This window comes from Suncus etruscus, chromosome 14 (assembly GCF_024139225.1).
Source record: "Suncus etruscus isolate mSunEtr1 chromosome 14, mSunEtr1.pri.cur, whole genome shotgun sequence".
NCBI classification, from domain to species: Eukaryota; Metazoa; Chordata; class Mammalia; order Eulipotyphla; family Soricidae; genus Suncus; species Suncus etruscus.
Window position 1 is genome coordinate 51,259,285 of NC_064861.1, and position 121,896 is coordinate 51,381,180.

Below are 121,896 nucleotides of genomic sequence, written 5' to 3' on the forward strand. Positions count from 1 at the left end.
GATGGAGCTGCCTCCTTCTCCTTTTTGGGTCCAGCCCAAGAGCCTTAGTTCCCAGTGAGGACCCTCCTGAGCCTATATATTCAAGAGGACAACAACCAGCCAGGAAGAACTCACACTGTGGGGACATGCATTAATCCCCGGCGCTAATTCCAGCTTCTGACCAGGGTTGATGAAGCCATTAGCATCCTCAAGGCCACCCTTCTGGTGAGGCCACTGCCCACAAATCTGCTCAGCTAAGGGGCAACCCACCAGGATTGTGAAACAGCTCTATGTCTGGTCTCAGAGGAAGCAGCTGACATACTGGGCCTCAGGAATCCTGAGGCTCCACCCTGCTTTGAGAAAAGTTGCTGCTGGAATAGGGCTGGAAAAGCCCTAGCCAGGGGCTGGCAGGCCTCCCCGAGGGGTCAGCATCCCTGGCCCACAGTCCTGACCTCTGCTCAGTCTCTGAGAAGAAGGAACTGGCTGTTGTTTTCAGTTGTGAAGGGGAAGTCTCGGCCCCTGTTGGTCATTGGGGGAAATAACACTATCACAGGACTCTGAAACCACTCTGAAATCCCCGGCTGTTCCCTCTGATCTCCCAGTTCCTCCCAGCCTGTGTTTTGAGGTCATGCATCCCGTCTGGAACTCCTGGGGCACAGCAAGCCATGTCCCCCTAAGTCATATCTGCAGTATTTGTCCTTTGGATGAGGCAGCAGGTCCCATTCTCACAGTTCCTTTTCCCTCCTCTCCATCTCCCAGATGAGGGGTTTGAAGCTCAGGAAGGGTGGCATTCCTGATGACTCCAACATCGGTCTACTGCCATCAAGGAGGGAGCAGAGGTGGGGTGGTGGTGGGTAGCAGCCCTGTCCTACAGAGGGGAGACAAGCTGTTCCCACACTGGGGTCAACACTGAACCTGAGCCTCAATGGTCAACTGGCCTGAGCGACCATATGCAGGCAGTCTGCCTGAACACCTCTCACATTCTGAGCCCCACCACCCTGCCTAGCCCATAAACTGGGATAGTATGTGGGTGGGATGAGAGAGAGGATAGCATTGCCTAGAAGATACACTGATGGCACAGCTGAACTCTTTTTTACTATCTGTTTTGTTTATTCAGGTAATTTTGTGATTGACTAACATTTCTCTGATTAGTTCCAAAGCTGTGTGATATCAAAAACTGAACCCATTATTTATTATTTGGGAGGATGCTCAGAAAGCCAGAGGGGACCCCACCAGTGATTCTCAGCCAATAGTAACAGAAATTCAATACTCGAGGATGTGATGCTGCTCAGGCCCTACTGTGTGGGGACCACCAGGGCCACCAGACAGTGCTGGACCACACCTGGTGGTGGCTGGGGTAGTTTGGTGTTGATAATCAAACCAGGTCAGGTTCAAACAAGGCAAGTGCCCTAAGGTTCTGCTGTACTATCTCCTAGCCCCAGGTTTTTGTTTGTTTGTTTAAAGTAACTGCACATCAATTATAACTGCATAGATAAAATCCTGGTGTAACTGATTTACTGATGTAAATAAGAATTACCAAGGGAGGGGCCAGAGATATAGCATGGAAGTAAGGCATTTGCCTTGCAGGCAGAAGGTCGGTGGTTTGAATTCCGGCATCCCATATGGTCCCCTGAGCCTGCCAGGAGTGATTTCTGAGCATAGAGCCAGGAGTAATCCCTGAGCATTCTGGGTGTGACTCAAAAAACCAAAAAAAAAAAAAAAAAAAAAAAAAGAATTACCAAGGGAAAGAGAAAGTAGGAGTAGGGTGAGACTGTGTAAGAGACTGAACTCACTATACTTGAGATGCTTGAAAAAAATTCCAACAATCACACTTTAAATGACCCAGATTTCCAAGGAATTAGGCACTTGACTTGCACACACCTGGACTGAGTTGGATTTCTGATATCTCATAAGGTCCCTTGAATCCCACTAGGAGTAACCCCTGAGCACTCCTGGGTGTGGTCCAACCCCTGGCCCAAATAAAAATACCTAAAATCACCTAAATTTCAACCTAGGAATGAAAACAAATTGCCAATAAGTTTTGTTTTGTTTTTGTAGCCACAGCTGGCAATAATCAGGGGTTACTTGTGGTTCTACACTCAGGAACTACTCCTGATGGTGTTCAGATGACCATATAGGGTGTTGGGGATTGAACCCAGGTCAACCACATGTAAGGTAAGCACCTTACCATTGTACTACTATCTGACTAGTATATATCTCAGACTTTGTTTCTGTTGAGAGAATGTCTAGTTCTTACTTTATTTTTGCTCTGCATATGAGTGAAATCTTCAACGTTTTTTGTTTGATTGATTTTTTTTGTTGTTGTTTTGGGGCCACACCTGGTGATGCCCAGGGGTTACTTCTGGCTCTGCTCTTCTCAAATCACTCCATATGGGATGCCAAGTATTGAACCTGGACTGGCTGCCTCACAGGCGACTACCTTACCCACTGTACTATCTCTTGTGCCCAAAATACAAATATTATTTTCCCCAGAAACTGGACGCCAAGTTGGCTGTATTTCTAAGAGAGATTCTACTTGCTTCAACTAGTCTCTTCCCTCCCATGTCCTCAACATGGCATTCCTTTATTTTGGGTAGGGGGGCACACCCAGCGTTAATCATGGTTACTCCTAGTTCTGCACTCAGAAGTCACTCCTGGCAGGGCATATGGGATGCCAGGATCAAATCTGGGTCCGTCTCAGATTGGTTGTATGCAGGGCAAACACCTTACTGCTGTCCTATTACTCCAGCCCCATCAACATGGCATTTCTCTCTTGGTCCTCTCCCTTCCATTAAGGACACCAGATCCAGAGGATTAGGGCTCTATCCTTCTTATTTCACTTAACGTTAATGACCTACATACAGTATCCCATCTCCAAATACACATGGATTTTAGGGCTTTAGCATAGGTGGTGGTGGAGGAAGAGGAAGAGGATTAGGAGAGATACAATTCAGTCTAACCGGGGACTTTAAAACTTTCCAGATGTCTGGGGATGTGATTCAGTGGGAGGGCAGAGGCAGGTGTGAGGCTGGTGATTATCTGTGAATCTCAGCACCACAACAAAGTGTGTGGTCTCCAGCATGATGTAACCATATATGTGACCCCCACTTATCATGCTAACAAAGAGAAGGGACCCTTCTAAAGAGCATTAGAAAAAAATTAAGGGTCAGAGAGACAGTACAGCAGTTAGGGCATTTGCTTTGCATGCAGTCAACTAGGGTTCAATCACTGGCAGCTCATATGGTCCCCTGAACCCCTGTCAGGAATGATCTCTGAGTACAAAATCAGAAGTAAGCTCTGAACATCATCGGGTGTGGCCCAACTCTTCCCCACAAAATAAAATCATTTGCAAAAGAAATTTGCAATTTTTCAGTAAGAAGGACCATATATTATACTGCTAGTCCCGCTTTTCATACAGAAGGAAAATGACTGATTTTGACTTGGCAAGTTTTGTAACTTGCTACTCCTCACCAAAAAAAAAATAATTATGGGCCAGAAAGACAGCTCAGTAGTTTGAGTGAAGGTTTCGCATGCCAGATACCAGTTTTCCATCCCTAGCCCCTAAATTATCAGTGGCCTATGTTCCAACCACCTCCCGAATAATGGGGTTCCCTAATCTGCTTCCCATCTCCTGTGATGGGGAGGACCACCCTTCCCCCACCCCCACCCCCACTTCTGGAATTCTTTTTTTTTTTTTTTTGGTTTTTGGGCCATACCCAGCATTGCTCAGGGGTTACTCCTGGCTGTCTGCTCAGAAATAGCTCCTGGCAGGCACAGGGGACCATATGGGACACCGGGATTTGAACCAACCACCTTTGGTCCTGGATCAGCTGCTTGCAAGGCAAACACCGCTGTACTATCTCTCCGGGCCCCACTTCTGGAATTCTTAATTTAACTTGTGAGTGAGACTTCTTCCTTCTTGGGAACATATTGAAACTGTAATCAAAGTGACCTGTGGGTTTCATTTCCCCAAAACTGGAACCCTGAGGCTCAGGGGAAAGTCTCCAGTCACCCCCGACATCCTCCACTCACACAGCTCTACTGGTCCACACAGAGTGAAAGGAGACAGGTCTGCTCCACAAGGCATGGTGAGTCAGGCCCGAAGAGTGAAATAGCCAGGCTGGTGGGTGTAGGTAGAAGTGTCTGAAATTTGTCCCCAACACCAAGGAAAGGCAGGAACAGAACTCAGGCCTGTCACACTTTCAATACTACCCGAACCATCCACACACACTTCAACCCACTGCCTCCCGGTGCTCTGGGGATTTACTGATTCAAGTGTATTGACTCAGGGAAATGGACATGCTGGAGGAAGACAAGGTGCTGAAATGAGAGATAAAAGACATGAGTAATGCCTTGTCAGTAACTATCATAAACCAAAATGTCCAGAAGAAAAAAAAAAAGTGCCTACCACAGTGGCTGGGAGCTGAGGACATTGATGGAGGGAAGTGGGCACTGGTGAAGGAATTGGTATTTGAACATTGTACATTTGTAATTCAATCATGGATAACTTTGTAATTTACCATCATTAGATAAACATTTTGTTTTGTTTGTTTTGGGGCCACACCAGTAATGCTAAATAGTTACTCCTGGCTCAGCCCATGGGAAATACTCCTGGCAGTGCTCAGGGGACCATATGGGATACCGGGGATCAAACCTGGGTCGGTCACTTGCAAAGCAAACCATCCTACCTGCTGCACTATTGCTCTGGCCCCTAAACAATATTTTTAAATAAAGTGTATTGACATCTCCAATGTCCCAGTAAGTGCCTGGAAGGACCCTTTCCTCCATTCTTGGCAAGTGGAACTCTAATGGGGCTGGAAATGGGGTATATGGGAAGGCAGGATACAGGGTTCATTCAGTGAAACAACCCTTCTGCTTTTTCTCAGACTGAGAGGGACATCGCCCCCTGGAATCTGCTCATTAAACAAGGGGACAGGAGCTCAGATAGGTCTGCCTGTCATCTCCCAGGGGCCAGTCACACCCAAGTCACAGCACAAAGCTTGGCCAGGGGAACACCTCCACTTCTGAGCTTCTCAGACTGCCCAGGTTCCTGGCCCCAGGTGGTCTGCCTGTCTGAAATCCCAGGAGTAGAGAAATTTGTCTTAAAATCGGCCTCTTCTTTCCCCACAATCCAGGTGGCCCTGGGTAGGAGCCATGGTAATGAGTGTGGCCACGAGGGGGCGCTGGCGACTCTGAAATGCCCCGTCCCATCACAGACATGCTCTGTTCCCCTTAGTAAGGACAAGGAAAGTTGCCTAGATTCAACCTGCTACAGTTGGGCTGTTCTTGCATTTTCTGTATTTGAAACTTGGGCTGTACTACACAAACACAAGGGTATAAATTTAGCTGCTAGTTTACAGTTCAGATGATTATTTTATTTGGTACAACTAAGTTTCACTAGTTCATTTCCAGAGGAGATGGTATACCGCAGACACATATCAACAAATGTGGGAATCAAGAAATAAAAACAAAGCCAAAAATGTGGAGAGGTCCACCTAGTTCTCTCCCAAGGAGTCAGAGTGGATAAAGGTGCCCGGAGGAATGTAAAGGGGCATGAACCTTAATAGATCCTCAGTAGTTCCAAAGTTACCAGAGTGCTATGATTGATTGACTTAAAATGAGCTCTCACCAGGCCAGAGATAGTGCAGCTGGTAGGACATTTGCTTTGCAGACAACTGACATGGATTCAGTTTCTGATATTCCATATGATCTCCCAAGTCCTCCAGGAATGATTCCTGAGTGCAGAGCAAGAGTAACCTCTGAGCACTGCTGGATATACCCCCACCAAAATAGATAAGTACAATGAGCTGTCTCCCAAAGCAGGCATGGGTACAGTGGGGTACAGGGGTAAAGGGGGGTGAAATATAAGCAGCAGTGACTTCCAGGGAAGCTGGTGACAAACTATAGAATCCCTTTCCCTCCTCTCCTTCGTCTCTTTCCTCTCACCCACTCCTCCTTCTAGTTCTCTTCCCCTCTCCTGCCTCTCCCTTTTCTCTTCACTTCTGGTTGCTGTTGCCCTACCTGTTGCACAGGCTCACATAACTGGTTGTATTGTGTTGCTTGGCACTTGTCAAAGGTTCGCTGGGCTTGTACATGAAACTGTGGAGCTGGTACATGCTTGGCCAGGCTCATATGCTCTATTGTGTGGTCCAGTGAAGGGGGAAAAAGAGAGAAAGAAAGAAAGAAAGAGAAAGAAAGAAAGAAAGAAAGAAGAAAGAAAGAAAGAAAAGAAAGAAGAAAGAAAGAAAGAAAGAAAGAAAGAAAGAGAAAGAAAAGAAAGAAAGAAAAAGAAGAAAGAAAGAGAAAGAAAGAAAGAAGAAAGAAAGAAGAAAGAGGAAAGAAAGAGGAAGGAAGGAAGAGAGAGAAAGAAAGAAGAGAAAGAAAGAGGGAGGGAGGAAGGGAGTGAGAGAGGAAGGGAGGGAGTGAGGGAGGAAGGGAGGGAGGAATGAAGGAAGGAAGGAAAAGAGAAAGCTGGAGAGAAAGAAGAAAAAGAAAAAGAAAGGGAAAGGATGAGAAAGAAGAATAAGAAGAGACAGAAAAAGAAAAGAAAGAATGAGAGAAAGGAAGAGAAAAAGAATAAGAAAGAGGGCCCGGAGAGATAGCACAGCGGCGTTTGCCTTGCAAGCAGCCGATCCAGGACCAAAGGTGATTGGTTCGAATCCCCATGTCCCATATGGTCCCCCGTGCCTGCCAGGAGCTATTTCTGAGCAGACAGCCAGGAGTAACTCCTGAGCAATGCTGGGTGTGGCCCAAAAACCAAAAAAAAGAAAGGAAGGAAGGAAGGAAGGAAGGAAGGAAGGAAGGAAGGAAGGAAGGAAGGAAGAAAGAAAGAAGAAAGAAAGAAGAAAGAAAGAAGAAAGAAAGAAAGAAGAAAGAAAGAAGAAGAAAGAAAGAAAGAAAGAAAGAAAGAAAGAAAGAAAGAAAGAAAGAAAGAAAGAAAGAAAGAAATGGAGAAAAAAGAAAGGAGAAAAGAAAGAGGGGAAGGAAGAGAGAAAGTAGAAAGAGAAAAAGAGAAAGGCAGGTGTGTGGAGCCACCGAGCCATGGTTGTTGTCACAATGAAAGTTCCTTCTATTCTCTAGAGTGAAAAGAGAAATGAACCAGGACAGAGGTGGCCTGGATTCTTGCACTGGCCACAGGTTGCAGAAACACCTGCAATTTAGGATTTGACTCGGGGCAGATCCAGAGCCAGTCTGAGAGGCTTCAACTAGAGACACTCTGGAGCCACCCCCAGCTCTGTCCAGTGGGTGCAACAGGAATGGTCACCTATAGGGTAGGGGCGCTGGATTAGGAAAGGCATGTGAGCCTCCACATGGTGGCTGGTGCATTGGGGAGTACAGGGGGCACAGATACAGGTGCCACTTTCCTGGGTAGTAACTATGTGCTGCTACTTGAATATGCAAGTTTAGGTGATTTTAGGCCATACCTGAAGGTGTTCAGGGCTGACTCCTGGCTCTGTTTTCAGGGATCATTCCTGATGGGGCTCAAGGCACCAAATGGGGTACTAGGGCTCAAATCCAGGTAGTCTGCATTCAAAGCAAACACCCTCCCTTCTGTACTGTTTCTCGATGGGCCCGCCCTGGTCTACTTTATATCTGATCTCTATCTTGGTTCCTGGCCATGCTCCTGTGCCACTGACCCTCCTTCTACTCCCACTCCTGAGACACAAGGTCTGATTCTTCCTCTGTGTTTGAGGCCTCCTAGAGCAAAGCCCCATTCTATCCTCTAAATGCGCATCTGACTGGCTCAGCTCCTTCATGTCCTCCACCATGGGCCTCCTCTAGGACCCTCTAAATCTGCATCATGTTGCCTTTGAATTAGTTTGAATGTGTATCTTAACTGGTTTCCATTGGTCTTATTTCCCCCATTGCCTTTTCATCTGTCTTTTTCCCCTCCCCTGGGGGAGTGGGGCTTGGTTTTTGATCTCAATAAAAGCTAGTTAGGAGGTCTCCACTGAGAGCTGCCGTCTAGGCTTGTGGTTCCATGTGGTGGAGCAACTGGCTTGCTGGTGAACAGCTTGCAGTGTGAGTTTCTTGCCTGCTAAAACCTCCCTATATGTGTGGGTTATTTATTGTGGAGAATTACTATTAGACTATTACTATTAGAGAATTATTATTAAAATTACTATTAGACTACTGGTCTAATAGTATAGGTATAGGATTCCTCTTCCCCCCACTGGGGACTGTGGAATATGCGACACAACATCCAATACTGGGGTATCTGACAGGCCTACATCCCTGTTTATATCCTTGAGCTATAAACAGCTTCCCAAAGGTAGGATTATGTGGGTTTTAGGAAGAACATCCCAGGTGTGATTATACACTGGCTCTATTGCAAGACACCTATCTGATGGCACCCCACACTCAAGAACATAGATAGATATTTATTTGCATATTGATGGCCACACAAAACTGGAGAACACTATAAATTACTCCATATCCAGTTGCTTCTGGTTAGGTCCTGAGGATATTGTTCAAGGGGTACAACTCATATCCTGTGTTTCCATGGTCTCCTGTCTGATCCCTGGCATTGCAGGATCCCCCACAACTAATAACAAGACAGAAAAGGGGGGAAAATAAACCCAAATAGTCCTGGGGAAGAAAACTGCAATTTTCAGAGTTTGCTTTTTACAGATCTGAAACTGAGGTCAGTATTATCCCCAATGCTTTCTTGCATATTGTCAGAACTGAGCTGCTGAAGATGGAACAGTTGAAGAAGCAATCGGATTAAACTATTTCTACCCCTGGCTATGGCTTTTCTCCCTGATTTGGACAGATCTTTGGCTACTTTCGACTCTATCCTTTTCCATCATATACCTGTTCCTTTTACCTGACCCTCAATCTGACCTTACCTTGTTCTCAAACCCATCTCTCCCTCACTCTTTCTCTCCTGGCCTAGGGGTTTGTCATAAGCCCCTGGGCTTCTCTAATGCATAAGACTGTGATATTTGTCAGATATTTGTCAGCAAGGCCCCGTGGACACGAGCAGCATGGGCCCATCTCCAACAGCTCGGCCCTGACAGGGTATCTTCAACAATTCTTAATATGTAAATGCAAAAGACATCTGTGAAGAAAAAGTCTAGAAAATCAATAAAAGTTTAAAGGAGGGACCAGAGAGATAGCATGGAGGTAAGGCATTTGCCTTCCATGCAGAAGGTTGGTGGTTCGAATCCCAGCATCCCATATGGTCTCCCGTGCCTGCTAGGGGCGATTTCTGAGCATAGAGCCAGGAGTAGCCCCTGAGCGCTGCCGGCTGTGACCCAAAAACAAAACAAAACAAAAGTTTAAAGGAAAACCTATATTTACTCATAACCTCAGTACATAGGTCTTAACAGAAAACTGACCTTGATTTGTGCTTTGGATCAAGCTCCAGACTTCATTCAAACTTCACCAGCTTTTTCACTATTAGGTTCTTTCTGTCCAGAATCCACTCCAAGATGACATATTGTATTTAGATTTTCAAGAAAGCCTCAACATTTTGCAATTTTCAGTTTATGGGTTTCTTGCAATTTAAAAATCTTCAAAGCTGGGGCCGGAGAGATAGCATGGGGGTAAGGCATTTACCTTGCATGCAGAAGGACAGTGGTTTGAATCCCGGCATCCCATATGATCCCCCGAGCCTGCCAGGAGTGATTTCTGAACATAGAGCCAGAAGTAATTCCTGAGCACTGCTGGGTGTGACCCAAAACCAAAACAAAAAATCCTCAAAGTTAAGTGTCCCGACATCTGCTTGGAACTCAGGCATAAAGTACTAGCTTAATTCTTCTTGTCACTTTCCCAAGAGGATCCTCTTATCTCTGACTTCTGGGAACTTCCCTTCTTGATGCTTCTGAACCTGACTGCACAAAGATGCTTTCTAGGACCCTGTTAACCAACATAGATTCTGCTGAACCCTGTATCCACCTCTGTGCTCCCCAGATTGCAAGAATCTAGGAGACAGACATGATGAGGGATCTGCCAGGACCTTAGTGGGGAATTCAATGTACCAAGAAGGAGATCTGAAGGCATTATAGAAAATAGGCTGAGGTCATGCCATTGAGTCTTAAAAGCCAGGAGGAAGTAGGACAGCCAGAAAGGCATGGGGTGAGGGGTGGAGGAAAAGCCATGATAGTTGCTGCTTGCAAAAGAGCTAGATGGAGTTACATCAAGCCGAGCTCTTCCTCTAAGCCTCTAAGGCTGACCCTTCCAGGGTCAGCTGTGTCTAACCCTTCCAGCAAGTCCTACATTATACTGCTACCAGAATAAGGAGTTTCCACACCCTTGACATTTGCACACATGCACAAATATAGGTGTGAATGTGTGTATGCGAATATGTATATGTGAGTGCATGCTCAAATGCATTATGTATGTACATATTTTCAGTGCAGTTTCTTTAAGCACTTCACTGGGCTAGGTCTATATGTTTCCAGACCTCCTAAAGCTTCGAATATCTTGGACAGAGAAGAATAGTCCCCTGAATGTCCCCAGATGCAGTTTCTTAGCAGCCTCTCATGCTCTCTCTGTGGTTAAACTCCCTCTCACTTCTCTTGTGTCCATGTTTCTTACCAGACCTCTAAACATTAAAGATTTGCTCTGATCTCCCACCAATAATGTCTCCTGATTTACTCAGACTCAGTGTGGGGGACTGATGGCCACTTCCTTGATACCAGTAGAGCTTAAACCAAAGACCTGGTGAGCTGATGCTGCTCTCTCAGGCCATTGGCCAGGCTGGGATAGGGATTGGGGGGCTGGAAAAGCTGCAACCCCGAGGGCTTTCTTGGCAATTCATTTGGCAAGCCTGGCACCTCCAGAGAAGGATCCCTGGGTTCAGACCCAGCTCTGATCCTCATTGTTGTGTGGAGCTTTCATTGTTGTGATTGAGCTTTCAGAAGCTCCCTCGACTTATATGGAGCTTAGTCTTTTTATCTGTCTAGCGGTAGAGTGACCTTTGCTTGCCTCCTCGAGTAGATCTCCTCACCAATGGAGAGCAAATGCTCTGTGGGTAGGAGCTCTGGGTTCTAGCCCCAGAATCATGTAGACACTAGAGACACCTCCAGAAGCAACCCCTACACAGCAGCCCCAAATTAAAAATCAAGAAATTAATTAAAAAGATCAAATGCAGGGGCTGGACCAAATAGCACAGCAGGTAGGACATTTGCCTTGCACACAGCTAACCAACGCTCAATCCCCAGCATCCCATTTGGTCTCTCAAGCATTGCCAGGAGTAATTCTTGAATGCAGATCCAGGAGTAACCCCTGAGCACTCCAAGAGTGGCCCCCAAACAACCACCACCACCAAAGATCAAATGCAGCTGCAAATGGTATTGCAGAACTGCTATTTGCTTCCTGAATTTCAGTTAATGTTCATATCTGCCTTCCCTAGAGATTTTTATTGTATCTAGTATCACTTATTGTTCACATAAAGGGAGCATGGGGGTGGGGGACTCCAAATGGCCCTCGAGGATGGAAAGGATGGGGACTGGAAGGAAGGGTGTATCCAAGTCTCAGGACATCCAAGCCTTTTCTCATATGGGGGGAGGCAGTCCAAGGCTGGATCCTCCTTGTTCCTGGAATTCACTCCTGCAGTGACTTATTGGGCCTGGTAACAGGGGGATCCTTGGGTCTGGGGTGTCTGAGGTCACACAGACAGGAACAGCAGGCTGGGACTCACACCAGGCTAGAATCCTGCCCAGGAATTTCACTTCTGACTCAGTCCTGAGAGCGATGTGCTGGGGAGTTACAGAGCTGCTGGCAAGAGAGCAAGAACTCAGAACCGGTGGGCTTTGGCAGGGTTGTCAACTCCACCCCATCTTCAGCTTCTCCTCCTGCTCCCATCAGCTCTCACAGAGCAAAGTTGGAGCTCAGGGGTGAGGCAGGTAGCCAACAGACCTCAAACCTTGAGTCTTCGAGAAAGAGAGCTATGTGTAGCGGCAGCAACCCCCCAAGCCAGGAGTTTTAACATAACTTCAAAAGAACCATTGTACTAGTAGCTCCCAGTTCCCCCATGAGCAAACTTGAGGATCAGAAGAGATAGATCAAGGGGCCAGAGAGAAAGTGCAGTGGTAGGGCGCTGGCTTTGCTCTCTGCTGAGTTTGATCCGTGGCACCCCATATGGTTCCTCCAAGCACTACCAGGAGTGATTCCTGAATACTGAGGCAGGAGTAAGCCCTGCACACCACTGGGTCTAGCCAAAAATAAATAAATAAATAAATAAATAAATAAATAAATAAAATATTTTAAGGGGACCGGAGAGATAGCATGGAGTTAAGGCGTTTGCTTTTCATGCAGAAGGTCATTGGTTCGAATCCCGGCATCCCATATGGTCCCCCGAGACTGCTAGGAGCGATTTCTGAGCGTAGAGCCAGGAGTAACCCCTGAGTGCTGCCAGGTGTGACCCAAAAACAAAAACAAAAACAAAATTAAAAGGGGGAGAGAAATGAATAGGGGCAGGATAAAACTCAGATAAATGATTCCTTTCCCCCCATTTAGCTCCTGAATCACCCTGGTCCAGGAGAGGACCCCAGTTTCCATCTTTTCTGCCCAACGGACCCCTTTTCCTTTCCACCCTGTCTGGTCCCCCATACCCCAACCTGGACTCAGCCAAGGAGCGCTCTGGGCACCTCCTGACCGCCCACCCACACGTGCGCCCCAGGTCAGCCAACAAGGCCCCCATGGAACCTCACCTTCTCTTTCCAGAAAGAGGCAGGGCGCACCCCCACCACTCACCCAACATCCCCAGGCGCTGTTGCTGGGGGAGTCGCCCAAGATCGCAAGGCTGCGGGCGTGGGCACCGGTCCCCGCCCACCGCATGCCACCCTGCTCGAGCTTCTTGAATCCACGTGATTTCCCGGCAGCGGCCGGTCTGCAGCGCCCAGCGCGCGTTCCGAGCCGGCTTTCAGTTTCATGCGCAGCGCGGAGCGCGGCGGGGCGGGATCGCAGAGCGCGCGCGGTGAGTGCCTGGCGAGCGCGCGAAGGGCTCGGGGTGCGGGCTGCGCCTGCCGGGGTGGTCCCACGTAGGGGCGAGGGCGCTGGACCCACGGAGGAGGGTGGGCTGATGAGACCCCTGGGGGTCGGGTCGTGGGGATCTTGGAGACTGCTGGTGGCGGGTGATGCGGATGCAGCGCTCCCAGCCCACCTCTTGGGGTGACTCTTGACCTGACCCGCTGCTCCTCTCTCCACCCGCTTCACTCACTGGGCGAGCGTCGTCCTGCCCAGCTCGAGGAACAGTTCAGCAGCGATGCGCCCATGAGCCAAGCCAGTTGACTGTCCAGCTGTCCGTCTGTCTGTCTGTCCGTCCGTCCAGGTGGCCCGTTTTATTCATGCATTGTCCCGACTGTCCTTTCCCGCCTCCGGTGTAGGCTCTAGAGTTTTAGGGTGTGGTTTTTGTTTAATCTACTTTTGCAACTTTTACTTGCTTGGAAAAAGAAAAGAAAGGAAAAGAAAAGAAAGTGGGGCCAAAGTGATAGGACAGAAGGGAGGGTGCATGCTTTGCACGGTCCAAACAGGGTTCGATTCTCAGCATCCCATATGGTCCTCCGAGCCTGCCGGGAGTAATTCTTAACTGCAGAGCCAGGAGTAATCCCTGAGTGCTTGCTGGGTGTGGCCCCAAAATCGGAAAAAAAAAAAAAAAAAAAAGGCAAATAAGCACAACCTGACTTTGGCCAGAAAAGACTTTCTTTAAAATTATTGATTATTCCAAATATTTTCTCAAAACCAGGAATAGAATTGATTTCTGTGAACTTGCTGGTGTTGAAATGAAAATGGTTGGTCCTGTAACCCAGGACAAGCCCAGTCTGGTTCTCTTCGCCTCTGCTAGAGCCTGGCAGCAAACAGATTTCAGAAGGAACTGGAGTCGCATCTCCTGGCAAACTACACCCTTAGCTTCTCCTGAAACTCTAGTTCCTAAATCCTGAGCGCCATAGATGTTTCCAGTGAATGTTTGAACCTCACAGGTTACACACAACCTAAATCCTGAGCGCCATAGATGTTTCCAGTGAATGTTTGAACCTCACAGGTTACATACAACCTGGCGTTTGGTCACCTGCCTTTTGTACCGTCTACTTCATATGCAGCTTCTTTTCTCACTTCAGGACACCGGAATTTGCTGGGGTGAAGATTTGCAGAGAGTTGGGTCACCCATACTCCCTCAGCACTGTTTGGGAGCATTCTATCAATTGTTGTGATTTTCTTCTTCAAAGGTGGGGAGGGTTAGACTTGAAAAGCAGTTTGAGGGGCTGAAGAAAATTCAAGTTCCGGGATCATTAACTCCGAGCTTTCAGGCAAGAGGCCCTGGCTTCTGTCCCCAGCTCCCTGTGGCCTGAGAGCACCGTCAGGAGTAGCCCTGGTTTCCCTAGAGCTCATGGACCCAACACTGTCCCAACTGGCAGGACAAATGGCCCCCAGCTTCCCTGAACACTGCTTTTGAGGCTAAAACAAAAGTAGTTTGATAACTGGAACTTGCCAATCAGAGCTGGTGGCAGAAGGTGAGGTCACACCCTGAGTCCCTGAAAAGGACTTTTCTTACTGAGGAGGAGCCAAGAAAAGCATGAGGTTTGGTATCTCCCTGAAAACTGAGCAGGGACAGTGCTGATGGTTTCGGGGTATATTCTGAATTACTCAACCCATGGGCTCTCTTCCTGATCGTTCCTGATCGTTCAGTGCCTCAAGCGGGCAGCTGCTGTGTATTCAGACACAGGTGAACTGTTTGACACAAGGCCTGGAAGACCAGGGCTTACAGCCCCTTATTACTGGGTGATCAGGAAATAAGTGTTCCATTGCTTGGAGCTCCAATTTATAGCCTGTAAAATGGGCTGGTAGTGTATCCTCTTGGGCATGTTTCTTGGGTTGCATGGAGCAGGGATGCCAGGGGTTTGAATCATCATGGAGTGATAAAGGTGGGGACACCGAAGAGGAAAGTTTTGGTCAAGGTTGGCCTTCTTCCAGGACTTATATGGACGCATCAGGCGTCCCACTCCCCAACACGTTTCCCTGTCCCTTCCCTATCCTCCCTTCCTAGAAAAGGCCTTAGTATATCTTTTGCTATCTATTATGGGTTGAACTGTGTCCCTGAAAAAGATACAACAAGTTCCAGGGACCCAGTACTTCCGATTATGACCTTATTTGACAATGAAATTGTAGCCAATGCAACGAGCTAAAATGAGGTCATACAGGATTGGGCCTTAATTCAATGACACTAGTGTCCTGAGGTCACACTGGAGTAGATAACAGTGTCTACTCCAACTTACATCAACAACAGTGTCCTGATCCCAGAGATGGAGAGATCCGGCCATGAATCAGACATAGAGGAAGGGGCAGTCATGTGACCGCCCAGGCAGAGATGGTGGGACATGTGGAGGATCTAGAAGTGCCCAAAGTAGCCTGGTAGCCAGCAACAGACCTACAGAATCAGGGAAAAAGCAGTTAGGAAGACTGTTTTTCTTCATGCCCACACCTTGATTTCAGTTTCTGGCCTCCGCAGAGGAGGCTGGGTTATTTTTTGTTTGGTTGGTTGGTTATTGTTTTGTTTTGTTTTCATTCTGCCATTTGTTGCTACTTTATTACAATTTTCCCCAGTTCCAAATCTTCCCTGCCTACTACAGAACTGGACTAAGGATGAGTCTATTCATGCCGGGGCACTGTATAAGGGGTTCTGAGAATGGAAATAGCTGGTTTTCTTTAGCAGAGCTATTTGTTGTGTGTTGGCAAGGATCCATGGTCCAATGTGGCTGAAACTTAGTGGAAAGGAAAATAATTCCATTGACTTCAAAAGCGAAACAAGGGAAAATTGATAAGCAGTGATGCCTGTAAGCTCTTACTTTCGTGAAGCTTGTCACCCATAAAATAGCATGGTTGTGCACCCCACCTGGGGTCTGGGAGTAATCTGGGACCATATGGAAGACAGGGATCAAACCCAGATTGGCCACATGCAAGGCAAACTTCTTACCCAATGTATTGTCTCTCCCACGGGTCTCTCGAGCACTGTTTGGAAGGCTTCCACCCAAAAATGATCTCAAGATAAAATTTAAAATGAAAGCACCAGGAGAAAGCCAGAGAGATAACACAGCCATAAGACATTTGCCTTACATGTGGCCAACCCAGGAGGGACCAGGTTAGATTCCTGGCACCCATATGGACAACCCCCCCAGCCTGCCAGAGGTGATTTTTGAGTTCTAGCCAGGAGTAACTCCTGAGAACCACTGGGTATGGGCCCAACAATCAATCAACCAATTAATCAAAAAATAAATAGGGGTCGGAAACACAACATGGAGGTAAGGTGTTTGTCTTGCATGCAGAAGGACGGTGGTTTTCATCCCAGCATCCCATATGGTCCCCTGAGCCTGCCAGGAGCAATTTCTGAGCGTAGAGCCAGGAGTAGTAACTCCTGAGCGTTGCCAGGTGTGACCCAAAAACCAAAAATAAATAAACTAAATGAATAACTAAATAAATAAAGTTTAAAAAAATAAAAAAATAAAATGAGGGCCGGCACTAGAGATAAGGTGTCTGACTTGCCAGCGCTAGCCTAGGAACGGACCACAGTTTGATTCCCCCGGCATCTCATATGGTCCCCCAAGCCAGGAGTGACTTCTGAGCGCATAATCAGGAGTAACCCCTGAGCGTTACTGGGTGTGGCCCAAAAACCAAAAAAAAAAATTTTTTTTTTGAAAAAGGGAGGGACGGAGGGAGGGAGGGGAAAATAAAAAAAAATGAAGGCACCATTTTTTAGTTAATTTTTTGCTTTGTTTTGGGGCCACACCTGGCAGTGCTCAATGGTTACTCTTGACTCTGCACTCCTGGGAGACTGGATCAGATGCCAGAGCTTAAACCTAGGTAATCCACATGCCAGGCAAATACCCTACCTACTGTACTGTCTGGTCCCATAGTTAAATTTTACTTTATTGTCATTCTCCTTCCCATTTTTTTTTTTTTGTTGTTGTTAATGTCATGAGTAGGGGTTGTACACCATTGTGGTGTTAGCCAGGAATCTCACATTTTAGTTGTGGAGCGTGCACACCGGTCACCATGGGCTGACAATCACACGCTTTATTACTGTGCAAGGGAATCCCAGTCAATAGTGTACCTGTCATGAAAGATGATGCCAGGATTGAACTTGAGGTCTCACGCTTGTAAGGCAGAATCTTTGCCACTTGTTATCCTCGGGTCTGGAACCAGAGTTTATTTTTATTAATCTCATTTTCGGGTCACACTTAGAGGTGCTCAGCATTTACTCCTGGTCTCTGCATGCAAGGCAAGTGCTGTTCTATCTTTCCAGTCTTGTTTCTTCTTTCTTTCTCTTCCAGCCAGTACAGTCGTGAATATCTTATTCAAGTGTCATTACTCAACTATGGAAGTAAGTTTTTCTAGAAAACATGAATGAAATTTGCAAGATCCAGGAAAATGTGTAACTTGATAAATATGACCAATGCCCTTCCTGGCAATTGTTCTAATTTTCACATCCTGTAAGGAGGGTGTGGAAATCCCCACTTGCTCTCCCAGGTATACCTGCCGCTCCCATATAGGCTAGGTTAAGAGTTAATAGTGTGCAGGTTTTCCATTTCTCTTATTACAAATGGCTGGCCACATCATTTCAGGTATTTAGGGCTCCTTGGAACATCCCGTCTCTATCTTCTCATCTCCTTTGCCCACCTGTCATGAGTGCCGTTTGTTTCCCAGGGAACCCTCAGTGGCTCTGGTGAGGAAAGTTCTGTCACAGGTGTGCGCTGTCACATGAGAAGGCTGATATCTTGCACAGCCGCATCTGTTTGGGAGGCCATGACAGAGACTGGGACAGGCATCTTGGAGCCTTAGAACCTCCCAGAGTGTTCCGGCCATGTGCATCAGGGACTGAATTTGGGACTCCATGGTGCAGGGCAAGTCTCCCACCCTTGGAGCCCTTGGAGCTGTGTCCCAGCCCCTGGACCAATCTTTGTGAGACTTTTAGATGGGCCTCACTTTCTTCTTTCTCGAGAACTATTTCCCAAAAATTGGTTTTGTTTCGGTTTGGGGGCCACACCTGGTAGTGAACAGAGTTTATTCCTGGCTCTGTGGTCAAGGGTTATTTCTGGTGGGGGTTGGGAGATCCTCTGAGGTGCTCAGTACTGAACTCAGATTAGCCATGTGCACGGCAAGTGTCCTACTTTCTCTCTGACCCCCACTATCTCCCAGTTTTATCTCAAAAAATAAGACCAGGGGCCGGAGTGATAGCACAATGGTAGGACATCTGTCTTGCATACTGCTGACCAGGATGGACCTGGGTTCTATCCCAAGCATTTTATATGGTCCCCAAAGCCTTTTAGGAGTGATTTCTGAGCGTAGAGCCAGGAGTAACCCTTGAGTGCCACCGGCCCAAAAACTAAAAAAAAAAAAAGACCAGAACATTTCAATTCTTGTTTTTTTTTTTTTTTTTTTTTTTTTGTCTTTGGGCCACACCCGGCTATGCTCAGGGGTTACTCCTGGCTATCTGCTCAGAAATAGCTCCTGGCAAGCACTGGGGACCATATGGGGCACCGGGATTCGAACCAACCACCTTAGGTCCTGGATCAGCCGCTTGCAAGGCAAACACCTCTGTGCTATCTCTCCGGCACATTTCAATTCTTACCATATTTCTTTGTGTTTTGTTTGTTTAGTTTTGTTTTGGGACCACACCTGGTGATGCTCAGGGGTTACCCCTGGCTCTATGCTCAGAAATTGCTCCTGGCTCAGGGGACCATATAGGATTCTGAGGATCAAACCCAGGTCTGTCTTGGGTCAGGACACATGCAAAGCAAATGCCTTACCATTATACTACCACTCCAGCCCAATTCTTACCATATTTCTTACCAGAATTCCCTCCAGGGAAAAAAGTAGTTGTGCAGAAAATATTTGGATGAGATTTGAGGTAGGGAGGGAGCACAGAGCACTGCATAGGCAAGGGTGCCCTATTGACCACTAGTGGGAAAGAGTCTGACTTTCCAGGAGAGGGAAAAAGAACAGAGGTGGAGGGAGACAACACTGGTGCTGGAAATAACCCTGATTCATTGTCACTATGTACCTTAAATATTAATGTGAAAGATTCGTAATTCACTTTGGTCACAATAAAAATTATTATTAAAAAAAAAGAAAACAAAAGAAGGTGGGTTGGGTGAGACTCCTTGTTTTACTGTACATGTCTCTCAAAATCTGTAGAAAACAAAAGCCACAATTACAAGCCAGATGTTTCTATTTTGTTTGTATCACACCAGCTTTTCTATTTCCCATTAGAAACCTTTACTGGGTTCTCTAGTTCTCCATGTAAGCCTTGGGTTTCTGTCTAATGCTCTTTCATTTCACCCTTTAGGATTCCTTATTTTATTGTTTTGGCTGCTTGCAAGGCAAACGCTGCTATGCTATTTCTCCGACCTCAACATATTTTTTTTTACTTCAGGAATCACTTGTATTGCCCATTGTACTATCACTTTGGCCCCTATACAGCAGACTTCTAAACAATGTATCAAAAATAACAGAAATTAGAAAGTACATAGATATTAATGAAAACATAAAAAAGTACCAGGATTTAAGGAGCACAGAGAGAACAGTATCAAAAGGAGGAGTTTATAAAAGTGAAAGCTTTGATTAAACAATAAGGAAGATATCAAATCAATAGCCCATCATTACCGTTAAGAACTAGGAATAGAAAACAAGTTAAGCGGGCCCGGAGAGATAGCACAGCGGTGTTTGCCTTGCAAGTAGCCGATCCAGGTGTCCAACGACCAAAGGTGGTTGGTTCAAATCCCAGTGTTCCATATGGTCCCCCGTGCTGCCAGGAGCTATTTCTGAGCAGACAGCCAGGAGTAACCCCTGAGCACTGCCTGGTGTGGCCCCCCCCAAAAAAAAAAAACAAGCAAACAAAAAAAAAAAGAAATAAGTTAAGCTTGAAACTAGGAAGAAAATGGGAAATAATAAAAATTAGAAGAAACAGATAAAAAAGGAGATTAGGATAAACAATAGAAAAATCAAGGAAACCAATTGCTGGCTCATTGGAAACATCAACAAAGAGGCCAGGAAGATAGTACAGTAGTCAGGACACAAGACTTACATGCTCATGGATCCAAGTTTAACCCCCAATGTACACCCTTCATCGTACCAGTAGTGATGGCCTTGATGGCCCCCAAGCATTTTCAAGATTGCTCTAATTGCCTGTTGCCCCCAGTACCACGAGACAAAGGGTCACTTAGGTCTGAACATTGACACAATTGGCCAACCATCACCAGGATTGGCCCCAAGCCTTCTGAGCACTGCTTGAGAGACATAAAATTAAATTAACAAGTATAATAAATATTTAATTATGTAGACTAAGATAAAGAGAGAAGGTTGAAATTGCTAAAATCAGAAATAAAGTATTGGATATAGTTCAGTGGTATGTACATGCTTTGTACATATGAGTCTGGCATACACGTAAACAAATAAAATTTTAAACTAGGGACATTATTACCAAGTCTATAAAATTAAAAGGGAATATAACAGATTGCTGGGAACACTTGTATGCCAGTAAATCAGATAATCTAGAAAAAATGGTCAAATTCTTAAAAATACAAAACCAACAAAAACCAAATAAAGAAGAAACAGGAAATCAGAATAGGCCTAAAACTAGTAAGGAGATTAAGTTAGTAATAAAAAAAAATCTTGCCCCCCAAAACCCTGCAACTGATAGTTTCACTGGGAAATATATATATATATATATATATATATATATATATATATATATATATATATTTTGTTTTGTTTTGGGTAGCACACCTGATAGTGCTCAAGGCTCACTCCTGACAGGTTCAGGGCATCATATGGTATCCCATGGATCACACCTGGGTCAGCCATGTGCATGCAAGGCAAGTGCCCTCCCTGCTGCATTATTGTTGGCCCCTGTTTGTTTTGGCATGTAAAAATTTATGTATGGGGCCGGAGAGATAGCACAGAGGTATGGCATTTGCCTTGCATGTGGCCAATCCGCGTGAGGGATCCAGTTCGATTCCCAGTCTCCCATATAGTTCCCCATCTGTCAGGTGCAATTTCTGAGTGCAGAAGCCAAGAGTGACCCCTGGCTATCACTGGGTGTGGCCCATAAATCAATCAATGAATCAATAAATAAAGTTTAAAATTTTTTTTAAATCTATAAGTGTCTCAGTGTAGGTCTCTTTGAGCTCACATTATTGAGCTTCTTAGATGTTTGTATTCGTGTCATTCATCAGAGTTAGGTTTATCAGTCTTTGTTTCTTCAAATATTTTGTTTGCCCTTTTCTCTGTTTTCCCCTTCATGGCTCCCAAGATGCGCATCCACTTAGTGCTGTCCTTAGGCTGGTTTTTCTTTTTCTTTTCTTTCTTTTTTCTATATTCTTTCTTTCTTTCTTTCTTTCTTTCTTTCTTTCTTTCTTTCTTTCTTTCTTTCTTTCTTTCTTTCTTTCTGTCTGTCTTTCTTTTTTCTTTCTTTCTTTCTTTCTTTCTTTCTTTCTTTCTTTCTTCTTTCTTTCTTTCTTTCTTTCTTTCTTTCTTCTTTCTTTCTTTCTTTCTTTCTTTCTTTCTCTTTCTTTCTTTCTTTTCTTTCTTTCTTTCTCTTTCTTTCTTTCTATTCTTTCTTTCTTTCTCTCTTTTTCTTTCTTTCTTTCTTTCTTTCTTTCTCTCTCTCTCTTTCTTGTTCTTTCTTCTCTATTTCTTTTTCTTTCTTTCTTTCTTTCTTTCTTTCTTTCTTGTTCTTTCTCTCTTTTTTTTCTTTCTTTTTCTTTTTCTTTCTTCTTTCTTTCTTTCTTTCTTTTTCTTCCTTCCTTCCTTCCTTTCTTTCTTCTTTCTTTCTTTCTTTCTTTCTTTTCTTTCTTTTCTTTTCTTCTCTTTATTCTTTCTTTCTTTCTTTCTTTCTTTCTTTCTTTTCTTTTTTCTTCTTTCTTTCTTTCTTCGTTCTTTCGTTCTTTCTCCCTTCCTTCCTTCCCTCCTTCCTTCCTCCCTCCCTCCCTCCCTCCCTCCCTCCCTCCCTTCCTTCCTTCCTTCCTCCCTCCCTCCCCCCTCCCTCCCCCTCCCTCCCTCCCTTCCTTCCTTCCTTCCTTTCTTTTTTCTTTTTCTTTCTTTTTTCTTTTTTTTTTTCTATTTTTTTTTTTTTTTTTTTTTTCTTTCTTTCTTTTTCTTTCTTCTTCTTTCTTTCTTTATTTCTTTCTTTCTTTCTTTCTTTTTCTTTCTTTCTTTCTTTTCTTTTTCTTTCTTTCTTTTTCTTTCTTCTTTTTCTTTCTTCTCTCTCTCTTTTTCTTTCTTTCTTTCTTCTTTCTTTCTTTCTTTCTTTTTCTTCCTTCCTTCCTTCCTTCCTTCCTTCCTTCCTTCCTTCCTTCCTTCCTTCCTTCCTTCCTTCTTCTTTCTTCTTTCTTTCTTTCTTTCTTTCTTTCTTTCTTTCTTTTCTTTCTTTCTTTTCTTTCTTTCTTTCTTTCTTTCTTCTTTCTTTCGTTCTTTCTCCCTTCCTTCCTTCCTTCCTTCCTTCCTCCCTCCTCCTTCCTTCCTTCCTTCCTTTTTCTTCCTTTCTTCCTTCCATCCTTTCTTGCTTTCTTCTTCCTTCCTTCCTTTCATCCGTTCTTTCTTTCTTTCTTTCTTTTTTCTTTTCTTCTTTCTTCCTTTCTTTTCTTCTTTCTCTTTCATTCTTTCCTTCTTTTCTTTTTTTCTTTTTTTACAGTTGCTTTATTAGATATGAGTATGCATAAGTATATCACATATTTTTTTGTGAGAATAACAGAGCATGGACATGAGATCATTTGGGATCAAATCTAGTCTTTGAGATATACAGGTCATCTACTCTACAAATTGAACCACATCCTTAGCCTCCTCCTCTTGTCTTCTTTTATCTTCTCTTCTTTTTCTTCTTCCTTCTCTTCTTCCTCCTCTTCTTTCTCTTCTTCCCTTCTTACTATTCTTTGTCCTTTTTTGTTTGTTTGTTTTTGTTTTTGGGCCACACCCGGCGTTGCTCAGGGGTTACTCCTGGTTGTCTGATCAGAAATAGCTCCTGGCAGGCACGGGGGACCATATGGGACACCAGAATTCGAACCAACCACCTTTGGACCTGGATCGGCTGCTTGCAAGGCAAACACCGCTGTGCTATCTCTCCAGGTCCTCTTTTTCCTCTTCTTAACTCTCCTTCCTACTCTTCTTTTTCTTCTTTCTTTTTATCTTTCTCCTCTTCTTACTATTCTTCACAATATTTTTCTTACTCTTCTTCACCTTATTCTTACTCTTCTTTGCCTTATTTTTCTTACTCTTCTTCGCCTTATTCTTCTTAAAATTTTTCTTTCTTCTCTTCCTGTTCTCACTCTTCCTCCAACTCCTCTTATTATTCTTACTCTGAGTTTCTGGGACTTCTTTGATTCCCATGTTGTTTCTGCTGAGTTTATCAAAGACTTCTATTTTCATCTCAGTTCACATTCTTTGAGTAGTTTAGACATTGTCTGATCATTTGCTTTAAGGTTCTCTTCCAATCTCTTCTGCTGTGTGGAGTTGTTCTGCATCTCACCCTCTGGCTCACAGACCCCATTTGCAGAAGCTGTTACTCCAGTGGAGAGGCTTTCCATTCAGGTTTTCAATTCATAAGCCGAGTGTTTCAGACCTGTTTTTTTCTGTGAAATGTTCTAATTTCAATCGTCAAATCCTCTTGCTTCTTATTTGTGATCCATTCAAGTCTATCAATGCTTTTTTTTTTTTTAGCTCTATAAACATCTGCCATAATTCTTCTCTAAACAATCTTACTTGAGAGGATACCTAACTATTTGGTACTTTTCGGATTATCAGAGCAGCCATCTTGATTCCCTATACATGGGGTTTTACTGCAAAATTTCCCCATTGTGAAGATTGTAGTGTGCTTTTTACTATGTGCAGAAGAGGGGTTTAGGGGTTAAAATATGAGCAGGGGGGGGGGTCGGAGAGATAGTACAGCGGTGTTTGCCTTGCAAGCAGCAGATCCAGGACTTAAGGTGGTTGGTTGGAATCTCTGCGTCCCATATGGTCCTCCGTGCCTGCTAGGAGCTATTTCTGAGCAGATAGTGAGGAGTAACCCCTGAGAGCCACCAGGTATGCCCCCCCCCAAAAAAAAAAAAAAAACGATGAACACGGTTGTGGAGCGAAGCGAAGGGGCCTCACTCCTCGGGTGTGGGTCCTGAAGAGAGAGATTATGTTCCTTGGTGTTTTCTGGGCTGCCTCCTGAAGAAAGAAGGCAGGGAGCAGGGCAACAGTCCTTTATTATGGCTCTGGGTGCTCAATCACATGGTAGGAATCAGCTCCATATTGGTTGGGTGGGGATTTCTAACCAGGTGTGGGTCCCGGAGAGATTATGTTCCTTGGTGTCTTCTGGGCTGCCTCCCGCAGAAAGAACTTTTCTTTTTTTTTCTTTGTTTTTGGGTCACACAGGCAGTGCCAGGACTTACTCCTGGCTCTTTACTTAGGGATCATTACTGGTGGATTTGGGGACCATATGGAATGCCAAGGATCAAACTCAGGTGAGTTGCATGCAAAGCAAACACATTACCATGGTATTATTGCTCTGGCTCCTGGTTTCTTTATTTCTGATTCCTTTTCTTTTTGAATCTTGAGTTTCAGCAATTTCCATGGCTTTGTCTTAAAGTTTACTGGTTCTTTCTTTTGTTAGCCAGCTAAAATTTGCCTCTGAATCCCATCACTAAATTTAAAATATTTACTTTAATTTTCAGTTTCAAATTTTACTTTTCTTTTTTTTTCTTTTTTCTTTTTTTTCTTTTTTTTTTTTTGGTTTTTGGGCCACACCCAGCAGTGCTCAGGGGTTACTCCTGGCTGTCTGCTCAGAAATAGCTCCTGGCAGGCACGGGGGACCATATGGGACACCGGGATTCAAACCAACCACCTTTGGTCCTGGATCGGCTGCTTGCAAGGCAAACGCCGCTGTGCTATCTCTCCGGGCCCAAATTTTACTTTTCTTTTTATGTTGTTGTTTGGTTTGTTTTGGGGCCACACCCGGTGATGCTCAGTGGTTATTCCTGGCTATGCACTCAGAAATTGCTCCTGGCTAAGGGGACCATATGGGATGCTGGAGATCAAACTAGGTCAGTCCTGGATCTGCCACTTGCAAGGCAAATGCCCTACCACTGTGTATCACTCCAGCCCCCAAATTTTACTTTCTTTTTAGAAACTATTTGTTAATATTTCTATCTGCTCATGTCTTCTTACCTTTTTTCACATCTTCCTTCAGTTCTTTGTTTTCTTTATAGTTAGTTTTGTTTGTTTGTTTGTTTCTATTTTTGTTTTGGGACCTCACCTGACAGTGTTCAGGGCTTACTCCTGGTTTCGGGCTCAGGAATTTGGTGGACTTAGGGGATTTTATAGGGTATCAGAGATCAAACCCAGTTCAGCTGCTTACAAGGCAAGTGCCCTTCCCACTGTATGCCAGCCCCCTCTTTACAGTTGTTTTAAAGTCTTTATCTAAAGACAACCATTACGTGTTTTTTTTTTTGTGTTTATTTTATTTTATTTTACTTAGTTTTTGGGTCACATCCGGTAGCACTCAGGGGTTACTCCTGGCTTTATGCTTAGAAATCACTCCTGGCAGGCTCAGGGACCATATGGGATACTGGGATTCGAACCACCGTCCTTCTGCATGCAAGGCAAACGCTCTACATCCATGCTATCTCTCCAGCCCCACCATTACGGGTTTTTAAGGGGATAGACTGTTGAATTTTTCCCTTTGAAGGAGCCATGCTTCCTTGTTTTTTGAATGTCTGTGATACATTTTTTTTTTTGGGCCACACCCGGTAATGCTCAGGGGTTACTCCTGGCTATGTGCTCAGAAGTTGCTCCTGGCTTGGGGGACCATATGGGACACCGGGGGATCGAACTGCGGTTCATCCAAGGCTAGCGCAGGCAAGGCAGGCACCTTACCTTTAGCGCCACCGCCCGGCCCCTTATACATTTTTGTTAAATCTAGGATATTTGAATTTGATAATATGTTAACTCTGGAAATTAGATTCTTTGTCTTACCCAGGGTTTTCAGTTTTCTGTTAAAATATTGTGGTTTTTGGTGCTAGACAAAGAGCTCACTGGGTGGAGCACATGCTTTGTATTTCAATCTTTAGTGTGGCACTTTCCCAAAATTACCACCAGAAGCAACCCTGGAGACCAGAGCAGATCCTTGAGCACCACCAAGTCATGTCCCCAAACCCAGATAATGACAATAATAACACAACAATAAACTCTTGTCACATACTGGCATTTCCATAAATGGCAGCTTACACATACTACAGTGGTCCTATGGGTCAGGCCACACAGCTTTGATGTGTGGTAGAGGCTTTACTGTCCAGGTTTGTGTGATCGACTCTTTAGTGTTGGCACAAAGAGGAAGTTGCCTCACGATGGATTTCTCAGAATGTGTCCCTGTCTTTAAGTGATTTATGAGTGAATTGTTTTCCTTTTTTATTTTTGTGTCATAAGCTCCCTTGATGCTAAGGATCAGCCTGAGTTGTAAACTCAATTTCCTGTGGTGCTTTTCTGAGTCATTCTTTAAGCATGTGTGCATTTAGTTGCAGTTGGCTTTACAATTGTGAATCCAACTCTAGAAAGGAAAAAGGAAAAAATAAACAAAGCTGGAGAGATAGTACAGGGAGTAAGGCACTTGTCTCATATGATGTGGAGCAGAGTTTGATCCCTGGCTTTATATAGGATTTCCTTTGCACTACTAGGAGTAACTACTGAGCATGGAGATATTAGTGTGTGTGTGTGTGTGTGTGTGTGTGTGTGTGTGTGTGTGTGTGTGTGTGTGTGTGTGTGTGTGTGTGTAGAAATGGCCCTTCACCTCTCCTGGAAGTTACTTTAGAGATCCAGGAAAATATTCAGAATATTGATGGAGGTGGATAGTATACCATGACTCCTCATCTCTGAAATCATAGTTATTAAGCTCAAACAATCCATGTTTGAAGGACAGGAAGCTTTTCAGATGCTTTCAGCTATAGAAGCTGCCTATCTTTGTCTGCTACTGTGCTCAGAGCTGAAAGTTGCCACAATTAACCTAATCCAGGGGTCTCAAACTCGTGGCCCACAGGCCGTTTGCAGCACCCCATAAAACATCTTGTGGCCCTCGGCCGGTCTTTAAATATCGCAGTATTCGAGATTATTCGCTTACTGGATAATCGCAATAAAAATCTCATTAGTAAGAAAAAAATCGCATTAAACATTCGTATACCCCGAGCAGTTCCATTTGGGGTATACAAATGTTTAATGCGATTTTTTGCGATTTTCTTTCTAACTAATGCGATTTTTTATTGTGAATATTCAGTAAGCGAAATCCCTTATGCAGCCCTGCCTCACCCCGACTTTGCCTCCTGTGGCCCCCAGGTAAATTGAGTTTGAGACCCCTGACCTAATCCCTGGCTGGTGCCAGCCTCGAGGAATTTAGAGTTCCCAAACAGACTGCTTCTTCCAGAGTCATTGCTGTGTCTCAGAACACTCATGCTCCTACCCTGCCCTCCTTCCAGACTCTCAATTCTTATTTTCAAAGTCTTTGAGACCAGGTTGCTGAATTTCTCTCTTAGAAGACTGTGTTGATCAGGACTGTAGGCAGTCAAGAAATCTCCCCAACACACATCTCCTGCTGCTGGTGGTGGGGTAATGAAGTCCACTCTCCCAAAACTCCAAATTTTTATTTCCCCCTTGCCTTGGCTAGGTGCTCTGATACTCTCTCCATGATCATGGAGATCATGATCATGTTGAGGTCCTGTTCAAAAAGAAATTCACTGGCCTCTCTATGTGTGTCATGAAAGTCTCTTCTTGGCATGCTTAAAGATATTGCTGTGCATTGGGTGTGTGTGGGACTCAAATTCTTGTTTTTGAAGTGGACAGGTAGGTGTTTCTCCAAATTGAGAGGAATCCTGGGGGCTATCAATAAGATGCATTCTAGAGGCTGTGAAACCAAACTGTTATGTCAGTTGATACAAAGTGGAGGCCCTTTCTCTTTTCACTTCTCTCTAATCTTTCCTGATGAGTCAAAAAGAAAGTTTGTATAAACTTCCCAGGCTCCCAGCCACTGTGGTAGAGAACACACCAGGATCATCATCATCCCTTGTAGCCTTGTAGTGTATAGTTCTAGTTCGGGAGCATCCTGTGAAGATGTTTTCTTGGGTTTCTTTTGGGCAACTTTCCTGCCAGCATGACAAGCAATACTTTAAAAAAATAAAGGGCCCGGAGAGATAGCACAGCGGCGTTTGCCTTGCAAGCAGCTGATCCAGGACCAAAGGTGGTTGGTTCGAATCCCGGTGTCCCATATGGTCCCCCGTGCCTGCCAGGAGCTATTTCTGAGCAGACAGCCAGGAGTAACCCCTGAGCAGCGCCGGGTGTGGCCCAAAAACCAAATAATAATAATAATAATAATAATAATAATAATAATAATAAATTAAAAAAATAAAGGCATGGGGCCAGAGAGATAGCATGGAGGGTAAGGCGTTTGCCTTTCATGCAGAAGGACGGTGGTTCGAATCCCGGTGTCCCATATGGTTCCCCGAGCCTGCCAGGAGTGATTTCTGAGCATAGAGCCAGGAGTAACCCCTGAGCGATGCCGGGTGTGACCCAAAAAAACAAAAGCAAAAACAAACAAACAAAAAAAGGAGAATTGTGATTTCTAGGAAAATTAAGGAAACCATTGTCTAATTCAAAGGTAAAACTTTTTGTTGTTGTTGTTTGTTTATTTGTTTGTTTTGGGGTCACACCTGGTGATTCTCAGGGGTTACTCCTGGATCTTCACTGAGAAATCACTCGTGGCAGGCTCAGGGGACCATATGAGATGCTGAGAATCAAAAGGGGTCCATGCTGCATGCAAGGCAAATGCTGTATTGCTGTGCTATTGCTCAGGCCCCAAAAGCAAAACTTTAACATGAGTTATAAGTCTTGGAAATTGGGGCCGGAGAGATAGCATGGAGGTAGGGCATTTGCCTTGCAAACAGAAGGACGGTGGTTTGAATCCCGGCATCCCATATGGTTGCCTGGGCCTGCCAGGAGCTATTTCTGAGCATAGAGCCAGGAGTAACCACTGAGCATTGCTGGGTGTGACCCAAAAACCAAAAACCAAAAAGAAAAAAAGTCTTGGAAATTATAGACTTACTGTAAAAAGGAGGAGATGTAGAGATAGGGGAAACTTTGATTCTGGAATGTTTAGAACTTTTCTTTTTTTTTTTTTTTTTTGGTTTTTGGGCCACACCCGGTGACGCTCAGGGGTTACTTCTGGCTATGTGCTCAGAAGTCGCTCCTGGCTTGGGGGACCATATGGGACACCGGGGGATCGAACTGTGGTCCATCCTAGGCTAGCACAGGCAAGGCAGGCACCTTACCTCTAGCGCCACCGCCCGGCCCCTGTTTAGAACTTTTCAAATGAGTGCAGATTCTAGTTCTGAGTGAAAGAAGCATAAAGGCCTATGGAAAAGGATTGTTTCATCCATGAAGAATGCTCTTTATTGAGAGTAGTATGATTCTATTAGTAAAGAGTCTTTAAATTCAGCATGGGACTCTAGGTCCTGTTTGGGGGCTGGAAAGATAGTACAATGGGTAGAGCACTTGCCTTGCATGCAGTCGACCAGGTTTGATCCTCAAGTAATAAGTTTAAGTCCTAAGCATAGAGCCAGGAGTAAGTCCTGAGCATAGCTGGTATGGCACAAATGAGGACACATGGATCCAATGAAGACACCCGGGCAAAAGGACACACAGCCTGAGGCCTGAGCTACTTGAAAAACTCAAAAGAATCAACAATGGTATACCACAAAGGTCCAGTTCTACTGCTGCTCAGGGGCCAGTCTACTGAACAACATGGTAATGGATCAAGAAAGAACCTTTTGGGGCCGGGCGGTGGCGCTAGAGGTAAGGTGCCTGCCTTGCCTGCGCTAGCCTAGGACGGACCGCGGTTCGATCCCCTGGCGTCCCATATGGTCCCCCAAGCCAGGAGCGACTTCTGAGCGCATAGCCAGGAGTAACCCCTGAGCGTCACCGGGTGTGGCCCAAAAACCAAAAAAAAAAAAAAAAAAAAAGAAAGAACCTTTTTAGCAATAAACTGGAAGACTGGGAGATGGTAGACTTGGATTAGAAAGTTACTTTGCCTGCACAGTTGCAGGAAGCTGTCATAGGGTTGGAGAAATAGGATTGTGGTTACAACACTTACTTTGCATGTAGTTAACTTAGGCTCAGTCCCTGGCACCCCACTCTCAAATACTTCCAGGAGTGATCCCTAAATGCAGAACCAGGAGCATAAACTGGTGCAACCCAAAAACCAAAAGAAAAACTGTTGTTTAAATATAAAATACATAGTCCTAGTGTAGTGGGATGTTGCTTTCCTTGGCTAGGCTTTGTACCTGCAGCCCATATAGCCAGCAGGTCTGTAGGTGCAGGGTAATGGTGGAGAAATGATCCACAGGCAATCAGTTGAAGTTTCAGGAGAAATCCAGCTTTATTTCATGGCCCTAGCCACCATGTACATATTCCTCACATGGCCTCTATGCTAAATCTTTTCCTAGCAACTTTTTCTCTGCTCCCTCCATGCTAGCTGTGTCTGCTCTCTCTCTCTCTCTCTCTCTCTCTCTCTCTCTCTCTCTCTCTCTCTCTCTCTCTCTCTCTCTCTCTCCTCTTTTCCCCTCCAACTGTGTTTCTGAAAACTGTGTTTCTGCAGAAAAGTTCTATTTCTGCTAAGAGAAGTCTAGGCAAAAATGTGATATGTATAAGATATGGAAAAGGCTGATATTTTAAAAGAACTTGCGTATACTTTAAACTTGTTGCTTTGGGTTACATTAGAGTTTCCACTTTTGGCGGGGAACAGGAAAATAAATTGTAACCTTTCTCTTTTTTTTAAAGACAAAAAAGTCGGAAATGTTACCCCTCCCCCAATGCTATATGCCACTGCACAGTGAGGGGATCAACCTCATCTGGGAGGGGTCTGAGGTTAGTAATTCAAGGGTTATGGGAAGTGGAAAGAGAGCAGACACAGCTAGCATGAAGAGAGCAGAGAAAAAGCTGCTGGGAAAAGGTTTAGCATAGAGACCATGTGAGGAATCTGCACATGGCAACTAGGACTGTGAAATAAAGCTAGATTTCTCCTGAAACTTCAACTGAGTGCTTATGGATCATTTGTCCACCATTACCTTGCAAACTACAGACCCACAGGCTGTAGGGGCTGCAGGCACAGAGCTGAGCCAGAAAAGGCACCACTCCACCATACTAGGACTTCATATTTTATATTCAAACAACAAAATACAAAACAGATTATACAGGAAAAGACAGAGAAGCCTATTTTTAGAAAGGGACGTTGCAGGACAAGTGTGGTCAGTAAAGTCTCTTGGGGCTAGTCCCCTGAGACAACTTCATCTCATTTTTTAACTGAAAGATTTCTGATTCAGAGCTATCTTTTGGGTAATAGGTTGGGGGGGGGTTTGTGGAGAAGGACATATTGTGTGCAGTTTCAGCTGCCCTGCTCTAAAAGATTTGTTTTTATTGATGTGGGGGGAGTATGGTTTTTGAGCCACACCCAGTGAAGACCCAGGTTTATTCCTAGTTCTGTGCTCAGCGATCACTCTTGGTAGCGCTCAGGGAACCATGTGTTGCCAGGGATCAGTCATATGCAAAACACCCTGTACTATCTCTCTGGAGATTCATTTCGAATTCAGCTCTTAATTTCATTTGTCCTGATTTCAACATTAGCTGTAGACCAGGCTGATCCTCCCATTGTGCAGTGGCATTTATTTCCAGTCATAATGTTCTGTGAGATAGATGCAAATGATCACCCCTGTTTATAGGGGCAGAAATGTTGTTATTGACAGAGATTAAGCATGGAGGTAAGGCGTTTGCCTTGCATGCAGAAGGTCAGTGGTTCGAATCCGGCATCCCATATGGTTCCCCGAGCCTGCCAGGACTGATTTCTGAGTGAAGAGCCAGGAGTAACCCCTGAGCACTGCCTCGTGTGACCCAAACAAAAACAACACAAAACAAAAAACAAAACAAAACAAAAAAAGAAACAGATCTTGGAGTCAGAGAGGTAGCACAGCGGTAGGGCATTTGCCTTGCATGCAGCCGATTCAGGATGGATGGTGGTTTGAAAATCACAATCCCATATGGTCCCTTGTGCCTGCCAGGAGTGATTTCTGAGCACAGAGCCAGAAGTAACCCCTGAGAGATGCCAAGTATGACCCAAAAAACAAACAAACAAAAGAAACAGGTCTAGAATATACTGAAGTTAGGACTTGAGTTCAGGAAGCCTGACCTCAAAGGGTCTTTGACCAACTTCACAGATCCTTGAGGGATGGGCTGTCAACCTGCCTGATGTACACATAAGCCAGGGCTTATCGAGGGCAGGCTTTTGCCAGAGTCACTCAGTAAATCCATTTGGGGTGTGGGATTTAAATCCAAACTCCCTTGCCCCTCCTGTCTCCTAACTTTCAAAGTCTTCCTCTTCTCTTGTCTGCTGTGTCTGCCAGCTGCCATGAAAGAGTGATTTCAGATATCCCTCTGAAAGCAAAATTACTTCTATAACATGCCTTTTGGTCTTTGAAAGTCTGTCTTTTACTTACTTTAAAAACGAGTTCACACAGGAAGTGAATGTTACAACAGAGGTGAAGAGAACGGACACTCAGGAGGAGGGGCCTGCAAGATGATTAAGTGTTATGTATGAAATCCCACCATTAACAGGAACGTAGACCACAGGGCCAAAATTTTATCAAATAAGTGCCTGTCATAAGAGAGAAAAAATGTCTGCCATAGAGGCTGGTGGGAGGTGGCAGGAGGACGAGAGGGGAAACTGGAGACATTGGTGGCAGAAAATGTGCACTGGTGAAGGGAAGGGTATGACTGAAACTCAATCATGAACAATTTTTTAACTGTATCTCATGGCAGTTCAATTACAAATTTATTAAAATATGGGGCCGGAGCAGTGGTGCAAGTGGTAGGGCGTTTGCCTTGCACATGCTAACCTAGGATGGATCTTGGTTCGATCCCCCGGTGTCCCATATGGTCCCCCAAGCCAGGAGTGATTTCTGAGCACATAGCCAGGAGTAACCCCTGAGAATCACTGGGTGTGGCCCAAAAACAAACAAACAAACAAAACCATAAAAAAATAAAGTGCCAGAGAGATAGCACAGCAGTAAGGCATCTGCCTTGTACGCAGCTGATTTAGGATGAATGGTGGTTCAAATCTCACATTTCATATGATCCCCTGAGCCTGCCAGGAGCAATTTCTAGCACAGAGCCAGAAGTAACCCCTGAGCACCACAGGATGTGACCCAAAAACCAATATATATATATATATACATATATATACACATATATGTAATATATATGTATATGTAATGTATACAGTTAGAAACTAACACAGGAAAGTATATGAATTCACTTGATAAATTCTTTCCTCTTCCTGGCAGTATGGAGAATTGAACCCAAGACCTCATACATGAGAGGCATCTGTTCTTTTTTTTTTTTTTTTTTTTTGGGCCACACCTGGCGGTGCTCAGGTGTTATCTGCTTAGAAATAGCTCTTGGCAGGCATGGAGGGCCATGAGAGGCATCTGTTCTTATCACTGAGCTACATCCCATGTCTTTTTTTTAAATGCAGGTACTTTTTTTGTTTTTCGGGCCACACCTGTTTGATGCCCAGGGGTTACTCCTGGCTAAGTGCTCAGAAATTGCCCCTGGCTTGGGGGGACCATATGGGACACCGGGGGATGGAACCTCGGTCCTTCCTTGGCTAGCGCTTGCAAGGCAGACATCTTACCTCTAGCGCCACCTTACCGGCCCCACCACCTGGCCAGCCCCGCCACCTCGCCGGCCCCTTAAATGCAGGTACTTTTTAAAAAAATATTTTGTTATAATTTTCTGGATAAACAAGAGACTATAAAAATCATATAATCATAGCAATAGATGCAGAGAAAGCATTTGACAAGGTCCAGCATCCATTCATAATAAAAATTCTCAACAAGATGAGAATTAAAGGAACTTTGCACAATGTAGTCAAAGCCATTAATCACAAGCTCATGGCAAGCATTATACTCCAGGTAAAACAACTACCCCCCCCCTTATTTTTGGTTTTTCGGCCACACCCGGTGATGTTCAGGGGTTACTCCTGGATATCTGCTCAGAAATAGCTCCTGGCAGGCACAGAGGACCACATGGGACACCAGGATTGGAACCAACCACCTTTGGTCCTGGATCTGCTGCTTGCAAGGCAAACACCGCTGTGCTATCTGCCCGGCCCCACTAAACCCCTTTTCTTTCTGATCTGGCACAAGACAAAGTTGCCCACTCTAGCCACTTCTACTCAATATAGTACTGGAAGTACTTACCATAACAATTAGAGTAGAAAATTATATCAAGGGCATCCACATAGGAAAAGAAGAAGTCAAGCTTTCAGTGTTTGCAGATGACATGATACTATATTTAGAAAATCCTAAAGACTACAAAAAGCTACAAAAAAACAATAGATTTGGGGCTGGAGAGAGAGCATGGAGGTAAGGTGTTTGCCTTGCTTGCAGAAGGTCAGTGGTTTGAATCCCGGCATCCCATATGGTCCCCCGAGCCTGCCAGGAGCGATTTCTGAGCGCGGAGCCAGGAGTGACCCCTGAGTGCTGCTGGGTGTGACCCAAAAACCAAAAAGAACAAAACAAAATAAAAACAATAGATTTGTATACTCAAGTGTCAAGCTATACAATTAATATGCAACAATCCATGGCTTTTTATATACAAATAATGATATAGAAGAAAGATATATTAAACAACAATCCCATTCACAATCGTGCCTCAGTAAATCAAGTACCTTAAAGTTAATTAAGACTTTAGGGGCCTGAGAGATAGTATGGAGGTAGGGTGTTTGCCTTGCATGCAGAAGGACTGTGGTTCGAATCCTGGCATCCCATATGGTGCCCCGGGCCTGCCAGGAGCAATTTCTGAGCACAGAGCTAGGAGTGATCCCTGAGCACTGCTGGGTGTGACCCAAAAACAAAAACAAACAAAAAATAAGACTTTAATTGACTAAAGAGGTAAAAGATTTATGACATAAGGAAATGGAAGCACTGTTCATATGTTGGGAGGATTAATATTATTAAAATGACAAAACTTTTCAAAATACTGTACAGATTTAATGCAATTCCTATAAGGATACCCATGACATTTTTCAAAGAAATAGATAAAACACTCCTGAAATTCACACTGAATAATAAACCTCCATGAATAGCTAAAGCAATCCTTGGGGGATAGAAGATGGGAGACATCACTTTCCCAAACTTCAAACTGTTCTATTAAGCAGAAATCATTAAAACAGCATAGTACTAGAATAAAGAAAGACCCTCAGATCAATTGAATAGACTTGAATATTCTAAGACTGATTCTCGGGTATATGATCAATTCATCTTTGATAAGAGGCAAGAAATACAGAGTGGAGCAGGGAAAGCTTCTTCAACAAGTGGTGTTGGGAAAACTGATCAACTACATTCAAAAAATTTAACCCTCTTTATTATTATTATTATTTGTTGTTGTTGTTTTTGGGTCACACCTGTCTTCGCTCAGGGGTTACTCCTGGCTCTGCACTCAGAAATCGTTCCTGGCAGGCTCAGGGGATGCCAGGATTCGAACTACCGTCCTTCTGTATGCAAGGCAAATGCCTTACCTCCATGTATTCTCTCTGGTCCCAAATTAAGCATCTTTAAAGTTAACTTTCTAAGAAAAAACCTCTCTTTAATGCCATGCAAAAAAAGTCAAAGAAAGATGGTTTGAAGACCTTAATATCAGACCTGAAACTATAAGATACATAGAGGAAGATTGGAGCAATGGCACAGCTGTAGGGCATGTCCCTTGCACAAGGCTGACCTGGGATAGACCTGAGTTTAATCCCCGATGTCCCATATGGTCCCCTAAGCCTTTTTAGGAGTGATTTCTGAGTGCAGAGCCAGGAGTAACCCCTGAATACTGCCGGGTGTGCCTCCCCCCACAAAAAAAAGGATACATAGAGGAAAATGTAGGCAAAATACTCCATGACATGGAAGCTAAAGGCATCTTCAAGGTTGAAACACCACTGGCCAAACAAATGAAAGAAAAGATAAACAAATGGACCACATTAAAATAAGAAGCTACTGCATCTCAAAGGAAACACAAAGACTACCCATAGAATGGGAGAAACCCAATATCCATCTGATAACATCCAAGATATACATCCAAGATATACAAGGCACTGGTGGAGCCTACCAAGAAAAAAAATATCTAACTTCATCCTAAAATAAAGAGAAGAAATGAATAGACATTTTCTCAAAGAACTAATTCAGATGGCCAAAAGACACATGAAAAATTCTCCACATTATTAATCATCAGGAGGATACAAATCAAAACAACAATGGCACACATCACAAAGAACAAGAATAATCAGTGGGTTCAGGAACAAAGGAACTCTCATTCACTGCTGGTGGGAATGCTGACTGGTCCAGCCTTTCCAAAAACAATAGGGGTATTTCTCAAAAAACTAGAAATTGAATTTTCATATGACCCAGGAATTCCACTCCTAGGAATATATACACTAGGAGCCCCAAAACACAATGTAGAAAAGACCTCTGCCTTCCTGTGTTCATGGCAGCACTTTTCACAATAGCCAAAATATGGAAACAACCCAAGTGCCCGAGAACAGATGAGTGGCTAAAGAAATTATAGAACATTTGTGGAAATGGAGAGTAATATGTTGAGCAAATTAGTTAGAGTGAGAAGGTTAGACATAGAATGATCTCATTTATTTGTAGGATATAAGGGGGGGAAAGATAGTATGGTAATAATATCAAAGAAAATAGAGATAAGGGCCAGGAGGACCAGTTTATGCTAGGAAACTTCCCACAAATAGTGGTGAGTGCAGTTAGGGCAGAGAAGGACCTCTATGACAAGGACTGTTGGAAATGATCACTCTGAACAAGATTTGGGTACTGAAAGGAGATAAAGTGATAGGCATGATACCCCTCAATAGCAATAATATGAGAAAAAAAAACAATAATGTGAATCACAATGTCTAAAAGGGAGGGGAAAAGGAAGTGAGAGGAAGAGAGAGAGAAAAAAAATTGTCTGCCCTATAGGCAGGCAGGGATGAGGAAAACTGGGACATTGGTATTGGCAAATGTGTTGTACTGGTGAAGGTTGTTGTACATTACATGACTTAAATTCAATCTTGAATAAATGTATTTGTGGGAAAAGAACAACTTTATTATGAATAACCTTGTTTCCAAAGTAATTAAAAGTAATAAATTAAATTAAGTAATAAAAATTATAAAAATAACCAAAATTATTTTGCCTATTTTTTGATGCCAGAGATCGAATCTGGACTTTATAGCTAAGCCACATATTGGGCTTAAAAATGAATTCTGGGGGGGCCGGGCGGTGGCGCTGGAGCTAAGGTGCCTGCCTTGCCTGCGCACGGACCGCGGTTCGATCCCCCGGCGTCCCATATGGTCCCCCAAGAAGCCAGGAGCAACTTCTGAGCGCATAGCCAGGAGTAACCCCTGAGCGTCACAGGGTGTGGCCCAAAAACCAAAAAAAAAAATGAATTCTGGGGCCGGTGAGGTGGCGCTAGAGGTAAGGTGTCTGCCTTGCAAGCGCTAGCCAAGGAAGGACCGCGGTTCGATCCCCCGGGGTCCCAAATGGTCCCCCCAAGCCAGGGGCAATTTCTGAGTGCTTAGCCAGGAGTAACCCTTGAGCATCAACTGGGTGTGCCCCCCCCAAAAAAAAATGAATTCACTTGCGGCTGGAGTAATAACACAGCAGGTAGAATATTTGCCTTACACTTGGCCGACCTGGATTAGATCCCCAGATACCATATGGCCCCCTGAGCCTACCAGGAGTCATTTCTGAATGGAGAGCCAGGAGTAACCCCTGAGCACCACCTGGTGTGACCCAAAAACCAAAATAAAATTTAAAAAGGGATTTATGGGACCAGAGTGCTAGTACAGCAGGTAGGAAGTTTGCCTTGCATGCTGCCAATTCGGGTTCTATTCCTGTATTCCATATGGGATGAACATCTCCAGGAATAATTTGAGTGCAGAGCCAGAAGTAACTCCTGAACACTGCCAGGTGCCCCCTCACCCCCAAATGGGTTTACTTGTAATTGAACAAGTAATACATGACAAGGACTACTACCCTGTGAAAAGTGAAGTAGCCACTGAAATGTACATTGCTCACTGCTTCTGGCCCCAGGTCTGTTTGCTATCTCCTGGTTGAGAAAACCAATTTGGGGGGAAGCCTTCCAGAACATTAATGCTCACTTAACAAAACTCATGCTTATGTGGAGAATTGTTGAATTAACATCAGCCACATGCCTTGACCCTATATTAACCCTCCAGCTACTTTCCCTCTCCTTTGTGGTGCTCATTGGGGTCACACATTGTAGCTGAAGGGTCTGAACACCCCTACACTCTGATGATTTTTCAAAGGTTCATGGGGTAGCACTGAGGAGAAAGTTTAGGATTCAAGCTCCGAAGAAAGCATATTAGCCCCTGAGTCATCTGGGTGACATGAAGAACCAATTCACGGCAAAAAATACAGTTGCCATGTCTGCACCCAGCCAGCTCCATAGACTCACTCAAAAGAGATGTAAACCAAGCTGTGAAAAATCATGAATACACCTAAAGCTGGCAATCTCAGGAAGAGAGGGTGGGCTAAGTTTCCTACCCACTGTACTATTGTTCTGGTCCCACTTTTTTGGGGGTGGGGTCACACCTGGTGGTGCTCAGGGGTTTACTCCTGGCTCTGCATTCAGAAATGACTCCTGGTAGGCTCAAGGGGCCATATGGTATCTGGGGATTTAATCCAGGTAGGCCATGGTAGGCTTCATGAAGACAAAGGCTCTATCTATGTGCTATCACTCCAGCCCCTCCCACTTTCTTTTTTATTTAAAACAACTTTGAACATATTAACATAGTAATATCCCACCCCCTCACACTTGGATGTAGCTTAATTAGCACAAATTGCAGGGCCTATGTCAATTAAACATCTACCACCCCCACCCCACCCTCTACTACAAAATCACCATAACATTCTTCCCAAATCCTCATCAGCCCCAGAGTGGACTTAAAAAAAAGAGAGAGAGAGAGAGAATTTCTTAATCTTCACCTTGTTGCCATTTTGATGGGCATTCACAGAGCAGAGGGCCCAGGCCAGAGGTAAAAGAGGTGGGTACCCCACTTGGGGAAGAGGAGTAGTCTAAATGAATATAGGTGTTCCTTAAATATCTTCAAGTCTTCATCAACATACAAGTCCCATGGTCCAGAGACCCCCATGGGTTGAGATGCATTTCGTTGGTGGAGTACGTGCCCTATGTTCTTAGCACCAAAATTCAGAACAAAATGAAAAAAAGCAACTCTTTTTGGTGGCGTTCCCACCACATCCATTCCTTCAGAGAAGATCCATTACACTAGGCCCTGGTTGGCTAAAGGAGTAGGCTTGTGGGTAAACTAGGAACTAGTGGGCTGGAGAATGGAGAGCTCCCACCCACAATGACTGAAATAGTAGCTCCCAAATTTGAGAGAAAATAAAATTCCAACCCCAGCACGGAGGCTTGGGTGCTTTCCCCCAGAAAGTGCCTCAAGGACCTTGGTGTGGCATTTTCTAAAACAGATATTAATCTTTTATTTTAGGGACCAGGATTTGTGCTTTGAGAAAAGGGTACTTAGATTCCAATGTGTTGATGAGTCTGATGAGTCTACTCTGCTGGCACCATAGAGGCAGGGAGGACAGTGTGGGGGAAGTTTTGCTGTGAGAAAGGATTCATTCTGAGGGACCCCTTTAGGGGTTGGGCAAAGAAATAAACAAGTATTGAGAAGAATGATCATAAGGAAAAGGAGAAATCTATTCACCTAATATGTCCCCTTAGTGCACATGCCCAGCAGAGTGTGTGTGTGGTGGTAGTGAGTGGGGAGACTTGCCCATGTGGCTCCAGGAACTTGAGGAGAGGAGAGACAGCAAGAGAACAGGGCTGGAGGGCCAGCCAGAGAGGGAAAAGAGAGGCAGACATTGAAGTTTAATTTCTTCAATGAGAGGTAAAACTAGGACTTTCATAGTAGTCTGAAGACCCCGCAAATGGAAAAACATGCATTTATTTTTCTTTTGTTTGTTTGTGGCCAAGGATTAAACCCAGCACCTCACACATGCAAGGTAGCCACTCTGCCTCTGAGCCACACCCCCATGCCATATATATCTCTTCTTGTTTTGGGCCATATCTGGTGGTGCTCAGAATTTACTCCTGGTTCTGCACCCAAAAATCACTCTAGCAGGCTCTGGCAGGACCATATGGACTGCCAGAGGGATCAAATCTGGTCAGCCTCATGCAAGGCAGATGCTATCACTTTGGCCCCCCACATTTGTCTTTTTTCAGAGTCAATCTCCAGTCTACCTTCTGAGGTCTGGCCATAAAATTAGCCTTTTACCAAGAGCATACTTTTGTAGATAGAGTTTTGCTCCCCACCAACTGATGCTTCTCCTGCAGAGTGAGGCAACCACTTCTTGGGAGCACTGAACCTGACAGTCTAGGGCTATCAGGGACACTTACTCCACCTGGGCACCCTGACCCCAAAGGAAGGGATATCTGGAACTCTGGGGTCCCTTCGGGTGGAATCTAGGCCTTTGAAGAAGGCAGGTGTCATCTAAGAGATCCCACAAGTTTATTCTCACAGTGTCCTGTGATTTAGCTGCCATGTCTGATTACCTTCCCAAACAAGGTATACCACAATACATTGAGTGGCCTCACAGGACTGCAGAGGGTGGAAACACACAGTATAGAAAGTGAAAAGAAAGGCCAAGTGATAGAACAGCAGAGAGGATGCTTGCTTTGTGTGTGGCCAACGCAAATTTGATTCTAAGCAGCACATATTGTCCCTCAAGTCCACCAGAGTGATTCTTGAATGCTGAGCCAAGAGTAAGCTCTGAGCATCATCAAGAGTGGCCCCCATCAAAAGTAAATAAAGTGAAAGGGAGTCATCACAGACTCGGGAGCACAGTAAAATCTTGTTTCTCAGAGAGAAACCTATAATTGAATTTTTTTTGTTTTGTTTTGTTTTGTTTTTGGGCCACACCCGGTGACGCTCAGGAGTTACTCCTGGCTACACGCTCAGAAGTTGCTCCTGGCTTGGGAAACCATATGGGATGCCGGGGGATCGAACCGCGGTCCGTCCAAGGCTAGTGCAGGCAAGGCAGACACCTTACCTCTAGCGCCACCGCCCAGCCCCTGTAATTGAATTTCAAAGGCAGCAACTTCATGCTAAGCAAACTGGGGTGCACCTCCTGAAAAGGTTGTCAGTAAGGGCTTCAAGAAGGATAAAAAGAGACCAAAGGACCAGGTACCATCCACAAATTAATCTCTGAGATCATAAGAAACTTAGAGGCATATTATTGTTTTATTTCATTTTGGGGTCTTTTTGGGAGGAGGCACATACAGCAATGCTCAGCGATACTCATTCAGTATATGCTCAGCAATACTCCTGGATCTGCATTCAGGAATGATTTCTGTTATACTCTGAGGGACCATATGGGATGCCAAGGATAGAACCCAGGCAAGCACTGTATCCATTGTGCTACCTCTCTGACCCCTATATGCATTATTTTTTAACTCATTTATTCTTTCATTTAAGATTGAGTATTGACTGGCAAAGGGATGAGTGTTGGAACATCGTATGACTGGAACTCAACCACTACCAACATTGTATCTGCGTATCTCAGGTGGTTCAACAAAGAAAAGTTTACTTGATAATTTTGTGACATATGTATAAAGTCATCAAATTATGTATTATAAACTTAAAAATAAAGGATTAAATGAGCATGGTTAAAGTAACACAAAGTTATTAAAGATACAGAGCAGTCAAGGTCAAATTCAGACAAAGCAAGACCGCCTTTACCTAATGTTTGGTTTAGAAGCACAGCCTATTCCTTAAATTTTCTTTTCAAAAAATATTTAGCTTTTTAAAAATATTTAAAAATGTTGGGACCGGAGAGATAGCACAGCGGCGTTTGCCTTGCAAGCAGCCGATCCAGGACCAAAGGTGGTTGGTTCGAATCTCAGTGTCCCATATGGTCCCCCATGCCTGCCAGGAGCTATTTCTGAGCAGACAGCCAGGAGTAACCCCTGAGCAATGCTGGGTGTGGCCCAAAAACCAAAAAAAAAAAAAAAATTAAACAACTTCATTCGAGGCACTGTGATTTTCAGTGCTGTTATAATGATAGGGTTTTGTGCATGCAAAGTTTCAATACACACCTGCCACCAGAATGTCTGCTTAACTTTGCTTTTTATTTTACAAAACTTAAGTTTTAGGGACATACGTAGCTGTGCTCAGGGGTTTAACTCCTGGCTCTCTGCTTAGGGGTCATTTCTGGTAGTGTTTGGGGAACCATGTGTGGTGTGAGAAATTAAACTCCGATCAGCTGTGTCAAGGCCAATGCCCTGCGTACTGCTTTAACTTAAGTTTTTAAAGAGAATCAGAAAAAAAAAAGAGAGAGAATCAGTAGTAAAATTAAACTTGATGATAAAAAGAAGCAGAGGCCGGAGTAAAACCACAGCAGGTAGGGCATTTGCCTTGCATGTGGCTGACCAGGGTTCGATTCCTGTCACCCCATATGATCCCCCAAGCCTGCCAGGAGGAATTTCTGAGCCGAGTGTGCCCCTACCCCCATAAAGAAGAATCAGGTGGCTGGAGGATCTTCAAACCTAACAGAGCACACGGGAACCAGAATCCCCAGTTTGGGGTCCAGGCTTGCTTTTGCAATGCATGTGGTCAAGGCCATCCCCTCTCTGTTTCTCTGTCTCTGACATGGGTCCCTCTAGTCTGTTCCTTTGGCCTTCAGGCTTTGGTAAAAAGAGCACCTGGAGGTTTTGACTGTGGCCAGCCACTGTGGGGAGGAACTCCTGGTCTCTCAGTTATCAGCTGTGAGGACCCAGAAGACCTTAATCTGCACTTTCTTTTCCCCTGAGCTATTTTTGACCAACCACTTACAGTGGCCATGTGACCTCATGACATCTGGCCCTGAGGTGAAGCCACTTAGCCTCTACATCTGTCCCTGTTTCCTTTTCTTATGCCAGAGAAGGCAGAGGCAGAACCTATTCTGGTACTTTGGGCCAGGATGTTTGGACTCCCCAAGTCCTGTCTGGACTCCCCAAGTCCCTTCCTTTAGCAGACAGCTCTGGAAGTAGTAAGTCAGGGGCCAGAGAGATAGTACTTGGTAATGTACTTTGGTAATGGTACTTGCCTTACACACAACTGGCCTGGGTTTGATCCCCAGCACCCAATATGATGTCCTGAGCACTGTTAGGAATAATTACTGAGGCAGGAGTAACTCCAGAGCACCACCAGATATGCCCCAAAACAAACAAAAAGTAGGGGATGACTACTAAGAGTGAGGAAGCCTTCTGGGAGGCTACCTTGAGCCCAAGCCTGAGAGTCAGAATGAGCAGAGAAACCAAGAAAACAGCACCCACCTATTCATGACCCACCAGCATTTTCTGCTTCCCTCTCTTTTTTCCTCAAGTCACTGCCTGGGCATTCTGACCCAGGGTACTAAATTCTTTAAGGCAGCTACTTCCTGTCACATGCTCAGTCAGTCCTCATCAGCACCAGGTCATTGAGGCCAGAGTCTGTCTGTGCCCAACACCCCAGTTCTGTCTGCACCAAGTTCTTTCATATCCAAATGTAGACTGTGGTTGTCAAATAGCAGAATCTGGGACTGGAGGTGCCAGAGACTTCTCTGGTCTGCATGTGCTAACAGTGAGTGACTGGATGCAACAGAGAACTAGCTGAAACCCAGGAGGTGGCAGTGAATTTCTTGCCATCCTTTCTCTTGCATAGCTTAGTTTGGAAGGGCAGGAGGGTCGTCACCACAGGGCTTGCAATCTGCATGGTACCATTACCATGCTGCCAATCCAATTGAATTCCCATTGTCTTTTCTCTATAGCAGATGGTCACTGTGACTGTCAACCACCATCTCTTCTTTTCATTGTAGACCTACCTGAGGATGAGAGTCAAACAATGTAAAAATAGGGGGCCAGAAAGATAGTACAGTAGGTAAGGCACTTCCCTTGCATGCAGTTGAATCAGATTCCATTTCTTGTCTCCTATATGGTCCCTAGAGACTCAGCCAAAAGTAAACCCTGAGCTCCACTGGTGTGGCCCCCAAACAAACAAGAGAGAAGTGGCAGTGACGCCCTTGAAACTGAAAGTCAAACTGAATTGACAACCAACTCTTTTCTTTTACAACCAAGTTACCTTATGGCCAGTTATTTGCATGATCATACTTGGGACCAAAGAGAGAGCCAAGACAGGATCCCAGCACTGAAGCCAAGGAATATACTCTGATCTGGCCCTGGCCAGTACTAACTCAGTGCCCCTGGAGGGAAGCTGGTGACCAAAGGCAATGGTCGGTCAGTCATTAGCAAAGCCTTCCACCAAGGAGAAAGCTGGAATTCTAAGACTTAAAAACCTTTGGGGAGCATGAGTGGGTAGAAAAGTGGCGGAAGTTGGCTGGGTCTCAGGCATAGCTTGAACAAAGGAAAGAAGACATGACCTGTGGGGGCAGATGGCCAGGTGTAGGCCTAGGGGCAGGGCTGCAGGTGTGGGACCAGGAACCAGGCGGCCAGGGACTGTTTATTTGTCCTTTGATCCTTTCCCAGAAGCCTTTGTACCCTAGCTGATGGGATCCAATGAAGATGGTGCAGCCTCTCTAATCAGTGGGGAAATAAGACGAGGTTAGGCCAGAGTTGGGGTTCAAAGCCAATGCCGGGCAGAGGAACAGGCACACAAGCCTGTGGTGTGTGTGTGTGTGTGTGTGTGTGTGTGTGTGTGTGTGTGTGTGTGTGAGCGGATGCTGAACACAGGCAGACTCCAGGTCTGATCTGGGTAACAGCAGAGATGCCCAGAGCCCCTCAAAGAAGGTCATAGAAGGGTGTAGTGAAACTGAAGCCAGGGAGACAGAATGTCTCCGTCTATCTCTTTTATGAGACCTGGCAAGGCCTCCTGGTGCCCCCCTCTTCTGTTCGCTCCCACTTCCTGGACCTAGAGTGGCAAGAGCTTTGGGCAGTGAGTTTTCAGACGAGAGTTTCTAATTGTGTTGTCTTGAGCCTTCCACTGCCTCTCCCTGAACACTGAATTTGTTCACTCCACCCCAGGTTTGCATTGGTGATTTTCAGAGGAGACACAAGGCCAGAGATTCCTGTGCTAAGATGCAAATATGCTGGGAGGGGAGGTTGTTGACATTATATTCTTTGTTCTGGGAACTGCAGCTCCTTATTGTTATTCTTCCTTCTGCAGCACTGTAAGAAGCAGGGACTGAAGAGAAAGTAAGTAGTAAATACAGCAAGTAGTATGCTTGCCTTACATTTGGCTGACCCAGGCTATATCCTGGGACCCCAGAGATGATCCCTGAGTTCAGAGCCAGGAGTAAGTCCTGAGCACTGCTGGGTGTGGTCCCTAAACAAAAAAAGGAGCAGTAAGAACCTATCCCAATGTGTGTAACTTTGCTCTCCTTGACTAGTTTTGCAAGGCATTGCATTGCTTGACCTGCTTATGTGGCTTTTGCAATTTGAGTAGATAAAGGAGTTTCCGTTTATACCCCCACAAACAATGCGTCACTTCGCTTTTCCCCTCACAACCATGTGAGAGTCTTGTGTGAGGAACAGAGGGTTGTGGTACACTTTCTGTCATTTTAGCATTTAATTTCCTGTGGATTAAACATCTTTTCACCATTTCCTTTGCTGTAAACACTTCCTGTTTTCCCCTTAACGTTATTAAGGGACAGAAGTGTCACAGTGGAGGTACCCAGGACTTACTTCTGGCTCTAAGTTCTGGGATCATTCTTTGTTAATGAGCTGGGGCCATTTGGATGCTGGGAATCAACCCAAGGTCAGCTGCCTGCAGAACAAGCAATTAAAAATCCTGTACTATGGGCCCAAAGAGATAACACAGCGGCATTTGCCTTGCAAACGGCTGATCCAGGACCAAAGGTGGTTGGTTCGAATCCCGGTGTCCCACATGGTCCCCCGTGCCTGCCAGGAGCTATTTCTGAGCAGACAGCCAGGAGTAACCCCTGAGCAACGCCGGGTGTGGCCCAAAAACCAAAAAAACAAAACAAACAAAAATCCTGTACTATCTCTTCAGTATCTTTTCTTTTCAGGTCTGACCTTAATTTAATCCCTAGCACCAAATATGGTTCTCCAAGCAGCACCAGGACTGATCTCTGGGCATAGAGCCAGAAGTAAGCCCTGAATATCAGTGGATGTGGCCCAAAGAACAGAAAAAAAAAATCATTCTCAGTATGTATGAATTATTAATACTCATTCATTTTGAGGTGTATAAGCAGACAGTGCCCAGGTCTCAGTACTACTCCCGGTGATTTTCTCTAACCAGGCCACGTGGTTTAAAGCTCAGGCCCTGGTAGTACTCTGAGACCAGGCGGTCACAGGCTGGAGCTGAGTCTTCTGGGCATGTAAGGCTGGGTCCCTGACCACTGACTTCTCACCCTGACCCTGCAAATGATGGAATTTAAGGCCTGTCTAATAAAGGTACCAATTTTGTCTCCAGTTTTCTTCCTATTTTGATCCTGTTGTTACAATTATTTTATGAATTTCCAATTATTTGTGTTTACTTATCATCATGTGTTTCTCTTTCTTACCCACTAGAGAAATTTTTACTCTAGTTTTTTTGTTTTTGTTTTTGCTTTGTTTTGTTTTTTAGATTTTGCACTCCCATTGTCCTCCACACAAAAGGTGTTTCTCATTTATGAGGGAGCTGCTGTGAGTAGAGCTGATCTGACCAGGGAGCATTCTTAGCTGCTCTCCCTATTTTCTGGAGGAGAAAACCTTCCTCATGCTGGTGGCAGTGGTGGTGATTTTGAGGTTTTATTTATTTTTTAAGCCCCCCATATCCCTTCTCCCACACACCTTGCCTGTATTCTAGACAAGCATTCTACTTCTCTCACTCATTAACATTATCATGGTAATTGTTAGTGTATTATTTCTCTAACTGCACTCACCCCACTTTGAGGTGAGCTTCATATCATGAGCTGGTCCTTCTGGGCATTATTGCAAAAATGTCTTTTATTTTTCTTAAAACCCATAGATAAGCAAGACTATTCTGTGTCTTTCCCTCTGACTTATTTCACTCAGCATAATAGTTTCCATGACCATTCATGTATAGGAAAATTTTATGACTTAAATTTCTCCTGCTGACTGCATAATATTCTATTGTGTATATGTACCACAGTTTCTTTAGTCATTCATCTGTTGAAGGGCATCTTGGTTGTTTCCAGAGTTTGGCTATTGTAAATAGTGCTGTGATGAATATAGATGTGAGGAAGGAATTTTTGTATTGCATTTTTGTGTTCCTAGGGTATATTCCTAGGAGTGATATAGCTGGATCATATGGGAGCTCAATTTTAATTTTTTTATTTTGTTTTGTTTTGGGGCCATACCCATTGATGCTCAGGAGTTACTCCTGATTATGTGCTCAGAAATCGCTTCTGGCTTGAGGGACCATATGGGACGCTGGGGGATCAAACTGTGGTCTGTCTTAGACTAGCGCTTGCAAGGCAGATGCCTTAAATCTAGTACCACCACTCCAGCCCTTCAATTTCCAATTTTTTTGAGGAATCTCCATATTGTTTTTTATAAGGGCTAAACTAGACAGCATTCCCACCAGCAATAAATGAGAGTTCCTTTCTCCCACATTCCTGCCAGCTCTTATTGTTCTTGTTCTTTGTGATGTGTGCCAGTCTCTATGGTGTGAGATGGTGCCTTATCATTGTTTTGATTTGCATCTCCCTGATAATTAGTGATGTGAAACATTTTTTCATGTGCCTTTTGACCATTTGTATTTCTTCTTTGAGAAATTATCTGTTCATTTCTTCTCCCCATTTTTGATGGGGTTTGATGTGTTTTTCTTGTTAAATTCTGTCAGTAACATGTATACCTTAGATATTAGCCCCTTGTCTGATGGGTATTGAGTGAATAGTTTCTCCCATTCTGTGGGTAGCTTTTGTATATTCTAGGCACGATACCCTTTGAGATGCAGAAGCTTCACAGCTTAATATAGTCCCATCTGTTTATCTATGTTTCTACTTGTATGGAGAGTGCTGTTTCCACCTTGAAGATGCTTTTTACTCTAATTTTAATATAATTGTTTTTCTAGTTTTATAAAACAATTAATGATCATATTAAAAAGTTTTAATGGGGGAAAGATTCTACAGTCTGTAGTGGGCTTTCCATGCATGTGACTGAACCAACTTTGATACCTGGCTCCTCATATGGTCCCCTGAGTCCCCTTAGGAGTGATCCCTGAGCAGAGTCAGGAGTAAACCCTAAGCATCGCCAAGTGTGGTCCCCAAACAAAAAATTAGAATGGCATCAAATGGCCTAAACAAGTATAGTATAGGGCCAGAGCAATAGTACCATGGGTGAGGCTCTTGCCTTGCAAGTAGATGACCCACATTTGATATCCAACATGCCGTATGGTCCTCAAACCTCACCATAAGTGATTTCTGAATGCAGAACCAGGAGTAACTCCTGAGCTTTGCCGGATGTGGCCTTAAACCCAAGCCAAACAAATATGTATAGTATAAAAGAATCTTCACCCCTATAACACAACACAACCCTGTCACTAACTTCTTGAATAGCCTTCAAATTAGTCTGTGTATGTACAGACACACACACACACTTAAAATATACCCATCCCACAGCTCTTATATTTAAATCCATCTAATGAGACACTTTGGAACTTCTTTCACTTAGCATGAACACTTCTGTTGTAGGATGTATCATTATTTTATTCCTTTTTATTATAAATTTATGTTCCATGGTATGTATATATGACACTTCCTTTATCTATTCTTTTTTTTATTTTTTTGGTTCTTGGTTTTTAGGCCACACCCTGTGATGCGCAGGAGTTACTCCTGGATATGCGCTCAGAAATTGCTCCTGGCTTGGGGGACCATATGGGACACCGGGAATCGAACCAAGGTCTGTCCTGGGTCAACCATGTGCAAGGCAAATGCCCTACCACTGCGCTATGGTATCTTTCAGGCTCCTTTATCCATTCTTTCTGTAGTTGTTGTTTTTGGGCTACACCCTGGGATGGTCAAAAGTTAGTCCTGGCTCTGCACTCAGAATTCGCTCCTGGTAGGTTCAGGGGATCATATGGAATGCTGGGAATTGAACCCAGCTCAGCCATGTGCAAGGGAAATGCCCTATCTCTGTGCTTTCGCTCCAGTTCATATTTTTTTCTTAGATTACTTTATTTAAGCAGCATAGTTTCGGGGCTGGAGAGACAGCACAGCGGTAGAGCATTTGCATTGCACACAGCGGATCCAGGACGAACAGCATCCCATTTGGTCCCCATGCCTGCCAGGAACGATTTCTGAGCGCAGCGCCAGGAATAACCCCTGAGCATTGCTGGGTGTGACCCAAAAACAAAAACAAAAATTTTTTTTTTGTTTTTGGGCCACACCCGGCGATGCTCAGGGGTTACTCCTGGCTGTCTGCTCAGAAATAGCTCCTGGCAGGCACGGGGGACCATATGGGACACCGGGATTCGAACCAACCACCTTTGGTCCTGGATCGGCTGCTTGCAAGGCAAACGCCGCTGTGCTATCTCTCCGGGCCCAAAAACAAAAATATTTTAACAGCATAGTTTCAAAATTGTTCATGATTATGCTTCAGTCAGACAATGTATACCACCCTTCATCAGTGCACATTTCCTGCCACCAATGTCCCCAGTTTTCCTCCCACCTTCTCCCCTATCTGCCCCTTAGGTCAGACATTTTACTTCTCTCTTTTTTCTCTTTCTCTTCCATTTTTTTTTCTTTTAGACACTGTGGTTTGCACTATTGTTAATGAAGAGGTACCAGGCATATCACTCTATCCCCTTTCAGCATCTAATTATTGTCCAGTGATCAGTTTCAACTATCATTGTTATAGTGGACCCTTCTCTACTCTCCCTGCCCTCCCTAGTCTTTGTGGCAAACTGCTTACCACAGACAAGTCATCCTGACCCTCATCTCGATTGTCTGAATATTATTACCATCCTATTTTTCTTTCTCTTATATCTCACAAATGAGTGAGATCATTTTATATCTATCCTTACCTCTATGACTCATTTCACTCAGCATAATACTCTCCAGAATCATCTATGTGTGAACAAAATTCATGACTTTGTTTTTACCTAATAGCTGCATAGTATTCTATTGTTTAATTGTTCCATAGGTTTTTTTTTTGGGGGGGGTGTTTCGGGCCACACCCGTTTGATGCTCAGGGGTTACTCCTGGATAAGCACTCAGAAATTGCCCCTGGCTTGGGGGGACCATATGGGACGCCAGGGGATCGAACCACGGTTGCGATCTTTCCTTGGCTAGCGCTTGCAAAGCAGACGCCTTACCTGTAGTGCCACCTTGCTGGCCCCTGTTCCAAAGTTTTTATATCTACTGATCTGTTCTTAGACACTAGGGTTAAGGTCTGGCTAATGTGAATAGTGCTGCAATGAACATAAGAATGCAGAGGGCTTTTTTGCATTCTGCATTTTGAACATTTGGATCATCCTCAATTTGGGGCAGATATTATGGATAATGGGCCTTTGGACATAAGGTTTTGTATGGACATATATTGGCCTTTCTTTTGGGTAGAATTTCTGGGTTCCATGGGAATATTAAGTGCACATTTTTAGTAACTGCCAAAGTGGCTCACCTCTCTTCCATTCCACCAGCAGTTTCTCCATATCCACGCAATACTTGTTTTACCCTCCATCCCTTCTTTTTTTGTTCTACACTCAGTGCTAAGGGGTGTTAGTGTTCAGGGAACCATGCAGTGCTGGCAGTCAAGCTTAGGGCTTCACACAGGCAAATCAGGTGCTCTATTGTGGAGCCATGTCCCAGTCACTGTCATGGCTTTCTTCATAGTCACTATCTGACTGAGAAAGAGAATCTGGTCAGAGTTTCATTTTGTAATTTGCCCACACAGAAAAATTTAATTCATGAATTTAAAAATAAACATTTTTTAAAACACTAATAGCATTATATATTTTCATGCTATGTATTTTTTGTACATGTTCCTGATTAAAAAGGGATGGATGGGGGCCAGAGAAATAGTACAGTGAGTAAGGCACTTGCCTTACATCCAATCTGGATTTGATCTCAGCATCCCATATGGTCCCCTAATCATCACCAGGAATAATACCTGAGCATAAGCCAAAAGTATCCCCCTGAGCATCCACAAATGTGGTCTCAAAGCAAAACAAAATGTGTGAATGTTGACTTTTAAATGAGTGTGGTGTTGTATTGAAATGCATTCCATTCCTTGAGTCTGCTTTTCTAATTTATTCTTATATCATTAGATTTTCTTTTCTTTTTTTATTATCTTTATTTAAACACCATGATTACAAATATAATTGTAGTTGTATGATTACAGTCAGGTAAAGAACACCCCCCTTCACCAGTGCAGGATTCCCACCACCAATTTCCCAGATCTACCGTCTCCCCCCACCCCACCCTACCACCCTGTACTTACGAGACAGGTTTTTCTACTTCCCTCATTCATATCACATTGTTATAGATAGTTTTTTCAGTGTAGTTATTTCTCTAACTGCACTTAATACTCTATGTGGTGAGCTTCATGTCATTAGCTGCACCTACATGGGAGGATGGGGGGAAGTAAGGGTTGGGACTGAGGCAGTAAAATATTAGAAATGAGCTTTTTAGGGCAGTATCAAGGTCCCAATACAAGATGGTTATTATTGTATATAGAATATAATCGACACAATACTATCAATATGAAAAACAAAAGAGAAAAAATTTCCCACTGACTATCCCCAACATAATCAGTGCTAGAACAGCCTGCCCTCCTCCCAGAGCGCATTCCCATTAGTGTAGGGAGAGATAGGGGGAAAGCCTGTTGACCCCTATAGAGTCCACCTAGACTGGTGCCCAGGGAAAGACTGAAGTCTAGGGGAGAAAAACCCTATACCTGGCATGAGCTGGTCTCCAGAATCAAGGAGGAAACTGGAAGCCAGATGTCTGCCTCCCTCCTCCCCATGCACCTCCCCCCTGGAGTACAGAGGGAGGGGGGAACCTAAGGACCACTGAGTCCACTTGAACCCACTTCTGCCATCTGAGCTGACACCCAGGGAAGGCCTGGAGTCAGGGGGAAAAGACCAGAATGGCAGGGGGAAAAGACCCAGAATGGGCCTGGGGGCCTGCCAAGCCTCCCAGCACTCCCCAGGCTAGGAAGAAAGGCTCTTGTATGGGGCCTCCCCAAAACCCCATACCTGGCAAGAGCTGGTCTCCAGAATCAAAGAGGAAACCAGAAGCCAGATGGTCTGCCCGCCCTCCGTCCCCATGCACCTCCCCCCTGGAGTACAGAGGGAGGGGGGAACCTTGGGGACCACTAAGAGTCCCACCTGAACTTAACTTCTGGCCATCTGAGCTGGCACCCAGGGAAGGCCTGGAGTCAGGGGAAAAAGACGAAGGGACAGCTGGGGGCATGCCAAGCCTCCCAGCACTCCTCAGTCTAGGAATAAGGGGCCCCAGAAAGCTCATTTTTTCTGATCTGTTAGTATCAGTGTGAAAGTATTTCTAATTTCAGTTGACAAATCTTCTTGATGCTTAATTTTGTTTATCGATGCTTTTTTTTTTTGAGCTCCCTGAACATTTTCCATAGTTCTACTCTAAACTTCTTATTTGAGAGGATACCTATTTGTTTCCTACTTTTTAGATTATTAGAGGAGCCATCTTGATTTCTGTAAATATGGGAGTGTACTGCAAAATTACTCCATTGGCAAGGCTGTAGATTGCTTCTTAAAATGTGCAGAAATGGAATTCAGGGGTTACAAGATAAGCGCGGCCGTGAAGTGAAGCAGAGTGGCCGCGTTTCGAGTGTGGGTCCTGAAGAGGTTATAGTCCTTGGAGTCTAGGCAGGCTCAGTAGAAAAAAGGCAGAGAGCATGGCTGCCATGCTTTATAAGTCTCTGGGTACTCAATCACATGGCAGGAATTGGCCCCACATGCGTTGGGTGGGGACATCTTACCAGCTGTGGGTCCTGAAGAGGTTATAGTCCTTGGAGTCTAGGCAGGCTCAGTAGAAAAGAGATATCATTAGATTTTCATAAAATTTTCTTTTCGTAAGATTTTCTTTTCAAGAAACTTTATTGTGTTTGAAACTTCCTTATTTAATGTCTGCCTCTCCCAGAAAATAGTCTTTGACATAATTAACTTTACTTACACCTGCTATAATCTGCCCCTCCCCCTTTTTTTTAATCTAAATGACTCACCAAGGCTGGAAAGATTGAGCTCAATTGGCTAAGGCCTTGTTTTGCCTGCAGGAAGCCTGGGTTCAGTCCTGGCACTGCCTGGCTTCCCCAGGGACCAAGCTGGGAGCAACCCTTTGCACAGAGTCAGGGCATGGCCATTGGATATATCCCCAAACAGTTACAACCAACAAGAAAGCACCAATGTTTTATCAAGTTATCTGAAATGTCTGGCAGTTATCAAAGGAGCATTGCCTTAAATTTTCATCATATTTTCAAAATTCTTTGTTTTTCTTTATTATGTTACTTTGGGCTGCAGCTGGCAGTACTTCAGGGCCTGGGGGCATGCAGTTTCAGAGATAAAACCCTAAACCCCAAAATAAGGTCTATACTCAACCACAACAACCACATCCCAACTCCATCAATCTTCATCTTCATCTGGAGCATTTCCCTTTCCTTTCTGTGGTCAAGCAGGTTTTTCTTGGTAAATGTGGACTGTCTTATAGAATGCCATCCACAGGATAACTTACACCAGTATTTCTCAACTGAGGTCTCTATGGGCCCTCATATAATATAAGGAGGCCCCAAGGAAAAATCATATCTGTTGGGGGTGCACAGTTTGAGACTAGGAGGCCACAGGAAGGAAACAGAGCTGGAAGTGTCAGGAAAAGGTTGAAATACTACTGATTTCTACATCAGTTCATATCTGGTGCAAAAGTCAAGTCTGCTCTGCCCACAGCTTTGGTGTCTGGGGAGGCTGCTCTTCAGGGTCTTTCATGCCTCTTTTTCCTTGTATCTTCATGGAACTATGAGGACAAAGAGACAGACATATACTGAGACAGAGAGAAACAGTGATAGAAAGGTGGGAGGAGAGGGGAGGGATAAAGAGAAAATATTCTCAGAACAGAGCAGAGAGGAATGAGGGAAAGGGAGATGAGGAGAGAAGAAAAGAAGGGAGGAGAAGAGAGGAGAGGAGAGGTTAGGAGAAAGGGAAGGAGAAGAAGGGGAATGGAGGATAAGGGAGAAGATATGAGGGAAGGAAGAGGGAAGAGGAGATGTGGTGAGAGAAGAGAGTAGAGGAGAGTAAGGAAGAGGAGAAAAGAAGAGAGGAGGAGGGAAGAGGAGAGGAAGAGTAGGAGAGAGGAGGGGAGAATAGGGTACCTACGGCATACTATGAGCCTTCCCCATGACATCATCTGAACCCATTCCCCCATCTCCAGATGCCATTACCCAGAGGATCTAAACTTCTGCCAAAACCACTCAACCCATGCTTTGACTTGTTTATGCCTTTCCATTTCTTCTATTCAAAGTGGACAGTTTTGGAGCCTGGAGTGATAGCACAGTGGTTAGGGCTCTTGTCTTGCATGCAGCTGAGCCATGTTTTATTTTGGCATCCCATATGGTCCCCCATATGGGTCCCCCTGACAGGTGTGATTCCTGAGTGCAGAACCAGGAGTAATCCCTGAGAGCCACCAGGTATGGGCCCAAAACAAAAACAAAAAGTAAAATGACAGTTTTATCTTATTAATTTGTTTTGTTTTGCTAAGGGTAGGCTTCCCAGCAATGCTCTGGACCTCAGAGACACTTGACTGGACAATTTTGGGCTTGGTGATTGGGTACACTACCTTGGATTCCCAGGACCCAGACCAATGGTTGCTCAGAAAAGACTTGATGTTCAGGATAAAATTGGAGACTCCACTCCCAGGAGCATTCTAGTCCAGTGTACCATCTTTCTGCTGGCAGCTCTGACTGAGAAGATATTAGTGGTACCAATGGGTTCAAACCTCTCCTTCCTCCTTCCTAAGCACAGCACTTTCTTGTTGGATTCCAATGAATGTACCTCAAGTCCTGGAACTTGGAATCATACTTCTGATCTCTCCTGCATGCAAGGCGCACACACATTCACATGCTGCTTTCTTTTCTCTCTTTGTGTTCATCTTGCTAAATGAGATGTCTGGCATTGGTTGTGTGATACAAGCTGGGAAGCCAGAAAAAACTTTGTTCCATCCTTGGTGCATGTTAAGATCAATGCCTCTGGGCTTTATCATCAAGGAAAATATTCTCAATGGTTGCAAGCGACTTTATGGTATAGTAAGGAAAAGATGGAAATCTTTGAGGGGGGGGCGGTCTGACTGAGACAGGGAGCAGACTAGGCCAGAAGGATGAGTCATTTTGTTGGAATCAACTGGTTGTCATAAACAGGCTCTGGGACAAGGGCCCATCGAGATGCCGCATTCAGGTGAACACTCTATGTGGAGGAAAAAGAGGGCTAGGTATGGCTGGACAGAGCCCATGGGCAGGAGAGCAGTGTAGGCAGGACTCCAGGGGTCTCTGGGTTCAAGCTTTGTTCCCAACATTGTCCATGATATGGGTAGTAGGGAAAACGCTTTGTCTACTCTCTCCTAGGAAGATGGAAGCAGTATGTGGACCCAGCTCAGGGCAGTAGCTGAGGCCCAGGCATCCATGAGCCTCCCTCGCTGTGGACCCTGGACTTGTAATGATGACCCAAGAGGCCAAGTAAGGATGGCACCATTAGGCAGGGGTGGGGTGGGGAGGAGGGAGATTTGGGACAATGGTGATGGGAATGTTGCACTGGTGATGGGGTGGGGGTGTTCTCTACATGACTGAAACCCAACCACAATCATGTTTGTAATCAAGGTGCTTAAATAAAATATTTTTAAAAAAGGATGGCACCTTTACCTTCCATCTACCCGGGTAGTCCTTCACTGCCCCTCCCTCCCCATGGACCCCTTCATTGCCTCATTGTCCTCTCATTGTCCTCTGCCCCATGTACTCCTTTGCTATTCCCCACTCCCTCTGTGCCTCCCTTCACTGTCCCTAAAGCAAGCAAACTATATCCTGGTTAAACAGGGGGCCAGTTCACTGTCCTTCAGACTGTTGGAGGGCCAGATTACAGTAAAAACAAAAATTATGAACAAATTTCTATGCACATTGCATATATCTTATTTAGAAGTGAAGAAGCAAAATGGGAATAAATACAATATGTGGCCCGCGGGCCATAGTTTGAAACCCCTGATGTAGATAATACTTGCTTCCTTCAATTATTCTTTCATTTACCAGCAGGTGGTTCAGAAAATCCCATCGACAAGGGGACAAGGGGAACTTTTACTTAGAGAGAAAACATAATTTCCATCAGCCAGGACTGAGTTTCTCTGTGAATATCTGGAAGCCCTCTCCCCAGTTTAAGCATATTGGAGCTATTTATTCCTTATCATGTCAGCCAGGTCTAGAGCAGAAAGTCCAGGGCACATGGACAGCTCAATATCACCTCCTTTCCTGGGTGGCTGCACAGTCTTAACCATCACACCAATGTTTCAATAGCAAAAAGAAAAAATAAGATGTAGAACATGTTGACCTCTGTCCCACTGGCTAAACTTAATGGCATGGTTACACCTCATTACAAGGGAGGCTGGGACAAAATGGATTGCAACTATCCTGACCTATTCAAAGTCTCTAGCAGATTTAGGGTGACAATACACTGTCTGCCTTGAATTGAATTCAGAGAGCAGCACAGTTGGGTCCCAGAAACAAGAATGAATTAGGCATTCTCCAGGGCACCACCAGAGAGATGATCAAGGTTATTCTAGAGCCAAGATACAGGGGCTGGGTGTAGGAGATTTCTTTCTGGAAAGCACCACCAGCCAGAGGCCCTGGGACTCCATGGGAGATAGGAAGATTCCTATCTGCTGGAAGTAGACCTGTTTCTTCTCACCTGTGCTCACTCCTGTCTCCCCATTCACTGCCCTTTCCACCTGCAGGCCAGCTTTCTGTGGACCCCTTCAGGTGTGGAGCTCTGTTGTACAGCTGCTCATCAAACACCCAGAATGGATGGATGCCAAAATGAAGTTCTTCCTCTCCAACATGGAGTTGGGTTTCAGGGAGGAGGACGTGGAGCCTACCCAGAGGGTCATCCTCCAGCTGCAGAAGTTATATGACCAGGGCCCGGACACCTGGCAGGGTTTCATTAACTGTGTGTGCATGGAGCTTGAGGTGCCACTGGAACATGAGGTGATGCTCATGAGCACCTGGGGAAACAAGGATGGTAAGGTCAGGACCATGGGGGGCCCCAGGAGGGATCAGGTAGAGTCTGGAGCCATCTGAGTCACACAGAGGGCATGAAGAGAATGCCAACATTTGGAGTACTTCTTGGAGCAAATTCCTTAATACCAGAGGCAGGTGGTGGGTGGGAAGTTCAGGGAACAGGATTCCATGGGGTCCCTTCCTACCAAGAAGGGGCCCTGAAGTCCAGACGCCTCTCTGTACTGTCATTTCAGTGGCATGTACTTCTATTCCAGGAAGGATCCACAGGCATTTTGTGGGCATATTCAGTTTCCACAGAATGGGTGGGGGGAACAGCAGAGGGGTTTGTGGTGCTCTAGGAGAGAAGGGAACCCTCAGCATGCACACCTATGTTTTTTCACCTATGTATGTGCCCTGTACACCTGCACACAGATGAACACATGCACACATGTCTTTCTACTTACACTTGCTCCCTGTAGATAGATCTCCTGCAGCTACTTGCATCCCTGCTATGGTTTCATCAGGATCCCACACACATGTGATCTGCACAGCCTTAAGTGTCACTTTATTTCTTCCTTGTGGAGCCCCACCTAGAGGGGTGTGCCCTGAGCCAGTAACCATAGTCCCACAGCTGTTGTGTTCTCCTTTTTTCTCAGAGTACCCCAATGAAGAGGAAGCTGAGGAAGAGAATCGAACTGAATCTCAGCCCCATGCTGGTGAGGCTTGGGGCTGGGGTGTACGGGGCCGGTGTGCATACTAGACACTACCTCAAACCTGAGGCAGACTGGTGGTGGGTTCTATTTATGGCCTCCCCTGATCTTCTTCCCATCCCCACCCCACCCCTGACTTCTGGGAGTAAGGCTACAACAGCCTGTCCTGGCACAAACCCAGGGTTCTGACATGTAATCTTCTAGAAGAATATGAGGTCATTGGATCTTGGTCACTGCTAGAGACTCCCCAAGCTGGTTTTACTAGGAGATGCTTCTTCTCACTTACCTGTTTCCAAGCTGCAGGGTCTTGTCCTCCAGCCTCCCCTCCCAACCTGACTCAGGTCCCTCACCACATAGATACTTGGGCCTATGCTCACTCACCAGTGATTTTCTCTCTGGAAGCCTCTGAGGGCCTGTGGTCCATACCTAGCTACCTTCTCTCTCTGAGCCCTGCTTCCTTTTCTTTTTATAATCATTGTAAAGTGCCCAGAACTTCAACTCTACCCTCTTTACCATTTTTTTCAACGTGAATGTCTTAACTTTTAATGAACTAACATCCTTGTGCAACCATCATCCTTGTCTATGCCCTATTCACCCTGTAAGATGAAAACTCCATAACCGATAGATAAGCGCTGCTCAACCGGGGCCACTCCCCATGGGATTCCCAAGTTATGTAAATGTTAGGACAGGTGGGTACAGGAAAGAAACAAGGTGGAATAAAGTAGCCATCAAAAAAGGGTTGAAGGGGCCGGAGAAATAGTATGGAGGTAAGGCGTTTGCCTTGCATGCAAAAGGACGGCAGTTGGAATCCCAGCATCCCATATGGTCCCCCAAGCCTGCCAGGAGCGATTTCTAAGTGTAGAGCCAGGAGTAACCCCTGAGCACTGCCGGATGTGACCCAAAAACCAAAACCAAAACAAAACAGTTTGAGAATCACTGTGTCAGACTATGACCTCCATCCTCTGCCAGGTCACCACCATCTTGTTTTCTGTCTCTGTGATGTGACTACTCTGTGTCCCTCCTAGATAGGAACCATGGTGTGATGGCTGGTCTCACTAAGCAACATCTTCCATCCCCAGACCCATGGAAGCCTTTGTCAGAATGACTGGATAATTTAGATGCTGTAGGTTGACCATAAACCTGAGTTGCATCCACAGCTAAGCTGACCTTTCTAGTACTGCTGCCCAGACACATGCCCAGAGACCCCTTCTAAGTCCTAGTCTTCGTTCTCCTGGGAAGATACTGGCAGTGAAATAGCTTGATTTTGCAGTAAATTCTTTTTTGTTTGTTTGTTTGTTTTTGTTTTGGTTTGGTTTTTGGGTCACACCTGGCTCTGTACTCAGAGATCACTTACTCCTGGCTGGTTCAGGAAACCATATATGGTGCCATTGACTAACCCTGGGTTGACCACATGTGGGCAAGTGCCTGCTTACCCACTGCACCATCACTTTAGTCCCATAAATGGTATGAGGTGGTGTCTCTATAATATTTTTTTTAATTTGCCAGAGTCACACGGGTGTGCTGGGAGCCAGGGTAGGCAGGTAGGCAGGGTAGGCTGGGAGCCAGGGTAGGCAGGGCAGGCTCTAGCTATGCCTGTGGTAGTTGAGCTACAGGACTTTATCCCTTGTGACAGGGAAACCACCAGGAACTGTGTTGTCAACAATACCAGGGTCAGGAGCGTGTTGAGCAACTTGGCAATTTCCCCAGTCTCCTGCTAGTTTTTATGTGTATTTTCATAATGATTCATGATGTTGAATGTCTTTGCATGTGTTACTGGCCCTTAATGTTCCTTGTTCTCCTCCTCCTTCTTCTTATTCCACTCCTGGCTCTGTGCTCAGGATCACTCCTGGCAGGGCTCTGTTGTGGGGTTGAACCCAAGTTGGTAGAGTGCAAAGCATTGATTTATCACTACAATTTCAGCATCACTTTTATTTAAAAAGCATCTACTCATGTTTTGGGGTGCGATTTTAAAGTCCACTTACTTGTTTTTATTGTTGTGCTGAAGGTCTCTGCTTGAAATATGACTCATTTTTTAAAAATAGGGTCTTCAAATATTTTCTTTCATTCTGTATTTTCTTACTCAGTTATAGTGTCCATTGAGGTACAAAATCTTAATTTCCATGGAGTTTAATGTATTGATTTTTTTCCCTTTTATTCCTTATACCTTTGGTATCCTAACCAATACATTATGACCCATAAAGCTTCAGTATCCTTACTTCAAGGGAAGTAAAGATGTTTTGCTCCCAGCTGTTCTGGGTCTTGATGTCAATGGTCTTTACCAGAAAAATATCCACCCTGTGATCCCAGTTCTACAGTGAAGTAGCAGGATTGACTTTGGTCCCTCTGGCCCTTGTGGTCAAATTGATATAATTGTCGCATATCTGTGATAGGTCGATTGCTATTTAACCCGTGAGTTCCATATATGAGTTCCTTACATAAAGACCGTAAAAGTGAAAGGTTGGAGAAATGGTACATTGATACTGCCTTACCTGTAGCAGATCTAGGTTCAGTCTCCATCATCACAGAGGGTCCCTTGAACTCCATCAGGAGTGACCTCTGAGTACAATCCAGTGTGGCCTTGAAAGTACAGAAATGCAAACTGGTTCCAAGCCCTCTTTGGACGCCTCAGTCTCCTTCCAATCCAGCAACTAAAATACTAACACCTGGACTTTTCTGATAGGTCACTGCACCTACTCTAGAAATATCCCCCTCTGCTTCTTTTTGAAAATAAAATAATGTTATGGGTATGGGGCCGGAGTGATAGTATAGTGGCTAGAAAGTTTGATTTCCTTGGGTTTGATAACTGGCACTCCAGATAATCCCTTGAACTCTGCCAGGAATGTTCCCTGAGCACAGAGCCAGGAGTAAGCCATGGGCACTGCCAGGTGTGGCCCAGAAACCAAAAGAAAAGAAAAGAATGTTTTAGAGAATTAAAACTTTATAATTCTCCCTCCCCTTGTTGTGGCAGTGACTGGGGTCACTCAATATCTGCTTTCTAAGTCACACATGTTTTAGCTGCGGTGCTTGTACACACTTGGCTGTGCTGTGTTGACGATGTTGCAGTCCTTCTGGTGACATTCGGGCCTATGAATGGAAGTGCCCCCAGAATGGCATTTGGTGTGTGGGTGGTCAGGGACTGAGCTGTGCAGGGTAGATGCTCTGCTTTGAGCCTCATCATCCCTGGGCCCAACTTTACTTCTTAGATTGCTTTCATAAATGCTCTTCCCTTCTTTCTTCCTCTCCTTCTTTCTCTCCCCTTTTCACTTTTTGTTCATTTATTTTTGTTTATTTGTTTGTTTGTTTGTTTGGGGGGAATCACATTTGGCAGTGCTCCAGGCTTACTCCTGGTTCTATACTCAGGAATTACTCCTAGCAGGGTTCGGGGGAACAATGGAAGGTTCTGGGGATTGAACCTGGGTCAGCTGTGTGCAAGGCAAGTGCCCTCACCACTGTACTAGGATTCTGGACCCTCTTTGCACTTTGTCCTTCCTTCCTCTGTCAGCCTCGTCTAGAATGGTAGCGAGGACTCTTGGAGACCCAGACAGATCTCAGAGAGAAACCAAGGAAAGAGAAGGGAAGGCAGGATGGAGGGGGAGGCCAGGTGATTAGACACTGGGACAGTTAAAGGGTCAGGCCTGGCTGTATCCAGGGAAAGCTTCACTTTCCAACCTGCACAGAGCCGGGCCTCACCTCATGCTTCCATAGGGTTAAGAACTTCTCAGGCCTATGGCTGCAAGTCTTGCTCTCTTACCTGATGGGAAGATCTCCAGACCCAGAGTCTCTATCCCTTCACCCAAGGTCCCTTATGCAGAGAGTCCAATGTTGAGTTTCTGAATGCACTACCTGCCTCTGCTCAGTACCTATGTTGAGTACACTTGTTTGCCTGCAGCCTGTTTGTGACATGGAACTCCCCAAAGGTTCTGGGCACTCTCTCCATCCAGGCTCTCAAACCTGCCTCCTTCATGTTTCCAGATTACAAGTGTCCCCAACAGAACTTTGAGGAATCGCCTCCCAGGAAGAGGAGCAGGAAACAGCAGATAGGTGGGTGCGGGGTGGGGAGAAGCCTGGCAGTAAGGGTGTCTCTGTCTCTGCTCAGGACTCAGTTCCTGGTCTCTGTCCCTCCACCACCAATCAGCCTCCACATGCCTTGTGACTCGTGTTCCTCAAGTTTCCAGGAAAGAAGGATCAGGGGTCCTAGTTGGGCAAGGAGAAGGCTGGGTTTATCTGGAAGGGGCCCCACAATAGATCACAATGGACCTTCTGGGCCAAAGGGGCTAATAGCACCCCTTTGGGACAGAGCTTCACCATCTGGTTCTTCCATATGCCCTAGAGTGAGGGTGTCCCTTCATGCCTCAGCCTCCCCCTTTCCCAAATGCCATTCTAAGGATGAACAGGAAACCAGAGAGAACTCCCCACCAAACCCACAGATGGGGGCTTCTGCTAGTGGCCTCAGAAGGGGATCACCTCACAGTGAAAGGTTGCTCCTATAAGATGTTAAAAGGAGGCCAGAGAGGTGGGACTTGCCTTATGCATGGTTGACCCCTTCTGATCTTCGGTACCACAACAGTTCCTCTAGCTCTACTAGGTATGGCCCCAAAGCCAAACAACAACAGCAAAATAGTGTTGGAAGGAATTGCCCTTTTCCCTCCCCCATATTTGTTTTGTAGTTCTGGGGCTGTACTTGGCAGTGCTCAGAGCTTACTCTTGGCTCTGCACTCAGGAATCACTCCTGGCAAGATTGGGGGAGTGTGTGGGATGAGCTGGGATCAAGTGCAGGTTGGTCAGGTGCAAGGCAAGCACTTTCCCTATTGTGCTATCACTCCCACCCTCATAATTTTGAAGTTTCCCCACTTCCATTCCCTGCAATAGTATGACAAAGCCTCCTGCTAGGGCTCTCACTTCCCTGTCCCTGTTTTGTTTTTTCCCTATCTTGTTTACAGGGCAGCCAGAGCCCTGCTGTAGTAGATCCAGTTCCTTCTAGGAACTTGGTGGCATGGGTGTCCCCGTGTGCCTTTGCCTGCCTCATCACTCAGCCTATAGCTGAGGCTCCAGGCTGCCTGCCAGGGGTAAGGTTGGGGCAGGGAGGCCTCTTGTCTTCAGCTCAGCTCCCTGTTCCTGCAGAGTTGGCCAGAAAGTACCTGCAGCAGCTGAGGACCTTTACCCAGCAGCGCTATAAAAGTGGGATTCCTGGACCAGGGCTGGCCCCTGCCCCCCACCAGGTTTACATCCCCCCGATCCTGCAATGGAGCCGGACCATCTTGCCCTTGGAGTCTCAGGAAGCGACTGCTCCGGGGGTTCTTCAGATGGAAGATAGTCCCTATGGGAGTCTGCAGGACCTCTTCCCCCCGAGGTCCAGCAAGGGGCCAAGGGTGACGGTGGTGCTGGGCCAGGCGGGCATGGGCAAGAGCACTCTGACCCAGCGGCTTTGCCAGAAGTGGGCTGACAGGCAGCTGGAGCGCTTCCAGGCCGTGTTCCTGTTTGAATTCCGCCTGCTCAACCTCTTCCGTGGTTCGCTGACGCTGCGCCAGCTCCTCTTTGACTTGTACCTGAGGCCTGAGGCAGGCCCCGACGAGGTGCTGCAATACCTGGAGGAGAATGCAGAGTCGGTGCTGCTCATCTTTGACGGGCTGGAGGAGGCCTTGCAGCCTGACTCAGGCCACGAGCCTGTGGGACTCTCCCTCTTCTCAAATCTCTGTCATGGGACCCTCCTGCCTGGCTGCCAGGTGATCGCCACCTCACGCCCAGGAAAGCTGCCCACCTGCCTGCCCAAGGAAGCTGCCCTGGTCCACATGTGGGGCTTCGACAGTCTACGAATAGACCAGTATGTGAGCCGCTTCTTCAGTGACCAGGTGACTCAGAAGGTGGCCCTGGCCAAGCTGCGGGCTAATGGCAGTGTCCAGAATTTGTGCACCATCCCTGTCCTCTGCCAGGTCGCCTGCCTCTGCCTCCAGCACCAGCTCCTAAGTTTACCTGGGGACCAGGCGGTGACCCTTCCACCCACAGTGACTCAATTGTACCTGCAACTGCTGCTCACGCTTATCCCTCACAGGGCCCTGCATGTTCATTCCCTCCTGGGCCTTGGGGAGCTGGCCCTGCGGGGTCTGGAGGAGGGGAAGGTCATCTTCTTTGCCAGAGACATCCCTATGACCTTTGGGCTGGACCATGTGCTGGACCATAGACTGATGACCTCTTGCTGTGTGTGCACAGGCCCGGGGTGCTTGGAGAGGGGTTACACCTTCACACACCTCAGCCTGCAGGGATTCTTTGCCGCCCTGTACCTGATGGTCAGTGCCAAGGTGGACAAAGACACGCTTGCCCACCATGTCACCCTCTGCTCCCGCTGGTTGCGGCGGACCCTTTCCATGCCGAGCCTCCTAGATGCCCTCCCCATCTTCCTGGCAGGCCTGGCCTCCAGTTCCTGCCTGCCCTTCCTCAGCCACTTGGCTCAGAGGGATGAGGCATGGCTGGGGGACAGGCAGGCGGCTGTGGTGCAGGAGCTAAAGAAATTGGTCCCCCGCAAACTCACGGGCCCAAAGGTGGTGGAGCTGTGCCGCTGTGTGTGGGAGACCCAGGAGCCAGAGCTGGCCAGCTTCAGCAGCCGAAACCTTCCACCTCATCTATCTTTTCACAATTTCCCACTGACCTGCGTTGACCTGGCTGCCATAACCAGTGTTCTGGGACACAGGGAGGAACCCATTCACCTGGAATTTGAGGGCTGCCCACTGGAACCCTGCAGCCCTGATGCCCTAGCAGACTGTGGGCAGATAGAGAGTCTGAGGTGAGAGCAAGGGCAGGGGAGGCTGAGGGAGGAATGGAGGTGGGGGTGGGGGAGGCAAGAGGAGGTGGGTCAAGGAATGTCAGCTCAGAAAGATGCTTCTTTGGGCATGGTGAGGAAGAACCATTCATTGCCTCACTTTTGGTGTCCAGTTGACTGTGTTATCGTGGTGGCCTCTGGATTTATTAGCTTATAGGAATTTTGGTTTTGAGGTCATACTAGGTATGCTCAAGGGCTATTTCTAACTGTGCTCATGTGTCATTCCTGACAGTGCTGAGGGAAACACCTGAGGTAGCTGGGATTTGAACCAGGGTGGTGAACACATGCAAGGCAAGTGCCTGACCTCTTGTGCTACCTCTGCAGCACCTTCTGATTTAATTTTTATTTGGAGGTCACACCTGGCAGTACTTGAGAGTTACACCCAGCTCATTGCTTAAAGGACCAGCCAGTGTGTTGGGGCTCAAACTGGCCCCTTACTCCATCCTCCACTGCCACATGCAAAGCCTGGGTGTAGCCCTTTGAGCTATCTGGCCACCCTCATCATGACTTCCCGTTTCTGTCTCTCAGTCTGAGTCCTCTCCCCTATGTTTACTATTGGCCCATAGCCAAAAGGAGGCCTTGAATACACTGGATATGACCCCAAGGGCAAAACCATTAAAACAGAGTTGTAAAGTGAAATGAGTTCCTGAGTGAGAAAGACATCACAGAAGTGTCTGGAGCCCAGCAAAGTCTTGTTCAGGGCATTTGCTAGACAAGAGGCCTGACCTAAGGAACAAAGGCCCCATGCCCAAGGACAGTGGATTAGGCCTGGTAGAATTTTAGTATAGTCTTATGGATGGCTCAGTGATGAGGGGTTTAGGGGCAGGAGCGCAGCTTGGCCACATGTAGTCAGGAGAGATATGGGTTCTTTCTCTGGCTGCTCCCTCTCTCCTGTGGGCACTGTGGGATAAAGGAACAAAGCCAAGTCACATGCCTCAGTGCAGGGGGATGAAAATGATAGGCGTGTGGGTTAGCCTTATGTTAAATTTATTACACTGAGCCTAGGCCTGGGAGCCGGGCACATCTTTGCTTCATACTTTGAGCATATCGAGTCACAGGAGAGACTGTGAAGCTCCATCTCTGGCTGGGAAAACATGTTTCTGGTGCTAGTTACCCTCCTATGGGTTCAGTGGGGAGAAAGCTTAAAGGATAGCTTTCAGACTCTACCATAATATGTCCACTCAAACCACTGTCCTTCCAATAGCAGCTACTATCCACCAGCGCTCTTGTCCTTAAGTCTATATCTCAGTGCAGGAGTTGGCAGCTGGTGCTAAGCCCTGCCTCTGATGCTCCCACAGTCACTTTAACCACTTTCCATGGCAGATTTCAGAGCAAGAAGTGTGGTGACACCTTCGCAGCAGCCTTCTCCAGGAGTTTGCCGACCATGGGGAATCTGAAGAAGCTATGGTGAGCCCGCGTTTGTAATAAAAAGGGTTTTTCATCCAGGGATAATTGGAACCTGACCACCTCCTTCCCCACTCCTGACCTCACCACCCCCTGCTTGCTTTGCAGGCTGGCAGGAAGTCAGATCACTGCCCAGGGTATCAGCTGTCTGAAGGATGCTCTACTCCTTTGTCCACAGTTGGAAGAGATCTGGTGAGTGATGGCCAGGAGGTGTCATGCCCAGGCTCTGGGGCGCCCTGGGATCTGAAATAAGGACTTTGAATATTCCATCAAGTTCTTTATAATCTTTTTTAAATGAGTCTCAAAGATAAGAGTCTAAAAATGAGGTGAAGCCAGATTCAAATACCAGGCTCCCCAAGCTGCAGAACTATATTCTCACGTCAAATATGGTCCATCTTGAAGGAGCATGGATGTGTAGGGGACCCTGTCGAAGGGTGACTCTGTATAGAAAGGCCACTGTGCACACCTCCCATTTGCATACAGTCTACACTTGCACTTGCCAGCTTACTTCAGCACCTGTCCCCTCCACACACACTTCTTTCATTTTTTTGTCTGTCTGTTTTGGGGCCACAGCCAGTGATACTCACGACTTAATCCTAGCTCTACACTCAGAAATTATTCCTTATAGTGGTTGGAGAACCATATGGAATGCTGGGGATTGAACTCATATTCATTTGTTTTTGTTTTTTTGTTTTGTTTTGGGGGGCATACCTGGTGGTGCTTAGGGGTTACTCCTGGCTCTGTGCTCAGAGGTCATTCCTGGAAGTGCTCAAGAGACCAGATGGGATACTGGTACCAAACCTGGGTTGGTTGCATGCAAGGCAAATAACCTACCTGTTGTGCTATCTCTCTGACTCCACATATATGTTCTTAAGTGTGCATGTGTGTGGCTCCTAGGTCTGAAAATATGTCTCAGTGCTCCTGAACCCTGAGTGCCATGCCCAAACTCTTGTGTGTGTGCGCGCATCTGAAGGGGGTGGCAAGGACCTTCCGTATGGTCACAGGCACAACCTCTGCTACCTTAGATGGCATTGTCTGAGCTTTCAAGAAAGCACCCCTTTGTTCAGGCTACTGTGGCCTGGCATGAGGGGTCACTGCTTGTTGGTGACACCACAATTCTGCTCTGCCCCCTCAGCTGTCTCTCTGCATGATAGGAGAGAAGGTTAAAGACAGTCTGAACCAGGGAACCAGGTACATGCCAGCAGACCCCATCAGCCCAAACCTACCCTAACCAGAACTCACTGTGACACCTTCCTAGTCATTGACTTCTCTGTCCTCCCACTAGAAAATCAAGCAGGGATGGGTGGTGGATCCTACCTTCCAGGGGTGAGGGAAGGTGAGGGCAGAAATGATATGCTTGGCCTTGGACTGCGACAGACTCAGCCATGGATGAGGCTAGCTGCAGTGTCTCCTGTGTCCTAGGCTCAACACTGCTTAGCACCTGGGAACCAGAAGGTTCTGAGGAGCTTGCGTCTCAGTCTATCTCAGACACAGCTCTGAGAGCAGGGCACTGGATCTCCTTCTTCCTAAGGAGGCTCTCATAGTCCATCATCTGGGTCCCTACACCCTCAGACAAGAAATCCCCATCAGCACTGAACTAGGATAGGAATGAGCCAACAGGGGTTTGGAATGATGATAATACATAATAGAGCACTTGCCTTGCATGTAGCCAAGGTTGAATCCCAGCACTCTATATTACTCCCTAAGCCCCCAGGAGTAATGTCTGATCAGGAAGGAAGGAAGGAAGGAAGGAAGGAAGGAAGGAAGGAAGGAAGGAAGGAAGGAAGGAAGGAAGGAAGGAAGGAAGGAAGGAAAAGAAAGAAGGAAGGAAGGAACAAGGGAAGGGAAAAGAAATAAATGAGGCAACAAGGGCCTTATCCTTCTAGCTGTTCTTGCTGGGTACCATGGAGCAGGTCATGCACTTGTTTTGGGTCCCCCATCTTGTGTCTTCTGCATGAGGGTGGTCACTTCTGTCACTTGGCCACCAACTTACCAACTAAGCTTCCAAGTGCCCCAACCCAGGACTGAAGGGCTGATTATCAACCATCTTTAGCTTTCAGGACAACCAGCTGCAGGACCAGGAAGTTCTAGACATGGCGGAGGTTCTCCTGCGTTTGCCATGCCTCCAGAAGCTCGAGTACGTAGCTTTCCCTCCATCTGACTCACTGGTCTTCCTGCCCCATGAGAGTAAAGAGAGCTGGGGTGCCCCAGAGAGAGATTTCATTTCTGATGTCTCCGCAGCCTGAGCCGCAATGATGTCTCAGTGGTGACCCTACTCCGCTTGACAAAGATGGCGGTCATGTCCCCTGCCATCAGGATGCTGCAAGCCAGGTGAGCAGGTGTGGAAGCTCGTCCCTAGGGTTCTGAGAAAAAGGGAGGGGAAAGTGGAAAAGGGGGAAAGAAGGAAAACCCAAGACTGCCAGGTCCACACGAGAATGCCTGCATCTGTGTTACATTGGTGTCTCTAAAGCCTAGCTCAGGTCTGGCACCTGGAACTCAGCAAATTATAGGGGACTTGTAAAAATGGACAGAGGAGGGGCTGGAGAGATAAGCACAGCGGTGTTTGCCTTGCAAGCAGCTGATCCAGGACCTATGGTGATTGGCTCGAATCCCGGCGTCCCATATGGTCCCCCGTGCCTGCCAGGAGCTATTTCTGAGCAGATAGCCAGGAGTAAGCCCTGAGCACCGTGGGGTGTGGCCCAAAAACAAACAAACAAACAAACAAACAAACAAACAAAAATGGACAGAGGAACAGCGGTTGGGCAAACTGAGAAGGAAAGAGCAGGAGCTAAGAGGCCAAGGAGGAGCGAGCCCTCCCAACCTGTGTGTCGCTCTCCATGGTACTCAGCTCACTTGACTTGTTTTGAATCCAGCTTAGGTTAAGTGTCACCGCTCCCCATCCTAAAACAATGTGGCTTATAAAAAATTAAAAAAAGAAAACTCTCTGCGGGGATAACTTTTATTATCTGTTTTATAAGAATTGTTTTCCTAAAAACTCTCAAAATTTATCTAATCGAGTGGTTACAATCTTACTGGTCTGATTTGAAGTTCTCTTGCCAGTTCTATTATTTCTCTGTCAATGCAAAAATCATATTTTTTCTGTGGGGGATGACTCAAAGGAACAACATGAATGGTTTGCATACATGGGCCCAGAGCTTTCTACATGGTACCACATGGTCCCCTCAGCACCATATTGGGATTATGCTTTGGTACAACCAGTTGTATCCAAAAACAAAAACAAAAACCAAACAAATAAAAACATACACAAATTTTGTTTATGAAAGCAAGTGGTGTACCGGTAGGAAGAAATGTGCTTATTTTTCTATTCACAAGTTTCATGGCTTGGTATCTGTCCTGCAGGGAGGCGAACCTCGTCTTTTTTCTCTCCCCGACCACAGAGACAGCTACAGAGCCTCAAGGGTAAGAAGCTAGCAAGGGGCTGGATCCAGACTTGTTCTGATCACTAACCTAAGTCCAAATGTTCTTGGACAAATAAAGACCTGAACTGTGGGGACTTTTGCTTTAAGGAACAAATTATTGCTCTGTATCAGCAAAGGAACTTTATTCCTTTAATGTTTCTTGACTATATCAAACCTCTTGCTGAGGAAACATATTTCCAAGAGTTTGGGAATAAATTTGATTCTCTGGAAGAATATGCCAATGTTGTTAGATGGCATTACTCAGCAGGGAAAACTCTTCCTGATGAAAAAGAGAGGAAGCAATTATGACTCTACACAGATTCCACATGGATTCCAGCCTGTCATCCTTGGCAGAGTGGAGACTGGGAAACTGCCTATTTATGAGAAAGCATCACTTTCCCACATAGCCCTGTGGAGTTCAGAGATGGCAAATTCTGTACGACCTTGGGAAACTTTTCCCTGATCCAGCTCCACATTCTCATCTGTCTATTGTCATTTAGTCTCTGCCTTATAGAGATGCAGATCAAATACAGCATCTACTAGATATATGACTATTTCAATATATAACAATTATAGGGGCCAAAGTGATAATAGAGTGGGTAGTGTGTTTGCCTTGCACATGGTTGAAATGGTTTGATCTCTGATATCCTATATGGTAACCTGAGCTTCATCAGGAGTGATTCCTGAATGCAGAGCCAGTATTAACCCCTAAGCATCATTGTATGTGGCCTAATAAACCATACAAACAAAATTATAAAGAATATTTCAGTTCATCAGTCACATAAGGCATACTCAAGTTCATGGCCATGGGTGGTCAATGGCTTCCATAGTGGATGACACAGATAAAACTGTGACTGTCATCTCAGAGAGCTCTGTTAGACAGTGAAAACTAAGGTAAATGAAAACCCAGATCCTATAGTGCCAGCCTCTCTGCAGTACTTAGCCTTCCCTAGGAGAGAGATGAGAGATGCTGAGTTTTCCCCAGGCTGGACCCACATACACTGTATGCTCCTACCTTCTGCTCCACAGCTACAAATAGCACAATCTTAGACAATAGCAGCAGCTTTGCTTTTTAGATTTCCCTTCATGCCAGTGCAGGGTGTCTGACCTTCCACCACATCACTCAATCCTTCAGTCACTCCATGCACTACATATTTTCTTCATATTTTAGAAAAGGGAACTTGGAGATGTCATTGAGATAGTATGGAACTTAAAGTTTGCCTGACACACCAACAATTGATTCAGTCCCTAGCACCTCATATCGTCCCCTGAACACCACCAGGAGTAGATCCCTGAGCATAAAACCAGCAGTAAGTCCAGAACAGAGTGTCCTACCCACCTCCAAAATAGAACTTGGAGACTGAAGAGCGGAATGACTTGCCCAGAGCACTTTAGCATATTCATGTGGTTGAGCCTGAATTTAAGTAAAAAGGTTCACTTTTCCCTTTGCTGAGTAACACCCAGGTGCCTGCAAGCTGTCATCTTAGTTACTTATTTACTGTGGGCTGGTAGGTTGGCAGCCCCAAGGAATAGGTTTGACCCATCAGTCACTGGGCCAGACCAGTCAGTGTTTGTTTGATGTGTTCTTGCCAGAGCTTCAGACCTAGAGAGAAATGCCAGCCAGAAGAAAAAGACCCAACACAGAAGCCTGAGTCTCAGGTAGGACTCCACTGGGAGGGACGGCAGAGTGGGGAGAAGAACAAAGAGTAGAGCTATAAAAGGAGAGGACATATAGCCTGAATTAGGTGCATCTGTCAGATTAATAAGAATTGCTACAATTCTGGGGCCGGAGATATAGCACTGTGGTAGGGTGTTTGCCTTGCAAGCGGCAGACCCAGAACCAATGGTAGTTCAAATCCCGGCATCCCATATGGTTCCCCATGCCTGCCAGGAGCAATTTCTGAGCTGAGAGCCAGGAGTAACCCCTGAGTGCTGTGGGTGTGGCCTAAACAAACAAACAAACAAACAAACAAAAAGAATTTCTACAATTCTACAATAGTTCTTGTTTTCTTATATCCACTTCCTTTAAATTCCTTTGAAAGTCCTTGGGGCTGGAGTGATGATAGTACAGTAGATAGGGTACTTGCCTTATACATAGCCAACCCTGATTTGATTCCTGACACTGACTATGATCTCCTGAGCCCTGCTATGAGTAACGCCTGAGAGCTATTGGGTGTGGTTCAAAATCAAACAAAAAATTCCTCTGAAAGTCATATGAAATAGACAGTGTTATACCCATTGGATGGAAAGGAAAACTGGGTCTTAGGTAGGTTAAGTGACCCAAGACCCGCACACACACTATATATTTTTTTAAGTTTTGTTGCCAAACCCAGCAGTGTTCTGAGCTAGGAAGACTATATGAAATACCTGGATTCAAACCCCAGTAGGACGAAAATCCTAGTCTCTGTGCTGTCACTCCAGCCCCAACACCACCCCACAATATAAGATGATGCCAGTCTGTTGACTTCCTAGTTGTCAGCTCCTATATCTGGCAATAGTTTGCAGAACTAAAGGCTTGGTGGAGATTCCTGCCCTGAACACTGTCCCCCACTTCCACCCCAGGCTCCAGAAGTGTCAGCTTAGAGCCCGAGATGTGAAGATCCTCATTGCCTATCTCCAGGAGGCCCCGTGCCTCGAGGAAGTGGAGTGAGTATTGTGGGAAGGGCTGGGCAAAAAATGGGGCAGGATCTGGATGGCCTGAGCTTTGCATGGGTATATGGGGAAGTGCTGTACTGTCTCAACCAATCTTAGGGATCAGAACATGCAGCCACCTCACTGATGCAGACTGTTCACTGTTCTATGTTGCTCAGTAATTTTTAGAATAAAATATTGAATAACAAAGATGCTCAGACTCAGAGTAAGAAAATAGAAAAGCTTATAAAACAAGTAGAAGAGAATCATTCTCCAGTTGTGGAGGAACTTAGTACAGGACTATGTTAAGAATGGCTCATTTGTGTGTGTGTGTGTGTGTGTGTGTGTTTTAATAGGAAACTGCATCATTGTGTTACTTATCAAAGTCTCAAAGGATCCCCACTTATTTTTTGTAGATGACTTGTTAGGGCTAATTTATTTAGGTTCTAGATTTCACCATCTGCCCAGATATTGCCCTGTAATCTCTTATCATCTGGTGAACCCAAGGTCTGGGAAAGAATTTAAGGTTCTGGGAAGTGGTAAACTTCCCCAGTTTCTGAAATATCCTATAAATTCGCAAGGATCTTTAGAATATGTGATGGAGACAGTTAAATGAAGCTGCTTACAGTAGCTGGCAAGGAAAAACTGAGACATCCTCTTTCAGGTCTGTGTTCCACACACATCCCTTGGCCCCACAGTCTTCCAGAGGAAGTGACCCTCCCTTTACAGCCCAAGATATGTGAACTATATTCAGCTTCTGGGAAGACTCTTGGAAAGTTGGGGCTTGCTAGAGGTCCCATGAGACTTCTGGAGTGGAGAGCCCTGCTAACGATGTCCCAGGAGTTAGAAGAGCATGAAGGTGTGGTCCTGGTGGTGCCAGGATTGCAGGCTCACTCATGCATCACATGTATCATTTGCATCAGTGAAGGGACATGAGGTTCATTATGTATCGTGACCTTAATGAAAAGAAAGGTGAACTTGGGCTGGTGAGGTGGCACTAGAGGTAAGGTATCTACCTTGCAAGTGTTAGCCAAGGAAGGATCGTGGTTCGATCCCCTGGCATCCCATATGTTTCCCCCAAGCCAGGGGCAATTTCTGAGCACTTAGCCAGGAGTAACCCCTGAGCATCAAACGGGTGTGCCCCCGACCAAAAAAAAAAAGAAAGGTGAACTTAAGGATGTGCACACATACCAGCTAGAAACTGTCCTTTTGAGTTCCTCTCTTATCAGAAGGACTCTTAAGTCTTTGGTCCCAGTTCTGGGACTAAGAGATAGTCCAGAACTTAGGGGTGCATCTACCCAAGTTTGATTCCCAGCACCACATAGTCCTCCTGAACATCACTGGGTACAGCCTTGGAGACTCTGGTGTGGTCTAGGTAATTCCCAATTCTTTCAGTCCCAGGCAGCACCCCATCCTTGGCCCCTGCAGAGAACTGCCCAGAATCATAATTGGGGCCACTAGAGTCTCCTGGGTACTGCTTGAGATGCCAAAACCAGGAAGTTGGGTTTTGGTTCTGGGCATTCATCCCTTCAGTTACTTTCTACACTGCTATGCTAGGAACATCTCTCCTAATTCGCTCTCACTATCGAACCCCTAATTTTCCTACTAGTTAGAACAAATCAAAGAAGCTTTCTCACCCCCCCCAGTCTTAGTCACAGGCCCTTAAATTTATGAAATTTAAGAAAGAAGCACCTCAGCAAGTCATAGCATAAATATAGAGAAATGATAGAGGATGGGTCCTGAAATCAGGGGCCTATGTTCAAACCTCAGCTCCTCTAGAAGCAGAGCTCATTAGCAAGGTGACAGAAGTTAACAGTAGAGTCATGGTCATTATAGAACTGTCAAGGGCAGCACCAGGCATGTGACCTGCCTGCCAGGTTCATTCATGTTAAGCTTGGCACTTGGAATAAGGTCAGTGAAGGGCTGTGTGAATGCCAGGCCTTGAAGGGGATCTGAACCTAGCAATCTTAGCCATGGGCCTCTGTCTTAGCCTCTCAGAGAACCATCTGGAAGATGAAGGCTGCCAACTGATGGCAGAAGCTGCAGCTCGGTTGCACATCACTGGGAAGCTGGAGTGAGTATCCCCCACTGTAGTCCCCCAAAATGTGCTACTGTTCCCACCACCCCATCTTCTATGACCCATTGAGTTGGGATGTCCTCTCAGACCTTACCTGCACTCTGGGCTGAGCCACAGTCTTAGCTCCAGTTCTTCATCCCCTGATATGTGCGTGTTTCTTGCACTTGAATGGCTCATGTTCCAGTTTGTCCTTCCAGCAGACCTGGGGTGGAGTTGGTCATTGCCCAGGTGCAGTAGTGGGCAGAGTGGCTGAGGGATGTAGGGGAATAGGGTGGGGGAGCTACATTGGGATAGAGGAGAGGAGTGTGGAGTGGTAAGATGGAAATAAAGGGGAACAGGCTATCAGATGTGCTGTGATATTTGGTGAAGAGGTGTTTGCCTGAAATATGTTGGGGTCTGAGAATTAAGTATTGGCTGGATAGATGACAGTGGGGTGGAACTTTGACATATTTTACTTAAAATCTTACTTTTTTTGTTTGTCTTTGGGTCATACCCAGCAGTGTTCAGAGGTTACTCCTGGCTCTGCAGTCAGGAATCACTTCTGGTAGTAATCAGGGGGCCTTATGGGGTCCCCAGAATCTAACCCAGATCAGCTACATGCAAGGATTACTGTGGCCCACTCCTACTTTTTTTAGACCAATCATACATGCAAAGCACATACCCTACCACTGAGCTACCTTCAGGGTACTTCCAGCTACCTCCAGACCTTGACTTTGGATATAGATCTTGGTTGTGCCACTTGGTGACCATGTAGCCCAGGAAAGCCACTGAGTGACCTGTGTCTCAGATGAGATGAATGTGGTGATTATTGTACCAACTAGGACAGTGAGGCACAGAAAAGCTATCACAGTGGGTGGGTTCGAGCTGCTCTGGCCAGAGATCCCGGGACCCTGGTCCAGCTCATCCAGTGGGTCACACTTCTTGGAGACCCACATATTAAGAACCCTAGACACCCAAGAGGAAGAGCCATCAGGAGGGGGCTGGGGCTGTATAGGCAGGCCTCTAGCCACCTCCTCTGCCTCCCTGTTTCTACAGCCTTAGCAACAACTCACTCTCCATGTCGGGTCTACACTACATGCTGCGAGCGGCCAGTGGGTGCCAAATGCTGGTGGAGCTGTACATCAGGTAAGTAAGATCTTCCACTATGCCTGCCAGGCAGGGCTCCTGGCCTGTCCCATCATTCTTTCCTGGGAATTCTGGCTTCATGACTTGGGGACCTCCCTCCCCTTGCTCTGTTACTAGCTGATCCAAATGTGGTGGCCCACACCTTCTACCTCCTAGGACTCACAGGTCACAACCCACCTTCTTCCCACAGGAGTGGCCTGCACAGGAGTGGGGACACACATGCACATACACACATGCTCTCCTGCTTCCCATGATCTATGTCAACTCCTGTCCTAATCTATGTTCCTCATCCCTTCTTGGTTTGTCCTGAGGTCACATGTCTGAGGGATCAGGTGATGTGTGACCTGCTTTCCCACACATAAGCTCAGGTTCTGTGTCTCAGGCACCCACCCTGAGACATGGTCTATCTGTGTTTGTCTCAGTCAGTGTGAGTCTAGAAGCTGAACAGTAAAGGCCAGGGGTTCCCTTAGCTCAGGAGGGGCCTCCCCCTCCCCATTTAAAAGTCCCCTAGAGGGCCTGGAGAGATGGCACAGCGGCGTTTGCCTTGCAAGCAGCCGATCCAGGACCAAAGGTGGTTGGTTCGAATCCCGGTGTCCCATATGGTCCCCCATGCCTGCCAGGAGCTATTTCTGAGCAGACAGCCAGGAGTAACCCCTGAGCAACGCTGGGTGTGACCCAAAAAGAAAACAAAAAACAAAAACAAAAACAAAAACAAAACAAAACAAAAATGTCCCCTAGAGAAGAAGATCAAGTCAGAGAGAGAACAAGTTTCCCAGGTACAACAAGAAGCCTCCTTGGATCAGTGCATACTGATAGAGTGCACACACCCACCATGGATTCTGAAGGATTCTTCCCTCATTTCCTGAAACACTCACAAGAGCTTGGACTTAGCAGAGAGTTGTTTCCTTGAGGGAAAACTGGGAGTGACTTAAGTAACAGGAACAGTCAGACAATGCTTAAATAAACAGCTACACTTAGAAAGAAGAACTTAATAAAGCCATAAAAGTTAATGGCATAGGGGCCACAAGAATAGTACAGTGGGTAGGGCACCTGTCTTGCAAGCAGCTGGCCTGGGTTCCATCTCTAACACCCCATATAGTCCTCAGAGTCCTGCCAAGAGTGATCCCTGAGCACAAAGCCAAGAGTGAGTACTTCCGGGTATGGCCTCCAAAACCAACCAATCAAATAAATAATGGCATACATCTTTAGGATAGAGAGATATAGACATACAGGGTTTTTTCCACACCCAGCCATGCTTGGGCACATTCTAGACCAGTCCTTTGGATTGATTCTCACTCTCAGCACTACTAGGGAAATTACATGGTAACAGTATCAAAGTTGGGCCTCCTGCATGCAAGACATGAGCTCTAATCCTTTGGTCCCTCTCCCTGAATCTAATTCTTCATTTTTCTATTATAAAACTTTTCAGACTTGTTCATGGCTAGGGAGATGGTATCATGGTCAATCCGTTTCCACCAATAATTTCCACATGATGCCACCTTTGTTCCATGGATCCCTTGATACACTAACTTTCTAGAAAGAAAGACAGAAAATTCACTATAATTAAAATTTGTTTGAAGGATCCACTGCAGAGCATTATTATAGACACCTCAATGGGGTGGGAGACATGTGGGTGGTTTTGTATTTTCTTAAAACTTGGCTCCTGCCTCTGAGCTCACCAGAGAAGTGAGCTATGGTGGTGAGACTTTGCAAAAGCCACAAGGGGGAGCCCTTGATGTGGAGTCTCGGGCCATTGATAAGGCTTGGCCATGAGGTCACCACTGAGTGAGGGGGACCCGTGGGCCCTGAGAACTCTCAGTCCCCAGCTTCACCAGTCTGCTGGAGGTTAAGAGGGTGTCAGCCCATCACTAAATCAGCTTAAAGATCTTTCAAAGGCTTCAAGACCAGGAAGCTAAGACTGCTGAAACCAGTTTGAAATGCTCCTGAAATTTAGCAAAAGAGCTTATGAGCCAGGGCCTGGAAAATGATGCAGGGTGACAGCATAGTTCAAATGGTGGCAAGCACGCCTGTTTCTTCACTTTGATACCCACATCTCTCACCACTGGGTGTGATCCAGTGGCCATAGTGCAGCTATAGTAGGGCCTGGGCTAAAAAAAATTCAAGAAAAGGAAATGGTTTGTGACTCTCCTTCCTCTCTTCTCTCTCTGCAGCCTTCTGCACAGTGCTGTGGTCTTCTCCTTTGCACCAAAGCTGAAAGAGTCAACAGGACCCCAGAAACGGTAGGGCCCCACCCTATCATCAGCTAGCCACCGTCCCTGGGCTCCAAAGCTGATGATCCCATCCAGCTGTCACAGAGGTGTGGCCAGCCCACACGGGCATAGGAAACAAATCGGTTCTTGAAGATGCATTCCTAAAGGGAAGCCTGCCCTGCGCCCCTCCTAATTGCCCAAGTGGTGCATAAGAGACTGAGTGAAGATGGTACACAGGGGCAGAGCCCAAGAGAACCAGGCGGTTTAGCACAAACCCAAACTCCTGCTCTGAGTTTGGCTGGTTCACGCCTGGCAATCCTCAAGGGTTACTTGTGGCTCAGGAATTCCTTCTGGCCGTGCATAGGAAATGCTGGGGACTGAACCCAAGTCAGTCAGGTTCAAGACAAATGCCCTACCCACTGTACTATCACTCCAGCTCCTAACACCAATCTTTTTGAGGATGTTTGCTTCCTCCAGAGTGCCTTCCTGAATAGCCCCAGCCTAGCACATGCACACACTCAGCTGTTTCCTTCTCAACAGTCATATGCTCTGTAATGTCAAGTCATTGATGGCTGGACTAGAGATGGGCTGTTGGCCATAGCAGCCCTGAGGAGAAGGAAGGGGAAGATATGAGCAATGTCCACGTCCTAGGTTCACTGAACACTTATTGGCCCCACACGGAGATGGGGCCCATCCATCCTTATGGTGAGGGGCTAAGGGACTAGTCTCAGGGGCACAGTCAGGAGTCAGGAAGTCTATATGGAACTGAGCCTAATGGTCTCTCTGCTTTACAGAGACTACTGGGCAGGAGTTGCGGGTGGATACAAACACAGTGGACAGGGGTCACTTAGCCCCCACTTTGTGTGTCTCTTTCAGAGAATTTCTCTACAGTCCCCAGATACAGTCTGAGCTGCCTACCTGCACCCGAAAAATCAGGTACTATGGTCCCTGCAGGCCCAGAGTTCCAGCCTGCTCTCTGGAAGCATGGACTGTACAGCTGGGAGAGGGACTTGGGCTTCCACCTCCAATTTCCTGCCCAGCTCAGTACTGAGCTCAGTACTGTGACTTCCTGACTTCCAGCAGCTGGCACTTGTGGGAACTCTGGATGGAGAGTGGAAAGTCCATCTGTCCTAGTGATGGGGCAGGGACCAGGGGATTTATCATGGCCCCTCCACAGCACCCATATCTCTCTTTCCTCTAAAACCATTGCCTGAACCTCCCTCCAGCCTCTCTCTCCTTTTTGTCCATAGATGGTTTTTATCTTTTCCCTTTCCTTTGCTTTTGTGATGATGGGGATCTCACACCGGGTGACGCTGCTCTCATCCTTCACTTTGGTGCTCCTAGAGGGCCACATCTTTCATTGTGGCACTTGCACACATTCTAGCTGTTCTAGTTGTCCTGGCTCATTGGGGTCACACACCCATGAGTTGGGGTTACTGCAGTGCCAGGGATGGTGGACAGCAAGGTCACATGCAGTACCCCTCGGATGGAACTTATGACCTCATATTTGCAAAGCAAGTGCTCTGAGCCTGGGCTTCTTATTCCATTCATGACCCCTTTTCTCCCAAGAAATATGTATATTATCCCAGGTGTATGAGATACTGATATTTTTTAAGAACCGTAAGTTCAAAGTGATTTTTTTATAGACTTTCCACATGTAGTTTCATGGCCCCATGGTATGAGAGACCTCTTTCCACTCCTCATCTTTTCTCTTTCTCAGGCTCCATCCCTCCATGTCTGTCTTCAGTGCTATCTGTGCTGCTAGCATCCTTGTCCTCTTCACTGTCTCTTTCTCTGACTCTTCTCTGACCATGTGCTGTGGACTGAATCCCCTCTATGTCCCAGGCACACCCCAGGCCCCCTCCTTGAGCCTCACTCTGCCAGTTAGGGGGTGCGGACCTTTGTGCCTGGCAGGAACTCATCTCTGCCCCAACCCTGCAGGCTGACACACTGTGACCTGCAGGCCAAGCACCTGGAGCAACTGTGCAAGGAGCTGGAAACAAGCGGCTGCTGGGGTGATCTGGAGTGAGTATGGTAGGGATGGGACGGCAGGAGGTGGGGTCTGTGGGTGTCAGGGGGATTGGGTCTTGGTATTGGTAGTTGCTTTTAAAATTTCAATCTGCGGGCCTGGAGAGATAGCACAGCGGCGTTTACCTTGCAAGCAGCCGATCCAGGACCAAAGGTGGTTGGTTCAAATCCCGGTGTCCCATATGGTCCCCCATGCCTGCCAGGAGCTATTTCTGAGCAGACAGCCAGGAGTAACCCCTGAGCAACGCCGGGTGTGGCCCAAAAAACAAAATAAAATAAAATAAAATAAAATTTCGGGGCCGGAGAGATAGCATGGAGGTAAGGCGTTTGCCTCTCATGCAGGAGGTCATCGGTTCGAATCCCGGCGTCCCATATATGGTCCTCCCGTGCCTGCCAGGAGCAATTTCTGAGCCTGGAGCCAGGAATAACCCCTGAGCACTGCCGGGTGTGACCCAAAAACCACAAAAAAAAATAAATAAATAAAATAAAATAAAATAAAATTTCAACCTGCAAGTGTTTTCTCACTAACTCAGGAGCCCTTAGACAGTCAGTGGATGCTGTGACTCTTCCCTCTAAAATTCCCCCCACATTTGACTCCCCAAGAAACCTCAGGGGTTGCCATCCTTGGCCAGGCCATTTCCTAAGGAAATTACATGACTCTGTGGGAGGTAGTGGTGATGAGGAAAAGTTTCTGCCCATCCAGGCTGCTAACCTTCCGCCCATTTCCATTTTCTCCCAGCTTTTCTAGCAACTCTCTGGGAGACAAAGGTGCTGCCCAGCTGGCTCATCTGCTCCCAGCTCTAGGGCCCCTTCGGTCTGTGGAGTGAGTATTTGGGAAAGCCTGGGATGCTTCATCAGTCAAGGGGCTTGTGTGTGCGAATGTGTAAAGATGTGTGCATGTATATAGGAATGAATGTGTGTATGTGAGAGTGTGTGGGAGTGTATTTGGGTGTGTGTATATATTTGGAAGTGTATCTGCATGTATGTGGGGGTGCATGTAATATGGAAGTGTGTTGTGTGTTGTGTGTGGAGGATGTGTGCATATGTGTGAAGGTGTGAGTGAAGGTTGTGTAAGTGTGGGTGTGTGTGAACTCCCCAGATTTATCACAGACAGAGAGAAACAGTAGGCTCTTGTCTCAGGTCTATCACTATCATGTGTTATGACAAGGGCAAGACCTTGGTAGCAAATGGAAAACAGGTAGATGTGGGCCAGGGACATAACTCAGTGTTGAAACATAGGGCTGAGGCTCTGAGTTCTATTCTTGCATGAAAGCAAACCTACATCAGACCACAGGGACAATCCAGGGGTTAAGGACCTTGCTTTGCCTTAACCTGTGTCAATACTAATTTGATCACACTGTTCCCAGGTGTGGACAAAAACATACCTGAGAAGGAAAAAACAAACAAAAATACCTTCACCAAAACCCACCCCTTTTTGGGTGATGGGAAATTTGGGGCTATTTCCCCAAAGTAAGTGCTCAACACTTACTCCTACCTCTGTGCTCAGGGATCACTCCATAGTACTGGGAATCAAATTCAAGTCAGCCATGTGCAAGGTTCCCTACTCACTGTTCTATCTGTCTAGCTTCTCTTTCCACTTTTGTTTTGGTTTTTTTTGGGGGGGGCACACATTCAACAGTATTCAGGTTTAATCCTAGTTCTGTGTTCAGTAATCACTTCTGGTGATCTCAGGGGACCATATGAGGTGCCAGGGACCAAAATAATGTAGGTTGCATGCAAGGACATCACCCTACCTGCTGTACTCTTGCTCCAGCTCTGTTCCCACTCTTTGTTTGGTTTGTTGTTGTTGTTGTTGTTTGTTTGGGATCACACCCGGCAGCATTCAGGGGTCACTCCTGGCTCAATGCTCAGAAATAACTCCTGGCAGGCTCAGGGGACCATATGGGATGCCGGGATTCGAACCACCATCCTTCTGCATGCAAGTCAAATGCCCTACCTCCATGCTATCTCTCCAGCCCCATGCTCCCATTCTTTGAATAAGAGCCTCACATTTTCATTTTGCACTGGGCATGCCACTTTTGTCAAGCTGGGAAACTGAGCACAGCTCTGGCCCCCAAAGTTCAGCGCTCCCCAGATTCATCATAGACAGAGGGAACCAGTAGGCTCTTGTCTCAGGTCTATCTATCACTGTCATACATTATGAAAAGGGCAAGACCTTGCCTTGTCTGGTCTTCAGTTTTCCCATCTGTACAATGGACAGTCAGAATGGCATTTCCTCTCCATATGGGGGTTCCAGCATCTGACATCAGGGATGGCTACACCCTGACCAGATGTGGGTGGTCTGAAGTTCTGGGAATGCCCACATCACCCATTTTCTCAGTCTCAGCAGGAACGGCATGTCACTGAAAGCTGTGTTTTTATTGGCTCAGTGTTTCTCTATTCTGCAGTGGCCTGTCCTCCTGGACATCCGGTGAGTGTGCCCCTAGCCTCACAAGCCATCAGCCCCTGGGTCCCTTCTCTGTCACCTTCACTGTGAGGCTGCCTCAGTACCAGAAATGTAGGGTTCAATGAGAATGGCATAAGTGTCTGCAGAGAGAATGAATAAACTAAAAAGAACCATCAAATGAAGGAATGAATGGATATAGCAGGGACACTCACATTACCAGATTCACTCTGTGACACAATCAATGCTCCCTTGCTCTCTGCATTATTCTCAGAGAATCAATTTGGTTATGGTCCACACTTGGCAGTGCTCAGGAACCCCTCCTGGAAGCAATTCCTAGATGGAATTGGGGTCCTGCATGCCTAGCATGTACTCTAGCCCTTCTAGCTATCTCTCCATTTCCATGTATTCAGAGACTTAAGAAAACTTGGATCGTCTTGGGAGGCCATGGGGTTCTCAGAGACCCACCCTGATGGGTCCTGATTGGTGTGTGCAGATGGGAGAGGGAGAGGGTCAGAGCAGATCAAGTGCAGAGGGACCAGCATGAGCTGCACAGCTGGGCATGAAAGACACCACCCTGGGCTCAGATGACACCAGTTGGTCTTTCGAGGGCTCCCCAAGAATGGCTGGAGCTCTAGCAGACATACCAGCTTTAGATCCAGATTCCCATGTACCTTCTGTAAATCGTTCCCTAAGTCACTTACCCTGCTGTTGTCTGAAACAGGGGCAAGAATTCTTCCTGGACCCCAGGCTTCTTGTGTGAATCACAGATTGTATCTGTAGCATGCTTTGTCAGTGTCTTAACAGCCATGGGTATGCTGCCTTCATTCCCTGTCTCTGTTTCTGTTTCATTCATTCACTGCCATGTCTGTGGGTTCTGTTTCATTCATTCACTGCCATGTCTGTGGGTTCTGTTTCATACATTCACTGTCATGTCTGCTGCTTTACCTCATTCCTTCACTGTCATGTCCACTGGTTCTGCTTCATTCATTCTCTGCTGTGTCTTCTGGTTCTGCCTTGTTCATTCACTGTCATGTTTTCTGAGTATGATGACAGTAGGCCCCCACTGGCAGATGTGTCAGAAGGTAGGCAGTTGTTTTGCCTTCTCAGCATTGTCCTTCTCTCTGCCCCCAGCCTCGAGAGCCAGCATATCAGCCTAAGAGGGGACAGAAGAGACAGGTGAGGACGGAGGGTCCTGGAGGGTTCTAGTTTTCTGCAGAGATCCCTGCCTTGGGTTCTTTACTGACCCCATTAGCCCTCAGGTTACTGGCCTTAGAGCTGCCCTTCTGGTGATGTGAAAGGGTGCTGCAGAGTGGGAGGCTTAAGGGGAGTAGTGGACTTGGGGGCCCTGGGAGGCTCTTCAGTTGCTGCCTTCACCCTCCTACTGCCACAGTAGAGAAGCTGAGGACATTGGCCTTCTGGAAAGTTCCTAGCTCTGCAGCAATAGACAGAAGTTAGTTCTTGGTGGCCCTTTTCCTCCCCTAAGAGTGGCCATGTGGCCTGGGGTGGGATACACAGAGGGAAGCCTGATGCATCCCACTTGTCAGGATGGTGCTCCACTGTCTGAAGAGCACAGTCAAGAGCCAGCAGAAGACACAAACTTTGCTTCTGGCTCAGATCTTCATACCTAAGGACTCTGTTTTCTTAAGCCTCAAGAATCAAGGGTCAAATCATAAGGAGCAGGTGGGGCAGAGAGGAGGAGCTGGTTCCTCACTCCCCGACCACCCAGGTGTGTCCTGAGCCTCTCTCTACTACTCCCCTCCCCCTAGCCTCAGTTTCCCTGCCTGTAAGCAAAGGACTGTTCTGGGACCTGGAAATTTAAGCCACTAGAGCTCCTTCCTGCCCTGACTTCACAGTCTGATTTCCCAAAGTGTGTGATTTGAGCTGATAGCAAATGGTTCCCCTTCCTGCAGGGACCTGGTGGTAGCTCCTGGATCTTGGCCAGTGCTTCCCGTGGGCACCCAAGTCTTGGGACTCAGATCCTGCACCTCTAGGAGCTTCTGGTACTGTCTCATCCCTGGCTTATTTGGGGCAACCATTGTGGGAGAAAGGCGAGCCTGGAGGAATAAGGCTGGGGATCAGGAACTCACAGAACCAGATGACTAGAGAGAAGGGGAGAGAATCGGGGGACTGGAGAGGAGGGACACTACAGAGAGAACTGGTGCTCTGGATCTCAGCTGTGTTCTGAGACCTTGACACCCCTTGATGTGCTAAGGCCAGAGCAGGGTGTGCCAGGAGCTGGGGAAGAGCATCCAGGCAGAGGCTTGTATGTAAAGGGTGTGAAATCAAGGCACGGTCCATTGTGGGAGGAAGAAAGAGGCCAGGGCAGGGCAGACAGGTTCCCCCTTAGCCTGTGAACCATGGCAGCTCTACAACAGAAAGGGTGTCAGGTTTGCTTTCTGCAGGGATGAGTCACTTGCAGAGAAGATGATGGGGGCAGAGGAGTCAGAGGATGATGGAGTCAGGAGGGGAGAGATCACAGGAGCCTGCAGGAAGGAATTGGGGGTTCATGGAAGAGATGGAGCTAAACTTGTGTCTGATGAAAAGAGAGGGAGTGGGGCAGGGGTAAGGGGAATGCTCTCTGATAGTCCTTATCTGGACTCATTTTCAGCCTTGGGGAATGTCAGCTGGAGCCCTGGAGCCTGCGCCACCTTTGTGACTCGCTGAAATCATGTCCAGGGCCCCTGGAACTCAGGTAAGAGATGGGCAGCGGGAGCACCTGACCAGTGCCCAGGAAGAATAATGGTTAGAGCCTTCCTGGCCTTGCCCCCCTGACCCCCAGTCACCGCCCCAACTTGGGGAATCCCTATAGGATCTAGTTCTGGACACCCCCCCTCAGGCATTTCACACCTCTCACTGAGAAACAACACCAGCCTAAGGGACACCTCGTCCACGAAACTTGTGGCTTCTCCTGAGGGTCCTTCTTTGGGGCCCCCCATTCTGGGCAACTGGCTCTTCCAGAGCAGCTGTTCTGTTGTCAGAGGCTGAACTTGAAACAAGGAGTCCATCTTGGCCTCTCAGATCCCAGCTCTGTCCTGCCACATCTGTTGCCCTTTTGCTCCTGCTGTTGTTGTTCACTTATTTTTTTGTTTAGAAAATTTTAATAAATTGTAATTGAGCCATCATCAGATACAAGGAGATGCAAATCATAACAACAGTGAGGTATCATCTCATACCACAGAGACTAATACACATCACACACACACACACACACACACACACACACACACACACACACAAAACCCTTGGGGCTGGAGAGATAGCATGGATGTAGGACATTTGCCTTGCATGCAGAAGGATTGTAGTTCGAATCCTGGCATCCCATATGGTCCCCTGAACCTGCCAGGAGTGATTTCTGAGCGTAGAGCCAGGAGTAACCCCTGAGCGCTGCTGGGTGTGACCCAAATACTAAAAATAAAAAACAAACCAACAAAAACCTCAAGAGCAATCAGGCTGGCACAGATGTGGGGAAAAAGGGACTCTCATTCACTCTGGTGGGAGTGTCCACTAGTCCAAACATTTTGGAAAACAATATGGAAATTCCTTATGAAATTAGAAATTGAGTTTGTGTATGACCGAGCAATATCATTCCTCAGAATATACCCTAGGGGCCCAAAAACACAGTGCAGAAAAGGCCTCTGCACTCCTATGTTCATTGTAGCACATTCACAATAGCTGGAATTTGGAAACAATCCAAGGGCCTGAGGACAGATTAGTGTCATCGTTTTTTTACAAGTTTCCTTCAGGATGATGAAGCTCAGTGGAAGGAATGGAGTATTTTGCATGTGGGAGGCTAGATTTGATCACCAGCACTGCATGATCCTTTGAGCACTACCAGGAGTGAACCTCAGGCATACAGCAGGGAGTAACCCCTGAGTACTCCCAAGAATGGTCCAGCATTATAAAAAAAAAATGGAAAAAAAGAGGGGAGAGATAGTACAGTGGTTAAGACACCTGCCTTCCATGTGGCCAATATCAATTCTATTCCCAGTACCACACGGTCCCCTGAGCATCATCACCTGAAGTGACCCTTGAGCACAGAGCTGGAAGTAAGCCCCAGACACCACCAGCTGTCACCCAAAACCTCCTTCTACTTATCATATTCGCAGGTCACCCAGCCTCCAGCTTTCTTGTCCACCCGCATGTCACATGTATTTGTCCTGCATCTGTGTCCACAGCCACCACACAGACCATGCATGGCAATCCCACATCATGGTCACCTTTGTGCTTCCTATTGACTGCTCTTTATTTACTCTGACCCCCATCCCAGATGCCCTTGAAACTGCCAACAAGCTGTCTGCCCATTCTGATCACTTGGGTGTCCATTCTCCTGCTTTCTCCAAAGCCCAGCACATGGGGGACACTGAGGGATGGTTGTCACTATTTGTCACAACTGTTTGATCTTAGTGGTAAAATTTCTGCAATCAGTCTTTGTCTTGCAACAGAAACCTGACATGCACCTACCTATTATTTGGAAACATTTCCTAGATGCCTTATCATTCAGCAATGGAAGCTCTTTCAGTCTGCATCACTAAGAGAGAAGTACTCTTGGGGTCTGAGAGATAGCCCAGTGAGCAGGGCACATGCTTTGCATCCAGGAGTCCTGGGTTCCAGAAGTCCCTGCCATCACATGCTCTCCTGCGCACTGCTGGGAGTGACCCCAGAGCACAGAGCCAGAGATAGACCCTGAGCACCACCAAGCATGGTCCCAAAACAAACCACTGTAAAAGATAAGAACAAGGGCCAGAGAGATAGCATGGAGGTAAGGCATTTGCCTTGCATGCAAGGTGGTTCGAATCCCGGCATCCCATCTGGTCCCCCGAGCTTGCGGGGGGCTATTTCTGAGCATAGAGCCAGGAGTGGCCCCTGAGCACTGCCAGGCGTGACCCAAAAACCAAAATAAAATAAAATAAAATAAAAAAATAAGAACAATCCCCACAGAATCATTTCCAGATTTAGACTTTGCCTTCCATCTCAATCCCACCATTGCTGCCCCCTTTGCTTATGTGCATTTTTGGTATTCCTTGTGCAGTGTTGTAACGTTCAGGAGAAACAGAGAGGGGCTGGAGTGCTAGGACAGCGAGCAGGACACTTGCCTTTCACACAGCCATCTAAGGTTCAATTCCCAGCAACCCATATAGTTCCCCAAGCCTTGCCAGTAGTGATTTCTGAGCATTGCCTGGTGTGGTCCCAAAACAAAAAACAACAAAAGAAAGTTAAAAAAAAATCCCAGTGACCCAACACAGCTTGTGCATTTGGAAGGTGGTAGGAAAGCATTGGGGAGGCATTCGCACATGTCCTGCTCCCAGAACCTGAGACCCCAGGCCAAGGTAATGAGAAGCCCTGACTCTGACTGCCCCTCCAACTATTCTCAGGATCCCACTACCCCTGCCAGGAAACAGGAAACACACCAGACAGAGGGAGTGTCCATGCATACTGCAGCAGAGAAACACTTGCACTAGGCTTATTCCAGCACTTCCTGGGAATATGCCTTCCAGTATCCTCCAGCCTCAAGGACACCGCAAGGGTCCTGTTTTGGGGCAGGTGGTCCCAGTGTAGGCCCAGCTCCGGAAGCCTCTGGCTGCTCCGATGTCTGACCATCCACACTCATACTGAGACTCCTTCACAGATTCTCCTGCAGCAGCCTGAGCACCCAGAGCCTGGAGAAGCTGCTGCACTGCCTGCCCAGGCTGCCCCAGCTCTGCCTGCTGCGGTAAACACCCTCCTCAATCCCTTCTGCCCTCTCTGTCCCCCACCCCCATCCCCTCTGCCTGACTCTGTCCTCTTCTGTTTCCTCTGCCCTCCCTCCACCCAAGAGTGCCGTGGCTTCCAACTTCTTCACAGGGGCAGTTAGAGTCCCTCCCAGCCTCAGTTTGCACATCTGACAGAGGGGATGAATATTTCCCCACCCCAGGGCTGGAAATCAGGCAGTGGTTGTCACTCTTTGTGCCCAAACCTGGGCCAGGTGAAAGTAGACAGAAGTGAAAAGCATCAGAACATTAGGGGTAGAGACTGCTCAGAGGGCTGGAGCAGCAGCTCATTTGCAGGAGTCCCGGGACTACTCTCCTCCCCAAAGAATATTTTGTGTTCAGGATTTTAGGTGCAACTATAGAATCCAGTGTTTTTTGTTTTTAATCCAGTGTTTGTTAAATAGGAGTTATTAGTTCTTTTTGTAAATCTGCCAGAGATTTCTGTAGAACCCCTGCCCCCACCTTACCTCCATCAACCCCCTGCACCCCCAGCACCTAGCATACACATCGAATGGGTCCAAGACCCAGGGCTCAAAAACCACTGCAGAATAGGAGGCTTCACTCCTCCCTTCCTGGGAAGGTCACCCCTTCTGGAGAGGGACCGTCCAGAGATAGCCGGAAGATGGAAGACGAGTCACATCCACTTTAAAGGTCACCCCCATCTGGGGATGGAGAACTTCTGCAGCACCCTCCAAGTATTTAAAGCTGTTTTCTAAATTCAGCTCAGACCAGCTAGAATTCAAAAAGGATTTACTTTAAATATTCCTCTAGCAGGGGGTGGGGGGAAACAGCTGTGGCTGAGATGGAAAAATACAAGAAATGAAATTATCATTAATAACAGCCACAGAAGCCCCGTGCTAAGGATCTGGGGTGCCTTGAGTCCCATATCTCTGGGATCTCATCTGGCCCTGAGTCCTGTCTGGGACAGGGAGAGGAGACATCCCAGAGTGAGCACTGTGGTGACTCTCTAGGCACCGAGGCACACAGTACTCCCTGCCAGAGGTGGTGGGTGAGGAGCTGCAGGTCCATGTGAATGGCAGGGCCAGGAGGTGGTACAGAGGCTGAGCAGAGCCTTTATATGCTCTGACACCCCACACTCTCCTGAGCATCACAGAAGCGACCCTGAGCACCAAACTAGGAGTATCCCTGAGCACCTCCAGGTCTGGCCCCTGACTCTAACCATGACAACAATAATTATGATGATGCTAAGAATTTGAGCAGCTAGAATGCCTCAGCATAGAGACAGGCAAGGGAGATAATACAAACATCCAGGGTCGGGGAGATGGAGCAGTGACCAGGCAGCTGCAAGCCCTGGACCTCAGCTTCCACATCTGATAAGAATATTCCCCATGGGGCAAGGTGGCGCTAGAGGTAAGATGTCTGCCTTGCAAGCACTAGCCAAGGAAAGGACCACGGTTCAATCCCCCGGCATCCCATATGGTCCCCCCCAAGCCAGGGGCAATTTCTGAGCGCGTAGCCAGGAATAACCCATGAGCATCAAATGGGTGTGGCCTGAAAAACCAAAAAAAAAAAAAAAGAATATTCTCCACCCCAGCCCAGGGTGCGGCTCAGGCCCTGCATATGGCTCAGCCCAGTTGGATCCTGACACTGAATATGGTCCTCCAGAATGATCTCTGGGCACAGTCCCCCATCTCTCAAGCATCCAAAGCAGCAGCTTTGGTGTGCCAAGGTCTGTGGCATTGCTGAGAATGCACAGGGCATTCTCTAGCATTCCTGAGTCTCAGTGCTGAGTTGAGGCTGCTGCTGCCCTAAATCACCCCCATACCTCAGCAGCAAGAACTTGCCTAGAGGAGTCAGAGAGATAGCACAGCGGTAGGGCATTTGCCTTGCACGAAGCCAATACAGGACAGATGGTGGTTCAAATCCTGACACCCCATATGGTCCCTTGTGCCTGCCAGGAGCAATTTCTGAGCGCAGAGCCCCTGAGCACTGCCGGGTGTGACCCAAAACCCCAACCAAAAAAAAAAGACTTGCCTATAGTGTCAGTGGGCATTGATTGCATGGGATAAGCCCTCAGAGCGCCCTGAGTGGAAAGCTTATAGTCATGAACCTTGTTCCTGTGGAAACAGAGTGAGGTTGAAAGAGGTTCAGTGACTTGTCCAAGGACACACAACTGAGACTTGAACTTCAGGGGCTCCTGATCCTCCCAGGAATGTTGTCACCTGAGCCCCTGCTTCTTCCTGGGTGCCTTTGTTGTCCTACCCAACTCTACTGGCCTTTGGCTCCTACTTCTCCAGCCTGCCCTAGTCCTTTATCTTTCTGTCTCTGTCTCTGTTTCTGTCCCTGTCTCATGTGAGATCCTGGCCCTCTTTTGCAGACTGAGCCAGGAAGAGAGACTATTGCCACAGAGCCTCTTCCTGCTGGCCAGCTTCTTCAGCCAATGCCCACGAGTCCAGAAGGTGGATCTAAGGTGAGCATCCTTTGTTCCCCACCATTGGTCTAGTCTTAGAGATCGTGCCTGGTGGGCCTGAGGGGCAGGAGGAGGATGTAAGGCAAGATGAAGGCTGGACTGGCTTCTGGAGGAAGGTTTATATCCCCAGTATCCCCCTGAGACCTGGTCTGGGTGGCTGACGCCCTGTTGTTGCTCTAGGTCCCTGCAGCACTTGACTTTGCACTTCCGGTCCAGTGAGGAGCAGGAAGGCGGGAGCTATGGGTAAGTCCCTCAAAGACTCGCTGACAGCCTGTGGGAACTGGGGTGGTCCTGACTCCAGGGCAACGCAAGCAGAGGTCATATGGAGAACATTTTCTCATTTCCTGCAGCATGAATGGGAGAAGGCTTGGCCTAGCTTGGTGTCTGCCCAGCCTGTGCCTTTTTATTCCAGCTCTACCCTGGCACCCTCCTCCATTCCCACAGTTGTGAAGAGAGAGCCCTGGCAGGACTTTTGCAGGATTCCCTGGGTGGTATAAGCATAGGGGTCCTCAGACCTGCAGGTCTGTGCTGCTGCTGGGTCTGGGCCTGTCTCTGCCGCAGTAGGAGAGGTGGAAGACAGGCAGGCTTGGGGGTCCTTTGGGGGTATTTCAGGGTTTTCCAGGGACCACTTGCTGTTCCCACTCATGAACTGGATCAAGGGAGCTTCAAGAGCTTATTGTTTTTGTTTTGTTTTGTTTTGTTTTTTTGCACATCTGCAAATACCCATTCTAGCATCTTCTCTTAGCCTCCCAGCCTGTTCCCCCAGCACTAAAGGTGCATCTGGGACCCAAACAGCGCAGCATCTTTCCAGCCCAGAGACCCACAAGCTTTTTCTATAAATGCCTAGTTGTATATATTTGGGGTTGTACCCCCTGAACCATAATTCTGCTGCAACTATCCATCTCTGCCAGTGTGGCTTGAAACAAGACAGAGCAGCAACCATCAGAGCCTGCATGATGTTCAGTGCTCCCTGGTTCATTAGCCACTGCTAGCTGTCCTTCTCTGTCCAGGCCTTTCCTAGGCTGACTAGGTGCCATCAGCAACAGTCCTCAGCTAGGGCACCCTCCCCTTTTCCCTTCCCTGTCCACTCCCTGTGCCTGCCCAGTGCCACACTCCTCTAGCCTGAATTTGTGTCAGTCCCGTGAAGAGTTAGACCAGGGGTCTCAAACTCAATTTACCTGGGGGCCGCAGGAGGCAAAGTCGGGTTGAGGCAGGGCTGCATAAGGATTTTGCTTACCGAATATTCCCAATAAAAATTGCATTAGTAAGAAAAAAATCACAAAAAGTCGCATTAAACATTTGCATACCCCGAACGGAACTGCTCGGGGTATGCGAATGTTCAATGCGATTTTTTTCTAAGTAATGCGATTTTTATTGCGATTATTCGGTAAGCGAATAATTGCAAATACTGCGATATTTGAAGGTCAGCCGAGGACCACAAAATGTTGTACGGAGGGCCGCAAATGGCCTGCAGGCCACGAGTTTGAGACCCCTGAGTTAGACCCTTGGAGTTTCGACTTCAGTCTGGGCCAGGTTCTAGCAGTCTTCTCATGAGCTTCTCAAAGAGACCTTCATGTGACTCATGGAGGAGAGTACTTGGAGCATGTGCCTGCTAGATGGTTCTATCCCCTCCTACCAGAGGAGGAAGAGATGGGGGAGAGGGGATTGGGTACTACCAGGTGGTTCCAGCTTAGTGGAGACACAGTGGGATGGGCCATGGCTGGGTGAGTGTGGAGACTCATCATCCCTTCCCTGCCCACCTTGCTGTCTAGGCGGTTCACAGACTGTGGCCTCAGCCAGGAGCATGTGGAAAAGCTGTGCAGGTTGCTGAGCAATTGTGAGGACCTCAGGCAGCTGGAGTAAGTGGACAGGAGCAGGGAAGTGTATACTTATGCATGCATGTGTGTGCACAAACAAGCATGTATGCATATGTGTACATGAGCATGCACCTGTGTCTGTGTGTTTGACAATGTACTAAGCAGTGACAGGAGGTGCTGGTGGCTGCAGTAGTCCTCCTGGTGTTAGCACTGGTGTATCCTGAATGGAGGGGGTGGCAGTGGAGGGGAGAATGCTCATGCAAGACTGGGAACAGCCTGGGGCTTAGGGGTCATGCCTGAGCCCCTTTCTCACTTCTTACAGCCTCTCTGCAAACCAGCTAGGGGACGGTGGGCTCAGAACCCTCCTGGAGTACCTGCCCCAGCTGCCACTTTCAGGTTCACTGGAGTAAGTGACAGGAGAGCAGCTGCCAGTCTTATTCTTCGGGGTCCAGAGCAAGGCAACCTAAAGAAGCCCAGAGACTGGAGCTGACCTCACAGACTGCCTTACAGGGGCAGGAGTAGGCTCTTCCTCCCTGAAAGCACTCCATTTAGCTTACATCCTCCTCTTCATCTGCCTGGGGAAGAGATAGAGACTGTGCCAGGCACCAAAGAAGTGCCCTGCTTGAGGAACCCCTTAGTGAAGGGGGGGCCCCCAAAGCACTACAGGCCTTCAGCTATCCCATTCCCTGCCCTGAGTTCCTCTGGCCCAACTGAGCAGACAGATTTGGAGATGCCCCAGAGAAGCAATTGTCTCCGAATGTCATCTGCACCCATCCCCTAAATGCTGGTGACCCTAGATGCTGGCCTGTCTTGTGCCCTGCCCTACTGGTCATTCCAGCACAGCTGACACAAATGCAGGGCCTGGTGTCTGTCCTGCCCCTAGTCCTAGGAGTTCCCTCCTAAGCCCTAGAGAACCATCCTCCCAGGTTACAACTAGAGGGTCCCCACTGCAGTGTCCCCTCCCTCCTGAACCTCAGTTCTCCTCCAGTCTCAGCCGTAACAGATTCACACAAGAAGCTGCCCTGGACCTGGTGGATGTGCTACCTGTCTGCCTGAGAGTGCGGGAGGCCTCAGTGAGGTGAGAAGGGTCGGAGGTTGGCTACTGGGGAGTAGAACTCAGTTCTGCCCTTGGACTCTTCAGCTCCATTCTCTAACAAGGCTAGAGGTAGGGAAGACAGAATCTGTCCAAATGAGTTGGGGTGGGGGCTCTGGGGGTAAGTCCTTCATCTGCAGCCTCTACCTCCCTCTCTGCGGGTTCAGTCTTCTGCTCTGCCCCACGTTCCCCTCCTCTCAGTTTCCTGGCCCATCTCTCTGCAGCATGGACTCTGAGCAAAGATTCCAGATCCACTTCAGCCCAAGAGAGGAGGCTGGGAAGACAGTGAGGTAACTTCTGGTGGATGATTGGGGCAGAGGGAAGCAGTCCCTGCCCTGCCTGGGACTGTGTTTCACATAATCCTGTAGCATTCACACCCCTTCCCGTGACATTCTCATCACCTTGTGCCTTAACTTAAAGTTAAGGCACTGAACATCCCTGTGCTGTGCTTAGCTGCTTAGCCTTGGATAAGGCAGCCTCCCCGTGTCAGTGAGACCAATAGCCAAACCCTTTAGGGTTCTTGTGAGGGTAAAAATGCATCTTTCCTGCGATGCTCTGGTGATGAGGCTTAATTTTACTCTGCCCTGGTGTGGCCTTAGCCTGCCCTTGTTCTTACCTGAGTACCATGTGTTGACTTGACCCAGTTTGTCTACACATCTTTGTCCAGTTGCCATTATGGCACACACTGACCCACTGCCCCTTGTCAGGCTTCTCTGAAGAGCCACCCCAGCTCTGGGAGGCATTGCCAACTAGGTCACCCAACTGCTCCAGGCACCCAGCAGCTTTCCATAGCCTGGAAGAGATTCTAGATCCTTCAGTTTCATCTGTTTCCCCACCACCTATCCCTCCCCATACCCCACAGTGCATGTATACATACATGGCAAAATACATACACAAATGACAAAGCATACCCTATATCATATCACTTCAGATATATATTACCTCAGTCACACACCGATATCCACATTATACACACACCATATACCCACATACATACATTGCCAATAACACAAAGACCACATGCCCACATTTACACACACACTACCTCTAATACACATCCACATTAACACACACATTACATACCACACTATGTACACACATTGTAATGCACACTATACATACACTATCCACCTATTCCAGGGTGGCAAACAAGTTCGACACAAAGAGCCAAAATTTTAAACTGTGAGAGTCAGAGAGCCATACCACACAGTGACCTGTCAAAAAAAGACAAACACTCACAAAAAAGCATCTCATTTTAACAATAATCTATTAAACACATATTGCATTTTGCCATTTTGAGTGAAGGTAAAAGTCCTGCAGGGATGGTGAGGGTGTGCTGCATCCTCCACACTAAGAACTAATAGCCAGATGTGACCCAACATGTGACACATGGGTCCCCCACTCGCTGGCCCGTGCAGTTGTTTCCGAGGGATGGGAGACGGGAGGACGCAGCCTGGGGGCAGGACTACATGCTCGGAGATCTCTCCTCAGAGGTCCCTCCTCAGAAGCAGCAGAACAAAATCCAAACTTGGCAAAGGGCCACAGTATACAAAAGAATGATAAGAGGCAAAGAGCTGCATTTATTTTGGCCAGGAGCCGCATGCGGCTCGAGAGCCGCGTGTTGGCCACCCCTGACCTACTCATTCCCCACCACATATGCCCCTATTATGCACAGAAATATTCACCCTACTCACCCACAGCACACAAATACCAGAGTACCTACCACACATATAACCCCACACATCTACCCCACATAACACACCCATAGCTCATCTATCATACACACATTAATACCCACACCCTAGCACATTGTGTGTCACTCACCATACACACACACACAGCCACACACACGTCACGTACCTCTCACACCAGGTTCCCACTCAAGTGGACACACTTTAGTGAGACCTGAACTCCTGGTTAGAGCATCCAAGTCCCACACTAGCCTGACCAAGTCCCCCACTTTCCTGAGAGAAACCCCCCCCCAATGCCTTGACTGCACTATTCAAATGTCAGCCTGGTGAAACTCTGGGTTACGTGTTTCCTGAGATTGACCCCATCCCCATTCCATGTGTTGTGTATCCCCTCAGCCTGCCTGTGAGGGTTTGCTAGGTATACAAAGCTCAATGTCCTGGACAGCAGACCCCTGGGAAGCCTCTGATTGGGCCTTTACTTGTCACGGGCTGGGTGGGTTTTCCAAAAGCAGCTGTTCTGGCCTGTGTCAGGCTAACTGTAACTTGGTGTGGTACATTCTAGGAGTGGGAGGTGAAAGTGTCAGTGGGGTGTCTCAGAGGAAACTCCAAGGCATGAGTTACCTCTTTGGCTTTCTCTCAGCCCTGGTCCAGGCCTTTGTACTCACAGGGGATCCCCCATCAACCTAAGGGAGACAAGGAAGAAGTGGCCACTAGCTCCCACTGCCTCAGCCTCTGCCCTCACCCTCTGCCCTCAGGTTGAGCCAATGCAGCTTCAGACCAGAGCATGTGCCCAGACTGGCCACCAGCCTGAGGCAGGCCCTACAGCTGATAGATATCACGTGAGTCATGTCACCAGGCCTAGTCTCTGGGCCCAGCAAGGGTGGGGCTTCTTGCAGTCCACTTTGGTCACTCCCCTCTGTCCCCAGGCTGACTAACTGTAACCTGTGTCCAGAGCAGCTGGCCTTGCTCCTGCACCTGTTGAAGCCACAGACACCACTGAGACTCAGGTACCAGCCTCCAATTCCCCTTTGAGCTCTGGAATGCTAGAGGGTCCCTCCTAGGGTCATGGTGCTAGTCACTTCAGAACTAGAACTCTGGCCCCTGGACCCAGAGCTGCCTTGTCATCTTGTCTGTTGTTCCAAGATCCCCCAGCATAGGGGGGAACTGCATCCTCTGTGCTAAAGAATTTCAGGAGGAAAGAGAACTCCGAAGAGGACCCACGGAGGTCCCAGATATCCCAGACTGCATATTTTGTCTGTATGTTCACTTATCCTCTTCAGAAAGGAGAAAAAAAGCCAAAAAGTAGAGCAAGGGCCAGGGAGAGAGCTGAAAGGGTTGGAGCACATGCTTTCATGTGGGATGCTTAAATATGATTGCTGGCACCACATAGTCCCCAGAGCATGCTGACTATGCCCAATTTTTTTTATTTTAATAAGAATGAAGAGAGAGTAACTCTAAAAATTCACATTTTCATCACTTTGACAAACATTCATAATTTTACATATTTGCTTTGGTTTCTTTTCTTTCTGTTTTTCTTTCTTTTCTTTTTTATTATTATTATTTTTTTGTTGATGTAATTTAAAATCAGTCATAGGGCCAGAGCAATAATACAGTAGGTAGAGTACATGTCTTGCATTTAACCAACTCAGGCTTGATCCCTGGCACTCATATGGTCAATCCAAGCCCTGCCAGGAGTGATTTCTGAGCACAGAGGCAGAACTAAGCCCTGAGAACCATTGGGTGTGACCCCAAAACAAACCAACCCTAAAATCAGTTATAGTTGGGAATAGAGAGAAAGTGCATTCCTTGTATATACATAACCCGGGTTTGATCCTCAGAAACCCAGAAGGTACCCCAAACTCATTAAGAGTGATTGCTGAGTGCAACTGGGTATAAGCAAGAAAAAAACTAAATAAATAAATAAAATGAAATTAGTTTAACTGTTATAAAACATCACTCCTAAATATTTCAGCATGGATTTTTTTTTTTTTAGTTTTTATTCCATATCCATCAGTGCTCAGGGGTTATTCTTGGCTCTGCACTCAGAAATTACTCCTAGAAGGCTTAGGGGATCACATGGGATGCTGAGAATTGAACCAGAATTTGTCCAAGGTTGACCACGTGTAAGGCAAATGCCATACCATTGTATTATTGCTCTGACCCCGGCATGAAAAAAAATTTTTAATAAGCCCATTCGGTCTACGGCCATACCACCCTGAACGCACCCAATCTTGTCTGATCTCGGAAGCTAAGCAGGGTCGGGCCTGGTTAGTACTTGGATGGAAGACCGCCTGGGAATACCAGGTGCTGTAGGCTTTAAAAATAATAATAATAGGGGCCGGGCGGTGGCGCTGGAGGTAAGGTGCCTGCCTTGCCTGCGCTAGCCTAGGACGGACCACGGTTCGATCCCCCGGCGTCCCATATGGTCCCCCAAGAAGCCAGGAGCAACTTCTGAGCGCATAGCCAGGAGTAACCCCTGAGCGTCACAGGGTGTGGCCCAAAAACCAAAAACCAAAAAAAAATAATAATAATAATAATAAATAATAATAATAATAAGCCAATTCTTTGGACACATGTAGCTGAATCAGGAACCTGTGACCAGTAGTCATCCTATATGTCCTGTGTCACTGACAGACACAGCAGCCTGAAATTCTTCTTTGTCTTCAAACAAGACAAAGGAGTTGGATCCAGTCCAGCTCAAGGTTTGCACAAGCAGTGACAGCACTTGGGATTCTTAATCCATGTCCTCTCATGCCAATGACCTGGGTCACATGCCTGCTTTACCTCAGCTCAGGTCCCTTTCTGGTTCTATCTGTTGTTTCCCAGTGAGGTCCTGGGCCTGTTCTTCCAGCGCTGCCTTTTCCCAATTGCAAGTCAACAAAGGGCACAGTGAGTTCAGTTATGTGTGTCTACAAAAACTGAACCTCACTGCCAGGACTGAGCTCTTCACGCTGGTTGGTTTTCCCCCAAATAATCCTCACCCACTCATCCCCACAAAAAGATCATGCTGAAGTACAGACTCATGGTAAAACGTGTCATTGGAACCATGTTTTCATGCCCTAGTCACTGGTGTCACCTGCATCTGGGCTATTGTGCAAATGCAGCATTTCTCTTCCTCTTGCAAAACTGAAGCTCTTTCACCATGAAATTCCCCATGGCCCCTGTAAACTTCGGTCTACTTGTTTTGTTTTGTTTTGGGGGAGGGACCACAGCCAGTGGTGCTTAGAGGTCACTCCTGGTAGGTCTCAGGGCCCATATGAGGTACAGGGGATTGAACTTGGGTTGACTGAATACAAAGCAAGTATCCTCCTGAAGTACTTTCACTCCAGCCCCATGGTCTGCTTTCTGTCTCTTTGACTCAGATTCCTCACCAGACCTCACAGGATCAAACAGCATTTGGGGTAGGGGGGCCAGAGAGATAGCACAGCTGTAGGGCATTTGCCTTGCACATAGCCGAACCAGGAGAGACGGTGGTTTGAATCCCGGCATCCCATATGGTCCCCCGTGCTTGCCAGGAGCAATTTCTGAGCACAGAGCCAGGAGTAACCCCTGAGTGCCACCAGGTGTGACCAAAAACAAAACAAAACAAAACAAAAAAAAGCCAACATATCAATCTTTGTTTTAGGGACCATACCCAGAAGTGCTCAAGGGTTGTTTTGGGTCATGTTTATAGTTATAAGTTATACAGTTATAAGGTTCTAGGGGTTGAGCCAGCATGTCAGGCTGATTCCCCCTGTTGTACTTGCTCACCAGCACCCATGTTTGTTCATCTGGGATGAGTTTACAACATATAACAAAGCAATGTCTTCTCAGGGTTTATCTGTGTGACCTGCCCATTGTAGAGTTTCCATCTAACCTGAGGCGGAGTGCTATGGAACATTGAGTCCATATCACATTTTTGGGGGGGTTTGTTATCTTTGTTTGTTTGGGGCCATACTTGGAGATACTCAGGGTTTACATCTGGCTCTGCACGCAGAGATCACTCCTAGCAGGCTCGGAGAACTATATAGAATACCGGGATTGAACCCCGGTTGGCCACAGGCCAAGCCAACACAATCCCTATTATATTCTCTCTCCAGCCACACAGTTTCTTTATCCACTTATCTGTGTGACTTCCACTTTGGCAGCTAAACAAATAACAGGTGAACAAATAACTCTTTGTGTCTCTGCTTTTAGTTTTTTGGGGTATATGCCCAGAATTTTTGAATCACACAAAACATTTTTGTTGGAAGGGCTGGAACAATAGTACAGTGGGTAGAGCAATTGCCTTACAAGCAACTGACCTGAGTTTGATCTCTGCCATCCCATATGGTCCCTCAAACCCTACCAGGAGTTATTGCTAAGTGCATACCCAGCAGTTATCCCTGAGCACTGAACCACAAGTGTGGCACCCAAAAAAAATCTGAACTTATATGTGAGTTTTTTTTTTAAAAAATTACAAAGAAATATGGGGCCGGAGGGATAGCATGGAGGTAAGGCATTTGCCTTGTATGCAGAAGGACGGTGGTTCGAACCCCAGCATCCCACGTGGTCCCCTGAGCTTGCCAGGAGAAATTTCTGAGTGTAGAGCCAGAGTAACCCCTGAGCGCTACCGGGTGTGACCCAAAAACAAAAAAAAAAATTTACAAAGAAATAACATTTACTGGAACAATAGTACAGCAAGTAGGGCACTTGCCTTGCACGTGGCTGACCCCGATTTGTTTCATGGTACCCTGAGCCCACCAGAAGGGATCCCTGAATGCAGATCCAGTAATAAAGCATGATCACTACTGGGTGTGTCCAAAATAAATTTATTTTATATCTCTTGTGGGGGTATTTTTTTGTTTGTTTGTTTTTGAGCCACACCCGTTTGATGCTCAGGGGTTACTCCTGGCTAAGCACTCAGGAATTGCCCCTGGCTTGAGGGCACCATATGGGATGCCAGGGATCGAACCGTGGTCCTTCCTTGGGGGGGGTATTTTTAATACCTGGTGATGGCACAGTTTAGGGCATTCTCCTAAAGATGCTGGGAGACCAGTTGTGCTGGGGAATAAAACCTGGGTCTCCTGCATGCAAACATGTGCTCTAACCACTACTAGCTAGATACCACACATCTTAGGCGGACATGTCAAAGATAAGTGTTCCACCCCTAACAGTTGAAAACAATACTTTTTATTTTACATCATACAATGTGTATCCATCGAAAAATCTAGAAGGGCCGGAGAGATAGCACGGAGGTAAGGCATTTGCCTTGCACGCAAAAGGTTGGTGGTTCGAATCCCGGCATCCCATATGGTCCCCTGAGCCTGCCAGGAGTGATTTCTGAGTATAGAGCCAGGAGGAACCCTGAGCGCTTCCAGGTATGATCCCCAAAAAAGAAAAAAGAAAAAAAATCTAGAAGAGCATTAAAAAACATGCAACATGATTGGGCCAAAGAGATAGTACAGGGGTTAAAAAAGACCCTTGCTTTGTATTTCTCATACATACTGACCCTGGGTTGGTTCATACATGATTCCCGAACCCCACTGATCACCAGGACTGACCTATGATCACAGAGGAGTAAGCCCTGAACCAGATGTGGCCCATAAAAACACCCATCCCTTTTTCTTTAATTTAACATGATTTTAAAATAATGTTTAACAGCTCTTTTTTCTTTATCTAAAACTCATATACTCACACGATAGAGACACCAGATGTTAATAACTGAAAGACAAATAAACTGAAAACCGCATATGAGCATCTACCATCTCAGCAACTGGCACAGACACTTGCGTTTTCTGCATCTTCCTTGCTCCTTCTCTCTGGTTTTCCCTTTTTCATATAGATTGCTTCTTTTTAAAAATGCAAAGTCTGGATCATGTTTGACATAGCTTTGTTTAATTAGTTTTGCAGTATGACACTACGTGGACCCTCTTTTAAAGATATTGTTGTTTGTTTCTTTGGGGTCCATCATCCTGGTGGTGCATGAGGGGCCACACAATGCCCAGGACTGAACCCTATGCTCCTAAATGCAAATCAGGTGCTGCAGCCTCTTGTAGTATCTCCTTGTTCTGTTTGAAAATTTGGGGAGAGGCCTCCTATGTCATGCTTGGGGAAAATAGGGGTGACTCTTAGCTAATTAAGCCACCTGGTTCCATGCAAGAGCTGCAGAGGTGAGGATATGCTGCTCGGGGTCTGCAATGCTAGGGATCACAGGAAAACTTCTGCAAGGCTCTGGAGACCAGGCTGTGCTGTCCATGCAAAGCCTGTGTCCATCCCCTACAAATCCTTTGGAAGCTGCTAGGATACAGAGAGTTTTGTGCTTATGCCTAATTGTTTAATTTTATGTTTTTTTTTTTTGTTTTTTTTTTTTGGTTTTTGGGCCACACCCGTTTGACGCTCAGGGGTTACTCCTGGCTATGTGCTCAGAAATCGCCCCTGGCTTGGGGGGGACCATATGGGACGCCGGGGGATCGAACCGCAGTCCTTCCTTGGCTAGCGCTTGCAAGGCAGACACCTTACCTCCAGCGCCACCTACCCGGCCCCTAATTTTATGTTTTTAAAATAAGCAAAATAAAAAAAGAAGCAAAACAACAAAAATAAAATATAAATAAAATAAGCAAAATAACTGCCTCCAGGACCTCTGACCTTCCCTTCCCCCAAGGGCTGTGATTCACCTCTTCTTACCCTAGCGCTCTTCTCCCTGTTTTGCTCCTATGCCAGGGTGATGGAGCCGTGGGTGGGCAGAGCTCAGGTGCCCATCTTGCTAGACACCTGTGCCCAGGCTTCAGGCAACATCACCGAAATAAGGTGAGTATAGCAGGGAGGTCCTCAGAATTCTCCGCCTTTTCCAGACTATTGTTGAAAAGACATTGGTCTCCCATGAGGGGGTGGTATAATTGCTGCTTGCTGATGAGTTCTCTGGGTACCCAGAAAAGCAGTAGAGATAAGGGGCTCTGTGTGCAAGGGCCCCACTGCTGAGCTGGGGCAAAAGGGAGGCCCCTAGACCCTGGCAAAGGTAGTTGTGGTGGGATCCACACAGCTCCCAGGGACTAATACCCAGATGACAGTGGAACTGAGTGAGTCAATGACAGTCACTCAGGGCTCTAAGGCCTCCCACTTCCCTCCGCAGCCTCGCCATGCCCCTGCAGCAGCTCTGCATTCAGCTGCATTTTCCCTGCCAAGGAGACCCTGAGGCTGCAGCCCTTAGGTAAGACCCAGGTCTGGGCCCCAAAAAAGAGAGTGGGATTGGTGGGGGTTAGGGTTAACTTCTCATGACCCCTTCTTCATGCCTGATGGCCAAAGCCTTAGAGGGCTGGTCCAACCTGCCTTTTCAGATGCTGTCTCAGTGCCAGTGTCCCCACCCAAGCTTAGTTCCCCCAGCATTACCATGTTTAGTCTTCTAGTACCCCCATGCTCAATTTCTGTAGTTGATCTCCAGGCTCCTTCAGATTTCAGGACTTTGCTTAGTCACTTCCCTAGAATGTTCTCTGCTCCCCTAAACTCATTCTCCCTCATTCAGCTGACTTTCTCTCATTGTTGAAAATACAGCATCTCCGAGTAGCCTCTCTGAACCCACAGACTTAGCTAGCCCACCCATTACTCACTTCTAGGTGCCAGGATTCACAGCTCCTCAAATCCAGACAGCACATTTTGGAAATAAAATGTTACCCTTGGGGGCCAGAGCTATAGCACAGCAGTATGGCATTTGCCTTGCTCAAGGCTGACCCAAGACGGACTGTGGTTCAATCCCGTGGTGTCCCATATGGTCCCCCAAGCCAGGAGTGATTTCTGAGTGCATAGCCAGACGTGATCCCTGAGCATCACCAGGTGTGGTCCAAAAACCAAAAAAAAAAAAAATGTTACCCTGTACAAATGCAGGGTGGGATGTTTGCATTCTGGGGACCAGCCCCAATTTACTGCCCTGACTGAGTGTACTTGTCAATCAGCAACCCTTTGGTACCACTCCTTCCCATTCTATCATTGAAGGACACTCTCATTTGTTTACCCCATGAGGTCAGCTCCTCATCAATCCCAGTATTACCCAGGAATTTAGAAATGGTCCTCTTTTGGTCCACCTCCAGGTCATCAACTCATGGTGAGCCTGAAACTCATCACAGCCTCCTTGCACAACAGCTGCTGAACACATGTTCCAAGTTGCAGCAGCTCAGGTAAGCACCCTAAAACCTGTCCAGGGCCCTGAAGTCTCAGAAGAGACCAGGCATCACCCTGGGCCACATGAGACAGGCAGGGCATCTCAGAGAGAGGCTGATCAGGGCCAGGAAGAGGTCCCTAGTATTTTTGCTTCCTTTTTTTCCACCCTAGGAGGGAATCTCAGGGACCAGGGAGGAAGCCCCGAGGGTATGGGAGTCCTGACCCCTCCTGCCTCTCTCGGGCCTCCCAGTCTACATGATGGAAGAGCCCTGAGTTGGGTCCAGCCTGACTCTCTGCGGGTTCAGTTTGTTGCAGGTGACGCTCTGTGAAGCTGGTTCCCGGCTACTACAAAGCCTACTGACAGCCTCAGGGATAAGGAAGTTCCGGTATCTGTTGCCTTTCTTCCTGTTCACCCCAAACTCTCACCTACTCCTCTCCCTTCCCTTGATAAGTCTTGTCTGTGACAAATATCAGTAGGATGGCTGCACAATAAAACTTTCTAGCTCTCAGTCCAGCCAGTTGCATCCACGAGACATCTAACTCAACCATCCAGTTATATAAGTCCAATTATACTGGACCATCCAATATCTGAAACTTTGGGGCCACGTGTGTGGTTAAATGAAGATGCAGGAAGTAGAGTGATAGTACAACAGGTAGGGTGCTTACCTTGCATGCGACTGACCTGGGTTTGATCTCTGGCATCCCATATGGTCCCCTGAGCACCTACCTCCAGGAGTGATTCCTGAGTACAGAACCAGAAGCAACCTCTGAGCATCACGGAGTCTTGCCCCAAAACCAACAAACAAATAGATATGCAGAGTCTATAGATGCCCACTATGCACACATTGTAATGTTGTCGTCAGATGATTATGGATTTGGGAACACCCCACTGCACCATCTTCCTGCCTAAAGCTCTTGCTTGGTGTAAAGATTCCAGGGTGGCAAGAATCATGGAGGAAAAGAGCCCCCCCCATTGCCTCTCAGGAACTGTCCCTACCCTACCTCCTGGCCCTCTACCATCAACTGATCTGCTGGCTTCTAACCCCCTGCCAGGTTGACCTCAAGCTCCATGTTCTCCGGAGACCTGGCCCCTCTAGTATCTGCTCTGAGCTGCTGCTCCCACCTGGAGGAGTTGGAGTGAGTAGCTGTATTCAGGGGCCTAAAGGCCTGGACATCAGTGGGTGGGGAGGACAATTGTGACTTTGCTGGGGTGGCCAAAGGACTCCAATCTGTGGAGTGCAACCTGGGGAAAGGGAGCACTTGCCCTGCAGCCCAGCTCCTCTGCCTCCTCTGCCTCTTCAAAGCCTCTCTAACTTTGTACTGCCTCATCTGTAAACAGGCACATCCACCTTCTCCTCCAACTAGTGCTGCAGGGACAGAAGGGCCACTACAGGGCACTTCCTTCTTCTGTAGCCCTCACCTGAGGCAGTCCCCTAGGAATCTGAGCAGAGAGGGTGCTCTGAATTTTGCCTCCTAGGGTGAGAAGGGAGCTACTGAGACAGTTTCTGAACTCAAATTCTGGGCTCAGTCCCCCTCACTACCTTCCCCACCTTTCCAGCATGTCCAACAATAAATTTGATGAAGAAGACACACGGGTGCTACTCATGGCCCTGAAGGACATGTGCTGGCTGAGGAGGCTAGAGTAAGTTTGGGTGATGTGGGTGTGGGCTGTCTAGGAATTCTTGTAGCGTTTATGAATACAAACTGACAATCCCTTGCATGAACTCAGATCACTCCAAAACCTTTCTTTTCTGCCTGATCCAGAAGACGCAGCTAAAACTGATCCTAGCCAGCCTTGTGTCTTGTGTGGTACAGAAAATCACAAGGGGGACCAGAGAGATAGCATGGAGGTAGGGTTTTGCCTTGCATGCAGAAGGACGATGGTTCAAATCCCGGCATCCCATATGGTTCCTCAAGCCTGCCAGAAGCGATTTCTGAGCGTAGAGCCAGGAGTAACCCCTGAGTGCTGTCAGGTGTGACCCAAAAACAAAACAAAACAAAACAAAACAAAATCACAAAGCACACAAGAGACAAGAGACATCATCCTGGGATGTATGTAGTTGGGACCAGAAAGCCCACAATCTTGGGCTCTTCTCCTGGTACTGTCACAGTTTATTGTTATTAGTAATTCCCTCCCCACCTTCCTTAGCTTCTGGGGGAAAGGGTGTGATGTCCCCCACTCCCAGGCTGGCTGTGGCATTGCACATTTTCCTATACAATGCCCACCAGGGGGCTCACTTTGACTCGAACACAGGCTCACCAGGTTCACACACCAGGTTCAGTTGAGACTCACAAGCTGTGATTGTGATGCTTCTTAGGGTCTCCATGAAGCTCATACATGTGCACTGGGGATTTCACTTTTGGGATGGGCACACCAGGCAGTGTTAAGAAGCTGTTCTCGGGGCCGGGCGGTGGCGCTGGAGGTAAGGTGCCTGCCTTGCCTGCGCTAGCCTAGGACGGACCGCGGTTCGATCCCCCGGCGTCCCATATGGTCCCCCAAGAAGCCAGGAGCAACTTCTGAGCGCATAGCCAGGAGTAACCCCTGAGCGTCACAGGGTGTGGCCAAAAAAAAAAAAAAAAAAGAAGCTGTTCTCTGTGTGGGGTCCTCCTGGGGGTGTCATGTGGTACTGAGCATTGACCCAAGCTTCTGCTATGCAAAGCATGAGCACTAGCCCTCTGAGTTGTTCCCCTGGCCCTCCACTTTCTATTTCTATTTTCCATTTTTTTTTAGGAGGCATGCGTCCAGCAGTGCTCAGGGGCTATCCCGACTTAGTGTTTAGGGATTGATTGGTGTGATTTAGATGACCATAGAGTGATGAGGATTGAACCTCACACATGCAGGGCAAGTGCTCTGCTGCTGAACTGTGTCCTGGCCCAGGTTGAATTTTCCAGCTGTGACTTTGCATTTCTTTATAGCTGTGGTGCTCACGGAGGCTGGAATGCCACAGCCTTTGGTAGTAGCTGGGATGCAACTGGAAGCCACTTATAGTGCAAGGCTGCAGACAGCAGAGCTGCCAGGTTCACACTTGGTACATACGGGGTGCTGGAGGATTGAACTTATGACCATTTGATTGCAGGTGGGCAAGTGTTGTAAGACCCTGCCCTGATCCAGACCCCAATGGTGCCATTCTCTGGTGTGTGGCCTCTGAATTTAGTGTTTCTTACCTGTAGGATGGGCTGATCATAGACCCACCTCGAAGGATGGCCCTGAGTCCCGTGTTGGCCCATAATATCTGCTCCATATGTGGTTGCTATGGTTACTGATCATCAGCCAGTCTCGTGTGATTCAGAACATAAAACTGCTGTCTGGTGGGCCTTAATTTGAGCAGAGAAATGGCATTTGTTTATTGTTGTTATTATTCTTTGGTTTGGGGCCACACTTACCAGTGCTCAGGGCTTAACACTCAGGGATCACTCCTGGAGTTGCTGGGGATGGAACCCAGGCTGGCCAGCTGCAAGGCCACCTGCAAGCCACACCTCACTATTATCGCTTGGGTCCAACAGAATATTAGCATATAGGTTGGCCCGTGCTGCCTTCTACAATTTGGGGCTGGTCTTGAAGTGATGCTAAGCACTGAGGTTCCAAATCCTGAGCAGAATAGATCTCCCTGGCCCCTGGCCTCAGACATATGCCAACTCCTCCCTGCCTCCTCCCCTTCAGCCTCAGCTACCTGCCACTGGGCAGCTCCTCCCTGCCTGTGCTTACCCAGGGACTGAATCACATGACCTGCCTGCAGAGCCTCAGGTGAGTGACCAAGAGCTCCCATTGTAATGGGGAGGGGACACTGGGAGATGCCTCAGATGCTTCCATACCATTGTGTCCATTGTATATGTTACCAGCTGCTATCTGACCAGCTCTCCCCATGCAAGGTTCCCCTCATCCTCTGCTCATAGATCAGGGGTTAATGACTTGCTTAGACTCTACATTTCTATTTTTTTGGTTTTTGAGTCACACCCAGCAGCGCTCAGGGGTTACTCCTGGCTCTAAGCTCAGAAATTGCTCCTAGCAGTCTCAGGGGACCATATGGGATGCCGGGATTTGAACCACCAATCTTCTGATTGCAAGGCAAACGTCTTACCTCCATGCTATCTCTCTGACCCCTAGACTCTACATTTCTGACAAACTCCCCAGCTGCTCCCAGTCTGAGGAGGACCTATCATTTGACTTGGTGACCTTGGTGCCTCCCCTCACCCTTTGCATGCCCTTTGACAAACATAGAGCTGAGCTTTCTCCACATGCATCCTGATTGTGCTGTGAGAGGGGGGCTGGATGGGAAGGGGAGCAGGCCGGCTCCCAGTGATTTCATTAAGATACATCTACAGGGGTCAGAGAGATAGCATGGAGGTAAGGCGTTTGCCTTGGATGCAGAAGAACGGTGGTTCAAATCCTGGCATCCCATATGGTCCCCTGAGCCTGCCAGGAACGATTTCTGAGTTTAGAGCCAGGAGTAACCCTTGAGCACTGCCAGGTGTGATCCAAAAATAAAATAAATAAATAAAAATAAATAAAGATGCATCTACAAAGAGGAGACAGGAAGTAGCCAGGCCCCCAGGGCAGGGTTCCCTCCTGCTTCATCCCATCCCAGAGAAACAGTCAGGGGCAGACTGGTTTGGGGGCAAAAACACCCATTTGCATGGACTAGAACACAAGATATCCCAAATTGCCAAGGATGATGAGGCTGGAGTGTTGGCGCAAGTGGTAAGGCATCTGCCTAGTGTGTGCTAGCCTAGGAAGGACCATGGTTAGATCCCCTGGTATTCATATGGTCCTCCAAGCCAGGAGTGATTTTTGAGCACATAGCCAGGAGTAACCCCTGAGCATCACTGCGTGTGGCCGGAAAAAAAATCCACCCAAATTGCCAAGGATGAAATCCATGTTTGGAGGGATGGGTCTGAAGATCCCAGCAAAGATGGCCATTAAGAAAACTACACCCTGGGGTCCGGAGAGATAGCACAGCGGCGTTTGCCTTGCAAGCAGCCGATCCAGGACCAAAGGTGGTTGGTTCGAATCCCGGTGTCCCATATGGTCCCCCGTGCCTGCCAGGAGCTACTTCTGAGCAGACATCCAGGAGTAACCCCTGAGCATCACCGGGTGTGGCCCAGAAACCAAAAAAAAGAAAAAAAAAGAAAACTACACCCTGGGGGCTGGAGAGATAGCATGGAGGTAAGGCATTTGCCTTGCATGCAGAGGGTCGGTGGTTCAAATCCCGGCATCCCATATGGTCCCCGAGTCAGCCAGGAGTGATTTCTGAGCATAGAGCCAAAAGCAAAAAAAAAAAAAAAAAAAGTAAGAAAGAAAGAAAAAGAAAAGAAACTGCACCCACCCCCAAGCTGTCCACTTGGACCTTTCTCAGTCCCAGAAGCCCCCAGGCCACAGTTCTCTCCTCCAGCTTTTGGGCACTGCCACCCCACATTGCCTGTCTCCTACTCCCCCGGAGCTCTTGAATGTGGACCTTTGCACCGCATATCTGAGGGGTGCTGGGGTATTCCAGTTCTCCTGACCAAGACTCTGTCTGTTCTCTAGGCTGGGCGGAGCTGGCCTTGGTGACTCAGGCTGCTTGTCCCTGGCCGAGGCACTCAGAGCTGCCACCAGCTTGGAGGAACTGAGGTTAGTTGACGTCCCCCACTCCTGCCCCAGACAACCCAGGGAAGCTAGCAGAGCCCCAGGGGCTCCCCCAGAGTCTACTTGGTAACCATGTTACATCACCCCCGACCTAGAAGTTTGGGGGTGCAAAGAGGGGGTACAAGGGTATTGATTGACATAAGGGATTTGGGTTTGAGGCCAGGGAGGATGAAGACACACAGGATCTGGGGTGACATGATGTTGGGGTGAGCTGGAGATCTCTAGACCCCCAGAGGGGGTAGTGGATAGATCAGCTGAGCAGGCTCATTGTTCCCTCTCTTCTCCCCCAAGCTTGAGACAGAACCAGATTGGAGACGAGGGTGCCCAGTACCTAGCTGCACTCCTGCCCAAGCTGAAGGAACTCAGGAAGATGGAGTGAGTGGCCACCTCAGCCCATGTGGGCTGCACAGTGTCTGGGGAGATGCCACCCCCTTCAGTACCTCATCAACAGGGCTGGCTCCCAGGGTCTGTGGCACCATCACTCTTCTTTGGGTCTCTGCCACAGCCAGAAGGGAGGGAGGCATCGAGGCTTCTGGGGGCCCCAAAAGATGTGACAGGGGAGTAGGGAGGGATGGGGACAGACCTAAGCAGGCCTCTCCCTCCTGTTTCTCCCTCCCCAGCCTCTCAAAGAACAACTTGGGCCCAGTTGGCAGCTCCCAAGTGATCCAGTCACTCACGCACTGCAGAAAGCTGGAAGAACTGAGGTGAGTGAGGGTCTGTCGGTGTGGACCAGCTCCCCCAGAGGGGCACAGCTGCAACTCAGCCCTTCTCTCCTTCCAAGCTCAACTGCAATGTCCTAGGAGAGTCCACAGCTCTGTTGCTGCCTCAGGGGCTGGCCTGGGGCCTGAGGGGCCTGCAGAGTGTGTGTGTGTGTGTGTGTGTGTGTGTGTGTGTGTGTGTGTGAGAGAGAGAGAGAGAGAGAGAGAGAGAGAGAGAGAGAGAGAGAGAGAGAGATCACCAGGGAAGCTGTCTTAAATCAAACTGCAGGGCAGGAGAAATACAGCAGGTAGAGTACTTGCCTTGCAAGTAGCCAAGCTGGATTCAATCCCCATCATCCTATATGCAGCCAAAGTACTGCAGGGTATGGCCCAAAATAACAAAACCCAAACCAACAAAACAAAACAAACTGCAGCAAATGCTGATACGGGTGGCCTGGCCCTGCTACCAGTCCAGTGCACCCTCAGCTAAGCCCCTGCCCCATCACAGTCTTAGTTTCCTCATCTGCAAAGAGGCAACCAGTGCAGCTCAGCAGGCATGGTGAGAAGGAAATCTACAGAAACTGCTTAGCAGCACGACCTTTGCCCTTGAAAGCATAGCCCTGTGTATGCGAGAGACCTTGGTTCCACCCTGGCCCTGACTAATTCCCTGAGCAAAGCCAGAAGCAACACATGAGCACAAAGCCAGGAGTAGCCCCTGAGCGCCATGCCAGGTGTGGCAGAAAAACAGAGAAAATGTCCATAGTCTTTTCTGAACTTCACGGCACCCCAGGGCACCCCCATGGGCCTGGGGTATTACTTGTGCCCTTTGCAGGCTACAAAAGGCCACAAAAGCTAAAGCCAAGAGTGGTAGAAGTGCAGTTACCCAGAATCCTCTGACCAAGGCTGCGCAGGGGTGCTGAGCCAAAACCTGTCTCCTTAGGCCCCCCCACTACATTGGCCCCCCTTCCACTAAGTCCCTCCTTCCCCTCCAGTCTACAGTCCACAGGTCTGGGACCCAAGGTGCTGCTGAGCCTGGGCCAGGCCCTGGATGGGCACCTCTGCTTGAAGAACATCAGGTGAGCAGGGAGCAGGGAGCAAGGTTTTGGGGGGGCTGTTTGACCTGGCCTTACTCTCACTGCCTCCCCACCTACCTACAGCTTGGCCCAGAACAGCCTGACTGGAAGTCTCTTGCTTCTCCACGAAGGGCTCCCGCTGCTCAGGCACATAGAGTGAGTAGCCCCTGCCTGCCAGGCGTCCTTCTGCTCACACTAGCACCCGGGACGGAAGCATCAGTCTTCCTCCATGCTGCTCTCCATCCTTGCAGGCAGGGAAAGGAACTTATACACCTGTCTTTTCCCTCCTAGCCTGATATCCTGTGAGATTGATGATCGGACTGCACCATCCCTTGCCGCCAGCTTTAAGCTCTGCCCAGCCCTGGAAGAAATTATGTGAGTGCTTGGCACAACCTGATCACCACTCCCCATCTTCTGACCCCCAAATCATACCTGCTCAAACCTCTGCAAGTTCTTGCCATAAAGAGCTGGAACAGGGGAATCCAGTGTCCCCTGGGAGAGGGAGGACACAGCTGGGTTTTGTAGCCTGCATCTGCAAAGTGCATGTTGGCAGGTGGTAATCGCAGTTGGCAGCCTCACACTTACCTGCCAGCGCTTGTACCCCTTTCCCTTCTAGCACTCAGACCCCAAGGCAAATGGCCTCAAGGATAAATCAGACTTCCAGAGGTGGCCAAGGAATAAAAAAGTTTGAAATAGGGCTTGAGTGATAGCACAGTGGTAGAGCGTTTGCCTTGCACTCTGCCGATCCAGGTTGGATTCCAGGCACCCCATGTAGTCCCCCGAGCCAGAAGCAATTTCTGAGCACATAGCCAGGAGTAACCCCTGAGCATCACAGGGTGTGCCTCCCCCCAAAAAAAAGTCTGAAATGCAAAACGTACATCAACGGGTTACAAGAGAATTTAGGTTTGAATCCGTATGCTCTTCCTTCTGCTTTCTCCAAAGCAAAGAAACAAGACAAACTCCCCTTTACCACCAGTCAATGAAGTTTCCCTTTGCAATCAGCAGGGGGCAGGCTCTGGTGGGGCAGAGGTCCTGGGTTTACCCTATTTTCCTTGGAGGAAAGTCCTGCCAGAGGCTTTTTCAGGTTATTTTTTTTTTTTTACAAGCAAACAGAAGAGGTGGAGGAGGGCTGGCTTACAAGACAGGACCTAAGGGGCCGGGCGGTGGCGCTAAAGGTAAGGTGCCTGCCTTGACTGCGCTAGCCTCGGATGGACCGCGGTTCGATCCCCCGGCGTCCCATATGGTCCCCCAAGCCAGGAGCGACTTCTGAGCACATAGCCAGGAGTAACCCCTGAGCGTCACCGGGTGTGGCCCAAAAACCAAAAAAAAAAAAAAAAAAAAAAGACAGGACCTAAACGACAGCTTTGAAGAAGATAGGCACTGCAGAACATGAAGGGATCACATGCACAGGGCAGTTTGGACTAGGCAAAGTCTCCGACAGCCTCGGGTTCCCAAGAAACAACCAGCCGGCACATGGGCTGAGGAGTGTTCTTAGGTGTTCAGGTCACCCCACCATGTGACCTCTATTGTACCTTATGATGTGACACTCCCCTTCTGACCCCCCCCCTCATACCTCCATCCCTTGACTGGTGATCTCCCCCATCTGACTAGTTTCCTCCTTGCAGATTATCTTGGAACCTGCTCAGGGATCAGGTGGCTGAGGAGCTGGCCCAGGTCCTCCCGTTCATGGTCCGGCTGAAGAAAGTGGAGTACGAGGAACACCTTTGGGGGGCAGGAGGGGCTGAGTTCCAGGTCAAGGGTGCCATGCCGAGGCTGTTCCAAGTCCTCTGCTCTTTCCACCTTGTCCAACCTTCCTGCCTCATGGGTGTCTGTTGGATTCACCAAACAGATGGAGGGGGCAGGTGTCCCTCGGTCTGGCTCATCCGTCCCCATCCCACTCCACCCATCTCAAAAATGTCTCTTCCTCCCCACTCTCTGCTCTCCCGGAAGCCTGGAAAAGAATCAGATCACAGCTCGAGGGGCCTGGATTCTGGCTGAAGGGCTGGCACAGGGGTCTCAAGTGCAGATCATCCGGTAAGGGGGTTTGCAGGGATGGTACAGATGAGGGAGTCACCTCTGTCTCTGTGGGTATGGGGGTGTCCTGGTGAGAGGAGCTGGTAATAAGAGCTGGGCTGGGGCTCCCCAAAGTCACTTCTCCAGGGAGTTGACAGTGAGAGGACTGGTTCACAGCCCTGCTGTGCCCTTTACTGTGTAAGTCATCCTTTTTACGACTCCATCTTCTCCGTCAAATGGGGATGCGATGCGGGTGGCAGCTCCTTCAGAGATTTGCCATGAGAGCTAAGTAATTTTACAAAGCACTGGGCTTGATGCCTGACACGTGTTTGGCATTTACAATGGAGCACATATAATGGAGTCCTGTCAGTGATCTCATTTCTAATCAGAGCCACCACATTTGGTTGCACTGTACCAGGACATCTGTCTCTAAGGGCCCCATCCACGTTGTGGGTTTGCAGTAAATGGAGATAACAGATCTTAGATAAATCTCAGTAGAGTATGAGCATTTCAGATAATAGAGAGGCTAAAACAATAGCACAGTCAGTACAAAGCTTGTCTTGCACACTGCCAACCCATGTTCAATCCTTGGCATCTCATATGGACTTCCCACTTGAGCCTGGCCAATAGTAATTCTTGACCACTGAGCCAGGAGCAAGCCCTGAGCATTTCTGGGTTTGACTCAAACAAACAAGAGGGACAATGGAAGGAAAACTAAAAGAAGGGAACTTTTTCCTTTCCTGCACAAATGTGCAGTATGGAGCCATCAGGAGGAAGGTGGAGCAGTGGGTCGGGTGTTGATACCATCTCTGGGAAAACCAGGCTGCTACCAGGTGACTGGGCAGAGCTCTCTTCCCATAGGGCCTCATTTTCCCCACTGGAGCAGAGACCAGAGTATGCCCCTGTGTCACCCGATACTGAATAGCCATTTCTATGTCCGGCAGCCTCTGGGGTAACCCCATCCCCCCGAACATGGCCCAGCGTCTGCAGAGCCAGGAGCCCAGGCTGAACTTTGCTTTCTTCGACAACCAGCCACAGACCTCTCAAGATACCTGAAGGCCCCCTTCAGCCTCTATGAATTCAGCCAAACTTCAGGAGTTTCAGAGAACTTCAGCAGAAGCCCAGTAGGGGCCAGACATTGTCCCGTAGGGGCTCAGGGAGGACAGTTTTGGGTCTGGGCACCCAACATTGAATGGGACATGCACCTCAGACCAGGTGGTACATTCAGGGAAGGTAACATGATGTCAGAAACAATAGCCACAGGGCTAGAGAGATAGCATGGAGGTAAAGCGTTTGCCTTGCATGCAGAAGGTGGTTCAAATCCCGGCATCCCATATGGTTCCCTGTGCCTGCCAAGGGCGATTTCTGAGCATAGACCCAGGAGTAACCCCTGAGCGCTGCCGGGTGTGACCCCCCCCCAAAAAAAAAGACAGGGCCAAAGAGATAGCATGGAGGTAAGGCATTTGCCTTTCAGCCAGAAGGACCGTGGTTCAAATCCCGGCATTTCATATGGTCCCCGTGCCTGCCAGGGGCAATTTTCTGAGCACAGAACCAGGAGTAACCCCTGAGTGCTGCCGGGTGTGACCCAAAAACCAAAAAAAAAAAAAAGAAAAGAAAATAGGGGCCAGCGAGGTAGCGCTAGAGGTAAGGTGTCTGCCTTGCAAGCGCTAGCCAAGAAAGGACTGCAATTGGATCCCCCGGCATCCCATATGGTCCCCCCAAGCCAGGGGCAATTTCTGAGCACTTAGCCAGGAGTAACCCCTGAGCATCAAATGGGTGTGGCTGAAAAACCAAAAAAAAAAAAGAAAGAAAAAAAAGAAACAATGGCCACACATGGCCAAATCCTTATGAGTAAAACATGTCATTTGACCTGTGAGTGGCATGGGTCCAAGCACCCAGTGTTAGCAGGACATGGTTGATGCAACGGTGCACAGGACTTGGCCATAGGGCTTGCGGCTGGCCCGAAGCCCCTTTGGCTGGTCCAAACTCTAATTTATTTTTTATGAAGTATTTATAAGTAGTATTTTTATTTTAGTTTTAGAGTCACATTCAGTTGTGCTCAGGGCTTACTCCTGGTTTCACAGCCAGGAGTCAGTCATTCTTGGAGGGTCCCAGAAATCATTTGGGGTATCAAGGATCAAACCCAACTTTGATGCAAGGCAAGCACTGTACCTACTTACAGATATTATTTTCTTTGTGACTCATTCTGGTCACAGATGTGGTATCATGGGAGCATAAGGTCCTGGGTTCGATTCCCAGGACCATGAACAAAGAAGTTCAGTCTGAATGTCTCCCAGGGGCCTAGAAACATTTTCAGCCCATAAGCATGAGGTTTTCTGCCTCGGGAAGCACAGGGCCCTTAAATATGGGTTTTTAAAAACTCTAGATTGAGGTACAGAGAGACCCCATGTGTCTGAGTGAGGATCAAAGCCAGGAGTGAGATACAGAATGGTACCACTTCCAAGCTATCCTAAGCATCCTGTTGGATCCACAAGGCTATTGTTTACTTCTGTGAGGGACAGGGATGGCCCTACCTCCCTCAGCCAAGTCTGATCAATAAAGTCCCTGCTTCTTCATCTCTAGCCTGAGTCTCACCTCATTGCAGTCACTTGGATATTGGGCCATAGAAGTGAGATGCACTGTCAGGGCAGGGGACACAGGACCAGTACAGACCTGGATCTCACCTACCCCTTCATGTATGAGGCAGGCTCTGAGTAGTAGAAACAACTTTCTCATTCCCTCCTCTCTTCCTTCTTTTTATTCTTCTCCTTTATCTTCTCTTTTTCCTTCCCTTTTTTCTTCTCCTTCTCTTCCACTTCCTCCTCTCATCTTCTTGTCCTTATTGCCCTCCTCCTCTAATTTATTCTCTTCCTCCACTTCCTCCTCCTTTTTCTTCTTCATTTTCTCCTTCCCCTTCTTTTCTGGGTACTTCTCCACCTCTTCCCATGCTCTGGGGACCATATGAAATACCAGGGTTAATTTAGGGCTGTGATTAAGAGAGCACGAATGGTATAGCCCATGTAAAGCACAACTTAAATCCCTGCGTTTGACACCAAATCCCCCATGTTTCCTCAGCATTACTTTTACTTTAGCCACACAGTCTACTGAGTATTGCCCAGAGTGATCCTCAGGTCCCCAGCACCACTAATATGGACCCTATTTTAAAAATGGAAATTTTGGGGGCTGGAGAGATAGCATGGAGGTTTGCCTTGCATGCAGAAGGTCGGCGGTTCAAATCCTGGCATCCCAAATGGTCTCCCCAGCCTCGCAGGAGCAATTTCTGAGAGGAGTAATCCCTGAGCGCTGCCGGGTGTGACCCAAAAACCAAAAGAAAAGAAAAAGAAAAGAAATTTGGGGGGCCTGAGTGGGAAGGGCACTCACCAGGACTAAGTCTTGAGCATCGCCACATGTGGCCTCAAACAAAACAAGCATGAAAAGTCCCTAATATTAAAGGTTCTGGTCTATGCCAGTTCCCTTTCCCTTTTGGGGATAGAGAGAGATGCTCTACCAGATTTCAGAATGAGAGAGCGGCCTCCAAGCCCCGCCATGAGAAGTGGGCAGAAAAAGTGTAGTTCTGGCCACAAACCACTGGAGGGCAGGCTGGCCCACAGGCCACTCCTGAGCAAGCCTGCAGCTGTGAAGGATGCACAGGCTCTACCCACCTGACCCAGGTCCCATGTATTCCTGCCTGCTCAGAGCCTCACCCTAAGGGCTCAGCCCTGACCTTTGATGCCCTCCATGTTGTCCCCGGTTTCTTGCCAAGCGTGAGGAGAAAGTCCTCCGGCCAAATGCCAAGCACCCACACCCGGCACGGGGACACTGTTATCGGGCCAGGGTCAGGGCACACCTGGCAGAGGCCATATGCCTGGCCACAGGGGAGGGTGTGCAGGAAGAGGAGCCACAAGTCTCCTTGAAACCCTGAGCCCCAAACTCGGTCACCTCGTGTCCTCAGGGTGCCCCCTTATGCCAAGGGAGCATCTTCTTGCCAAGACTTTGTTTGAAGGCCATTCTGGGGGATTCTCAGGAGCTATTTTCAGTAGGGTGCTGGGGGACTGATCCTGGCTGTGCTCAGGGGACCATGCAGTGCTGGGGGTGAACCCTGGTGTCCTATGTGCAAAGTCTGTGCACCGCACGCCACACAATCTCTCCTCCTCTCCTGGCCCAACACTCACAGCCTGAAGATCCCTGACCAGGCCAATCACAGCAGGAGGAGAAACAGAAGCAGTGGAGCCAGGCTAGAGCCTGCCAACATGTGAGGCTTCTTTGTTTTTTTCATCTCTTCCCTGGCTGTGTCCTGCTGCCCAAATTCTAAAACTCCAGAAAATTTTCTACACGACCTCCAATTACCTTACTTCTGGCTAAAAAGTAATAAAAGGGGCCAGGAGATGGATCAAAGGCTTAACAAGCAGCAAGAGGCTCAGATTTCGGGATGAGGGGAAAGACAGGAGGGGTAGTTAAAAGAGCCCATAGTTGGGACTGGAGCAATAATGCAGTGGTATGGTGTTTGCCTTGCACACGGCTGACCCAGGACAGACCTCCATTCGATCCCTGGCATCCCAGTGGTCCCCTGTGCTTGCCAGGAGCAATTTCTGAGTGCATACTCAGGAGTAACCCCTGAATATCACTGGATATTCAAAGGGCTGAGCATAGACTATGCATGCTAGAGACCTGGGTTCAATTCCCCACACTACCTAGCTTCCCCATACCCAATGTAGTTTTTGATCACCCACATCTCTAAATGGCAGGTCTTGAAAAATACTGATCTGGCTATCAGCAGCCCCATGGTCACCATGATACATGTGATTTGATCCACACTGATGGCCACCACAGGTTAAGGTGACAGCCATCATGTGACACACAAAATAGAAGGAAAATTATTTGCTCCTTGGGATAAGAATCTTGAAGAGGGCCCCGAGAGATAGCACAGCGGCGTCTGCCTTGCAAGCAGCCGATCCAGGACCAAAGGTGGTTGGTTCGAATCCCGGTGTCCCATATGGTCCCCCGTGCCTGCCAGGAGCTATTTCTGAGCAGACAGCCAGGAGTAACCCCTGAGCAACGCCGGGTGTGGCCCAAAAAAACCAAAAAAAAAAAAAAAGAATCTTGAAGATTGTTTTCTTTTTTTTTTTTTTCTGGACTACCAAGCTGTGCTCAGGGCTTGCTCCTGGCTCTGAGCTCACGATGGACCTTGAGGGCTTATATAAGGTGATCAATCTTATGCAAGGCAAGTACTCTGCCTGCTGTTCTATCTCTCTGGTCCCCAGAACTCTGAGAATCTTTTTGATGGCCTCATCTCATACAGCCTTTAGCCTGGAGGCTCAGCCTGGTTTTCTCCCTATGCATAGATGAGAGCAGTGAACAAAGATGGGCCAGGCCCCACTTCCGCCAACTATGAAGTGGCCTTGCAGTGGGGCATTGGGTTCAAGGAGATGGAGTAAAGGCTGGAGCAGTGCTGGAGAAATAGTACCACAGTTAGGGTGCTTGACTTGCATACAGATGACCTGAATTTGACCCCTGGTACCCCATGAGTTCCCCTTGCCCTGCCAAGAGTGATCCCTGAGTGAGGATCCAGGAGTAAGATCTGAGCACTGCTAGGTGTAGCCTACAAAAAATGAATTAAGGAGCTGGAGAGATAGAATTGAGGTAGGGCATTTGCCTTGCATGCTGAAGGATGGTGGTTCGAATCCCGGCATCCCATATGATCCCCCGAGCCTGCCAGGAGCGATTTCTGAGCATAGAGCCAGGAGTAACCTCTGAGGGCTGCCAGATGTGACCCAAAAAACAAAACAAAAAAAAAAATTAAAAGGGGGGGGGCTGGAGCAATAGCACAGCAGTATGACATTTGCCTTGCATGGGGCTGACCCAGGACAGACCTAGTTTCCATCCCCAGATCCCATATGGTCCCCAGAACCTGCCAGGAGCAATTTCAGGAGCAATCCCTGAGCACCACTGGGTGTGACCCAAAAAAAACAAACAAACAATAAAAATGTCAGGGTCAACATGCTTGGCATGTATGAGGCACTTGGTTCAACCCTGAAGTGGCCTCAGCCCTGATCCTGATCATTTCACCTAGAAAAGACTGCAGGGGAGCCCCTCCTTCTGCTTGCTGTGAATGCCCCAGCCTGGCCATGACTATCCTTGAGCAAAAAATGGGGACACTATTGGGGTGGTCCTGGGGCAGGGGGCAAGGCCTTATGGACCTCTAAGAGGGCCTGAGGTGGGCAGGTCTGTGGCTCTGTTTCTGCCTGCCAGCCCCAGTCCTACCCTCTGTCTGCAGCTGCTAGGTCAGGTAAACACCATAAACACCACCCAGGGCTGTGGGCCAGAGACAGCTGCTCCCCACCCCACCCTGTGTGTCCAGCCCTCACAACTGGAGTCGGCGCTAGTCCTCTACCCTCAGAGCCACCTCATACTCATACTCTGCCTGCACCCAGAAAGTGACTTTTGCTCCAAGGAGGAAGAAGTGATAGAAAGGGAAGTTTTATTGAAGAGCAAAGGCAGAAGGGGTCCCCTAAGCCAGAACTGTCCATGCCCCCTCCACCCTGTATACATATTCCATCGGGGTTGATGGGAAGGGCTGGGAGGTGAGGGGACTTTGTATCCTGACTCCCCCCTCCCCAGAAGGAAGCACACCTGCATTACAGTGACCCTGGGCCTGGAACTTAAAAGTCTCACTAACAACACATGGGCCTGCTGCCTGCTGACTGTACCAGTTATGTGAGGGTCTCATTTCATAGAGAGGGAAACTGAGGTTCAGAGATAATGATTTCAGTCACTAAAAGGCTAGGGTCCCTAAATCTATGCAGGGTGTTGAAATAGCGCCTGCCATGCTCACCTCTTATTTGAGGATCTTGGGGGCAGGAGAGGGTGGAATTGTTTCCATTACAATGTGTCCCAGATCATGTCCCAATAGTACAAGGGCTTCCCAAAGATAAACCCATCGTGTCCCCCATCCCCTCAGATCCTCTTCTCTGGGACCTCTTCTCACCGAAAATGGAGACCACCACAGAAGTGGCACTGTGCCTCCCAGGGCTGGGTCCTAGAGCAGCAGCCAGAATCCTCTCTGCTGAATCCCCCTTGCTGAGACCTTCCAGCTGAGTTTGCCTGGATGAGTCCTCCCAGCTCCTCACACTTGAAGTCTAGCAGAGCACTAGCCAGAGAGGTTCCCAGAGGGACTGTAGTGGACAGCCAACTGCAGCTGGGCAGAGACCTTCTAGGAATTTCCAGCCTCTTTCATGAGCTGACTTTCTCTAGGAGGCTGCCTGAGCAAGAATGTTCACCCCAGTCCAGCCTCCCTCGCCCCAGTCCCAGGCGAGAGGAAGATCTGCTTTAGTTCATAATGCAGCACCAGTTACTGCACTTCCCTCTCTGCACCCCATCCCCCACATCTGGCAGTCAGGTCTGGCCAGACATTTCCACATGGTGGAACCCACAAGCAGGCTGCAGGAGGTAGCAACCTTGTTGAAGGGCGTTGGTTTGGTCCAAATTGCAGAAACGAACATTCCGGAAGCAGGTTATAAGACCCCAATACCCAATACTAGCATTGGCAGGGAAAGGCAGGCTCCTCATCTACAGAGGCTCCCACAACTCCTGTGAGGAGTCAGGCCTCCAATGTGCATCAGACTCGTGCACAGTCCATCCCAATGGACCTTGACCTTTATTGACTGACCTCTGGGCTCTCTGTCCCCACTTTTCTGACAACTGTATTGAGAAATCGCTCATAGACACTAACATTCACCTCTTCCAAGTGCACCAAGCCCTGGTTCTGAGTGCATCTACATGTGTGCAGCCATCGCTGTGCTCTAATTTTAGAACTCTTTTAATCATCCCCCAAGAAACCTCTTACCAATGACAATCACTCTGCCACTCCACTCCAAGCCTAGGCAACAGCTCATTTGCCTGTCTCCATGGACTAGTCTAGCCTGGGAATTTCATGAAAGTGGAAACACTTTTCCATTCTAACTTCTTTCATTTAACATCTCTTTCAAAACCAGTGGCTGTTGGAAGTTTCTTTCTGGGGCTACGTAATATTCCACAGCATGGACAGACCACATCATGTTCTCCTCATAAATTGATGGACATTTGGGCTGTTGCTATTTTTGGACTATTCTGAATCATACAGCAATGAACATTTTTATCCATATGGTATATGGACAATACAACTTTTGTTGTTTTGTGGTCATACCTGGCAGTCCTCGGGCTGATTCTGCAAGGCTCTGCACTCAGGATTTACTGAGTGATCTGGGGGCCAGATGAGATTCTGGGGATCAAACCCAGGTCAACTGCATGCAGGGCAAGTATTTTATCCCCTGTAAATATCTTACAACTTTCTTTTCTGTTGTTGTTTTTCAACCACACCCAAGCATACTTGGTTGTTCCTGCTGACACGGAGCTTAGGGGTCACTCATAACAATGCTCAGGGACCATACAGTGCTGGTGATCAAACCTAGAGCTCCCCAGTGCTAAGTCCTGAGTGTTGAAGAGCAGAAAACCTCCATTTCAAGGCTAGGGCATGACCCGGTTATAACATGTTTAACAGATTCCTTGCTTGCAGGCACAAATCAGGATGTAGAAAGCCAGCAGGGGGCCCCCAGGAGATCTGAGCCATAAATCTCTCAGGCAACCTCAGTAGGGAAACAGCCCTGAGGGGGCCAGTTCAGAGTATCTCAGCAGGTCCCCTGACCCTGCACACAGGGCAAATGCAAGACCTGCGGGTCTCAGTGTGACACCAAACTGGGTTCAGGAATAAATCAGTCAGCCCAGTCACATTCAAGAAAGGGTACAGCAGCTCAGCTTGGATAAGGATAAAGCTCCACACTTGTTCTTTACCTGGGACACTGCTCAGGAGCAAAGGCCCCCCTGGCTTCTTTGCAAGAGTCCCAGTTCCTTAATTAACTTGTTTGTTTTGGGGTCGCATACAGCAGTACTCAGAGATCCATCACTCCTGATGATGCTTGGGTGTCCATAGGTGTTGGAGATTGAGCTGGGATCAGTCACATGTGAGCGCCTTACCAGTTATATTATCTCTCTGGTCCCTTTAACTTTTTTGGGGGGGAGTCATGCCCGGGGTCGCTGGGGGTTACTCCTGGCTCTGTGCTAAGAAATTGTCCCTGGCAGGCACAGGGAACCATATGGGATGTTGGAATTCTAACCACCATCCGTCCTGTGTTGGTAACCTGCAAGGCAAATATTTACGGCTGTGCTATTGCTCTGACCCATCTTAAACTTTTCTTATGCCAGTAAGTATCTGAATTATTTGGGGGGGGGGTTGGTTTTTAGATTTTGGTTTTTGGGTCACACCCAGCAGTGCTCAGGGGCTACTCCTGGCTCTACGCTAAGAAATCACCCTGGCAGGCTCAGGGGACCATATGGGATGCCAGAATTCCAACCACCGTCCTTCTGCATGCAAGGCAAATGCCTTAACTCCATGCTATCTCTCTGGCCCCAGTATCTGAAGTCTTTAACCATCCCAACTCACACAGCCACCAGCTCTGACACAAAGCCCCTGGAGCACTATCCCAGCCTACAGCTCCGGCAGATAGCTAAGTGT

General features: G+C 47.3%; 1 protein-coding gene and 1 non-coding gene across 2 annotated transcripts; both read left to right on the forward strand.

Annotated features, from left to right (window-relative positions):
- Positions 1-55,411: 55,411 nt before the first annotated feature.
- On the forward strand, positions 55,412-113,405 carry NLRC5 (NLR family CARD domain containing 5). Its single transcript, XM_049787402.1, is given in 46 exon segments — positions 55,412-55,458; positions 56,965-57,269; positions 57,904-57,942; positions 61,909-61,977; positions 63,058-64,714; positions 66,074-66,157; positions 66,263-66,346; positions 68,208-68,291; positions 68,396-68,485; positions 69,515-69,574; positions 71,167-71,232; positions 72,136-72,219; positions 74,195-74,278; positions 75,317-75,406; positions 77,578-77,651; positions 78,495-78,552; positions 79,558-79,641; positions 80,384-80,467; positions 81,986-82,075; positions 84,660-84,743; positions 87,678-87,761; positions 90,137-90,229; positions 90,410-90,472; positions 92,002-92,088; positions 92,369-92,452; positions 93,035-93,124; positions 93,364-93,429; positions 95,586-95,669; positions 95,757-95,837; positions 101,512-101,598; positions 101,921-101,998; positions 102,873-102,959; positions 103,248-103,328; positions 103,996-104,079; positions 104,501-104,584; positions 106,604-106,687; positions 108,467-108,550; positions 108,857-108,940; positions 109,186-109,225; positions 109,347-109,423; positions 110,256-110,339; positions 110,421-110,492; positions 110,628-110,711; positions 111,962-112,045; positions 112,287-112,370; positions 113,294-113,405. Coding segments are annotated over 46 exon segments (5,439 nt in total).
- Positions 97,028-97,146, forward strand: LOC126028972 (5S ribosomal RNA). Its single transcript, XR_007502637.1, has one exon. It is a non-coding gene; the product is annotated as a 5S ribosomal RNA (ribosomal RNA).
- Positions 113,406-121,896: the final 8,491 nt, after the last annotated feature.